Below are 144179 nucleotides of genomic sequence, written 5' to 3' on the forward strand. Positions count from 1 at the left end.
CAACTATGCATTGATTATGTCCATCCTTACCACTCCATCTCCTCCTCTCTGGCCCTGACATGATGCTACTTTAGTAGATATCTTTTGATACAAAGAGTAGGCTTGCCTGGGCTCCCCCAGTCCCTTGGGCTTGTCCACCCCATGCGTTTCTTCTGCACTCTTGCCTCTTCTAATCCTTTCCTCCTCCCCTATCTTTGGTTACTTCTTTCATTCCATTTTACTTAATTCTTCCCTCTTTCTTTTTTCTTGTTCTTTATTTTGAAGATTATGGTTATACTATTGTTCCTGTTGCATTCCCAGCTACTCTGCCTAGAATTGTTTATGCTATCAATGCCTCCATCAACCATCTGTGTGCTCCGATTATCTCTTCCCATATCAGTCGAGAGTCAAGCTTTAAAAGATGCAAATTCTACCTTAGGTCATCCCAGCAATAATCGCACCTGAGCATTTACACAGGAACAAGCATCGCACAGTGAATGGAGGCAGGGATTGTTCCAGCCAGTCTGTCTCCATTCACAATAAACAGGCAGTTATTTTATAAGTGAACTGCCTGTTTACACGAGCCGATTCGGCATTCAGTTTTCTGCATGCAGAAACTGAACAACGAACGAGAAGCAAACAAATTTTCCTTGGTAGCTCAGTTGGGGCATGCATTTATACTGAACGATTTAGTGGTCCATATAAAAGAGCCCTTAAGGGGCTTTTGCTTGTTTATTCCTTGTTTTGTTCAGTTATTCCATTGTGCAGTATGTGCCTTTTATATTTTTGACGCTGAGACATTATGTTGGAATTTCTTTTTTGAAAATTAATAAAACTTTAAATATAAATCTAAAGGGTCAAAACAAATATTTCCAATAGTGCTGAATAGAGATGAGCGAGTGTATTCGCTAAGGCAAACTACTCGAGCGAGTAGTGCCTTATGCGAGTACCTGCCCGCTCGTCTCAAAAGATTCGGGTGCCGGCGGGGGGCGGGGAAGAGCGGGGAGGAACGAGGGGGTGAGATCTCTCTCACTCTCCCCCCACCCCCCACCCCGCAACTCACCGCTCTCCCCCGCCGGCACCAGAATCTTTTGAGACAAGCGGGCAGGTACTCGCATAAGGCACTACTCGCTCGAGTAGTTTGCCTTAGCGAGTACGCTCGCTCATCACTAGTCCTGAACTCTCCTGAAGGCTTTCTTACTAAAAGTGAAGTGAAGGTAAAGCCCTAATCCTATCTCTTTGACTGTAAAAATACCAGGATAGCTCCCTCCCCACTGTTAGTTCCACTTTCTCAGCTAGCCCTGCCTCAGCCTATACACCCATGTCACTTTTTGGAGGGATGACAGCCCTGCTGATGGTTGCGGTCCTTGCACAATGTCTCCATATGCTAAAGGAGCATAGTGCATGCATACAGCAAACTACCCCCTCAATCCACACTGCCATCTACTGTCCGGGTAGAATTCCTCCATATGGTTTAGCACAATGTACACAATACATTTTTGCTGGGAGCTGAATGATTGGATACTGCTGTGTCTCCTGGCTCCATGGCACTCCCTTGTAGCTGGGTGCTGCACAGAGAATCATACTAGATTCTGAATGTCTGAGTTAAATAATTTATTAGATAGAGCTTATTCAGGTGAGCAGGCCGTCCTCCTTCTCCGTCTTCCCTAGGTCCCATTCTGTGAGCAGTTCTGAAGAGACCTCTGTGTACAGCAAGTCCCAATCCCAGCGCAAATCATCCTGCAGAGGAGAACCAGGTTACCCCACTGTGCTTATCAGCCACCATATCCCCCTCCCAGGACACTCACCTCTCGCACATCTCCCTCTGGAGACAGGACTTTGGTTAGAAGCTTCAGGTCAATGTCTCCATCCTAGGAAAGCATCAAAACTACAGCTATTATTCAGGTAATCACGCACCAGTACTGAAAAACACAACTGCCTCCATTCTGTGAACTTCAAAAGTGCCCATCAAGGGGTAGCGAAACTTCCTGTCTCAAAGGCCCCTCCCCTCATCAAAACACTGCAGAATTCAGCACCGCTGTGGAGGGGGGATTACTACTTGTGCAGCCGTGACTGGCATTATTTATAATAAGTGATGTCAAGGAGCCGGCATGAGGTGTTATAACAGGTCTCACCAGGGTCTGGAAGGCGGCGTGTCTCATGAGGTCATTATCCAGGTCTCTGTATGTCATTACTCGGTTCACCTGGACACTGCAAAGCAAAATAGATGCATGTGTGTTCACAGTCACCGTGGGAGATAGAGTAGTGTGTATAGTTATAGCTACTTACCTTGGAGGTGATGCTACCTGCAGCACCAAATCCTCCTCTTGAACGTCTTCCAGATCTGGGATCACAGGTATATCTGAAAACAAGGCACAAATGCATGAGACAGGATCCACTTTCTGCAGCTACCTGACTACCAGTGCATCACAGAAGGGGAAATCCAGAATTAAAAACAATCACAGAAAACGGCCGTTACTTACTGAGTGAGGAGTGCATATAGATGCATCCTCCTCTCACCATGCAGGTAGCTGACTACCAAACGGAGGAGCCAATAACACCTGTGAGGGCACCGATGAGACACCCACTCACACTGCCTCCTGATAATGAGGGGGGTGGATGCTTGGTGTGCACTCCCACACATAGTGGATACAGGGTGCCAGACCATTCTGATATATGTAGTTCACCATGCAGACCAGCAACCTATTAATGACGCCATGATAATTCGGCGGGTTGCCCTGCATATCCATCAGTGAACCACATTGGTACTGCCACCCTGGGCTCCCCCTGGAGTCTTAATGCCACACTGCATGTGAATGATAGATAATAAATGCAAGGCATTGGTTGGATGTTGGCCAAGATACATGAGCCCACTAACCACTTCACGGTTCCTTGCGTTGTAGTGGGTCCCTACACTAATATAAATGCATCACAGAAGGGGGAAAAAAATTAAAAACAATCACAGAAAATAGTCGTTACTTACTGACTGAGGAGTGCATATAGATGCATCCTCCTCTCACCATGCAGGTAGCTGACTACCAAATGGCGGAGCCAATAACACCTGTGAGGGCACCGATGAGACACCCACTCACACTGCCTCCTGATAATGAGGGGGGTGGGATTGGTAGTCAGCTACCTGCATGGTGAGAGGAGGATGCATCTATATGCACTCCTCAGTAAGTAAGTAACGGCCATTTTCTGTGATTGTTTTTAATACCTGACTACCGGGAGGCATTCCCCAATAAGTCACACTGCAGAGTATGCAGGGGTGCTTCCCTACTCCCAGCCCTGCGCTACGCATCTTCACTATTCCTTTACCCACCATTCTCTGACACCCACCACACTATGCCTGCACCCACAGTGCTCTCACACCCACCACAATATTCCTATACCCACCATGCTCTCTCTGACACCCACCACGCTATTCCTATACCCACCATACCATTCCTGTACCCACCGTGCTCTCTCTAACATACACCACGCTATTTCTATACTTACCATGCTTTCTGTCTGATACCCACCACACTATTCCTGCACCCACCGTGCTCCCTCTGACAAACACCAGGCTATTTCTATACCCACCATGCTCTCTCTGACACTCACCACATTATTCTTGTACCCACCGTGCTCTCCCTTGACACCCACCATGCTATTCCTGCACCTAACATGATCTCTCTTACACCCACCACGCTATTCCTGCACACACCGTGCTCTTTCTGACACCCAACACACTATTCCTGCACCTAACATGATCTCTCTGACAACCACCGCACTTTTCCTGCACCCGCCATGCTATTTCTATACTCACCATGCTCTCTCTGACACCCACCACGCTATTCCTGCACCCACCGTGGTCTCTCTGACACACACTACACTATTCCTGTACCCACCGTGCTCTCTCTTACACCCACCACGCTATTCCTGCATATACCGTGCTCTTTCTGACACCTATTACACTATTCCTGTACCTACCGTGCTCTCTCTGACACCCACCACACTATTCCTATATCCACCATGCTCTCTGACACCCACCACACTATTCCTGTACCTACCGTGCTCTCTCTTGACACTCACCACGCTATTCCTGCACCTACCATGCTCCCTCGACACCCACCGCACTATTCCTGCACCCGCCATGCTATTTCTATACTCACCGTGCTCTCTCTGATACCCACTGCACTATTCCTGCACCCGCCATGCTATTTCTACATCTACCATGCTCTCTCTAACACCCACCACACTATTCCTGTACCCACCGTGCTCTCTCTAACACACACCACGCTATTTCTATACCTACCATGCTCTCTGTCTGATACCCACCACGCTATTCCTGCACCTACCATGCTCCCTCTGACACCCACCGCACTATTCCTGCACCCGCCATGCTATTTCTATACCCACCGTGCTCTCTCTGATACCCACTGCACTATTCCTGCACCCGCCATGCTATTTCTATATCTACCATGCTCTCTCTGACACCCACCACGCTATTCCTCTACTCACTGTGCTCTCTCTTACACCCACCACGCTATTCCTGCACCCATTGTGCTCTTTTTGACACCCACCACACTATTCCTGTACCCACCATTCTCTCTCTTACACCCACCACGCTATTCCTATACCCACCATGCTCTCTCTGACACCCACCACGCTATTCCTATACCCGCCATGCTCTCTCTGACACCAACCACGCTATTCCTGAACCCACTCACCTTCACCTTCGTTAGAATCACCTAGACTCTGTTGCCTTAGGCGGGTGCTGCAGATACAGAAACAACATACAAATCACATTCTAAGACATGTTTGTTTTAGAAAATACACATTACTTTAGAGATGTATGTGTAAATATATATGTACTGCATGGGCCATGGAAAAGTAGCCTGGCCTCTTACAAAAGCTGTCTAAGAGTGCATGCACATGTCGATGTTTTGCTGCAGATTTCAGTGATACCACCTTTTCAATTGAATTCAAACTGAAGGGGTGAAATCTGTGACAAAACCTGCAGCAAATAAGCAACATGTGAACGCAGCCTAAAAGAAAATCTTTGTTGCCCATAGCAACCAGTCATAGTGCAGCTTTCAGTTCTTATACTGGGAAATTGAAAGCTGCGCTGTGATTGGTTGCTATGAGCAACAAATATTTTCTTTTAAACAGCTTTCATAAGAGTGTGGTCTGGATTACTTTTCCGTGGCCCACTCACACACTCATGGGGAAGACATACATCACTGCATACGATATGTAAGGTTACGTGTTGCTGCAGATGATATATACTCACTCCTCAACATCTTCAATGCCACGCTTCCCCAATCTGCAGAATAAAAAGACAAACGCGATGATCAAACCTGTAACACGTGTGTAATATGACAATAGACACTGCACACCGGGCTCCGATTAATGTTATATATAGCAACACAGGACCAGCATGTACAGCCGACCCTGGACTACAACCAGCTACTCACTTGGATGTTCCAGACGACTCATCAGCCCATCCTCCCTGTCGCAGGGGCTTCGGGGGACCCTCAAACAGGAGAATGGAAATTGTGAGAAGCAAAAAGGAATGGAGCATTATGGGAAATGTGATATGACAAATAAGCCACAACCTACAGGACGTGACTGTTTCTGAAACCCCCCAATATTATCAATGGATGATTCTCCGTGCAAAAATGCATTGAAAGTGTGAATAGACCTCCACACAAATCCCCCCCTCCACAGAATGGTCAGCGTGGGAGGTTGGCCATCAGTACCAAGCACCGTGCCACCCCCTCATATAATACTGCCCACAAAGCTTCTCTTTTATATTCTCTACATTATGTGACTATCCAATAAACCAGATCATCCAAAATTCTGGATGTTCTGGATTTCATATATTTTCAGTATTCCTCTGGAACACACAGGAGCTCCCCTCTTTCCTCACTTCTCTGGATGACGTGTCATGAGGAACTTCACTCTCCTCCTGCTGGATGTCCTGGGCTTGCCGGGCACGACGCCCCATCTTTATTTCCTGGGGACAGAGAGGTCAGAGGTGACATAATGGCAATTAGTGAAGCGCGGTGAGAGTTTGTGAGTAATGTGCCGACGGCAGTTAGTGGGGGGCTGCGGTGTGATGAAGGTACTTAGTGGGGAGCAGTGAGGTGCTGGAGTGTGACAATAAAAGCAGGTGGGCAACACTCCATAAACTAGAGCTCAACTTTGAAAATGCAATTGGCAGCATCAGAAAAGACAAGAGAATAAAGACAGGGACATCCGATAATATGATGAATCCACACCAAAAAAGTTAAAGTAATTTAAATATTATCCACTGGTACTCATAAGAAAAGGCCAAGGGGGTGCAGACATTCCCTTAGGCTATATTCATAAAGTCTGTTTCTGCTGCAGATTTTTCACAGCAGCAAATTTGCATCAAGAAAAACTGTATCAAATGGTACAGATTTTGCTGCGGAGTTTGTTACGAATTTACTGCACATTTCACCCTTGCAGAACGTGAACTCAGCAGCAAAAAAATGACAAGCTGCGTGTTTAAAATCCGTAGTGAATGTCAGCTCCGTGCAGCATTTATCCGCATGACATGGATGATATCCTTTAAATCTCATCCACATGGTTTATACTGTAAGGCCTCATGTCCACGGGGAAAATCTGGCCCGCCGCGGATTCTTCATGTAGAATCCCGTAGCGGGTCCCTCCTGCCCAGCGGACATGAGGCCTAAAATCAGAATAAACTCAGCTGCTCCGGATGATGCGGATCTTCCTTCCTTCGCGGCCGTATCTTCTTTCTTCGGCCCGGCGAATGTGCGCGCATGCGCCCGGCACATTCGCCGAGCCGAAGAAAGACGATCCGGCCGCGAAGGAAGGTAGATCCGCATCGTCTGGATCAGGTGAGTTTATTCTGATTTTAGGTCTCCTGTGGATCCGGACGGCTTCCAGAGGCTTCAATAGAAGCCTGCGGGAGATTCGCACGAAAATGGAGCATGTCCATTTTTTTCCCCCGCACGCGGATTCGCGCCTGGCGGGAAAAATGACATCCGCAGGTATTTAACTACCTGCGGGTGTCCAATGCATTCCTATAGGGTGCGGATCCGCGTGCGGGAAAAACGCTGCAGATTTAAAATAAACATTTCTTTGTGGACATGAGGCCTAAATGCTGCAGATTTTCTGTGCGGGAAATCCACATTTATGGCCTGTGTGAGTAAATCCCAAGAGTAAAGAGGCATAAGACAAATAGTCAGTGACATACCAGTATTATGTCAGGAGGGGAATAGGGGGAGTGAGGCCTATGCATATTGTCAGACTGTGGATTCCTCAGGGGAACAGTACATCCACAAAAATGTATGTCAACAGGAATGACAGGCACTTGTCTCCTTAAAGGGAACCCGTCATGACCCCACAACACCATAAACGAAGTTATGGTGCTGTTAAGGAATGTGACAGGAAGCTGGGTGATGCATTTGTAATACTCACCGCCTTCAGCGGTGTCCTCCTCTGAAGTTCCGGTGGTGCAAACAAATTGTTTTTTAATGCAACAAAAGTTTGTTTTTTTTTTAATGTCCCATAAGGGAACTTGAACATGTGATCTTTTGATCGCTTAGATATTACACTGCACTACTTCTGTAGTGCAGTATATTATGTGCAGCTGTCATTTTTTCAATGATCGGCATATCAGATCGTATCTTTGGCAGGAAATAATAGGACATCATACATGGCAGACCCAGAAGCCATTATTTGGCCTCCGCTTGCCATGACACCCTGAGATTGCTGATAGGTGTCATTGCAAGTGGCCCGATGGAGTAAGGGAGGGGGATCCAATTCATATATATGTCGCAGCAAGCATCTAAGGGGTTAAAGCAACTGGAGACCAACTAGTGGTCTCTAATAGTTACCCAATGCCCAGACTGTTCTCAGGTGCTGGGACAGCAGAATGCACAGAGCTGCTAACTTCTTCTGCAGTGCTACTGTAAAAATGCAGCGTGTCAAAAAGACTACCCCGAACCACCGGTTGTACGGCAGTCATTAAGAGGTTAACGTTTTTTGGGCACATTTACAAATTACTATGCGTAAATACAGACTTATTACATTCATTACATATACATTTATTTATATTTTTTTTAAACACCAAAATTTAATTGAAAACTTTTTGTATTTTTACAAAGAAAGCACGCATGTACAACATAGGCATATACCAAAGAGTTGCAAAAGAGTATATCAGATAATGTCTAACCCGACACACATATCTGGTGGGAAGCAGAGAAGAAGCATGACTCTCTTGGGCTTCAGTAACAAAGTCAATGAAACGCACGACCCGTAATAAAGCCAACATGGTCAGAGTGGATTAGACTAGGAAGTGAGGGGGGAAAATATGGAGGCTAATACAAAGGCAAAGAATTTTGGGCCCGTATTAAGCGTAAAATGGGTTGAAAATTATGGGGGCCATATGCAGATTTGCCTAATTTGGGGAGGGTAATTACTAGAGCTTTAGGGAAGAACAAGCCCTTTGCTGTTGCATTACATTACATATACCGTAGTAGCTAGATAAAGATAAAGTCGGTAATTAATCATATTTTCTGCAGCATCTGTTATATAACTCATCAGGTCTGGAAGTCTTATTGGGTTTCAGGGTTCCGACTGTATCCAGGGTCTCTAGAGATATGAAAGGTAGTGAAAGACTTTCAACTTGATGCACAGTTTGGCAAGAAAGGGAGATTTTCATCATCATCATCGAGTTTTCTTGCCCTAAGGCTGAATTCCGCGGCCCATTCCATTTAAAAAACAAAGTCAAAATCCGAGGCTTTCTGGCATCACGTTTGTCACGGATTGGCATGCACAATTTGCCCTGTCAATGGGCAAAATCCTTGTGTGGAATTATGATTCGAAAACAAAAAAAAAAGTGAAATGTCACTTTTTTCTAGTTTCCAACGTTGTTTCCATATTCCAATTCCACACACAAGTTTTGCCCATTGATAGAGCAAATTATCTGTCAGGTCGAGCCACAAACTGCAGCAGAAAGCCGTGGATTTTGATGTGGTTCTTTGAAGTGGAATTTGTCTCTTAAAATTCCGGGTGTGGGGGGGACGGGACGTGAGAGGTTGGGGTGTCACGGCTGTTAGTGAGGAGATGTGATCACACTTAACGGGGCAGTAGGGGGTGGTGGTAGGTAAGTGAGCTGCTCACCTCTCTGGATGATGTGCCTCGGGGAATGTCACTCTCCTGCTGGATGTCCTGGGCAGCTCGGGCACGACGCCCCATCTTTATTCCCTGCGGACAGAAGTTCATAAGTAACTTAATGGCAGTTAGTGGGTGGGGGGGCAGTTAGGGGTGGGGTGTGAGATCCCAACTATATATAGTAAGGGGCAGTGTGAGGTGTGATGAGGTGACACCAGTTAGTGAAGGCAGTGAGGGTCGGGGTGTGATGAGGTTACAGCAGTTATGGTGCTTTTAGATTGAATGATTATCATTCAAAAAATCATTCAAACAAGCGAAAGTGAACGTTAATCGTTCAGTCCAATGATCAAACGATCATCGTTCGCTTTTCGCTCATCATTCATTATATGTGGGCATACAAATCATTGTTGGCTCGTTCACTGTCCTTCGGTTTAAACAGCAATCGTTCAGTTGTTCTCATTCATTTATACAGCGAATGTGAACTACAGAACGAATCTGAACGATGGCTGTGATTGGTTCATCAAGCCCTGCATCTTTTCGCTGAGCAACAGTGTTCGAGAACCAATCAGAGTCAGCGCTTCCTGAAGGCAGGATTTATGAACCCACCTAAGCAGGAAGTGGCGGATAAAGACTAGAAACAAGTGCGGCGCAGCTTCGGGAGGAGAAATGTGGCAGAGCGGACAGCACCTGTTGGGTAATGTATTCCTTTTTTTATTTTTAAATGCAGCTAGGGCTTATTTTCAGAACAGGGCTTATATTTCAACAAGACAATAAAGTTTTACTACTTGTTGAAAAAAAAAAAGTTATAAAATTTCAGAACACCCCCCCCCCCCATCCTTTTACCATATTCACAATAAAAGAATCTAAATAATAAAACAAATACATATTTGGTATCGCTGCATCCGTGAAAGTCCGATCTATCAAAGTAACGCATTAGTTACGTCATCAGAAAAAAACAAAATCAAGTATGCCAGAGATGCGCTTTTTCGGTCACCCTGTCACTAAGAACAAAAGGTCGTATGAGTTCAAAAATGGTACCAACGCAAATAACAGGTTGTCCAGCGGAAAAATGAGCCCTCTGACAACTGTGTTGCCGGAAAAATAAAAGTTATTGCGCGCAGAAGATGACCGCCGAAAATAATGAAACAAAAAAATGACTTTGAAAAATAAAATACAAGTAGTACAGCAAAGAAAAAAAAATTATATTGCTATCGTAGTAATCATACCGACCCATAGAATAATGTTATCGTGTCATTTTTGTTGCAGTCTGTGCGCCGTAGAAACAAGACGCACTGAAAGATGGCGGAAGTTTATTTATTTTTTTCATTTTATTCCACTTTTTAAAAAGGTTTTTCAGTACATAATATGGTACATTAACCCCTTACCCCCTTTAGTGGCCTGCCCGGAAAATCTCCAGGGTTGGTGCACTGACCATGCAGTTAAACTCCCGAAGATTTCCGTTGACAGCTCTAGTGCTGAAACATGCAGAGCGCTGAGCTGTCATCTGAAATCTTCCGGGGTTTTTACTTGCATTGTTGACTCATTTAAAAAAAACCTGCCTTGTGAGGCATGACATGGTAATAATAAACTTGCCACTGAAGGGGTTAATGAGGCAGCCCCCTTTTTTTTGTATTTTCATTTTTTCCTTTCCCCTTTTAAAAAAATGTAACTCCCTTATTTATCCATCGACGTTGCTGTATGAGGGCTTGTTTTTTGCGGGACGAGTTGTGTTTTTCAATGGTGCTATTTAATGTACCATATAAGGCTCTCATTCCACGAACGTGATTTCGCCGGCAGTAAATCGCCAGCGAATCACGCCGTCTGAAGCTTTTCATCGCGTTGCTATAGAAAGCGCCGGCTCCGTGTCCACGAGCAGAGAATCATTGCGATTCTGCGCTCGCGGACGGTAATTTGCAGTATGCTGTGAACTGACGCGATTCTCTGCGGTCAGCCTATCTGTCAGATGGATCTCCGCCGGTAAGCCTGTCTGCCGGCTCCCAGGCGGCGGAAATCAGCAACGCCCGTGGACAGGGGGCCTAATATACTGAAAAACTTTAAAAAAATCTTAGTGGAGTAAAATAATAATAAAAAAAAGACATTCCACCATCTTTTAGCCCGTCTTGTTTCTACGGCGCACAAACTGCAACAGAAATGACATGATAACTGTATTCTATGGGTCAGTACGATTACTATGATACCAAGCCTATAGAGGTTTTTTTTGCTGTACTACTTGTATTTTTTTCAGACATTTAATTTTTTTAAATTATTTCCATCTTTTGCGCACAATAACTTTTTTATTTTTCAGTCTACGTAGTTATGCGAGGGCTCATTTTTTGCGGGATGTCCTGTAGTTTACATTGGTACCATTTTAGAATACATATGACTGTTTGATTGCTCTTTATTGCATTTCTGTGAAACAGGGCGACTGAAAAAGTGCATTTTTAGCGTTATTTTTTTTTTTCGGACGACATTTACCGTGCGGGGTAAATAGTGCGTTACTTTGATAGATTGGACTTTTGCAGATGCAGCGATACCAAATATGTATTTGTTTTATGATTTCGTTTTTTTCTATTATAGATATGGCAAAGGGGGGGGGGGGGGGATTTAAACTTTTAATACTATTTTTTTTTCCAATTAGTAAAACTTTATTGATCTTATTTTTACTTTCATTTTTAGTCCCCTGAGGGGACCACAACTAGCGATGGTTTGATTGCTCCATTACATCATACTGCAATCTGACGGGCAGTCTATCAAGTCACCCCATGGTATACTGTATATATAGCCTGTTTATTCCACTGTATACATTATACCCTATTAATTTGACTGTAAACAGTATATATATCCTGTTCATTTTACCGTAAACACTATATACCCTATTCATTCCACTGTAAACAGTATACATATCCTGCTCATTCCACTGTATACAATATATATACCCTATTCATTTCACTGTATACATTATATATACCCTATCTATTCCACTGTAAACAGTATATATAGGATGTTCATTCCACTGTATACACTATATCCTATTCATTTCACTGTATATGGTATATATACCCTATGTATTCCACTGTATACAGTATGTATATCCTGCTCATTCCACGTCTATTAAGCACAAAAACATTATTAGACTTCTGCCTGTCTGGCTATGTATTCATTCCACTATAAACTACACATTTATCCTGTTCCTTCTACGTCTGTCTTGTACAGGAACATTTTTATATCTTTCGTTATATTTTCACTAATTGGTAATATTGTTTATTCTTTGGTATGTCCTGGGTGTGATATGGTGGATAGCAGTCTGGGGGGCAGTTAGAGACTGGAGTGTCACGTGGTGATAGCAGTCAGGGGGCAGTTAGAGACTGGAGTGTCACGTGGTGATAGCAGTCAGGGGGGCAGTTAGAAGTTGGGGTGTAGTGAGGTGATGGCAGGTAGTGGATGGTTGGGCTGCCTGTGATGTGGCGTTAGTTAGTGGGAGCAATTAGGGCTTGGGATATGATGGGGTCACGACAGTGAGTGCGTCATCGGGCTGTTACCGTAGATCTCCGGGTCTCCCCCATCTCCAGCACATCCTCCATCTCCTCGGCGGTAAACAAAGTTTATTCGTAACCATAACAACTGCCGGATTACAGCGCAGCAGCTCACATCCACTTCCGGTTGCTCTAGGAGTTAGCGGGGCGGGAGCGCCCTCTAGTGTGCATCTCTTAAAATATCTTCGGTTTGTGCCTCTAGTGGACATTGGCTGTACCTGCAGCGCCGAGTATCCGGAGGGAGTCACGTGAGGGGTGTGTTGTCTCCTTCAGGATTGGACTTGGGTTCTTGCGCCCCCTATTTGACAGTTATTGGCTTCAAGCGAACGTATAATAACTATCAATTAGGAGCAGTTTGGCTTATATAAAGCCGCGATACAGTCATTAGGCAATAATGCCTGGCACATGGACAGCGCACAAAAATCATATTCTTCAAGCCCGCCTGGCATGCTTTTTTATAACTGGCTTAATCAGAGGAATATGGCTTATGTTTGGTAATATAAGGGCACAAAGCCTGTATTTTTCATATTGTACATGTAGGTGTATTGTACAAGTAGCGAATAAAAGTTGTTTTAGTATGAGTTGGGGCTCATGTCTACGGGTGTTTTTTCACCGCGTATGCATGGCTGTGTGATACACGGTAAATGGACCTACGTTGATCTATGCACGTGTGTGTAGACACTGCGTGTTGATGCGTATGAGAAATAGATCGCAGCATGCTCTATTCTCCACGCAGCGAGCCCTATACATTTGTATAGGCTGCCTATGCAACGCTGTCCATATGCAATACATTGTGTATGGGTGGTGTTTTCAAATGCAACCCCACTATAAAACGGCAGGGAATTAAAAAGTTTTGTTATACTCAGACAACCCCTTTAGGATCAGCAGGCATTTCATTGGAAATAATTGTCTCTTTAGCCTTGAGTTCCTTAAGGAATTCATTGTAAATATAGCCCCATCTATACAGAACTAATTAATCCCCTTGTAATTGGGCATGTAACTGAGCCGGGGTGCCTGAGGATCCTCTGTTCACCTGGGAAGGGACACGGTAAGGGGTCATACAGACACATGACTCCTTCTGGAGCCGTTCTATAAATCTTGTGGTTGCTATGGGAGCCCGCACATAGTTACCGGAGGGCTGCCCATCAGAATAATCACACAGACGTTGGTGTATACTATAAGGATATACTATCAATCTTGAACTGCTGTGACCAAAACACATCACAAGCACCATACCACTGCAGGCCTGCTTGGCATTTATTGCGGGCCACAGGGAAAGAGAGGTGCAGCAGCCAGCAGGCATGTGGTGGCACTGGGCAGTCCTAGTAGTTGGACATTGGTAGCACACCCTAGAACTGAAACATGGCATGCAGAGTGGATATTCAATGATGGCGCCCAGCATGACGGTCCTCATCCAATTAAAGTTGTCTGCTGAGTGTGCATGTGATCTGATCTGGGGGTAAAGCTGCTGACACATATACTCCTAGTGGCGGCAGCTGATCTTCCCTGAAAACAAAAAAAAATGGGGATCGGTGAAATTCAGCAGCCCAGTCTTTCTGCCGAGATCTGCTGTTGGGAAAAGTTGGAAATCCTCCATATAAATTGGATGGTCAGTCAGCCCTTCCGAAACTGGGTTTGGCTGACTTTACAGGGAACCTGTCACCTCGGACAGCACCATAAACTAAGTTCTGGTGCTGTTCGGGGAGCTGAGGGATGTTTTATACTCACCCGCTCCCCTGTTCCTGTGCTGTCCACCAGTTACGTCCACACGTTGTCTGAAACTCTGACTCTTTTTATACTGCTGTGCACGCACTCTTCCATATACATCTACCTAGTTTATGGTGCTGTTCAGATATGACAGTTCTCTTTAGTTTAATGCATATGGCCAGCTGTAGAATCACCAGGAACTGCTATGCCCCCATTGCTAATATAACTTCATGCGATCTCGTCAGAACAGGACTACATAGACTCACATCTATTCAGCCACAGGAGCATTAGTGGTGTCAGGTGCCGATATGGGGTAGTTGGAGCTCTATGCATGCAGGATGCTGATATGGGGGCAAAGTCAGGGCTCTGGATGCTGAAATGGCAGTGAAGACAGGGATTCACTAGGGGTGGTGATGTGATGGCAAGAACTGTCTCAACGTAAAGCATAAATGGATGCAAAACCTCTTAATGCCAAGGACAGGTGATTCCAGGATCAGATGTGATTCAAGCCTGTTCTTGTTTCGTAAACCATGAGTGTAATGTGCCCACAATGTGCCAGCTGTCTACTGTTAGGAGATAGGGGGAATAATGTAATAATTCTCTTACTCTATAATTGCTCTGAAGCCACTTGTAGCAGCAGGGTCAAATATCTGCTGGATGCAGGTTGGCATTTACTTGCTCACCAAAAGATTTAATTTAGGCCATCGGCACATAGCTGTATGCAACTTGCACCCAACGAATGTGGGTGCAACTCACACCAGACAGCACACAGACACCCATCCATGTGCTGTTGGATCTACATGGACACTGCACATTGCATGCATGTCCTATTCTTCATGAAAAAGGAACAGAATAGGACATGCTATGTCCATGTGAAAAATTGTGCATGTGAATAGCTTCAAAGCCTATGATAGGACCGGTGCTATCTGTGCAATACAGGGGCAGCGCCGTGCCTGATTATATGTTGTATTGGAATTCGTTGAAGGATTTTGGTTCAAATTTTAAAGGCTAAATTCCATGAAAAAGTAAAATATGTGAACATAACCTTAGGATACTTTTATGCGGGTCAACTATCAGCCCCCAAAAATTGCTCAAACAAGAGATTTTTACTGAGAGTCGTCCCTTGTAAGAGCAGGACCTGACAGGGTTCTGAATGAAAAATCACTCATTAATCGTTAGTCGCTTGTTTCAGCTCACTAAAGTGAAGCGACTAGTCAGCGACTTTTCACTCAGTGTACACAGTCGCTCATCTTTGAACAACTGCCTGTTCACTGTGAATGGAGGAGGGTGGCTGTAAGAGATCTCTGGCTTGCTCCGTCTTAGGTAACTGAAAAACTATTGCTCTTGTGTGAAAGCACAGAAGCGATAATCATAGAGACAGTTGTTGCGAGCTTAAAGGGGTTGTGCCACAATCACAAGTTATCCCTATCCACAGGATAGTTTGCAGATCAGTGGGGATCTCACTGATGAGACCCCCAACAATCTTAAGAGCGGAGATCCCGTGTCCCTCTCTTCCCGGCAGTGAGGAGGAGATTAAAAGGAGCAACGGTCGGGCAAGGACATTGCCACTCTCATTCATTTTCAACGGGACTGCAGCGATAGCCGAGCGGCAAGCGCTCGGGTATTCTTATCAGCCCCATTGAAATAAATGGAGCGCCAACTGCGCATGCTTGGCCAGCACTCCATTTAATATGATTTCACTGCGAGTGAGAGCAGCAACCCCGCAGTGACAAGACAGGGGAACACAGGACTCCTGCTCTCAGAAAGGGCGGGGTCTCAGCAGTGAGGCTATCACTAATCAACAATCTTTTATCCTGTACATAGGGGATGATTTATAATTTTGGTACAACCCCTTTAAGTGCCTGTCAATTATCCCATGAAAAAGTAACCTTAAGGCCGCCTGCAGACGAGCGCAAATTCCGCTGCGGGATTTCCGCTGCTGAAAGCCTGCATAGGATTGCGTTAACAAACGCAATCCTATGCAGACGGACGCGGTTTGGCCGCGCAAAATCTCGAGCGGCAAACAAACCGCGGCTTGTTCTATTTCTTTGTGGGGCTCGCAGAGCCCCGCACAGAAACATCACTCACCCGCTGCCGACTCCGGTCTGCGCATGCGCCGGCTGCCCGGCAAGCCGGCACATCAAACAGCCGAAGCTGCAGGCGCGGGTGAGTACGCGCTGGTCCCTGCAGGCGCTTGGGCCGGGTCCCGCGGCGAGAATCCTCGCCGCCGGATCCGACCCGCCCGTCTGCAGGTGGCCTAAAGCTTGTATTATACTCCAGAGGTGCAGTCATAATTTTGCTGGTTGTTATTGAAAACAGTCAGCAAGCTTGTGGGCAGTGTTCTCCACCCTTAACAAGTTAACTGAGCTCCTGGTTAGTTGTTCCCATGACTGTGCAATGTACAGATGATGCCTTCCCAATGTATGCTGGTGCTCCTCCGGAACACAAGTGGCAGTACAAGCTCTATTCTAGTGGGATCAGTAATCAGATGCAGATAGGGCCTCCCATATGTTATAGATGTACGATACCTCCCCCAAAGTGCAGAAATGACACCACATAAGTTTATGTTCATTTTGTTCTTTTCTGTAAACAAAAATATAAAAATAAAACTCTGTAAACAGGGAGGTGGGGTCTAAGAAGCAGATGTCAAGTTAGTCGGACCACCCTCCTCTTCTGCATATTGCTGGCCACCCTGGGAGGAGGGACTGGTGGTTTGGACCTTGCAAACACTATCTGGGTTCCATCAGGGAGTCCTGTGGGAATGATGTTGGTAACCGAGGGCCGCCCAATATGGAGGAGTGTTGCATCTGGGTCACTGCTGAGCAGAGCTTTGGAGTTCTTCTGTCCATCTGACGCCAGCACTCTACAGGAAACACAGTAATTTGTCACATGCATGTCAGTGTCCCCATCCATCCCAGCACAAGACATGTGTTATACGTACCGGACTGTGCGGGATGTAGACCAGTTCCTGGCTCCAGCCAACTGGGTAGTGGTGGGATAAGCTGGCTGGAGAACCGCATGCTGGACATCTGTAAGCTGAGAAGATGAACAAATCACAGGCAGCATATATACTGGTTCAGGAAGGCACAATGAATGGCGTTGGATCCGTGGCCTCATCTAAACTCTACACTTAATGCAGATAATTAACTTACCTTGTTTGGGTTCTGCTCTAATGAGATTGAGGAGGCGCTGCTGGTAGAGGGTGGCACTGCGCCGTCACTGCTGTTCTCCAGCTCACTGCATAAAACAATGGGGGAGATTATGAAATAAACTGTGACAGAAAAGTGGACAACATGGTGTGTGCTAAGTTCATGAAATTTTAACACTTTTTACACTGACCTAAAGCGTGTCTGGACAAGGCCTCCTTCACACGGGCGACACAGCATCCCCGCGAGAATATCTCAGCGATATCACAGCGGTGGTCCATGCGATATCACTGTGGTTTCTCACAGTAATATCCCGATTTTGTCACTCGACTTTGTAGCATCAGATGCGAGGATTTTCAGAGAGTGGGCGGGAGGTAGGGCTTGAAATATAAGCCCTAGCTACAGGGGGAAAAAAGTATACATCCCCTTAGAAGCGCTGTCCAGGGTTCCGCCGCAGCTTCTTCTCGGGCCCCGGCACTCTTCTTCTTCATCTCTTTTGGCCAAGAATTTAAAAATCCCTGCCTCCTGAAAGCATTGGCTGTGAATGGCTGAAGCTTAGCCAAACAGCGCTAGCCCTCAATGAATGGCTGTGATTGTTTCATCGAGCGCTGGCTGTGATTGGCTAAGCGTCAATCCCCGGCCAGAAGAGATGAAGAGAAACAGTGCCAGGGACCGAGGAGAAGATGCGGCCAGGCTAATAGCGCTTCTAAGGTGATGTATACTGTTTGTTTATTTCCTCTGCAGTTAGGGCTTAGGTTATGGCTTTGACAGTAGTATTTCCTACTGTCAAAGTTGCATCGCACCGCATGAAAATCGCATTTTCGTGCGATGCAATGTAACAGGGAGAATGGCTCCATAGGGAAACATGGGCAACAAAACCTCATGAGTCGTGGGCATATCGCCGGACCCGAGAGGTTTTTGTTTCGGGATGTCACATACTACAAAACATCGCAGGTGTGAATTAACCCATAGGAAAGCATGGGCTTCACATACATGCGATTTAAAGCATTGTCGCAACGCAACAAAATTGTGTGAAGAAGGCCTACAGGAGAGTGGCTGAGAAGATTTCTCATAGACACAAACCATTTTTTTGGTATACACTTATGTGATATCAGCAAAGGTAAAAAAAAGTTTAGTACTGTGCTAGCCAGTTGCACAAAATGTGATTGTTCTCAGTAAGAGAAGCAAAGTAATCTTGTATATATGATACCTTTTAATGGCTAACAAAAGACATGATGTTATAGAGAGGTTTTCAACCTACTCAGGGTTCTTCCGAAGCTTGAGCAAGGACCCTGAGTAGGTTGGAAAGCTTGCTATAACATCACGACTTTTTGTTAGCCATCATAAGGTATCAGATCTACATGATTACTCTTACTAAGAAGAGTCACATTTTTGCTTAAGCGATTTTTATTGACGCATTTTAGTTTTTACTAAACCGAAGATAAACATTTTCAAGCATCATGATTAAAAATATCAATCTTTAAACAAACCACTATTACAACTGAACACAATCAGGTAATTAAGTAATGACCGTGATAAATTCCTGATTATGCTAATAACCCACAGTGAATATCTCTGTCTATCAAATAAACCAAAGGTTGCACTTATCTGAGCCCTATTTCTGAGCTTTCCTGATAATAATAACTTTTAGCACGGCTACCATAATTAAATTAGTCTTAGGGAAAGAAAGGAAGAAAGAAAAAAAAAGGGGGGGGGGTGAGGGACCCTAATCCACAGACCATACATACATCAGTAGGAGGGAAAGAATACATAGTTCAAGGATATATAGAAGACAAAATGTGTGCTTAACCCCATGAAGAGTTGTTATTTCTCTATTGACCTATCGAAAGAAAAAATAATCCTACACTGCAGTCTGTGGATTTCCAATCAATTTTTCACATTCCGGAGATTTCTAGAAGTGCATCCAAGGACTCTGAATGCCTATAAACTTCTCCTGGCTATCCCTCTCCTCCGCCATCAACTCATAAACTCGTTAACCTGCTGTATCCACTCCACTGTTGTCAGGATGTCTTCCAATATCTAGGTATAGCTGAGTGTGCGGCTGTGGAAAAGAAACGTAGCAGGTCTTTTTTGACAGAAGACACTGAACCAGGTAACATATACAGGAGCACCATTGTTAGGAGGGAGTAATTAAACTTTTTATAATTTCCTAGTAAGTGGAGTACACCATACTCCAAAAGAGCACAATGCTAGAACAATTTCCCCAAATATGCAGCATGGTTCCTATTTCTCTACCACATCTCCAGCAATCTGGAGAGATTGCAGGGAAAATGCGATGCAACATAGCTGGGCATCTATACCATCTTGCTATTATTTTATAATTCCTTTCTTGTGCTCTACAGGCCATGGAAAGCCTGTGGGCCAGTAAGAAGCCCCCCCCCCCCCCCCCCACTACCCGGGTTTGATTTAACATCTTTAGTCATGTTCCCATTTCTTCAAATAGGTGGGGTCCCAATCAAGGGTATTCCCTATAAATTCTTTGTACATTTTTGACAGGCATCTAGGTGGGGGCGAACCCTTAGTAAATAGTGTTTCGAATGGAGTAAGCGGAGTCTTGAAATTTGTGTAATTGGATTTCACGATATGCACTAAATGCATGTACGAGAACCATGATAGCGATTTTTCAGGTTGTGCCGCCCCCAGTCCCTCATATGATGGGACCCCATTATCTCAGAAAATCTGGTACACTCTAATGTCATCTGTTTTTGACCAACCCAGGAAGCTGGAAGCCTCCATAGCTGGAGGAAAATCTGGGTTACAGAATAAAAAAACTAATTAGGGAGAGCGCCATAGCCATGGAAAGGGATAGCAGAAACTGTCAATAATTTTACTTACCGGGTGACAGGCGGAGCACCAAAAGCTTTTTGTGTCCCGCCTGCACCTGGAATCCAAGTTCGCCTTTCAGGGATTTCTTTTAATGGAGGGCTTTCCGTATTATCCAGAAAAACATATAATATGTGCATCTAATATTACTCTTCCATGTTTTCCTGGAGAGCAGCAGCACAAAAAGCACCCCAAAGTTCTTGCGAACAAATGGGGAAAATAGAATAAAAGCAATAAGAAAAAATCTTTTTTACAGCTGCGCTTCTATACCGACCCTTGGAGGTAGATAGGGAATAAGCTACTAAAAACTTCAGTTCATAGTAAGCTAAATTTTATTCCCCAAAAAAAGACAAATACATCCAGATAAATACAATAAGCAATGCGTTTCTGCGTCAACTGACGCCTTTATCAAGCTTGATAAAGGCGTCAGTTGACGCAGAAACGGGTTGCTTATTGTATTTATCTGGATGTATTTGTCTTTTTTTGGGGAATAAAATTTAGCTTACTATGAACTGAAGTTTTTAGTAGCTTATTCCCTATCTACCTCCAAGGGTCGGTATAGAAGCACAGCTGTAAAAAAGATTTTTTCTTATTGGGGTTACAGAATAAGGGAGTCAAAGGTCCCCTCGCACAGCCTGGACAGCCCGTATCTTATGATCAATTTATCCTATACTTTCAGAAAATCTTCCGCAAAAGGCAAACGCTCTAAAGTGTTAGGTCTTAATGTCTGTGCTAACCATTGCAAGCCCCCCACTTTTGTTTCCAACAAATTTTCCTCTAGACTTATCCATTGTTTGGAATACCTGTGAAAATGCCAGTCAAACAAGTGCGTTATTACTGAGGCCGAATGATAAATCCTAAGGTCTGGTAGACCCGCTCCTCCACCTCCCATCCCTTAGATCTCATAAGCGTTCTAAAACCTATCCTACTACGGTTCCCTCCCCATACAAAGAAAGTAAATGCTGTTTGCAGTTGCTTAAAGAAACCCTCCGGAGGGACAATGGGGAGCATCTGAAAAAGATACAGAAAGCGAGGGACAACATCCATTTTAAGAACATTAATACGGCCAAACCACAACAAGAATTTTTTATCATAATTGTTTAAATCCTTAATAGTACGTTCTAGTAGTGGAAGGTAATTTAGAGAATACATTATTGATAAATCTCCAAGTATATGCGTGCCCAGATACTTAATGCTAGAGTTCTTCCATTTAAATGGGAAACACTGTGATAAACTAGCGACTTCTGCAAGTGGTATAGATACATTCAGTGCCTCCAATTTTGACATATTAACTTTAAAGTTACTCAATTGACCAAACCTGCCAATCTCCTCGGAAATCGCAGGGAGGGAAATACGCGGTTGTGTAATATACAATAACATATCATCCGCATACAAAGACATTTTGTACTCTCTGGGCCCTATTGAGAGACTATGTACACTGGGGTTCCATCTGACAGCCACAGCAAGATGCTCCAGCACCAGGGAAAAACATTGGAGACAGCGGGCAACCCTGTCTAGTTCCGAAGAACAGTCATTTTGTCATAACCAGCCTAGAACACAATTCTGCCATATGCTGCAATTTGCAACCTTTCTGCTGACTTCTAATTTTAAGAGTTCTACTACATTATTGATCAATCTTCCTCTAGCTTTTGCAAGGGAGGGGGACCCAGGGACCCACTGTATATGAGGGGGAGAGCTCTATGTACATAAGGGGCCCTGGCATCTATAGAATATATGTGTGGTATGCCTACTGACCTGGGTTTTTTGCCGGTGTGAATGGCTCTCGTCAGGCGGAGTCCCACTCTGGAGAGAGCGCTGCTGCTGCTGATGTTCATGCGTGACAACTAAGAGATACAGCTGATCATTAAATTATTGAATTACCACCCCGTGGAAAATAATCACTGCATGCAAATACCCTGAGAAATGTCCGCCAGGCGTGGCTGTAATATGAGGTGTCTTCTCTGAAAGCACATCAAGCCTAGTCTGATGCATGCACCGTATTCTCTAGTTTTGGTGACTGTACGGCAAGATTCACAATTAAGATTTCTGGGCTCTAATATGCTATCCGTGTCGGAGCCCTCGCCCCTTACATTCTAAAATGAGCAAGTTAAAATCTTGATGCGTTACATACATTCTAGGCATGGAAAGCATTAAAGTTGGAGAGTTCAGCAACTTGACATCATGAGCAAAAAACACCAACTGCTTTGATTAAATATCTGTTCATATATTCCACCTTTCATGTAGAGCACATGCTGTTACTATTAGAGATGAGCGAGCATACTCGCTAAGGGCAATTGCGTAGCGAGTACCTGCCTGCTCGAGACAAAAGGTTTGGGTGCCGGCGGTGGGCAGAAAGCTGCAGGGGAGAGCGGGGAGATCTCCCTCTCTTTCCCCCCCTCCCTCCTGCTGACAGACGCTACTCACCGCTCCCCAGCGCCGGCACCCGAACCTTTTGTCTCGAGCGGGCAGGTACTCGCTAAGGGCAATGCTCGCTTGAGCACTTGCCCTTAGTGAGTATGCTCGCTCATCACTAGTTACTATGTTATTGGCTGCATCGGGCTTAGGAAAAGATCATCTCTCATCGATGCACTAGTGATATAAGTTTATGGAGTTTTCTGCCTTAGTGTACGATGAGTCTCCTCTCTATATGCACAGCGGGGGTCAGCACTGCCTCATGGTTAGTCTACTGCTGTAGATGGACATACCTGCTGTGTCAACTGCTTAAGGTGGCTGGAGCTTTGGCGGCTTGCTTGTCTCTCTGCCAGTCGCTGTAATGATGCTGTAACTACCCCCACATGGTAAGGGTCTTCCAACTCTTTCACTCCCTCTGCAGAGCGACATCGAGTTCTCAGGACATTTGGCTGGGCACTAGCTGAATCCAAGGATATAAAATGACAGAAATAAGCAGGGAAACAAAAGCGTGGGCATGTAGAGTAAACATGAGGGTGAACTAGAGGCTAGTACCTGCACGCGTGGAGCCCACACGGCTCAGCCTCTGACTGTAGATGTGAGCGGCACTTTGGAAAGAGGAGAATGATCCAATGGTGCAGGATCGTGACCGTGTCCCGCATGAGGCAGACTGTGCCAATGGATTAGGAAGGAGCAGGAAGCTTGCAGCTGACTGAGGACGTAAACTGTGATTGGACGACATGACACCATGTGTTGCACCAGTCTCTGATAAAGCACCGAGCATGGAATGAGTTGAGTTGGAGGAGACTGAAGATGGTGGCAGGTCTGTAGACAGGAAAAAACAAACAATCAGAACGAAGAGAAGGCAAGGGTGGACAGACAGACCGAAGGCCCTGAAATGACTTACCCGCCTGCTGAGCACAGGGTCCTGGGGCCTGAGAGCCTCTCTGCAGATCTAGAAAGGACCATATAATGAGATGTTACCACTGTGACATGAGCAGCTGCAGATCACACATCATGCCTCACTCACCTGCCTGTACATCTCTAGGATCTGTACATCATGCCTCACTCTCCTGCCTGTCTACTTCTAGGGTCTTCCCATCATGCCTCACTCACCTGCCTGTACATCTCCAGGGTCATCACATCATGGCTCACTCACCTGCCTGTCTACCTCTAGGGTCTGCTCATCATGCATCACTCACCTTCCTGTACATCATGACTCACTCACCTGCCGGTCTACCTCTAGGGTGTTCCCATCATGCATCACTCACCTTCCTGTACATCATGGCTCACTCACCTACCCGTCTACCTCCAGGGTCCACACATCACGGATCACTCACCTGCCTGTCTACTTCAGGGTCCACACGTCACGGATCACTCACCTGACTGTCTACTTCTAGGGTCTTCCCATTATGCATCACTCACCTTCCTGTACATCTCCAGGGTCTGTACATCATGGCTCACTCACCTGCCTGTCTACCTCCAAGGTCTTCACATCATGGCTCACTCACCTGCCTGTCTACTTCCAGGGTCGGCACCACGTGAGCTTCCCAAGAAAATGCTGGCAGATTTGTTCTTGTGGGTGTAAAAGGTCAGAACCTCCTCCAGCTGCCACTCACTACAACACAGATATGAGGGGGCTCAGAGTTCTGCTGACAGGTGAGAAAGCAGGCTGTGTCTTGGAAGCAGACACTTGTTCTTACCTGGCCTCTGCTAGAAACCCATGAAAATCCAGCGGATTCACCCCAGACTCCTCACCACTCAGTTGTTCGGTCTCCTGTAAAAACATTTGTACTTCTCAAAATCAGAAAAAAGCGCTTTGGCCGAATCCAGACAGCTGTCCTCCTCAGAGACGTAGAACAAATGATGGAAGTGAAGACATGGAAACATAAAATGTGATAGGGGAGACATGGAGAACAAGTATATTGTAAAAAAGGAGGATGTGGGGGACATATATAACATAGTTGGGGGAGGGGATAGAGAGGACATATACGTACAACATTATAGAGGGGGATGTGGAGCAAATACAATTGCAAAAAAAGGTAAGTGAATCCCTTTGGAATTACTTGGATATCTGCTTTAATTACTAATAAAATATTGTTTGTTATCTACGGCTGTTATTACATGAAGCGTCTTTCCACTGCAAAACTGTATAGGGAGAGAGCCATCATTCTGGATGACGCAGGTGGGGAGCGGCCAGCCTGGCTCGCACCTCTGACTCAGAGTTCCATTCTAAAGTAAACTTCAAATCCTGTAATTCTGAAATGCCAAGTGGGCAATGGGCATACTTGTCCCGGGTTCATACTGTCTGCGGTTTCGGACAGCATAAAATAGTAACAGAGCGGTTCCCTTTAAATTCACTTACTGTTGATTTTCCAACCACATCTGCTGGAAGTTTGTTCCAAGCATCTACTGAAAAAAATATTGTATTTTCTGACATTGCTCCCCCAACTAATTTCAGATTGTGACACCTTGTTCTTGTGTCTAATTCTCTATTAAAAACACTTACCTCCTGAACCTTATTTAAGCATTTAATGCAGTATATATAGGATTTAGTTACATCCTAGAAAAAGATACATTTCTCTCCAGATCCTCTACTCCCCTCTTGAATATTATGGATGCATTCACAGGAGAAGATTTGGTTGTGCTAAAAAATGTACCAAAAATTGCATCGGAAAAATATGCTTGTTTTTGCACGTTTTTACCATAAAAGTAGCAAAACCACACATTTTTTCCAATGCAGTTTTGGTATGGTTTTTACAGCAACCAAACCTACCCAGTGTGAATACACTCTAATAAATTGTCTTCTCATATTATGATATGTTGTTTTGGCAGAAATCAATCCTGACTATAGATGAGCGAGTATACTCGCTAAAGGCAATTGCTCGAGCGAGCATTGCCTTTAGCGAGTATCTCCCCCGCTCGAGACGGAAGGTTCGGGTGCCGGCAGGGGGCACGGAGCTGTGGGGGAGAGCAGGGCGGAACGGAGGGGAGATCTCTCTCTCCCTCTCCCCCCCCCCCCTGCTCCCTCCTGCTGACAGCCGCTACTCACCGCTCCCCCGCGCCGGCACCCGAACCTGCAGTCTCAAGCGGGGGAGATACTCGCTAAAGGCAATGCTCGCTCAAGCAATTGCCTTTAGCAAGTATACTCGCTCATCTCTAATCCTGACTGGTCATGATGTATCAGAGTTTCTATAACTTTAGATAATCTAGCAAACATTTTCACCCCATTTCTAATTTCTGTAATCCTAGTTTGTTTTTTCTGACACGAATATACCTGAAAAAAATTGTTTTCCCCGGCTTAATAAATTTGGCCATTTATTCCTCTTTTTATGTTTTAGTGGTATTAATAATGTTCTGCCTCCTTCTGTCTAATTTTATATGGCCTTCACAGAACTGATTCTAAAATATAACTTTTAATATATAGGTTAAGAAGTAGAGGCCAAAGGACTGACAAACATTCAAAAACATATGTAGTGTGAGCAGTGGATGCCTCCAGTCTACCACTAAGGCTGGAGGTTATGCTGCCTGACTATTTTATTATTTTGGTATATGGTGTTATTGTCACACCTTTAGGGATCTATATATTTATATAGCACTATCTGATATACCCGGCTTCGCCCGAGTTAATTTGGTACTGGTGTTTATCTGGTGTTCACACGGAAAATCTTATGAAGTCGTGGTTACTTTAGAAATATGTGCACCATTTTGCATGTTTTTTTGGTTACCCAGGAAACACCACGGGAGGTAACCATGCGACGTTTCCTTCATATAAAATGACATCAGGAAGTGAGAGAATTAGATTACATACGTAAAATTTGGACGCTAATTCTTTTGCGCTTAGAATTAAATAATCGAGTTGGGACCATTAACTTTTCCTATTTATGACATAATCAATGCTCGTGCCAAATTTCATGTTTCTACGATATTGGGAAGTTGGAGAACTTTTGGCGAGTCAGTCAGTCAGTCAGTCAGTCAGTGAGTCAGTCAGTGAGTCAGTCAGTCACTCAGTCAGTGAGTCAGCGAGGGCTTTCGTCTTTATATATATATAGATTCTACTTTCTCTAGTTAAGCGCAGGCAGGTGATTTAGCAGTAAGGCTACTGATTTAGAACTATAGAACTGTTTATGTCACTGGAACCCATATTTTCTCCATCTTAGGCTTCTTTTCCACAAGCGTATATCAGCCGGCCGTTTTCACGGCCGGTCGATATACGCTGTGATCTGATGCATTGGATTCCAATGCATCAGATCACATGGCCGTATTCCTGAGACGTAAAAGCGCCCGGCCGGGCCAATATAGTGCCTGACATTTTTACGTCAGGTCCAAAAGATAGACCTGGAACTATCTTTTGGGCCGAGATACGTAGGCAGCTGCATTGGCTCCTATGTGAGTGTGGCTGCTAAACACCCTCCCTCTGCTATTCTCCACACTCGCTCTTTGCAATGGGAGGGGGCGGGATGGGGCAGAGCTAAGTGCTGCCTCGTCCCGCCTCCTCCCATTGCTGGCTGTGGATAAGGGGCAGGACGGGGGTGGATCTAGGCTCCACCTCCTCCCCGCAGCAAACAATGGGAGGAGGTGGGATGGGGCGTCACTTAGCTCCGCTCCCGCCCCACCTCTCCCATTGCAAAGAGCGAGTGGAAAGGAGAGTAGAGGTGAGGTGAGGTGAGGTGAGGTGAGCCTGGGGGGGGGGGGGACTGGAAAGGGGCGAAAGCATTGTGAGCTTGGCGTATATGTGCCTGGTGCATGCCGTGTGAACGGGCACACAAACATTAGATTTGTGTGCCCGTTCACTAGCTTCTACGCCCCAGATGGTAGCGTATATTGGCCAGCCGTGAAAACGCCGGCCTATATACGCTTGTGGGAAAGAAGCCTTAACTTCGTACACCCAATGCCCAATTGGTAATACTAAATGTAGACAGTTATCTCCTCTGGTTGATGACCTAACAAACTGATTTAGGATATGTTCAGAAGAAGCGAAAATCCACAGCATTTTAAAGTGTCGGCAGTGTGGATGAGATTTTAAGAAATTTCATCCGCACACCGAGGAAAAATCCACCTAGTAAACTGACCTGCGGTGCGGATTTGAAGTCTGCAGCATGTCAATTCATGCTGCAGACTTTCAGCACAGATTTCACCTCCTCAAAGGAAAAGTGAAATCTGGGTTAATCTGCAGCTGCATGTTACATGTGAATTGTCTTGATGATTTTGGTGCAGATCTGCATCAAAAATGTGATTTGTGGACATTGCCTAATAGATTCAGCTTTAAATGCCTCTGTCAAACCCAGATACACCAGGGATACTCCAACCAACATCAGGTGTGTTGAATTCTTCCATTATTACAATATCTCCTGTTTTAGCCATTTGAGTAATTTCATCAAACAAGTTATCAGTTTGTGCCAGAGACCTATATATCATACCAGTGTGCCCTCTAGTTTGTATGCAAACCCAGAGAGTTCCTGGCTCTTCATGGGTCTTTTTAATTACTGTTAATTTCAGACTATAAATGTCTATTCCATCTCCACTACTTTCTGCTCTGTCTTTTCTGTACAGAAAATATTGATGAACTGTAACACAGCAGAGAGAAAGTATCTAAAATTCCTCCTTAAAGTTGCATAAATCTTATTTGCAGCTACAGGAAATACGTGATTGCTGCTAAAAGGGGGTCTATAGGATATTAAATTCAAGGGTTCACTTACTTTTCTCTCTACATTGTGGATGTTCACTAAATGTGCTCAATAAAAGAAACAAGTGGTAGAACTGTGTTGCATTTGTCTAGAATTGTGACTTAGATAACAATCAGAAAACATGTTATTAGTAATCCATGCTGAAACACACGCAATTCCAAAGGGTTCACTTACTTTTTCTTACAACTGCATATAATGTTACAGAGAGGGCGTAACCCCTGCAGAGGTATTTAGGTACCATGTAATTGGTGTTACGGATGTAGGGAATGACTGAGTACAGGCATACTGAAACATCCCTCACCTGGTCATACAGTTTGATGAAGTCTCCCAGTTGTTTGGCTAGAAGCACACGTTTCTCCAGGAAGGGCACACATGGACCTGGCAGGTTCAAGCTCACCGATTGCTGTAAATTAGCGGCAGCTTTCTGCAGGAACCTCACCACCAACTCCTGAGAGGCACAATCAGATCTTGTTATATAATAATACGGACAATGATACAGGCACTAGAGTGATATAACTGCCCTCAATATAGAAGGATACAGGCACAAGAGTGAACTAAGCACCACTGTTATATAATGATACAGGCAGTAAAATGATATAACCTCATTATATAATGATACAGGCAGTAGAATGATATAACCTCATTATATAATGATACAGGCAGTAGAATGATATAACCTCGTTATATAATAATCCCTGGAGTGATATTGGCTCCTCACCATCTGCTCTTTGTCTTTCGATGATATTCTTTCTGAGTCTTGTTCATGCTCTAGACGCTTTTGCACCCGCTGTAAATAACCAGAGAAAGCCAAACGAGCCTGGACCTTACTGAGGACATAAAAACAACCAAATCTATGGCAGATACTGGCCACACCGTGGACATCCCCGCACACACATCCTGAAGTCACATACCTCAGGTTTGCACCCTTCTGTAAGAGCTGCATAATGCTAACACGAGGAACTGGTGCTGGAGGGGTCTGTGAATCCACTTGGGGGCTGTTCTGGTTCTGCACTTCTTCCTGTTCCTCATCTTCAATGTGATCTTCTTCTTCTTCCTCCTGTACATCGCTGTTAGCCGGATGGCGCAAGGCTACCATATAACACAAGATTTTACTACAGAATGTTTATACTGGCTATTCACTAATCTTAGGTGAAGTAGGAGGCGCATACACTGCCATTCACTGGTGGAGTGGGAAGAACATATGCTGCCATTTACTGGTGGAGAGGGAGGAGCATACACTCCCATTCACTGGTGGAGAGGGAAGAGCATACACTGCCATTCACTGGTGGAGTGGGAAGAACATATGCTGCCATTCACTGGTGGAGTGGGAGGAACATATGCTGCCATTCACTGGTGGAGTGGGAGGAACATATGCTACCATTCACTGGTGGAGTTTAAGAACATATGCTGCCATTTACTGGTGGAGAGGGAGGAGCATACACTTCCATTCACTGGTGGAGAGGGAGGAGCATACACTGCCATTCACTGGTAAAGTGGAAGGAGCATACACTGCCACTCACTGGTGTAGTGGGAGGGGCATACACTGCCATTTACAAGTTGAAGGATTATGCACTGCAATTAACTGTTGGACTTGAAGAAGCATGCATTGCTAATCAGGGGTGAGATGGGAGAAGCATGCACTCCCATACACTGGTGGAGTTGGAGAAGCATGGCTTGCCAATCATAAGTGAGGTGGCAGGGTATGCAGTACCTGGCTGCAGCTTTCCTCCATAAGAATCAATATGTCATAGTGCTAGAGCTCCACACAGGCTTCGTCAGAGTACCAGCTAATTCATATAGCAGCATACAGCCTCAAAGCAGATCTCTTACCCGTTCTCTGTGCCAGCCCATGCCTCCTGGCTCTGCGCAGCTGTAATGGCACTAGTTTACGTTCATACAAAACTGCATGTAGCAATGGTTGAGGGTCATTTGTAACGGATCTGTGGAAGATGAGAGGATAATAACTCCACATACCGCATCAGCAACACAGACAATAAACCAGGAGCTTGAACCTACCTGTTTGTGAATAGGTGAGTCGCCAGCATGTAATTCAGAGATGTCTTATGTTCCAGGAAGGAGCTGCATGAATATCACAGGGAATCAGGTCAGAAGGCAGAAGAATGACAAATTTGCTCTAAGGTATAGAGGACTCACCTGTACAGCATCCACGTATCTTGTCTGGGGAAAATGCGGACAAAACCACCGCGTCTCACTTCCTCATCCTGCAGCCTACGTAAGATCTTTACCTGGAAATATGAACAGCGAGAAAGGGGAGTGTTAGAAAGGATAGTGAGTGCAAGGCGCAGGGCAGATTGGGTGTTTGGGGGCATTTGAGGGGTAGATGGGTCTTTGGCTGCATATTATGGAGGGGCGTTATTCAGCTGGTTCTCCGCAAACAGTTGTTACAATAACAGCCGGCACACAAAGCCAGGGATAGCTGGGATTGGCAATGGGCATCTTCATTTGATTTATTCAAAAATATATATATATTAAGATAGAGAACATTTTTCTAATTGGTTTTCATTAAAAAATGTTCAACCATTTTCTTGCTGTGCTTACAGTATGTTCAAACATACTGTAAGCTGGAGGATGGTGGGGCAGGAGGAGATGTGAAACTACTAGTTTCTTGTAGGGTGGGGTGTTGATGATAACACTTCATGTTACAGCAATGGAAGGAGGAGATGAATGATTATTGCTGACAGTGCAATGTCTCAATCATACAGTATAGAGAGCAGTGCAGATAGACAGAAGTTCTCCACACTGTGAATCTATGTATACTATATGATCGAGACACTGCACTCGTCAGCCTTTGCTATTGGGACTTTTACTATTGATGATCTATCCTCATTGTTGATCGGCGGGAATATGCCATTTGGGATCCCAGCTGATCAAATGATTCCCATGAAGAAGATAGTGCAGCAGGCTGGTTCGGCACTATAGACATAACTCACTTTAAATCCAATGGAAGCTGTGCCTGCAGTATCAAACTGGGCCGTTGCAATAGGGACAGTGCTATCTGCTTTCAATGCTGTCCACACTGACAGTGGGTAAGGGGATCAGCGGGGATCCCAAACGGCAGATCCCACGATCAATAATTGATGACCTATACTGAGGATAGGTCATCAATAGTAAGAGTTCTGGAGAACCCATTTAAATACTCATAGGACACAGTATGGCTTCCTAATTATTCAAGTGGCACAGTGTGGATTGTCACTGTTGATTCTTGCACATACTGCATCTGATCAGTCCTGTAGCCACTGTTTGTGAATAAGCAATTCCCAGCATTTATTTCTTCAGGTCGTGCCAGGAGGTGTAGTATCACAAGGTACAAATCTCTGTAGCAGGGACTAACTTTAATTTCAATTCATCTTTTTATTGATCTTAGTTTTGGTGCTTTATTTATGTTATGAGTAGAGATGAGCGAGTATACTCGCTATAGGCAATTGCTCGAACTAGCATTGCCTTTATCGAGTACCTGCCCGCTCGAGACTGAAGGTTCGGGTGCCGGCGCGGGGGAGCGGTGAGTAGCGGCAGTCAGCTGGAGGGATTGGGGGGGAGACAGGGAGAGAGAGATCTCCCCTCCGTTCCGCCCCGCTCTCCCCCGCAGCTCCCTGCCCGCCGCCGGCACCCGAACCTTCAGTCTCGAGCGGGCAGGTACTCGCTAAAGGCAATGCTAGTTCGAGCAATTGCCTTTAGCGAGTATACTCGCTCATCTCTAGTTATGAGGTTTGTTTTGTTGCTGCATTTATGTTATTAGGTTGGTTCTGGTGCACTATTTATTTTATGAGCTTGGTTCTGTTGCTGTATTTATGCTGTTTAATGCACTTCCTTCTAGTTTTGAAAGAGTTGTCCATTATTGAAAATATGTTTATATAGCCAGATATTCCAGGACTAATGTTGGAATAGCGCCATCTGCTGTTTCGATTATGTATCCACCTCAGTAAATGCTCCAGGGTGGTCTCACATGCTCACTCTTGTGATCACTATTCTAATATTAGTCCTGGAATATCTCAGGATATGAACATTTTTTATGAGTATAAATGCAAAAAAGGGTTAGAATCATGGGCTGGATTTAAATATAAAGAATAATCTTTGTGGAACAATCCTTAATTAAATTATTACAATAATATGGAGTATAATAATTGTTTTTATTTGATATTAGTTTAGAGATAATTTCTTGCAGCACGCTATGCCGTTAACTCTTCGTGTGCATATTTTAGTCAGTCAAGTAGGGGATCTGTTGTTAAAAATCTGAATCCCACCCCTGGTCAGTGCTGGGATTGTACAATGCGAAAGAAGTAAAAAAGACTGCAGTATAAAGGAGCACTGAAGATTATTACTGTGGAAGACTGGCATATACGAAGGTTGATAGGTGCACGGATTTGGCATTAACTAAAATGACCCCCAACTGGTTTCTAAATAATGGCCGTATAGAATATACTGGATGTTGCAGACAGACACAGAACAGACCTCCTCTGTGGACAGCCCTAGGACACTGGTTCGTCCATTCTTCTCTCTGCTTCCAAGGTGCAGCCTTGTGTCAATGTCACTGGCAGAAAGGGGGCGCTGCTGAGGAGACAAAGAGAACTGATCACTTACAGTATGTGTCTTCTATGAGAAAAGGTAGCAATTAATTTTAAGCACAGCGTGTGCTGACCTGCGGCCTGGGGACCCGTTTCTCACGTCCCTGCCTCTGTTGAGGATCCTGACACTCCACACCTACAGAGACAGTAGAGATGTCCCATCAGTTACAGCATTGTCTCCCACTGATGTCTGCAAATGCATCATCCATACTCACCAATCAATGTCAGCATGTCAGAGATCATACTAGCCTTCACCTTCATATCCAGAGGGGCGTCACTACCAGCAGAATTGGATGCATTAGTGATAGGAATGACAGATATGGATTGTTGGGTGGGACTAAGGGGAAGTTTAAGGAGATGTTCTTACCAGGCCAGAGATGGAGATAGATTGACTTCTAGGAGCCAAGGTCTGAGATTCCCATCGAACAGCACATCAAACCCATAGAGCTCTACAGGCCACGAAAAAGGGGTTACTGCATCACAACCACCAGAGTGTACTATTCCCATCTCCTACTAATAGGGACTCACCAAAGCAGTTTCCTTTGTGGGTCTGGAAGGACTTGCAGGCTGTGGCTATTGGAAGTTCCCCTGAGATGACTGTCTTAATGATAAGATCCTCCACCTGAGACATGAGGGCTGCAAAGAATAAGACCAATACAGCCAATCAGAGCAGCAGAGGGGTATTAACATTACATGGGGGTAGAGAGAAGGAGAGAGAAGACAAGTGAAAGAACGGGTGAGAAAAAGCAAATAAGAAATACATATAATGCGAAACAGAGAAAGAGTGACAGAGAAAAAGTGTGAGAGACTGCTATACAGAAGCAAAACAAATAGATAGTTGTCACTGAGACAGAGGGAGGGGAAAAAAAGACAAGGAGGAGTCCTGAGAGAAAGAGGGAGGAGCAGCATAGCTAGACGAGTCACAGAGAGAGAGGGAGGAGCAAGAGAGTCAGGGAGGAGTCACACTCGAAGAGTAAGGGGCAAAATAGAAAGGAAGAAATCATAAAGGTCATTAAGAAGTAGAAGCAAGTGACAGAGGAGTCATCAATGGTCACCTGAATGACATACAGACCCATCATAATGGCATCTTAGGTGCAGGGTGAAAATATGGAAGGTAGCGGGTATAAAAAAAAAAGCTTTCTTTCTTACCAGCTGTGTCCTTCCCTTCCTGCTTCAAATATCTCAGCATGGCACTCATACTCCATTTATTCCCATAATCCTCCACTTCAGGGTCATCACAACTAAAGGAAGACAAATGTGAATGAATAATCGGACCAATTTATGGGGTACAATCCGCGACCACATACAGCGCCTCGTACCTCACATAGTCTGTGCTCCTCTTATTCACACTGTAATTTGTCAAATGCATGAACTGGTTCTTTATATTCTTGATAGCCCGATCATATCGCACAGTAGCAAACCTTCAACAGTGCAGAGAAAAAGAGAGCTTGACAAAGTGTGAGAACCAGAGGATTCCACTTGGTGGGGCAAGAACCAGAGACCATCATGGTATGGGGAGAAGAACCAGATGTCGGCACAGCTTGATATCTTAACTAGGCGACTTACCTAGTGAGACCCTCTTCATACAGATATATGACCAGCGGATCATAGGAGGTGATTAGCACATACAGCCGAACATCAAACTTGAACCCTATAAGTAAATATGGGTTACCTGCATGGTGATCCCTCATTTACCTTCCCCTACTGCTCAGCAGTTAGCAAGAGCTGCTCTGGAATGCCCTAATATTTTCTGTAATGAAGATTCATAAGTCGAGGCAGAAAATCCTCCACCTCCAAATCCCAACATGACCAAGATCAGATACTCACCATCTATCAGCAGTGGGTTACTGACGTAGCGAGACACTAGGAGATTCTCCTCCACATTGATCTGAGATGGCTGCAATAGAGAAGAGAGACCACTGACAAACCAAAAGAATGGAGAAAGTAGAGTGACAGACTGGCCGAGAGACAGCGACTACATACAGAGTTAACTAAATAAACACCACGTCCGCGTGACGACGCCACAGGCTTCACAATCCAGGGGCCACGATCCTTTGAAAAGGCATCTATGGAACAACACAATGTATAATCAGAAACATTACTCTTGGATATTTTGTGGTTCTGGAGAGAAGTCACATGGTAGCTTTATGAATAATGGTGAAGGCTGTAGAGGGGGCTTCAGGTCACTCCTTTCCCACCGGGCACTTACTGCAGAACTCCTGGTACTCTCCTGGCAACAAGTAGGTCTGCGGAAGTAAGTTGAAGTTGCGCATTCCATGTGTTTGCTGCATCCGCTGCATATTTTTGTAGAGTCGATCTTTGCGGGTCAGTTCATAAGACCTGTGGCAGAAACTCACAGTGAATAATGCAGAGCCCTTGTAGACTCTGGTCAACACATGTGAGGAACAAGACCAGGAACTGACCACCATTGAGCAGGACCCTGTGTCAGAGCTATACGCTCCAATCAGAAACTGCAGACACATCACCAAATGATAACTAGAATAGTGATGCATTAACTACCTGACATGGCCCAAGGCTACCGTTTTACCAGAAAAGGATAGGAGGATGAGCTGGGCACAGGAATGGACAGGAAGCAGAAGAAATGCAGGACAGACCCCTTTCTCCTGCAGCCAGGACTTCAGAAAATGGGGTTGTTCTACATCACACTATGCCTGTCAGGACAGTGTCCGGGATATGGGGGTCCCTGAGATATCCCGCAACCCCTGTCCCTGCCTACTTGCCCCCCTGGGCTAACCCCCAGGGCGACAACTGGGCGACGGTCCCTACCCTCACTAGGGAAGCGGGACACGGGAGACAAACAGACACTGAGACAAGCAACGGTAGAATGGTCAGACAATCCGGGTAGGCAACAAGAGGGTACGCAGTACGGAGGGGTCAGGCAAAAACGTAGTCAAGTCCAAAAGCAGGTGTCAGAAAAGCCGAGGTCACAAGAGCAGTCAGGATAAACGCGGGTGCAGCTGGAGAACCAAACTAACACTGGCGAGGCCTGAGAGGAAAACACACCTATTTAAATGCTGTCAGCGCTCCCGCCCCAGAAGCTGATTGGGGCGGGGAGCCTGACAGCAGCAGGGCTAATCAGGGCGGTGCTGGGGACACGCCCCCAGTCTAGCTGCACAGACAGTTACTAGGGAAGCCAGCCTGGTAGTCAGGACACTAGAAGCACCAGCTGCCTCCCTAGCAACCCGGCGGCGACCAGTCTTACAGCGGCCCGGGGAGATCACAAGAACCGGGGTACCTCTGCGCCGCGCACCTGCACCCCGGGTGGCCGGACCGGTGGTGCGGGCACGGCGGCCCCGAGAGTTGCCGGTTCTGACAGTACCCCCCCTTCTACGGGGGTACACCGGACCCCCATGGCCAGGTGCGGGCTTAAGCGGGAAAGCCCTGTGGAATGCCTGGACTAGGCGTGGCGCATGAACGTCCCTGGCAGGGACCCACGTCCTATCCTCAGGGCCAAATCCTCTCCAGTGGACCAGGTACTGCAGCCCACCTCTAACCCGTCGGGCATCCACAAGCCTTTCTACTTCATACTCCAGTTCCCCCTGTACCAGAGAGGGAGGAGGCGGGTTCTGGGTGGGGAGAACTGGAGTCACATACTTCTTAAGCAAGTTCTTGTGAAAAACCTTGTGGACCTTCCAGGGGTCAGGAAGTGCCAACTTATATGACACCGGGTTGATAACCTGAGAAACCGTAAATGGGCCAATGAACCGAGGAGCAAGTTTCAGGGAGGGAACCTTAAGTCTCAGATTCTTAGATGATAATAAAACCTGCTCCCCGACCACAAAAGGTGCAGAGATAGTACGTCTTTTATTTGCGTATTTACGCAGTTTCTCTTGGGAACCCTGAAGGTTCTTACGAACCTGGGCCCAAACTGTGCACAGTTCTTCGGCGGATATGTCGGCGGCCGGATTGTTCGAGACCAAAGGAGTAGAAAGCGAGAACCGGGGATGGAACCCATAGTTACAAAAAAAAAGGTGACAGTTGGGTCGACGAGTTACCATGGTTGTTAATAGCAAATTCGGCGAGAGGTAAGTAGTTGGCCCACTGATGCTGGTTATCAGAGACAAACAGTCGCAGATACTGGATAAGTTCTTGGTTCATCCGTTCCGTTTGTCCGTTACTCTCGGGATGGAAAGCGGAGGAAAAGGACAAATTAACGTTTAGATTTTTACAGAAGGCTCGCCAGAAGCGAGCGACGAACTGAACCCCTCTATCAGACACAATATCCTCGGGGATCCCATGTAACCGAACAATCTCCTTGATGAACATCTCAGACAAAAGTTTGGCGTTAGGCAACTTGCCAAGTGGAACAAAATGAGACATTTTGGAGAAACGGTCAACTATTACCCAAATGACCGTATTCCCCAGCGAGGATGGCAGATCAGTAATAAAATCCATGGACAACTGGGACCATGGCCTGGACGGAATGGGCAAGGGCAGAAGAGGCCCCTCAGGACGTCTCCTGAGGTTCTTCCCCCTTGCGCAAACCGGGCACGCGGACACAAATACCCGTACATCCTTGGCCATGTGCGGCCACCAATAGAGTCTGGCCGCTAACTCCAGAGTACCCCTGATACCGGGGTGTCCAGCTAGGACTGAAGCATGTGTCTCCTCTAACACTTTCAATCTCAGTGACAACGGGACAAATAATTTGCCTTCCGGAAGGGCTTCAGGAGCAGATTGTTGAGCGGCGTGAATGAGAGGTGAAAGGTCGGAGGAGACAGCAGCGAGGACCACCCCAGGGGAGAGAATGCTCTCAGGCTCCGGCTCGGAAGGTTCCGGAGAACCAAAACTCCTAGACAGGGCATCAGCCTTGACATTCTTAGAACCGGGTCTATAGGTAACAACAAAATTGAACCGAGAGAAAAACAAGGCCCAGCGGGCTTGCCGAGCATTTAACCTCTTAGCGGAATCTAGATAAGTGAGGTTTTTATGGTCAGTGAGTACCGTAATCTGGTGATGGGCTCCTTCCAAAAAATGCCTCCACTCTTCAAAAGCCCACTTAATCGCCAGCAATTCCCGGTTGCCTATATCATAGTTCCGTTCGGTGGACGAAAACTTCCTAGAAAAATAGGCACACGGTCTAAGGTTGGTGAGAGTGGAGGGACCTTGGGACAGTACCGCTCCCACACCAAACTCAGAGGCATCTACCTCCACCACAAAAGGACTGGACAGATCCGGTTGTACTAGGACAGGTGCAGACGAGAACGCCGCCTTTAGGGTATTGAAGGCCCTCAGAGCCTCAGAAGACCAGGTCCTCACATCTGCCCCCTTTCTGGTGAGGTCCGTTAGAGGTTTAGCCACCACGGAGAAGTCTTTAATGAATTTGCGATAGTAGTTGGCGAAGCCGAGGAAGCGTTGAAGGGCTTTCAACGACCCTGGCTGGGCCCACTCCGTGATGGCCTTCACCTTTTCAGGATCCATCTGGAAGTCGCATGGCGTGATGATATACCCCAAAAATGATATCTTTTGTACCCCGAAAACACATTTCTCGAGTTTAGCAAACAGCTTGTTATGTCTGAGTCGAGCTAGCACAGTCTGAACGTGAGTATGGTGACTCGGCAAGTCGGAGGAAAAAAATCAAAATGTCGTCTAGATATACAACCACGAACACCCCCATGATATCCTGAAACACTGAGTTCATGTACCCCTGAAAAATGGCGGGGGCGTTACACAATCCAAAAGGCATAACTAGGTATTCAAAATGCCCGAGGGGCGTATTGAAGGCGGTTTTCCACTCATCCCCCTCCCGAATGCGGATGAGGTTGTATGCTCCCCTGAGATCAAGTTTGGAAAACCATCGGGCACCAGCGACCTGGTTGAGGAGGTCAGGAATGAGTGGAAGAGCATACTGGTTTCGGACTGTGATTTTATTTAGCTCTCTATAGTCAATACAGGGCCGGAGACCCCCATCCTTCTTCTCAACGAAGAAAAACCCGGCACCCACCGGGGATTCTGAGGGCCGGATGTGCCCCTTGGCCAGGCTGTCCTGGATGTAGTCCCTCATGGATTCTCTCTCTGGAACCGTAACGTTATAAATGCGGCCCTTAGGAAGTTTGGCCCCAGGAATCAAGTCTATTTTACAGTCCCATTCCCTATGAGGGGGCAGAGCTTCAGATAATTGTTTGGAGAACACGTCAGAAAACTCGGAGAGGTATTCTGGTAGGGGGCTCCCCTCGCAGGTGGAGATTCCCACCTTCACCGCACAAAGGTGGTTGGCACAGCGGGGACCCCACTTTACCAGTTCCAACGTGTCCCAATTTACTACCGGGTTGTGCTCCCGGAGCCAGGGGAGGCCTAGGACGACGTCCACAGACAAATCTCTCATCACTAGAAAGGTGCAGGTTTCCACGTGTAAGGCTCCTATAGTAAACCTTACTTCAGGGGTCACCAGATTAACCACCCCTGCTTGCAAAGGAGTGGAGTCCACTCCTGAAACCAGAATCGGAGTTTCTAAACGTAACAAAACCCCGGACAGTTGAGCAACGAAATTAAAGTTAACGAAATTAGCCGCAGCCCCCGAATCAACAAAGGCTTGCCCAGTACGGTGGAAAGCATGAAATTCTAGGGTGCAAGGCACTAACATTTTGGACAACACAGGGAGTACCTTGGCTCCTAGACAGTCCCCCCGACAACTGCCTAGGAGCGGGAGTTCTTCCTGCCGTGGCTTCTTAGCGCAGGTAGCAATGCGGTGACCCGGCTCCCCACAGTAGAAGCAGAGGTTCTTCTTCAGGCGGTGTTCCCGTCGTTGCTCGGGGTTCACGGCTCCCAGCTCCATGGCCTCGGTGGTGGGAGGGTAAAAGGTCGGGTCAGTCGAAGAAGTAGACGTGGGGAGTGGGGTGGTCCGAGCGGCGTGTCTGGCCCTCAAACGTCGGTCGGCTCGAATAGCCAGCGACATGGCTTGCTCCAGGGTTTTAGGCTCTGGGTGGGCCACAAGTAGGTCCTTGAGACCCTCAGACAGACCGGTCAAAAATAAGTCTTTTAGGGCGGCATCGTTCCACCGGGATTCCGTACAATGTTGACGGAATTGGGAACAGTAGTCCTCCGCCATCTTACAACCCTGGCGCAGGGCCAGAAGTTTGGAGACTGCGTAGCCCGCCCGGTCGGGTTCGTCATAAATTTGACCCAGGGCGGAAAAAAAGGCGTCAAGGGATAGTCGGGCTGGAGAGCCAGCTGGTAGCGAGAAAGCCCAATTTTGGGGCTCTCCCCTCAGGCGGGTAATTACGATTCCCACTTTCTGGTATTCAGTACCAGAGGAGTGGGGGCGGAGATCAAAGTAGAGCTTGCAGCTCTCTCTAAATGCAAAAAACTGATCTCTCTCTCCGGAGAAGCAATCCGGAAGCGTGGCTCGAGGTTCTGACATCGTTCCTGGAGCGGACGAGGGCTGCATGGGACCTGCAGCTGCCACTTGTTCCCGTGGCTGCAAGCGGGCTGTTAGGTCCTGGGCAAGGGTCGTAAGGACCTGGACCTGGTTCGCTACAGCCGCCACGGCCTCCATCGAGGGGCTCAAAGTTGCCGGGCGGATGCAAGGGTCTGACCTTAGTTCGGCCAGTGTTACTGTCAGGACAGTGTCCGGGATATGGGGGTCCCTGAGATATCCCGCAACCCCTGTCCCTGCCTACTTGCCCCCCTGGGCTAACCCCCAGGGCGACAACTGGGCGACGGTCCCTACCCTCACTAGGGAAGCGGGACACGGGAGACAAACAGACACTGAGACAAGCAACGGTAGAATGGTCAGACAATCCGGGTAGGCAACAAGAGGGTACGCAGTACGGAGGGGTCAGGCAAAAACGTAGTCAAGTCCAAAAGCAGGTGTCAGAAAAGCCGAGGTCACAAGAGCAGTCAGGATAAACGCGGGTGCAGCTGGAGAACCAAACTAACACTGGCGAGGCCTGAGAGGAAAACACACCTATTTAAATGCTGTCAGCGCTCCCGCCCCAGAAGCTGATTGGGGCGGGGAGCCTGACAGCAGCAGGGCTAATCAGGGCGGTGCTGGGGACACGCCCCCAGTCTAGCTGCACAGACAGTTACTAGGGAAGCCAGCCTGGTAGTCAGGACACTAGAAGCACCAGCTGCCTCCCTAGCAACCCGGCGGCGACCAGTCTTACAGCGGCCCGGGGAGATCACAAGAACCGGGGTACCTCTGCGCCGCGCACCTGCACCCCGGGTGGCCGGACCGGTGGTGCGGGCACGGCGGCCCCGAGAGTTGCCGGTTCTGACAATGCCCTCTAACAGTAACATAGCAAGTAAGGCCGAAAAAAGACATATGTCCATCCAGTTCAGCCTATTACCCCCCCCCCCCTCCCCCCACAATCATTTGTACCTTGGAAAATGGTTGACCTTCTGGAAGCTGGCCAGGCTGCGCATAAGGTGAGGCTTTATGTGAGATCCTGTCCACATCAGGTTGAAATCATTGCTGTTGGCACTGACCTGGAGAGAGCAGAATGATGTTAGCAGTGTACAGGGTGGATGCTTCACATAATGTGCTCAGTAGGATGCTGCCACTCACCTCCTGGAAGCCGTGTGCCGAGAGGATGCTGCGTACCAGGCGGCTGTCCGTGCGCACCATCTTGTAAGCCAGATGGTGGTGGTCTGCGGAGAGAAAGGCAAGGACATGGGGAGATGGTCACAGGCAGCCAACCACCCGAGACCACAGAACAGCGACAGATACAGGGGTGCCGTCCTACTTACCACCCACCGCACGCAGCGACGGTTCCTTAGATAGAACAGATTCTGCATGAAACACCAGTACAGGGACTCTCCGCGGGCCCCCAGTCCATGTGATACACGAATATTCCCTGCAGAGGAAATTGTAAACAATACTCAGTGACTTCCATATCCAGCCCTCCTGCATACATCCAGTACAGGCCCTAGGGCCCCTCTACATACACATCCACTACAGGCCCTGGGACACCTCTACATACACATACACTACACGCCCTAGGGCCACTCTACATACACATCCACTACACACCCTGGGGCCCCTGTTCATACACATCTAGTACAGGCCCTGAGGCCCCTCTACATACACATCTAGTACAGGCCATGGGGCCCCTCTACATACACATCTAGTACAGGCCCTGGGGCCACTCTACATACACATCCAGTACAGGCCCTGAGGCCCCCTACATGCACATCCCTCTATATTTAAAACTCCTGGATTAAATATTACTTTGATGAAATAAGCGTTTATAGTATATATATGGCCCGAACTAAGAAAATAAGTATTTTTTCAAACATTAAAGGGGTTTTCCAGGCAAAATACTATTGATGATTTATCCTCATAATAGGTCATCAATAGCTGAATAGCCGGGGTTGAATAACTCGGGATTCTGGCCAATCAGCTCGGGCATCCACTGTTAGCACGGCTACACACAGCAGTCAGAGTGGAAGCTACTGCTCCAACGCTGTTGTAGTGGCTGATGCTTGTAACTGCAGCTGCAGCCCCCATTGTACACAAACACAGATATTCAGTTGTGTGGTGTTCAGCTTTAACTCCCTGGGAGTTTACCGGCCTTACATGCTGCAGGCAGTGATTGGCTTGTGTGCCATCCATGTGCAGTTCCTGTAGCATGTGGCAACTGAGAAGTAACTTCTAAACAATAATGTTTTATCCATTTATGTTTTAAGCCTATTATTATATCTTTGTATTGGAAATGTAACAAATGTGGTGACTGATATTATGCTTGAGTGTTCATTACAAACTTAATTATAGTACACTTGAGAAGGGCGCCTCGGAGCGCTGAAACGCGTTATACGTACTGCACTTTATTGTGTGAAGATTAAAGCCTTATTCCTAGAGAGACACCTATCCGGAACTGTCGGGTATTTCTTTCACATTCGGGCTATTGAGTCTTAAAGAGGGTTTTTTTTCCAATAAGATTAACCCCTTCCTCTTGATACAAGACTTTTCAATATTCCTTACAAATTCCCATGAGCACAGAGAGTATTTTTGTTTATTGCTGACATATATTCTTTCACCCATTCTCTTCCTTGGTGTGGGTTATCTTCTGCTGCTCTCCGTGACTACGGATGTCCTATTGAACATAGGGATCTACATTCTAAAGCTTGCCAGGACCCCAGGCGCTAGCAGGTTGGTCCTTCATTGGGAGCCTTCCAGCTTGCGCCATTTTTGTTCTTTATCCACACTTCACTGCCATCCTGAAGGCGCTGTCCTATCCATATTCAAACGTAATTATCGGTCAGATACATAGCCCATACACATTGAAAGCTTGTGGCAACTCTGCCAACTGTCTACACCACTAATCTCTCGCGCACAGTGTACGGTTTTCCAAACATAGCATATTTTTTATGTTCTAAGGGTACGTTCACACCTGCATTAGGCCTTTTAGTCACAATTGCATTTCTCTGTTCCGTTTTTGAAGCAGAAAAAGGTAATTCAACATTTCCTGGTTTTTCCCATTTCCCAACAAATAGTGCTGCAGACTGTGAATGGAGCGGCACAACGCATGCATAGCCAGCACTCCATTCGTAGTGATGTCACTCTGGTTGCAACAGCAATGCAAAAGTGACAAGAAGTGGGGCGAAAGGCACCCCTGTTCTCGGGATTGGTGAGGGTCCCATCGGTCAGACCACCACTGATTTATCAGTTTTCACCCAACTAGTGGATGGTTGAAAATTTGAGAAAAGTCTCCTTACTGTTATACACCTTTAATGGATCTGGCTATATATCCCCATATGTATATGTGCTGCTGCAGAACGCCCAGGAAAGACTATTTATTACGCTATTCTTCTAGTCCAAACAGCAGCACATAACTTCCCTCCTAATAAAGTGTTCTTCTACATCTCATTGTAGTCTCTAAAACTACATAAGGGGAAGGAGCTAAAGTACTTTTTATAGGGTTTGTTCAAAATTTGAATTAAGTCTTTGTGTCACCTGTCCAAAGTACATGGTAAATATCCCCCATATGTATATGTGCGGCTGTTTGGACTACAGGAAAGAAGAACAGCATAAGAAATTCATTCTACTTTATTATATGCTGCATACCATTAAGGGGGTTGTACCCTCACAGCGAGTGCAGTGAAGAGAATGGGGGAACAGGACCGCCACTAATCAGCAAGTTACCCTCTATCCTGTGGATATGAGATAACTTGTGAATCTAATAAAACTGCTTTAGGCCTCCTGTCCATGGTTAATATTCCATTGCGTTATCCGCTGCAATATACCGCACGTGGGTAATGCAATGAACACTTTCCATAGGATGACTATGGCAAGTGCAGCCGATGTACACGAGCGGAAAATCACTGCGATTTTCCACTCGTGTATAAAAATTGCGGCATGCTGCGATTTTCCGTGATGAACCTATAGGTTCATCATGGAAAATGACAGTGACTTTAGCATTCTCCCGTGGCGGAAATCCGCTGCGGGAAAACGCTACGCCCGTGGACAGCCAGCCGTAAGGTTGCCAGTATGGTTCATGTCATATTATTGGTAGCCAAATGGGGCATGGTGACTAATTGGCTTTGGCCTGAAGTTCCATCGGTGCAAGAGGTGACCATATAAAGTTAGGTATTTTCTAGAGATAGACAAACTTGAAGCAGAGACATATAAAGAAACACACGCTGCTACATTGTTCCCAAATGTGGAGAATACTAAGGCTGTGTTCACACCGGGCGGAATTGCCGCGTTTTGCTGTTGCAGATCCACAGGACAGACAAACTGCTGCGTTTGCAGTGCAAGCCAAAGTCAACGTGTTTTGGCAAAAAAACTGTTCTCACAGTGTGGAACTCTGTTGTTGTATTGCGCTTTTTTAAAGACGCAGCATGTCAATTCTTCGGACGTTTCCGTGGCAGTTTTTTGTCCATAGGCCTCAATGCAACTAGCAAAAACCACGTCTGAAAAGGCTGGAAATACTGTAAAAGCGCTGTGGATTTCATAACCTGCGGAAATTACATGCAGAAAACCGCATATAATACGCAACAATACACGCGCTAACAAACTAGCGGCCCTGCCACATACACGGAAATTCCGCAGCAATTCTGCCCCGTGTGAACCCAGCCTTGTAGAGGAGTTGCTGTCCGAACAAATAACGACCTTATGAGCTCTTTTCAATATACTGCCTGGTATTTATCTGCAGAGAAAGCAGGTTCTATGGGGGGATTAAAGAGCTGACTGATACATAACGGATTATTCTAAAACCGTAAGCAAGTTGTATATCAGCTGTCCATCAGAGGGTGGGGGGATTAACATGTTTGACGTGGTTGTTTATACGTTCAAAATGTATGATTTATAACTGTATGGGGTCTTAGAGGAGGGATATATAATGCTGGAATCTTAGTTGAGATCCAAATAAGTGCTTAAAGAAAGTCTGTCAGCTTGAACATTTTGTCTAAACTGCAGGCAGCATGCTATAGAGCAGGAGGAGCCGAGCAGATTGTTATATAGGCTCATCCTGAGCTGAACAGTCCAATGGGCGGAGCTATCAGTGATTGACAGCTATCTGTGCATGATTGTACATACAGAGGAGGCAACCAATCACTGATAGCTCCGCCCACTGGACTGTTCAGCTCAGGATGAGCAGAGATATAAATGAATAAAGCACAAGTTATACTGAATGTTTCCCCATAAACTATATACAATCTGCTCGGCTCCTCCTGCTCTGTAGCATGCTGCCTGCAGTTTAGGCAGTGCTCCACCTGACAGCCCCCATAGATGCCCCCGCACACCCCCTTCCTAGATCACTCTGCACATTCTTTGTTTATCTGGATGTTTTATTATTGAAAATGCTAAAAACAAACAAACCCTTGGAGAGTAACGGGGCAGCCGGCTGTAGTAATCCTCTCCTGCTCCGTGTGACGTCCCGGGGGCTCGGGCAGGATCTACTGTCACGACACATAGCAGAGCCAGGGGCACTGTCACACACTCACCCGCTGTCGTCATACTCCTCTTCAGCCGGGCACATCGGATCACTGGGCGCTCGCGTTACCCTAATGGGCATCTCTAGCAGGCAGATTTCTTCGCTTCTCTGGTAACCACAACAACCACTACGTCACTACCGTCAGCTCAGTCCCTCCAGAGGCATAGTAACTTTTTCCACACCACTTCTGCCCTTTTCAGCAATTCCTGCAACCTGATTGGTTGTTTAGTGAATCAGTCAACCCAAATAACCAATCAGGTTGCGGAATTGTGCCAACACAAACAACCAATCAGGTGACTGGAAATGCTGAATAGGGCAAAAGTGGGGTGGAAAAAGTTAATACGCGTCCCAGAGCTTCCCAGTGCCACCTCCAACATGGCGCGACTGGGTGTGGGCGGGGCCAACTCGTATTCAGCTGCTATGATTGGGTGGAGCTGGTAATTCCTCCCTGGCAAATCAGTGTAGGAAGCTGCAACACGCGAGGAGGAGGAGTTGTGGCTATAAGGTGAGAGATGGGGAATAGTATTGATGTGCAGGTAGCGGGAGGGCGGACGGGATTGGAGGGGCTTTATATACTGATGTATGAGTGGGGGTGCATGTATATTGTGCATTGGTATATGATGGGGGGAAGGTGTACCTTATATACTGGTATATGAGGGAGAATGGGATATATATATATATTGGTATATGAGGGAGAGGGGTGCATATTATATACTGGTATATGAGGGAGAATGGGATATATATATTATATATTGGTATATGAGGGAGAGGGGGTGTATATTATATACTGGTATCTGAGGGAGAATGGGATATATTATATACTGGTATATGAGGGAGAATGGGATATATATTATATACTGGTATATGAGGGAGAGGGGGTGTATATATTATATACTGGTATATGAGGGAGAATGGGATATATATTATATACTGGTATATGAGGGAAAGGGGGTGTATATTATATACTGGTATATGAGGGAGAATGGGATATATATTATATATTGGTATATGAGGGAGAGGGGGTGTATATTATATACTAGTACATGATGGAGAATGGTATATATTATATACTGGTAGATGAAGAGGAGGGGGTGTACATTATTTACTAGTACATGACGGAGAGGGATATATATTATATACAGGTATATGAGGGAATGGGGGTGTACATTATATACTGGTATATGATGGAGTGGTGGTGTATATTATATACTGGTACATGATGTATAGGGGGGTGTAAATTATACTGGTATATGAGGGAGCTGGGGTGTATATTATACTGGTGTATGAAGAAGAATGGAATGTACACTTATATAGTTTTATATGAGGGAGAGGATGTGTACATTATATACAGGTATATAAGGGAGAGGGGGTTGTAAATTATTCTGGTATATGAGGGAGAAGGGGTGCATATTAATAATGGTATGTAGACAGTCAAACTACTAACGACGACCCTTTTTGTCCGTGCGTGCATGAGTGAGTGGGTTTGTAAGTGACTTATATGCTCTGCCCCTAATAACATGATGGTGATGTCATCAAATGTCCTTCATCCCCAGTGAGGGAGTCACATGATCCGCCCCTGATCACATGACGGCGACATCATCACAGGTCCTGTACACACATGGCTGCTGTCTAGCTAGGTGTTTGTTAGTATTCCAATAATAACTAAGGCCGCAGGGGGTGCATATATCTATATTACACTCAAGTTCGGCACTATGGAGCAATTCCAGCAACCTCATTGGTTCTGATTTACAATTCCAGTCCAGCAATCTAATTGGTTGTTTGGCTTGTGTGATTCAACCTTTTTGGTTGTTTGAGTTCCCTGATTCAACCTGATTGGTTGTTAGTTCCGAACTTTAGTGTAATATAGATATATGCGCAGGGGGTTTGTAGTCCGCCTGTAATATGCACAAGGATGCAGGACATTTGATGACATCATCGTCATGTGATATAGAGCGGAGCACATAACTTCCTCATTGGTGATGAAGGACCTTTGATGACGTCACTGTCATGTGGTCAGGGGTGGAGTATGTAAGTCATTTATTTGGGATAAGCGTTACCATCATGTGATCAGGGGCGGAGCATGACGGTGACGTCCTCACAGGTCCTTCATCTCCAGTGCTGTGCTGCCTCTGATCCCTGTTGTATGGAATAAACAATGTATGTAGCAGTGCTGTGTGTGTGATGTGTAAGTAGCACAGCTGTGTGATGCATTGCGCCACCAGAAACACTGGTACTATAATTTCCTAATAATTACTAGTCAAACTACTAACGACCCCTTATCCGTCCGTGAGTTACATACTCCCTCCCGATCACATGTTGTTGTCATCAAAGATCCTTCATCCCGCGTGAGTTACATGATCCGCCCCTGATCACATGACAGTGACATCATCAAAGGTCCTGTAAGCACATGGCTGCTGTCCGTTTGTATTCTATAGCAACTGAGGGGATGGCATACTAGCGAACACCTACAGCACCCGTTTGCTTACGGGACCTGTCATGATGTCATCATCATGTGATCAGTCATCTATGTGGAAGAAGTCTGGGGTCACATGATCAGGGGGTGATCAGTGTGTGCAGGACTCTGCTGTTCTGCTTTTCATCCCTGTTGTATGAAGAATGTATGTAGCAGTGCTGTGTGTGACATGCATGTAGCAGAGCTGTGTGTGTGGTGCATTGTGCCACCAGAAACACTGGTACTATATAATTTCTTAATAATTACTAGTAAAAGTACTAATGACCACTTGTCAGTGAGTGACTGAGTTACATGCTCCGCCCCGATCACATGGCAGTGATGTATTCACAGGTCCTTCAATATTTTGACCAACTCCAACCATCATCACAGGTCCTTCAGTGATGATATCATTCACCATATTATATTATGTGACGCATTGCGCAACCGGAAGCACTAGTACTATAAATAATACTAATAACTAGTCAAAATACTAACGACCACCTGTCTGTAAGTGAGTAACTGTGTGATTACGTCATGTGATCAGTCACCGGGGTTTTTAGCTCCGCCCCTGATTACATGACGGTGATATCATCATAGGTCCTTTATTCCTGTGCAGATTACGGCCGGACTACATCCCCCACAAACCCCTGCAGCCTCAGTTGCTATGGATACAGCGGTACTCAGTCTAGTAGTTTGTAGCTGGTTGTGAGACAGCTGGACACCTGTGTGGAGACTCCAATAAATGACACCTTACAAATGTCCACATACATAGCTGGAGGTGCATATTGACCAACATTGAAGCATAGTCCTTCACCGCTATCTTCACATCTCCTGAACATGATATCATGTCATCTCAAGTGCTAATGCCGCCAACACCAGTCCAGCCTTCATCTAACCGTTGTCCAGTGTTGGAACAAACTGTCGCTGTCGTGCAACATGTCACCACAAAGGGTTCATCACCGCCGTGAAGCTAATGCATCTGACATGACACAGTGACAAGCCACGATGTCACCTCAGCCTCCAGCTGAAGTTTGTACATCTTGGACGGAAATAGTTTGACCAACTCCAATCCCTTTCACTATATTATATTAGTAAGTGGCACATTGCGCCACCATTAACAGTGGTGCTAGTTTTGATAAATAAGGCCCACTGTTTCTATGCTACTTCCCATTAGGATGTGTTCACACATGGTGGATTTTAAAGTGGATCCACTGCAGACCTTCCCCCTTCAAGTGATGGTGGGTAATCTATGGATCAGAAGCGATATCCACATAGAATCCAGTACGTGTGAACACACCCTAAGAGTAGATATGTCATCTAACCCCGGAGCCCCACTTGACTGCTGTGAAGAATAGAGAGTTTGTAGATGTATAAGGTCAGTATGGGGCAGCGGATTAAAGACTACTCCATATTGATGCTATACGTTACTTGTTTTATACAATAAGTAATTTTCTTGTATCACATTCCCTTTTAGGATAGCAACCTAACCGGGGGAGGAAGATCCGAAAACAGTTGGTTCCGGGTAAAACAGTGAGTTCACATATCTGTATGGGAAGGTGTGTAGGTGTGTGGGGGGGTAACATGCTGGCATACGAAGGAAGGGGTCTTGCTGTGGTGAGGTCCTGAGCTCTGGTCTCCACTTCTTCCTCCAGGAGTCTTCGTTCTCCCCCTCTTATTCGTGTGCCGCACAGTTGTGTCTGGGATGAGCCGCTTTCTTGCCGTGTTGCGAAGCTGGCTGATGATGGTGGCTATTATTGCAGCTGGGAACACGCTGCAGAGCTTCAGGGACCACAGTTTCCTCAGTGATAAGCTGTATACAGGAAAGCCCAACCAAGGTAAGTGCGAGCCCTCCTTCCTGCTCCACAAGCTCTGATACATTTATTGTACAGTGCTGTGCAAAAGTTTTAGGCGGGTGTAAAAAAAAAATGACACGTAGTAAGAATGGTTTTAAAAATAGAAGTGTTAAAAGTTCTATAAAAGTAAAAACAAGTGCTCCATCTGTAGGGTGTTATTACTTATCTAAGCCCAACATAGGGATCTAACCGGATGTGGGCGTACAGGTGGTACAACACACTGATAAGCGTGACAGCTGCTGCTTCCTTTGTCAAAATGGGAAGTATCTCCTTCATAATCAAGCGCTGCAGAATAAGTTGGTGATATGCAATATTATTCATAGACATACGAGGGGGGGGGGCAGGGCGCGCTGAAACGGGGCGGGCAGATGGATCCCAAGGGAAGCAGGTTAATTTCAAAAGATTTTGAGAAAGGCAACGTGTTTCGGCATCAAAACAATACCAGTGTCTGGCCACATGTTCAAACAGATAAGCAGTAGTCAGATGGATTTCAAATTGGCGCTAAAATTGTGAGCGGCGTGTGACCTCACTAGCCATGCCTACTCGCATACCAATTTATGAATGAAAGGAGTATGCATGTGACGTCATTCGCTCCGCCGACACGCATCTCAGTTTAGGAATGAAATGAGTATGCTTAAGGATAACAGATGGCAGAGTAATTAAATAAAAAGCAAATTAAATTAGAGTAATGAGGCAGACTATGCTGCTATGAATTCATCAGCACCCGCATTCACCTTCAGTTGTATTTACTACATATATTTCCCCTAGGCCTCTTTCACACAAGCGTTTGTGTTTTTACTGCCGCCTGTTCGCGCCATAAAATCGCATTAATAAAGAATAGATGCAATCGAGTCCCAAGCTTAATTAGCGTTTTCTTATCCATTCACACGTGCACATCGCAGGAAAAATACAAATTCCTTCGGTCGGTAGAAATCCTCAAATGACTTCTAATAGCTTAAATAGCGGCAGCGTCGGACGCAGGTAAACTCTCCCCCCCTCCCTTTTTTCCAGCTCCCATAGGAGTCTATAGGAGTTTCCAGCGTTTTTCAGCAAAAGATAGATCGAGACCTAACTTTTCATGCATTGTGAATAATCGGCACAATTTTTTTTTTACACAACTGAAAACTGCTCATGTGAATGAAAGCATTGGGATCCAATGGTTCACATGGTCGCGATTTTTGACTAATGTATTTACGCTTGTGTAAATAAGGCTTTAATCAAATGAATAGAGAAGTAGAAATATTCTATATTTAGGCTGCATTCAGACGAACGTATATCGGCTCGGTTTTCACGCCGAGCCGATATACGTTGTCCTCGTGTGCAGGGGGGGGGGGGGGGAGGATGGAAGAGCCAGGAGCAGGAACTGAGCTCCCGCCCCCTCTCTGCCTCTCTACACTATTTGCAATGGGGAGAGGCGGAACGGGGGCGGGGCTAATTCTCGGAACTTAGCCCCACCCCGCCCTGCCTCTCCTCCTTGCAAATAGTGTTGAGGGGTGTTGAGGGGTGGAGAGGAGGCAGAGAGGGGGCGGGAGCTCAGTTCCTGCTCCTGGCTCTTCCACCCTCCCCCCCCCTCCCTGCAGATGAGGACGACGTACATCGGCTCGGCGTGAAAACCAAGCCGATATACGTTCGTGGGAATGCAGCCTCATGTAGCAGAAATCAGATGAATTGATTAGTTTCAAGTTCGTTAGTTGGAGGATGGTGAACTAATTAAAACAGCATAGAAAATAGAAGATAAATAGTGATCGATTATTAGGTGTTCTACCAAGCTGATCATTACTTGCTTTATGGGTTTAAATAATTACGTACCGTAAAGCAAATGAAATATTCAATTATTAGATACATGCATTCTAAAAATAAGGAGTTCAATAAGTAGAAGCGTTATTATTATTATTAAGTCTACACACCCCTGTTGAAATGCTAGGTTTTTGTCATGTTAAAAAATCCAACAAAGATGAATAATTTCAGATTTATTCACACCTTCAATGGGACCCATTATCTGTAAAATTCAAATGAAGAACAACTGACGGTGGACACTATTGTTGATGAATTTATAACAACATAGTCTGCTTCATTGTTCTACAACCCCTATTCCAAAAGAGTTGGGACGCTGTATAAGGGCTCTTACCGACTGGGGATAGATTTTCTAGCGATGCAAGAGTGAGTGAAAATGCATGACTATGAAACCATTGAAGATGTCTTCACTCAAGTCTATTTGCGATACAAAAAAGCTGCAATATCGCCTACTATTTTCAATGTGACCGGGACCCCATTGAAATCAATGGCAGAAGATCGTGCAACAGCCTTGGAATCCCCCATAGTGAGGAGAGAGAGGGGGTGGAGCTACAGGGGATCTCTTACATATCTCCCCACATTTGGAGAGATAGGGGGCGCACCTAAAGGTCTTTCCCAGGGTTTCCCCGAGGGGGGGCTAGAGGGATTCTTATAGTGTTTCCCACTAGCCTTGCCCCCTTTCTTGGCCAAAGATTGAATCACTATGAGAATCCCTCTAGCCCTGTCCTCACTCTTGGGGAAACCCTTTGAAAGCCCTTTAGCCACACCCCTCTATTTTAAAATATGGGGAGATATGTAAGAGATCCCTGTTGCTCCGCCCCCCTCTCTCCTTTCTATGGGGGATTCCTAGGCTGCTTTGCAATTTTTTTAAATTTTTTTTTTTTATTTCTGTATTTTTTTTTCCTATTGATTTCAATGGGGTCGACGCTGCTGCCGCCGGCCCCATTGGAAACAGTGGACCATATCGCAGATTTTTCTTATTGCTGCGAGGCTTGAGTGAACACATCGCAAATGAGAATGAAACCATTTAAAATCATTGGTTTCAAAATCATGTATTTTCACTCACTCTCACACCGCAGGAAATTTATAATTTATCGCTAGACCCCTAAAATGTAAATAAATGTAAAAAAGATGTAGGGACAGGGATAACCAAAGGCTGGAAAAGTAAGTGGTATTAATGAAAAACAGCTAAAGGGTCAATTTTCTACTAAGTTCAGAGGTTCACCGATCTGTGAGAAACAGGGTCTAAAAATTGTGGAACAATTTCAGAAAAATGTTCTTCAATTTAAGGGCTTATTTAGACGACCGTATATCAGCTCGGTTTTCACGCCGAGCCGATATACGGTGTCCTTGTCTGCAGGATGGGGGGGAGGATGGAAGAGCCAGGAGCAGGAACTGAGATCCCGCCCCTTCCCACTATTTGCAATGGGAGGGGTGGGACGGGGTGGAGCTAAGCACCGGTACTTAGGTCCACCCCCGTCTCGCCCCCTCCTATTGCAAATAGTGGAGAGGGGCAAAGTGGGGGCGGGAGCTCAGTTCCTGCTCCTGGCTCTTCCATCCTCCCCCCCTGCAGACAAGGACACCGTATATCGGCTCGACGTGAAAACAGAGCCGATATACGGTCGTCTAAATAAGCCCTAAAATTGTGAATATCGTACTTTGAATCTATTTTACTGTAGATGGTGGGATATTCAGAGAAATTCATCTGCACAAGTGAGAAGCCCGACGGTCAATATTGGATACTCAAGATCTATGGGCCTTCTGGCATCACTGAATTAGAAACAGGCATGATTCTGTACTACAAACCCCTACATGGGCTCAGGAATACCTCCAGAAATAACTGTCTGTTAACCAGCGTTCGCTGCGCAAACCACAAATGCAAGTTAAAGCTCTATGCAAATAAAGAAGCCATTTATCAATACAAACCAGAAACGCCAACGTCTTCTCGGGGCCAAAGCTAATTTAAAATTAACCACCTGCAGTCCAGACCTTTCATCAATAGAAAACATGGGGTGCATTATTAAACGTAAAATCTGGCAATGATGACCCAGGACTGCTGAGCAGCTAGAATCCTACATCAGACAAGAATGAGACAACATTCGCCTCTCAAAACTCCAGCAACTGGTCTCCTCACTTCCCAGAGAGGGGGTGCTGCCCAACTCTTTTTTGAGTTATGTTGCTGTCATCAATTTCTAAATCATTGCATTCTTTTCCCCCTCTTAACCTTTACATTGTACACGGCGTCTCAACATTTTTGGAATTGGGGCTGTAATTTAATGCAGTTTAATTACTCCGTAATCTATCTTTTCCTTACGCATACTCATTTCATTCATAAACTGGCACACGAGCAGACAGGGAGAATTATGACACATGCATACTCCTTTCATTCATAAACTGCTTTGTGAGTAAGCAGTGCTATTGACGTCAAACGCCTCTTGTAATCTTACACCAATTTCAAATCCATATAACTACTGCTCATTAAGTTGCCAGACGAAGGCATCATTACAATACCGAAACGTGTTGCCCTTCCCAGTAAAGTCTTTTGAAATGAGCCTGCTTGCCGGACTCCGCTCTTCACTTTCTTCTGAATAGTTTATTTCTGTCAATTAACAAAATGCAAAGTGAATGAAGAGAAGAGAAATGTATTCAAATCACTATTCGCCCTGACCACCCTTTGTCTTCAGAAACAGCATCAATCCTTCTAGGTACATTTGCACACAATTTTTGAAGGGGCGTTGTTTCAAACACCTTGGAGAACTAACCTCAGGTCTTCTATAGATATAGACTTGCTCAAATACTTATCTCTTCATGTAATCCCAGATGGACTCATTGATGTTAACACATGCTTCAGCACTCAAGCACTTAAATGGAACTTGTTAACGGATTCTGCCCTACTAAACTAACTTCAGCACTCAATGAACCAATCACAGCCATTTAATGCGACGTCTGTGATTGGTTCATTGGGCGCTGTAGTGATTAGCTGAGCAGTGGCGCTCGAGAACCAATCAGAGCCAGCACTTCCTGGAGGCAGGATTTTTGAACCCCCTGACCAGGAAACGCTGGCTGAAGACTACAAAAAAGTGCCACGGAACTGCTGGAGAAGAAGTACAGCAGAGCAGAGAGAGCGCCTGTTAGGTTATGTTTTGTTTTTTTAATGCCCCTAGGGCTCATTTTAAGGACAAACAGTAGGACTTCCTATTGTAAAAGTTGCATTGCACCACACTCAAACTGCGATTTCATGTGATGCAACACAAAGGAATGATCCATAGGGAAACATGGGCTGCAAAACATCGCAAATCGCGGCTGTATAGAGGATGCTGTGATATATATATATATATTGTTTTGCTCTCGCAATAGTAGCAGCCTACAAAACATCGCTAATGTAAAGGAACCCATTGGAAAACATGGGCTTCACATACATGCGATTTTTAGCACTGTTGCTTCGCGAGAAAATCGCGCAAATTTTGTTCCCCGTATGAAAGCAGCCTAAATGTTGTAGAGTTTCCTCACAAAATTCACAGCATTTATACCGGCAGCGAAATAGCAGAATTTTATACTGTTAAAAAACACCCGTACACCTTTATACTGCAGTTATTTAGGGGTCTTATTCTGCATCTTTTCACAGTGCAGCGTCACTAGTCTGGCACAGGTATCCCATGGCAGGGAAAATCGGTGCTTGGCTGTCGGAAGCTTTTATTAAACATTTCAGGTTTTTTTGTTTTTTTAAATCTGACTACAGGACTTCACCCTGCAATTGTTTGTATAGTATATTGCAATACTTCTGTAATGCTGTAGACTATACAGTCACATTGACAGTTAACGCTAGTAGCCCCTGCCAGAGAGAAGGTCTAATAAGCTCATGTAAATGGAAGACCTGGAGGCCTCTGGTTGCCAAAGCAAATACTGACACCCTGGGGGGCTAACGGAGCCCCCTCCCTGTCATTTGCTTAGATATGGAAGTCAATCTTCATGGCGGCACCTACCTTAAACTGCTGGGATCGGAGGATTTGTGGCCGGATCTCGGCAATGTATATTAGCTGGGCTCCTACTGCTGATGTCCTGAGAAATCTCATGACTTATATAGGTAATAGAGCGGGAATTAAACTCCAATCATAACAGATATATACGTCATATAGCGGGAAAGAGTTAGCGTCAACCAGAGCTGTATAAATGAGGAATAAGGCCCAATGTCTGAGAGGAGCAGAATGGGATTTTATTTGATGGGAGTTGTACATATACATTAAAAATAAAGATGAGAGCTAAATTTCCTTTTGTGTAGTTGAGGCCCACAGTGGGGGCGAGAGATTGGTGACATGCGGCGCGGCTTGGGTCATTTCATTGTGTAACCTCTTTACCCTCCTTTCCCAGTGAACGGTCTGCAGGCTCGGACCTTTGGGATCTGGACCCTGCTGTCTTCTGTTATCCGCTGCTCCTGCGCCATAGATATTCAGAATAAAACGTAAGTGTTTAGCAATAACGGTCAAGTGCTTCCGTCCGCCAATGATGTCGTCACTGTTGCAGCTTTTCCCCGCAGGCTCTATCACATTACTCTCTGGACGTTTATCATGGCGCTGTTGCACTTCCTGTCTGAAGTCTGGGTTTACCACACTGCACAAATGACGATCGGAATTTTGGCACCATTGCTGGTCGCAAGTGAGTAAAACTTTGCAATCATGGCACATGTTCATTATTATCAGAAAGAAGAACAGGATGTCAGAATACTATAACTATAAGTTTATTTAGGCTGCAAGTACATCAAGTGACAGTTTGGCTCCAACCACAAAGCTTTCTCAAGCCTTGAGCTGAAATATCACTGGCTGTATTTCCAGCCTAAATAAACTTATGGTTATGTTGTTCTGACATCCACTTCTTCTCTTTTCTTATCCATGTGATTTTAGATGGATGGGAGCTAATCAATAGCAGACAAAGGAGAAATAACACACAGGCCTGTCCCCTACCAGCACCAATGTAGAGATCATAAAGCTGTCACATTTCTTACTAGTGGACTGATTAAGTATTTATTTCTCTGCTCATCTTGTCTGGTATTCTTTTAAGTACAGATTAGTCTCTGATTTCTGTGCCTTTTTGTATGTGCATTTGTATTTATGTATGTCCCATCCAAATCAGTTTCATTATGCCTGAGGAGCCGAAAGCTTCCTGTACCATCATGTATTTTTGTTAGCCATTAAACGGTATCATATCTACAGGATTACTTGTTTTTTCTTACTGAGAACAATCACATTTTGCTCTACTGGCTAACACGATACAAAAACTTTTTTTCCGTTTTACCTATATGGTATATCAGTCTACAGAACCTATCAGTCCACATTTTCTGTAACTGAGCCTCTAAATTGTGCAAACTCGTAGGCTGTCACAGTTGGCGTCCCAGCCGGTCTCATATACTTTCCATTGGCGATAAATCCAGCAACTGGGCAGGCCATGGAAGTGTGGTAATGTTGTGGAGGCATTCCTGTGACCCCCTGGCTGTGTGCAGCCGAGCATTATCCTGCTGCCTCTTGGAAGCCACATGTGGCTGTAGGATGTCCTGAACATATTGCTGAGCTGTCATTGTCCCTCGCACCACTACTAGGGGTTACTGACTGTCTGGTGGGCTATCACCCCCCGACAGTCTTGTCAGAACGGCCCAGTTGGCAATTCGACCATCTGTTAACTGAGTAAAATCTCTTGCACCATGGAGGACATGGCTAGTTGTCAACAAGCTCTACACAAGTGGAAAAAGAGGTCACTACATACAAGGAGCCTCAGAGAGCCTTTTTATAGGCCAATAGTGTTCATTTAGTCATGCCACAGCTCTAATCATTTGTACATTTGCCTGAGATGTAGTTACATGCAGAGTTGTGCAGCATAACTGCTCATAGGTGCTTGATTATATATATATATATATATATATATATATATTTATTTTTTACAAGAAGTGTAATATAAGCAGGATTTCGTCCCACGCACCCTCTGTGCATCTCTAATGCCTGTGAAGAAGGGCATTAGTGGGTGCTTGCAGTGCTGTCTGTGAGAACTGGATGCAGAACTGACGATATTTGAAACCGGCACCTCACTTGTGCTGCATTAGAAGTAAATGGATAAGAAAGGAGGGAGAGGGGAGGTTAATACAGGGACACAATAGGGTGGAGTATATAGAGTCATATGAGCTTTATATGCCTCTATTACTAGCATGGTGGGCCAATAGCATGCCAACATCAGTAGGGAGAGGAGGTAGGGGCTTGTGGCTGACGTTTCATGAAGCTTTTGCCTCGCCTGAAATCTGCTTCTAAAGTGATAGTTATCAGGACTCAGGTTGGGCACAAGGCCCTGTGAAGAACAATAGATTCTTGTAAGGAGATACATAGTTTGTGGTCTGACTTTAGCTCCACTTCATATAGCCAGTCCTGAAAGATTTATCATCTGGAAGTAGTTGGACGTTCCCTGAGAAATGGGTGCCTTACACTGCTTGTAGAGAGGGGGCTGCACAGGAGGGACTAAGAGAAGAAATAGCTATAAGGACAAGTGAAAGAATGCATAAATGGCAGAGGTATAGGGGATGCAGTTGCACCCGGGCCTATAAGGCCTCTCTTCTCCATCGAAGGAGCCCAAAACTATGAATAAACTATTGCAGTTGGGGGCCCTGCTACACATTTTGCCTGGGGCCCAGACAGCTTCAAGTTATGCCTCTGAATTAGATGGCATTATATTGAAGCTGTCAGAGAAACTCCCAGTGCCCTATCAGGCAGCTGTAGATGTGGAGCAGCTGGGAATGTGGGGTGTAGCCTAAAAACTTTGGGTCTCTTCCTCCTCTAGCATTTCTGCTGCAGGCATGGAAAGGAAGGTGAAAAGAGGACTTTGTGCTCTCATAACATATTGGAAACTGCATTGACAACTATTTACCCAAAGACTAGTCAGAATGCCCATATTGACCCCTCTCCGCCTCCAAAAGCTCCTACAGTGGGCATATGACCATCCAAACTGAACTATAGAACAGTGAAAGGAGTAGGCATGGTACCATCTGCTTAAACGTTTTGGGTTTTTTTGCCTTCTCTGGATTAAGAAAGAAGGGAGGGGATGGAAAACAGGCTGAACATTTGCCAATTTCTCAGACCAGTATACTATGTTAACATTACTGCAGACCAAGTACACCCTGTCATGACAGTAGTATTTTCGAATGACAGTGGTACACTGCAAAAAAAAAAAAAAAAAAAAAAAAGGTTCAGGAATATTTTGAGGGACATGATAAAGAATTTAAGGTGTTGATTTGGCCTCCAAATTAATCTGATTAAGCAGCTGTGGGCTATCCTGGGAAAACAAGCCTGATCTCTGAAGGCTAACCCACACAACTGAGGGCTCTTGCCCACAGCCGATAGTTTGTGTTATTCGCGGCGATAATCCGGCCACGTTACTATGGAAAGCACAACTCCGACGTCCAGGAGCGAAGAATCATAGCAATTTTCCGCTCGTGGGATTTAAATTGCAGCATGTTACGATTCTCTTCGGTGAGCCCATCTGTCAGGCTCAGCGCGGAGACCTGACAGCTCTCCCCCGCAGCAGAATATCACTAACGATATTCCATCACGGCCATGGACAGGGGGCCTTACTGTACTTAAAGGACCTGTCAAGGTATAAAGTTGGCACGGCTGGCTGCGTGGCTCTCAATGCGGGAGATTAATTTAAAAAAAGTTATGATTGTTTGCGCAAATACACAGTTGCACATTTTATTTTTTCACAACAGAAACTGGCATAAGACTTTATAAACTTTCAAGACTTGCCCCCGTGTGTCAGAGCTATGTCCCAGCGTGAACTCCAGACTGTACATGAATCCAACTTCTGCAGGCGAGGTGCTGAGCACTGACTAGCTTTCACAACATTTCTCATGGTGGTCTCTTTTGTCCACAGGTTTCTCCATCCTTGGCATGCTCATTGGCTACCAGTATCTGGAGGTACAGCCTGAACCCCCAACGTCCAGCACCAAGAAGAGGAATTGATAGAAGTTAACACCCCCAGCCGAAGGACTGTGAATTATCACCTATAACATAAGTGACCAGAGGGGGCAGAATCCCTGCAAAAACATTCCTGCACCACATCTTTTCCATAACTTTATTTTAAATAAAGGGAACCATTTCCTGTGACTTGTGGTCCGTGATTGTTCGGCCGGCTGCTCTTTGGTTGAGCTGATTCTTCTCCTAGGCTCAGATGTCCTAGGACCGGAGCAGAGCTGGAACCTCATGCGAGTCAGCGTTACATTGTACAGGCCCCTGTGCCAACAAAAAACACAGCCATCAAGATGGTTAGCAGTGACCAGGTCCAGTCTTCTTCCCACACCACAAAGCTGCTGTCAGTAAAGCAAGATGGACTGTTCTATGGCGGGAGTGTGGTTAGTTATGATTGCTGCAGTACTCCTCAGTGATCTGTAGGAAGCTGGAAGTCCCAGAGCAGATACAGGCAGCAGCCCAAACACACTAGGGATACTGCAGGTCTGCCATGTTCCAAGCACTAACACCATAAAGCAATGGCCCCGAGTGCAAAGCAAGGTACTTACCTATGGGCGCTGGGCCACAGAACCGTACTGGACATCAACATTATGGCATGGCACCAGTGGCTGCAACAACATTGGCTGTCACCAGAGAGCGCTCTACTCCTTCCAACAATGGGTACATATATTGGCCTCTTATGAGGATTATTAAAAATTCAAGGAAAGAATGCATTGCAGCATTTTGGGTAATGGAGCAGCTTGCGTCTGATTAATCACATTAATGCCTCATTCAGATAAAGGTTTATCAGTATTTGTAAGCAAAAACTAGGAGTGGATTTAACATGCAGAAGAGGTACAAGTCTCTCCATTATACCTTTTCTCTCTGTAGGTTCAATTCCTGGTTTGGGCTCACAAATACTGATCAGAATACTGGCATGTGAACGAGACCTAACACTGAGCCACGTGACCTCTACAAGTTTCGGCTCCTTTGTAATCTAGCGCTGATGAGACATTGGACCGTATTATCTTATCTCTACAGAACAGACCTCCAACTCAGATGTACCTGTGGCAGATAATTACCTCAACAGTGAGGTATTACATCAACACCATGCCAGCTGGTATTCCTGTGCTTCTATCAACAACTTTGCAACACTCCTCCCAGTTATTGATGAGTTACAGTGCGGTTTTGATACACTTGGGTTATGTTGTTGTAATAATAATAATAATATAAATGTGTTTCTTAAATCAGCCTATGCAAACATATATAGATTCATATATCCACCTTCATAGAAAATAGCTAGCAGTGAAATGGTTAACTGGTGCAATACTGTACACTGTGTGTTGCATTTTTGTGCTGGTATGTGTAACACTCCTACACACAGTTCCCAGGACTTGGCACTATCTACAGATGTGTTTCTTATAAGAAAGATCTGCGATGCCCCCCGCTCATAAGAAGGGGGGGGGGGGGTTTGCTCCTCATCTCCTCCCTTGGATGTAGATTGGAATATTAATAAAGTCTATGCTACTTTGGTATATAGGAATTGCATGTTCACATAGCAACATACACCTGGGGCGTAAACATATGTTAATCATTAGTGTCATTACATACTAGGCCAATCATGAGTTGTTATGATGTTGGGAGGGTATGCATGTAATTGGTGCATCATTCAGTATAACTGTATTGTACTTCCTGTCAATAAAGCAGAAGGGTATGGGGGCTGACGGAGAGTATCTGTGAGTTCAAATATATTCATGCATGAAGCTTCTCATTATAACCAGTCTAGAGCAAACCAGTAAAAATCTTCTGGAATATGCTTTATTCCCATAACAGTTAATATTTAAATAGAACCTGGCCTTTGCCCACTGAGGCCCAGGCATCATCATGTTAGGACTGGTGGGATAGTGTAAGCCGGAATTCGAAGTACTTACAATGTGCGCCATCTCCTGATTTGCCCTCTGCCTGCGCAGGTCTGACTTGATGAAGGCTGTGAAGAGAAATCAGAGGTGAAGGACATGTATAATAAAGTCCAGGCCAGCCCTAAGAGGCTCCTGTCAATACTGGCGGATGCTGCATGTTTCCAAAGTCTTATAAGGGCTCCTGCACACTTGCGTTTTTTTTCACGCTTTATAGCTTACCTTTTTTTTTCACGCGATATCACTGCTTTTTTTTTCATGCAACTGTCAATGGGACTTCTAATGCTAAAAACGCACCAACTTGCAAAGCGTTTTTAACATTAAAAAGACCCATTGACAATAGTGTGGAAAAAAAAAAAGCAGCAAAATCGCGTGAAAAAGAGGCAGCTATAACGCATGAAAAAAAGCCGCAAGTGTGCAGGAACCCTAAAGATTGCTGGAGCCACCCTAGGAACAGTCCACACATTTCATCAGTAGTGTAATAATTGACCATAGAACACTACCATATACATATAAGTGTTAAAGGGGTATTCCCATCTTATAAGGTCATCGCACACTGCTAAACTTACCAGAACAGGATGATCATAAAGAGATTGGGGTGCAGGGAAATCCTGTGGAGCAGCAGGACTCTACCAGTGCTCCTGATCGGCAGGGGTCTACCATATGTACTGTTTATACAGTACTTCACTAATCAGCCAACAGCTATTCCTTCAGACTTCCCCCTACACATGCATGCTCAGCCTTCTATTCAATAGGGAAAGGGCAAAAAGCTCATCCCCCTACAGAACACTATCAGTGCATCAGTATTCTAGGAAATCCCCTTTGAAGTGGCTGTCCAGTCTATAGGTGCTGCTCACTTATACTGACTGACCACTTGATTAGAGACACCGATCTAATAGTGCGTTTGCCATTCTTTAGCCTTCATCAACCCATTGTGGCATAGATTCCAATAGGTATTGAAATCGTTCTGCGGGGATATTGGCCCAGACTGACGAAAGAGCTTCTTGTAGTTATGATATTACTTGGAGGTGCTGACAAGATGAGTTAAAGGGGTTGTCCCGAGGCAGCAAGTGGGTCTATACACTTCTGTATGGCCATAATAATGCACTTTGTAATATACATTGTGCATTAATTATGAGCCATACAGAAGTTATAAAAAGTTTTTTACTTACCTGCTCCGTTGCTGGCGTCCTCGTCTCCATGGTGCCGACTAATTTTTGGCCTCCGATGGCCAAATTAGCCGCGCTTGCGCAGTCCGGGTCTTCAGCAGTCTTCTATGGAGCCGCTCGTGCCAGAGAGCGGCTCCGTGTAGCTCCGCCCCGTCACGTGCCGATTCCAGCCAATCAGGAGGCTGGAATCGGCAGTGGACCGCACAGAAGAGCTGCGGTCCACGAAGACAGAGGATCCCGGCGGCCATCTTCAGCGGTAAGTATTGAAGTCACCGGAGCGCGGGGATTAAGGTAAGCGCTCCGGTAAGCTTCCTTTACTTCCCTGCATCGGGGTTGTCTCGCGCCGAACGGGGGGGGGGGGTTTGAAAAAAAAAAAAACCCGTTTCGGCGCGGGACATCTCCTTTAATCAATTTATACTGCTTGCACCAAATTTTGATACTCCCATCACCATGGGGGAAACAGAAATCTGGATTCATCTAACCAGGCAATGTTTCTCCGCTGCTCATGGATCCAATTTTAGCACTATTTTGTCCACCGGAGTCTTTCCTTTCTGCCTCTTAGACAGCAATGGTGCTCAAACTGGTCGTCTGATGTTTTAGTCCATTTGTACTAAGGAATGCCAAGTTGTGCATTCTCACACGTTGGTTGGAGCACCAGCATTGAATTCAAGTGCAGTTTACTTGACTGCACAGCCAGTTCATCAGGATGATTCTTGACATCCTCCTCTGACCCCTATCATTGACTAGCTGTTTACATCCACAGGATCCCATTTTGCTGGATGTTTTTCCTCATCACCAATCACAAGCACTGCTGCACAAGAAAACCCCACAAAGTTGAGAGATTTTGAAATACTGCCCCTAGCAAGTCTAGCACTGATGACCAGTCACGCAAATCACTGAATTTCCCCATTTTTATGTGAATTCAAACAAACTCATCCATGAAAAAAAAAACCTTCCTCAATTTTATGTTCCCCTCTGGGGTTAAGTTCCTCATTTCCATACAGAGAAACCATAATTGTGTAAAGGCAGATGTCTCTAATAAAGTGGACATTCCATTTACCTCCATGGTGGCAGCTTTTTATTTCAGCTCCATTAGGGCAAAGCTCTGATCTGTGACAGCTAAGCTACAGCTTCACCTCCCGCTTCTACATTGGTTCAAGCTGTTGGTTTCTCCCTTCTCTGATTGGCTGAGGTGTATAAACTAAGGAAATCCTAAAATTACAAACTGTGCCCACTGATTGACAGCCCTCTCTCCATGCACAGTAATAGGGAGATAGCTGTCAATCAGTGGTGGCATGGATGGGATTAGCCTACAGCTCATGAATATCAAGGACTATTTCCTGTAGTCTTCTGTGTGCGCTGCTGTTGATAAAATGGAAGTTTCTGATATACGACTTCACAGATACATAAAACAATCATATTGCTGTAATCAGCAAGCTTGTCACTATGTTATGCGCTCTCAGGGAAGACAATATAAAAAGTGGCAACACATTCCCTTTAAATGTTCAGTGATAATCTTATCAGAGTCATGAGGAGCATCATGACTCCTTATGGAAAACACCTAGAAGGTGAGTGAGGAGACTTATAAGGCCATGCATGCTCCTCTGGGAAATATGCCAATAAGAAAGATGGAACAATACCTCTGCAGCGCCACCTATTGGATGGCAGCATTCCTGCAAACAATGTCCGACCCTTTATTGAGGTCTTTAGAACAATGATTGGCAACTGAAAACCAAGCCAGAATCCATACAGATGCCGTTTCAGGACATGGGGTGTGGGGGGAGCCATCAGTGTGCAGTAGGATTCTGGCTTGGCTAGTGAGAGGCCTAGGACGTGGGTCAGAAGGGGTATCATCACTCCTTAAGGAGAGCACCTAGAAGATCACATAAATGCGACAGACAAGTGTGCCTAGAGAGTGGTTTTAACCCCCTTTCCGATCAACCAGGGTTGTTCATCATATACAGGAACATACCAGTGATGATAGCGCCAATCGCCAGGAAGCAACACAGGAAAATGTTGCTATACTTCACCTCAAACTTCTCCAAAATCTCGCCCTGAGCAGAGGTAAAGATGAGTCCAAACACCTGAGGAAATAGAACAGACATTACTTCTGTCCCACACACAGTCTTAAATCTGTAACATGGGACCCCAGAGGCTGATGTATGCTGCAGGATAGGAGGTGGGACTTCCAGCCAACTATCACAGTAGCTCCTGGATCACAGTGCATGTAATTAGCTTGTTATGACATAGATCAACAGTAATACACAGGTCACGGTGTCCTTTGACCGTATGTTGTCACACAGTGAGTGATTGCACCCTCACACTAATTACCTGTAATCATTATAAATGACAAGCAGTGAGCAACGTGTCCCTGAAGGAGTTGGCAGTGACCAAAACACAAGGACTGTCTCATGATGGAAACATTGTACTGTACTTTCTAGAGATCTGCAGAACAATGTCTCCTCCACCTCCTGACAGACACAGTGATATATTAGCAGATTATTGCATCAACGAAGCCTCTAGAGATCTGTAGAACCTAGATCTGTCAGGAGATTGGGGCAACAGAGCAATTATTCCACACAAGAAATAGCCATGATATGGCAAACAAAGGAGTATAGGTTAGTGACCTAACCTTGACAAGGGTGGCAGTACACAACGAGAGGGGCTGCAGCGCTCCAGGAGATTCCATCGGAGAAAGAAAAAAAAATACTGCGCATGCGCGCGGCATGCCTGCAAGCATCCGCAGTACAGAAGAAGGAAGATCCGGAGGTAGATGCAGATGACCCGCACAGGGAAAGGAAAAAAAAAAAAAAGGGTCCTCAGCCGCAGGCAGAGTCAGGTCCCACAGCAGGCTCCTGCGGGCGAAATCTGATCCACCTGTGGACATAATGCCTTATTCACCCACTTGGGGGGGGGGGGGGGGGGGAGCACATTATAGGGCTGAATCATCCCTGTGACATGAGTGAATAAACCACTCTTTTCATTGGAATCTTCTGGAGCTGTGACCTCTTCATCTGACTTGACAGATACATAGCGATCTCTTTTCTACAGATTGTTCGGTCCTATCTACCTCCTGACAGATACATGGTGAAATATTTAGATTACTACACATCAGCGATCTCTCTAGTGATCTGCAGACCATTGCCCTGTTCCCTAACAGATGTGTGGCGGATTATTGCACTTCTCTAGAACGCCGATTGGCAGGGTGGAGCTCGACTCTGAACTTTATACAGTGCGCTAATCTGAGCTACAGAGAACCTCATTGTTGGCCGAACTCTGGGGAATGTTAAATATGTCTAATCTTTAACACTTTATCTGCCAAAAATCCACCAACGTCCATCTCCTCCAGTTCCGCTTGCACCGTTATTATGAAGGATAGAATATACTCTAAAGGCTTAGGCCTTGTTCACAAGGACGCTGTCCTGTCAGATCCATGTCCACGGCGGAATTCATCCGTGTGAGCGAGGTCTTACAGTCTCTAAATATTTCAGGATCAGAGATTTTTTTTTCTCTTTTCAGTTTTTTCATCCCAGCTTTCTAAGAGCCATAACTTTTTCATTTTTCCATCGACAGATTTAGGATCGCTTTTTTTGTTGGCACCATTTAGCTTACCATATAATATACTGAAAAACTTCTACAAATTTTTAAGTGGTGTGAAATCGGAAAAAAAAAATGCAATTGCACCCTATTTTGGGGGAGTTTAGTTCTTGCAGCGTTCACGGTGCGGTAAAAATGCTACATGAACTTTATAATGTGTGTCAATAGTGTTACGGTAAAAAGGTATGCAATATTTTCACGTTTACCCACTTTCTAAAAGTGAAAAGAACTATTTTAATCAAAATTGCTTTCTGTCAGTATATTCTGAAACCTAGAAAAAAAAAAAAAAAAAAAAAAAAGAAAAGGAATTTTGGCATTCAGTGCTTTTTTTTTTTTTTTTTTTTAAACCCCTTTTCACCATACGGGATAAACTTTGTGATAATTTAATAGTTCAGAGTTTTGCAAGTCTGAACCTTGCGCTCTGAGTGGGGGATGCAGAAGACAAGTGGGGCTGCTTGCCTTCTGCATCCAGCTGTTCTCTGACAGCTTATCTGACTGAAATGACTGGGTGTTGAATACATTGACAGCTAAATGATGAGACAATACTGCAGAGTCCACACCATACATACAAATCTGCAACAATACCCAACATGACTATGTGATAGTCAATATATTGTATGGCCCCAACCAACACACTGCATGATCCCCACCCCTATGCATATAACACCAGACTATGTATGACCACGACCTAATCAACAGACTGTATAACTCAGCCCCTAACGCCAGGCGCACACGGGTGGACCGGATTCCGCATGTTGGAGGCTGCCACAGATTCTGGCTGTGAGCCCGGCTGGCGACCCTGCGTACCTGAATAATCTGTATTGTAGATGACCACAGTGGCTCGCCGTTGGTAATGCGCAGTCCATTTTTTGGTTTGCATTTCCTGTGGTGTCGTTAAGCCCATACGCAATAATATATAACCATGCACAAGTGACATTATAACCCTCACAATACAGTACACAACTACAACATAATGCAGCAGTTCCTCATACCTGAGCAGACACATTTAGGAGTCCGGATGATGTTCCTTCCGATTCTGGATGTGTTAATTCTGCAGCAAACTCAAAGCCCAGAGGAAGATACCCGGTCATAAAGAACCTGGGGGGATGGGACACAAAGTCATCTCTGAACTCCTTGACACCCCAACATAAATCAAGCATTTATAAACCGAGCTTGGTTCTGCTATTGCATTAATCTACAGAGTTTAGCTATAATCCTGTATTTACTAAACTTGTTTTTTATATCATATTTTCACATTCTGTGCTTCGTTCTGGTACCATATTTACTAAAAACTTAGCTGTACTATATTCAGTGCCAATTTTTACAAAGCTTGGTTCTATTACTGTATTTACTGTGCTTAGTTCTGGTACAGCATTTTTAACCAAGCTTATTTTTAATACTGTATCCATTGACTGTGCTTGGTTCTGGCACCACAGAGTTTAGTTCTGGTACTGACTTAAGCAAGTCTCACATCACCAGATTTGAATTGCAGATTTCGCGAGCGTATAATCTGCGGTAACGAGCGGTTCAACCAAATGCATTGAATTACGCAGTTTGGATCACATTAGCGCGTCAGAATTGCGTAATCTGAGAGCGAAAAAAAAAACGTGACAAGTTCTATATTTTACTGTACATATCCGCAACATAGAACCCATTGTTCTATATGGTTTCGGATATATTCGCAGCCCATATGCAATTATATTGCGTATGGGCAGTGGGTATCCGAGTCTTTGCTAACCCATAGCGTGTAAAATATAAACAAAAGAAAAAAGGGAGTACTGTGCATGACTGCCTACGTGAGTAACGCGCAGTAACATTTCACGATCGTACGCAGAGTCACAGCCAGACTCACAGCCGGAATCTGCTGTGGAAGGCCCGTGGCAGATTCCACATACGGCTGTGTGAGCCAGGCCTACTTCCTTTATTATAGAATGATAAAAGCAGAGCAAAACATATGGCTTTGAAGCCGTAGAGCGATTACTACAGTCGAAGGCCCTTTTATACGGGACGAGTGTTGGGCAAACGATGCCCGACACTCGTTGCCGTGTATACTCACTCCCGTGCTGTGATACAGGAGCGAATATCGCTGGATCGATCACAGCGCGGCCAGCAGGGAGGCAGGGCGGTTTTGAACGACCAGAATCAAAACCGTCCCGTGTAAAAGGGCCTTAAGACCATAACCTAATTTACAAACAAGGCAACCCAAACAATAAATAACCCCCTATTTGTAGGCAGATGGTAATTGCTTTTATTACTCAGGGTACTGAGAAGTATGGTTGCCACACTTGTAATTACAAAGTCACTTGTCATATATGAATGTGGTCACACAGTGTGAAATGAGTGTTCCATTATAAACCTGACAGTGCATTGATAATTCACTGTGATATAGGAGATAGGAACAGAAGGTGTTCCTAGAAATACCCAGCTTATCCAGAAACAGTTAGGTCTTCTCTAGGGGTGTCAAATTGGGTCATTATCAAATCTGTTGTAACAGTAGACCCCAGCACCCACTTGAAGGGTCTTTGTAGTGCAGCGTCTACATTAGACTAGGGTCAGTATCTATGTAATGTGTCACTATGGACTATTAGTACAATGTGAGGTTGGTGCTCAAATCCGCATTTACATTTAGGCTTATGTTCATACTTTTGACAAGTGATGTGTCCCTGTAAGTTATTAATTTGCATACGATTCATACTCACCCCAGACTCCCTGCTGTAATGAAGACAAGCCAGAGGTAACCGAGATCCAAAGTGAACGTGAACACCAGCATTCCAACCATCGAGAAGATGTATACACCCAGGGTGGTTTGTCTGAGGGAGTGATTCCAAGAGATAAGAGACTGAAACCTCACCGACTAGCCCCGCTCTCACTCCCCCATCTTCACTCTCCTGCTTACACTCACTACAAGCCTTTAAAAAACAACTCAACCCCCATCATGCCCTCCTCACACTCAGCCTTATACCGTCTCCTCACATTCAACTCCCTTACATTAAAATGCTGGGGTCTACTCATGCTCACCCCCAATCTCCACCCTCTCCCTCACTCCTTGCCTTCTGACACAACCTCAGCCCTTCCCACACTCAGCCTAAAGGTCCATTTACACACAACGATTATCGCTCAAAATTCATTCACACAAGCGAAAGTGAGCAATAATTGTTCAGTGTGAAGAGAGAAAAAATTAAATAACTGGCTCACTGGTCATTCATAGTTGTTTACACTGACTTTTCAGTCAGCTTAAAAACCACGTTGGCACTCGCTAAATCGTCGCCCTGTTTAAAAGCACTGAGCGAGAAGCGGACGAGAAGCCAGTGAGCCGCCAGCAGAACTTTCAGTTTGAATGCTCTGCACAAGCGCCAACGACCTCAGAGATGACGTCAGCACTTGTCCAGTTGTCCAAACGACCGTCGGCCCATGTAAAAGGGCCTTCAGCCTTCTCCTTGCCCAATCTTACATTTAGCTTCAGCCCCCCCTCCTCACACTCAGCCCTTGCCCATCGATAGACACTCATCCCCTATCTCAGACATAGCTTCCTCCTATCTCCTGACGATCAGTCCCTGCCATTTTTAACTCCCTCTCCGAGCAGCTCCTCACACTCAACTTCGGCCACTAAGCAATTTTCCTCTTATTCTTCCTTTCCTCCTCTCCGCAGCCTCAGTCAATCACACGCACTCACCCACACCATCTCCCAACCTTACATTTAGCCTCTGCTCCCCTCCTCACACTCTGCCGTCTCTTTAGGCATACATCTTCCTGCTCCACTCACACAGCTTTTTGTCACAGTCAGCCTCTCACACATTGTTTCTACGGCGCACAAACTGCAACAACGACATAACTTTATTCTAAGGGCGAGTACGATTACTACTACATCAAACTTATACAGTTTTTTTGCTGTACTTTTATTATTTTTTTTAAGATATGTAACTTTAAAATTATTTTCTGCCGCCATCTTCTGAGCGCAATAACTTTTATTTATCCATCAACATAGTTGTACAAGGGCTTATTTTTTGCGGGACGTCTTGTAGTTTACACTGGTCCCATATTGGGATACATACGGCTTTTTGATCACTTTTTATAGCATTTAGTCTTGGAGCCAGGGTGACCAAAAGAAGTGCATTTCTGGAATTCTTTATTTTTTGACGACATTCATTGTGCAGGGTTAATAATGCGTTACTTTGATAGATTGGACTTTTATGGACGCAGCGATATTAAATATCATTGTTTGTTTTGTTATATTATTTAGATACTTCTATTATAAATGTGGAAAGAGGAAAGGGGGGGTAAAATTACAATTTTCTTTTATAAATAAAAAGTAAAAAAGCTTTATTGATCTTATTTTCTCTGGGGACTAAGAAAAAAAAGTAAAAACAACAACTTGCGATGCTTTGATCACTCCTGCAGTATGATGTAATGTCATACTGTGATCAGGCAGGCAGTCTATCAAGCCACCCTATAGCTTGATAGGCATTCTACCAAGGCAGCTCTTTCAGATGGAAGCCCGGCTGCCGTGACACCCACACGGCTCCCTGTGATCTCATCGCAGGGAAGAGGGGGGCCGTACGAGAGCCCCAAACATCATTCGGGAGATTTAAATGCTGCTGTCAGAATTCACAGTGGCATTTAAAGGGTTAACAGCTCCGGTGGCTCATCAGAGCTGTTGCCGCCGGGTGTCAGCTGTAAGAAACAGCTGGCACCCACGTTGTATGGAGGGAGATGGCCGCACAATCTCCCTTTATACATACCCCGACACTACAAATGTACGTCCTTTAATTTTCTTTTTAGTTTAGATAGGAAATTTGAACTTTGAACAGTCTGGTGTACTGCAATACATCATAATTTTAACTTAAGCCTATTGAGTTGGAATTAGTAGACTAGGAGCCTGCACTAGGCCCCAAGCCGTCATGGCAACACTCAGTACCTGTGATCGCATCAAGAAGGGGGACCCATTCTCTGTCTACTGGTATAGACGCCACAGTCAGAATTTACCACAGCATCCAAGGGGTTAAATGGCCACAATTAGTGGTAACTAGAGATGATCGAGTATACTCGCTAAAGGCAATTGCTCGAGCGAGCATTGCCTTTAGCGAGTACCTGCCCGCTCGAGACTGAAGGTTCGGGTGCCGGCGCGGGGGAGCGGTGAGTAGTGGCTGTCAGCAGGAGGGGGGGGGGGGGGGGGGGGGGAGAGGAAAGGGAGAGATCTCCCCTCCGTTCCTCCCCTCTCTCCCGCAGCTCCCTGCCCGCCGCCGGGTCTCAAGCGGGCAGGTACTCGCTAAAGGCAATGCTCGCTCGAGCAATTGCCTTTAGCGAATATACTCGCTCATCTCTAGTGCTAACTCCAGTTGTGACTGTTGTCGGAGAGTATCAATTGTTTAACGCAGCTGTCATCTCTTGGGCATTGGCAGGCTCAGTTCCTAGTCCTGCTCCATAACCCCCTGGCAGCAGAGGGCATACACGTTCATCCTCTTGTGCAGAAGGGTTAATAAAGAACAATTGTTTCAGCTGCTTGATGACATACCATATCATCATCTGTAATGAGGTTGGCAGTGTTTACTGGCCAATAGTCAGACAAACGATCTTTTCTGAAAGAACTTTCCCAGCAGGTTTGTTCATCCTTTGCCTGGTGTCAATGAACAAGTATGGCTAGTTTGAACAACTATAAGGGTAAGTTCACACAACAGTCTGTCATAGTTAAACTCATTGTTTATACTGCATAAATGATGAGCGATGAGTTTAACTATGACAGCGCAGTGCAAGTAGCAGCCATTCAGTATTGAACAGCCACTATGTTAACTGAATGGAGAATGGGGGGTGGGGGAGTGAAAACTGAAATCTGCTCCTGCTTCCCCACTGTCAGCCAGCGATACAAGCTCCCGTGCAGGAGCAAGGGAGCGTGTATGTGCGGGGACAAGTGTTAGGCATCGTTTGCCCAACACTCGTCCCGTTTAAATGGGGCTCAAGACGATTGTTCAACCATGAATCTAATGTGTGCAGCCTCCTTTGGCTTCAGCTCTTCTCCTCACATTCCCCTACCATCCTCACACTCACTTGTAGGTCTTTGTCTTGTCCAACCAGAAGCCAGTGATTAGTGCTCCGCACATTCCTGCCACGGTGATCGTCAGACCAATGCGTCCGGCGTTCACCTCTTCTCCCTGTTTAGGAAAGCAGATGGTGAGAGGAGGTGGTTGCAATGACTGAAAGCACTTGCTAGGACTTCTACTTACTGGGTAGTGCGTTGTCACCATGCGGTTCAGTAGGGTGGACAGAGAGTAGAAGACTCCGGTGTTCAGTCCTGAAATCATAGGGGACGCAGCTTACTGAAATAATGGGGTCCGATAAACCTAAACCCACCTAGGGGCTCACCCAGGGACTCACCATATGACACAACCAGAAGGATGAAGTTTCGGTTCTTCAGTAGCCGCAGGATGGAGAGTTTGTAGGAATACTGATCACCAGAAGAGTGCTGTGCAGCCTGAGCCAACGTGGGGGGCAGTGGGGGAGCATTCTGAAATACTGAACACAACAGTCATAGAAGTGAGAGGCCAACAAGAACTACAAGCCCTGCCAAACATTACAGGTAGTCCCCACCATTCCTCTACTGTCCTTACACATACACAGCTCTGCACTACACCTCCATCCTGTCCTTTAAAGCGCCACTATTTCTTAAGATTTGGATGATGCGCACCAAAAATGACCAAGACGAAGAGAAGACTTGCCACTGCTGCCGTCCCGTAGAACATGATGCTGATGTGATAGGACAGCTGATCCTTATCTTCTATGTTGGGAACAAGGACAGGGGGTAAAAGGAACCCCACTGCCACCCCAAGCTGCAAAAGAGAGGAAACAGAAGAGTGGTTATCTCTGCCCTTTAGAGAATAGATACAGGCAAATTGTTAGATGCAAATAAGGGAAGAGACGTAGGTGGGTGAGCAGGAACAGGGAACCAGTATAATGCTCAACACGCTGCTCTGTTCAGGATGGTTCAGAGGAGGGGGTGTAGTAAATGGAAATTAGCGTTCCCACAGCGTTTTTCACTAAGCAGCGTGATTCTGTCCTGGAAGGGGGGGGGGGGGGGGTTTGTTCTGCTTTAGTTGCCAAAAACAGCATCATGACAGAACCCCCAAATAGAAACATTCACTGTCACTAGTCAAACTGCTTTCACTTTGGTGTCCCTTTGACAAGGGTTCCGTTTTATATGAAGTATAGAATAGTCTATATATAAGAAACTAACAGACGCCTTATCAAACGGACAGTGAATGGTTCTGTTCGCGGTTCAGCCACAACTCTGTTTTCGGCACCCGTTACGGAACCTCCAGACAGAATTCCATTGTGTAATGAAAAACCTTGTGGGAACACTGCCTAAGAGGACAGCACCCCAGAAAGTAGTCAGGACTAAAGGCCGGAGATGGTGATGTTGAAGTGAAGCCGGAGATAGTCATTCGTATTTTCCAACATGAGCTGGAAAAGACAAAACCGGAGAATGGAGACATCTGCTGAAGATATAGAGGAGAGGCGGAAGAGACTCCGCAATGCACCCCCAAGAGGAGCTCATAAAAACCATACTGAAGGAGTGGACCAAGTCATACCAGTCAGCCAAGGAGGGAATCAGCCATAATGGACTTCACAACCGTCCTTAGCTTCCTAGTAGATGACCGCAGCTACAAGGAGACCATCACTGGCACAGGGGGCAGGACATTACATCGCAGGTAGAAAATGACGCAGTGACAGTTGGATATAGCAGTGGCTTTGGTTCTCACACTCATTACTACAAACCGGCAGCCCCTTAGAGGACAGGTGAGGTAGGACAACTTCCCCCACCATGGACCGTATCGGCCAACGCACTTACCTGATTGCCAAACACGCCAACAGAGCAGGCGGTGGAGACTTCATTGGAGCTGAACCACACGGACGCAATGCGTGATGGCATTCCCAGGATGAAGACTTGCGCCGTTGCACATATCAACTGTCCGAATAGCGTTACCCCAAATAGGTCAGTTCGTGCGCTACCTGTCTTTATCCAGGCCCCCAGGCAGTTAAGTCCTGAGCCAATGAGCGCAATGAGTCGCAGGCCACGAGTGTCCAGCAGCCAGGCCACGGGGAATATAAGCGGTATGTACACCAGCATGTAGGACATGGAGAGCCAGTCAATGGCGATGTGGTCGACGTTATAGTAGTACATGAAGATGTTGCTGATGATCCCATACTGCAGCCACTGGAAGGCGTTACACAGCGAGTACGAGCTGAAGAGGAGCACCATGAACCAGCGCCGGGTGTACAGCTTGGTCACCTGACCCTCCGCTGACCGCACACTGTCCCCATTGGTGACCCAGTCACCAGCAGTGCCCTTCTCTACGCCATCGTTTGTCGGGTGCAGCAGATCGTCCCCTGCGATGCCTTCTTTCACCATTCTTGCATTACTTATGACCTCCAAGCCATCACCAGGTCACTGGACACAAGAGCTGACCTTCTGCTTAGTGACTACAACACAAGTCTCCTGCCGTCTCAGACAGTCTCCAGCATTACTATATGCCTCTCTTCCTCTATAGGGCAGTCTCCTCCTCCGCCTCTGTGACAGTCTCTTTCTACCTTAGTTCCTCTCTGTGGTGAGGGTCGGTCACATGCTGCTACTGCTGCTGTCAGCCTCTACAACTATAGGAGTCAGCAGAGTCTACTACCTCGTCCCCTGGCCCTCCTCTCTGGTATGTCTGGGCAACTAAAACTTCTGAGGTCCCGGCTCCTCTGGCCCCGCCCCTTGCTCTCATTGGCCCGCCATTACTAGAGAATTTAAATCTAACCCCCATGTAACACGTGGCGGCCGCGACCGTCACCACAGCGATAACTGCAACTACTTGTAGACGTGCTGGAGGCACCACGTGACCGGCCCCGCCGCTCCTGTAGTGCGCACGAGAGTTAAAAGGGGGAAATGGATCTATTCCTAACGCCACTCTTAACCCTTTCCTGCTGCTGTCCTTTGTGGTTTTTCATAACTTATTAAAAAAATTTTACTAACTAAATAAAGTTGTAATTTCCGGTGGTACCCTTTAATGTACCAGGTATTTGGAAAACTTTTAAAAATTTGGAACAGAATGGAAAAAACATGCTATTCTGCTATTTTTGGGAGGCGCTGTGTGTTCAAACTGCTGTGAACGTAACCTGTGGGTCAGTTCCATTAGGGCGATGCAAAATTTCTATAGTTCTATTGTACTACTTAAAAAATAAAATACCATTTTTTAAAATTGCTTTCCATTGCCATCTTTTGACACCGGTAACTTTCTATTTTTCCATTGACGCAGCTGTGTGTGGGCTTGTGCTTCGCGAGGAGACATATGACGTTCTCATTTCTTTTTATTTCATTTTTTTCTTAAAGACAGGGTGAATAAAAAGCACACAATTTTGGCATTGCATTTTTTTTCTGCCAGCATTGATTGATAATGTAATGTTTTAGTAAATTGGACTTTTACGGACACAGCAATACCAATTTTTTACATTTTTATTTTTTATTTTTTTGATGCGACAACTTAGAAAAAGAGTTGCTTTAAACATAAAATTTTTTGTAATAATTACAAATGTGGTATTTTAGTAACTTACGTTTTTTGGGACCTGAGCTTGCAATCATTTGATTGCTTATATAGTATACTGCAATTACTATAGTACTGCACTATACTGTATTTTAACAGGCGTTCTATTCAGAGATCCCACAGGCATGTCTTACTAAGCAAATAATCATGGTAGTCCCAGGGACCCTGCTATGACACCTGAATGGCACCCCACAATATAATTGCGGGGGGCCAATTGGGACATTTGAATTCCAATCCGGACATTTAAAGGTCATTGTTGCCGTCATGTTGTATTGCAGCTGTTGCAGGCAGGTGTCATACACTTTAGGAAGGTGCTAAAGGGGTTGTCCAAATTGTACTATCTCAGTACAACCCCTTCCCCACTGAGTAATATAACGAATTATTATATACTCACCTCTCCCGGCTCCCGCTGTGTCTCCATGTTGGTGCTCCATCCCAGCTCCAGTCTTTTTTTTTACAGCTGTAGCCCCGCCCAGTTTATGGGATGTCACAGGGGCAGCAGCCAATGACAGAGCTCAACTACGCCAGCTACTTTCTCGCGTAGATTTCCAGTATAAATTACACCAGTTTCTGATGTAAATGATACGTTTGACGACAAGGCACACCCCTTTTTGGAAAGTGGCATGAGCTGGCATACCTGTGAAAAAGACGCAAAATTTTTGTGCAAGTTGGGCTTTCACAGAATTTTGCGTCTCTTCCGCCAGAATCTAACATGAAATGATTCAAACATTCACTCCTATGTATTAAGGTTTGTATGCCAGATTTCAGCCATGTAATAGTCTTGAAGTATGACCCAAATATTGCCATTTCAGGTTGGCCTCCGAAACGTCTCTAAAAGGGAGCGGGGCCTCACAGGCCCATCAGACCTATTATAATTTACACCAGCAAGTGGCATACGTTATGGCTAACTCCTATGCCAGATCGGAGCCGGCATAGGTTTCATTTCAGCGCACACAGGTGCTGCCATGTGCGACAAATATATTGAGGCCTCTTGTGCCTCTATGTAAATTTGTGGCATTTAACAAACACAAAATTTATTTAGATCGCCATATAAAATGCTAATGCTGAAAGTTTAAATATATACGCCCCCAGTGTAGACAGCTGCAGGGTCAGAGCCGACATCACCCAGCATGCTCTTCTTTACAACAAACACTGCACAGTCATCTGATTTAAGGGCCTTTTACATGGAACAATTATAGTTCAAAAAAGCAAGCAAAAATTACCGATAATCATTCAGTGTAAACGCAGCGAAGGCTAAATCATTTGCTTTTTATTCATCGCTAGAGATGAGCGAGCATACTCGCTAAGGCAAGCTACTCGAGCGAGTAGTGCCTTATGCGAGTACCTGCCCGCTTGTCTCTAAAGATTCGGGTGCCGGCGGGGGAGAGCAGGGAGAAACGGAGGGGAGATCTCTCTCACTCTCTCCCCCCGCTCCCCTCTTCTCACTCCCGCAACTCACCGCTCTCCCCCGCCGGCACCCGAATCTTTAGAGACGAGCGGGCAGGTACTCACATAAGGCACTACTCGCTCATCTCTATTCATCGTTCATTTTCCAGCCAAAAAAATCATCGTTGGCTTGTTGACTAATCGCTAGGTTTAAATAGCGATCATTCAGTCATTCTCATTCACTAATACGGACAATGAAAGTGAATGGCTGAACAAGCTCTCGTTCGAACGAGCCAATGATATATCTGCCTGTATAAACAGGCTGCCCGAACAAACGAGCGATCTCTGACATCGTTCCCTTGTTCAAACGATAAATCATTTCTTATAAACGGACCCTTGGGGCTCTTTCACATGAGCGTAGACGATTTTCGGTTGGCTGTGTGACGGCAACAACGTGACCAAAAATCGCACGAACGAGAGGCAGCCGTGACCAAGTCACGGCTGCATTTCCCGTTTGTGCGCCCGTTCAGATGGCCCGGGTCCGGCGAGTATACGCCAAGCCCTGGATACCCTCGGGTGATGGAAGACAGTTTAGCTCTGCTAAACTGCCTCCTCCTTTCTGCCCCTTTCAGCAAAGGGAAGGGGCGGGACAGGTTGAAAGCTAGTATGCTAAGCTCCCACCCCTTTTCGGCTGCCAGCAATGGGAAAAGGCAGGAGCTTAGCAACTAACTCCCACCTCCTCCCATTGCAAACTGCCGGCAAGGGGCAGAAAGGAAGAGGAGGGAGCGGAGTTAGAGTTTGTCAGACACGATGCTAAACTCCCTCCCACCTCCCTTCTCCGGCAGCTCCCATAAGAGTCTATGGGAGCGGCCATCATATTCTGGCTGAAAGATTGTTCCTGAACTATCTTTTCTGTCCGGCGTAAAAACGCCCGACCGGAATGTGCACCTTATGCTCTATCTTTGCTGGTCATTTTTACGCCGCGGTAATATGCCCATCTGAATTGATGCATTGTAAAAAATGCATCAGAAGGGCAGCGTATATTGGCCTGTGGTGAAAGCGTGGCCGATATTCGCTTCTGTGAAAGAGCCCTTAGAAAGTCTAAGTACCATTTTACAGTCGTCAAATTTTTGGGCCAATGTAACAAGGGCCAATCAACACACACTGATTTAATTTAAATGAGAATCTGCTTTTGGGAACAATCTGTAGTGACACCCTTTGTTCCTATAAGCTGGCAGTACACTTATCCCTGTCCACAGCCGATCAGTGAGCATTTAATTCTTGCTGAAAATCAACGATCAGCTGACAAACGAGCATTCACTAATTCATTAGCTGATTGATGGCTTTTTTACACAAGCACATTGGCAGAGGAACGTTAATTGGGCTGTATAAAAGGACCTTTAAGGCCACTCTCACACATGGACGCAGCAAAGCACCGCAATTTCATTTGTGGCGCTTTGCCCTGATTTTACTTTTGTTTCTGCACCCCATCAAGCAGACAGCGCTCAAAATTCGTGGCACTGGAGAGCGCCGCCCAGTGCTGCGTTCTAACGCATGTCTGCGAGGCCCTATTGAAATCAATGGGAGCGTTATACTGCAATTACCACAACGTTCAAACCGCCACAATTAAAAGCGTCTATGTGAGAGCAGCCTCACAGATATGCATTCAATCATGGCGCTGGACGGCACTATTTTTCAGCGTTTAGCGCAGCTCATCACTCATCACAATGATGTGCTGCGCTAAAACACGCTGTCGGACGAAAACTAAAGTAACTTTACCGCATCCATGTGTGAGAGTGGCCGAAGTGTCCCCTGTGTTATAAGAGTTAAGTACAGGATAAGTAATAGATGAGCAGCTCCATGGAGTTATTATTCTGCTGCAATAACATTGTAAGGCGCGGTTGTTTCATAGTGGGTGGTCTCTTGTTAATTATTTGCGGAGGCCCAGTTCTCATGGTCAGCAAAGGGAACATCAAGGTTCCATATAAATTGGGGCCTTGCCCTCATTGGGTGGGATAGTACTGTGAAACGCTGAGGAAGCTTGCTGTGAGAGTCCAGAGAGGGTTGTAGAATGGTGTAAGGGGGCCGGGCTTCAGGCGCCAATCCTGATACCCTTACGGGAATTGCTGCAGTGGAGTCCAGGGTCCGGAGTGCAACAGGAGTGGAGAGTATTTACCTACAGTACATACCTGTGAAGCAATCGTCATGAAAAGCCTTGTTTTCACATTCCGTTCCTACAGAGTGATCTCAAAACATCAAGTGGAAAAAAGGAGCAACTTTGGAATAGGTCTTGAGTCAAATTCTCCTAGTGGTTTGTGTATAGAGTATCTCCTGTGTACACCAGTGCCTTTCCAGTAAAATTCACTTTCATCAACCATTTGCATTTTTTAGGGGAAAAAGAATGGGTGGGGGAGTAGCATATGAATGCAGGGTCAGACCACACAGGTTTGGTTGGAGTGTAATAAGTGTGCAACCACGGTTTATGCTCACATTTATTATATGCTTAGATTTTTATGCACTGGAGCAATAAAAAATGTAATTCACTAAGTCTAACTTCACACTGGCGGGCGTGATATGGGGCCCCACCATGTGAATTCCCAAAACAGCCTCGCATCACTTTAGGGATGTAGTGACCCTTCACCACGGCTGTTAGCTGCGGCAGAGGATTGCGCAGTGTCTCCCATTGTTTTCAATGGGAGATCTCACATGGTGCGCACCTAGCACGTGGCGTGATGCTGCCGCCGGCTCCATTGAGAACAATGAGCGGTCTGATGCGAGAGAACACAGAAATAGAACATGCCACAGTTTGATTCCCGTGGTGTGATGTGGGAACAAATCGCTCATGTGTTTGACTTACAGATGGAAGGGCCTGGAAAAATGGGTGAAAAAACGGCTTTTTTTCCAAAGCTATTTTTTATGTTATATAGTTTGATTACCATGTCATAGATATATTATTTATCATTGGAAAAGAACACATTCTACACACCTTTCTTTTTCAATTTTTTCTGAAAAAAAAAAGGCTTTTTCCCAATTTTTCCAGTCCTTCCCATCTCTAGTATGACTCCATTCAAAACAATGGGGTTCATATTTGTGCGAGATTTGTGCATCTCGCAAAAGCACAAATCTCACACGATTTTCTCACATGTGTGAAGCCAAACAAGCAAACTGTGACATTGTGTTCTTGGGCGAACGATTTCTTGCTCTGTCTAAAAGCACCCGTAGATAGGCGCCAGAGCACTGTGATGGGAGTTCAGTCCTGGTACAGCAGCAGTCACTTTGGGGCACAAACTGCACACCTTCTTCAAGCATACACGGCTTTTCAGTTCCCGTTTGGCTTTTTTTGCAGTACAATTTACACCCAGTAGGGGGTGCAAAGTCCTGCATATTATATATAGAGCACTTTTTTATTTATATACAGGAGAACGTGAGATTTCATACATAAAAGGTGCAACAGCACACTGACAGTACTAAGAAATATGGCAATATTGAATGTATTAATTGCAGTACTGGTATGTTTACTATGCATCTGAGGGCAGGCTCACATGAGCGTAATTTCTCAGCATATTATGTGGTGAATGGAGTCAATGAAAGTACATTGATTTTCATCGACCCACTCACACTAGCATTTTTATTCTGTATAATATGCACGTAAAAAAGAACGCATGTTCTATTTTACTGCGTATTATGCGCCATAGAGCCCCATTGTTCTCTATGGGCATCTAATAAACACTGTACTTATGCAATCTGACTTTCTTCGCTTTGGGTCTATGTCTTCAAAATGAACTCCGGGCAGGTAGAATCAAACCATTCTAAAATTATAATTACGATTAGTCTTGGACAAATGGGAAGGAGTGCACGTCTAAATGGAGGCAGCCACATCATCAAATGCACAATGCAAAAAAACCCACAGGGCCAGGCTCACATAAGCATATCTTGCAGCGTGCAGGCTGTGAGGTATAAACACACGGCACACAGTCAGTACGCAATACTGACTGGCCGCTTATTGCCATGTATGGTTACGTAACACGTGCCAAAATAGGACATGCTACAATTTTTCTTGTGCGGATTTTGCGCAGGTCGTGTGAGCCTATGGCAAATTGGTACAAAGTATACTGCATGCAAGACCCACACACAGAATACGTTGCACTGACTCGCTCATGTGAACCAGGCCTTAGATGCTCATTGCTCTGGGGATGCTGCAAAACATTTACAAAACGTACAACAGAAATATGAAAACATTGAATATATGTATTTTGAATTGCATTGCTGCTACATTTAATATGCATTAATTTAAAGGGGTGTTTCCATCCATGCCCAACATGTGGAGTTACGGAAACAGTGTAGTTCTCTGTACTGCACTGTTTGCGTAACTCCCATTCACTTTTCTATGAGAGTTATAGAAACAGTAGAGCAAAGTCCACTCGCCAATTTCCATAATCCTGACCACGTCACACAGTCAGGTTGGGGACATTATAGGCCAAAACTAGAGATAGTTGTGGGTCCCTGTAGTGAATTCACATCTATCTGACTTTTTGGCATATCCTGCAGATGTGCTATAAAAGTCTGAGATGGGAATAGCCATTTAAAGTTCAATTATATATGCACAGTAAATAGAGCAATAATGCAATTAAAAATTCATATATGCAGTGTTTTCTGATTTACTTTGGAGCTAGCAGTCTGTTTGCTTTTGTAGTACAGCCACAGTAACATTTATTTCACTTTGTTCAGGATGTAGAGATGTAGTCAAGTTTAACCTGACTGTGATAATTTTCTGTAAGGCCCCCTGCAGACGGCTGGGTCGGATCCCGCTGCGAGAATTCTCGCAGCGGGATCCGACCTGCGCCCCTGCAGTGACCAGTGCGGCTCACCTTCTTCCGCGTCTTCTCCTCTCTGTGATGTGTCAGCTGCCGCCCAGCCGGCGCATGTGCAAAGCGGAGCTGGCGCGTGAAGAGTAACATTTCTGTGCGGGCCTCTGCGAGACCTGCACAGAAATAGAACATGCCGCGGTTTGTTTTCCACGTGTGTTTTAACGCGGACAAATCGCGGCCGTCTGCATATGATTGCGTTTTGCAATGCAATCCTATTCAGGCGGGCACGGACAGAAATTCTGCGGGAAATCCCACCACGGAATTTCCGCCCGTGTGCAGGGAGCCTAACACATTATTATAAGCTATTGAAATGTTATTTATATTTTAACAAGACCCATTCTCAAACTGTGGAAAAAGGTGAACTGCGCCACAGTTTATCTGCATGCATTAGGTCAAGTTAAATTTGGTTGCATCCGTGTTGTCTAAACTTGTTTGTATGTTTTATACTTTTTAACATGAGATTCCAATTGTGTACTGAATCGACCTCAGACACGAGCAGGGGCATAATGATTGTGGTTGTAAACCAGTCCACAGGGAAAGGAAGGCCGCCCAGATGAAAACCAAGGGAGTGCAGACAGCCATCTGCTCCCTGCCTCTGTACTTCTATATTGCCGAGACTCAGCAACTGTCAAACGTCCTGCCGGCTCATGCGGTGCAATGACATTACTACATTGCACCGTCTACAGGCAGAGGATGAGCACCTAATGATCGCTGTAGCTACAAGTGTTATGTGAGTTTTTGGTTTTATTTTAATTGGCACAGTGGTGGCACTCTTGATGCATGGAGGCACTATTACTTTATGAAGGGACCAAGAGGGCATTATTGCAGTCTGGGCACTATGAATGAATTGCTTGTGTAGAGGTCTGCATGTGTGTTATATATCCTACTGGGACCCATGCCATCTAAGCAACAAGCTGGGGGTCCCATTTTTGAAGTTTGCCCTGAAGCCCATTTGACTCTAGTCACACACCTGGACACCAAATTGTACCCAACATCACCTCCCAATAATACACAATCACACAACTGCCGTATATTTTAGCTCAGTAGCACTTTTTTTTTTCATTTTACTTTGCTTGATACCAAGTAGGAAGAGGAACAGAACATAAGACAAAACTCATACACACTATTTGCTCCAACTGGGTGGATTCAATAGAAATCAAAATGCCCATAAAAACCCCAGGAAGTCCCAGTCACATTGAACATGGATGTACTCAGTCCAAGAACTGACACTCTGTGTAATTAGAACGTGTAGAAACTGGGGACACATGTGCTGAACAAGTTCTTTATGTCCCAGTTCATATGCAGATCACTTGTGTCAGTGCTGGCAGCGGGGGGAGGCTGGAAACGATGCAGATTTCTGGGGACACACAGACTGGTGACTGCTCAGGACACACGTCAGATACTTCAGCTCGTCACGCAGACAGCGAATTTCCCTGCGCAGTGCTGCGTTCAGTCGCTCCAGGTTCTCACTCTCCTAAAGGGGGAAATAGAACCAGGTTTTCAGCCACAGGAACCAATACTGCAATAAGAGGCATCCACCAAAATACTTCTATTCCTCCATCCATACAGCAAGTGTCACCATGCTCCACCCCTGCCAATCTGGCATCCATCAACCTGTTTATCCCTCAAATGCTGTCCAGGACCCTTGCCTCTCAACACTACTGTGCCTCGTGCTCTGACTACATGTATGTCAGCCCTCGTCACCATCTCCCTGAATCAAAAACCACAATGGTGGTGGACACTTCCTGCTTCAATTATAGGTAAAGGCTCCTTTAAGACGAGCGGCACAGATGACAATTTGCACTTACCACATGTAACGTGTCTGCCTTCTGTGTCTGCCGCTGGCGACTCTTTTGTGCTGCGATGCGATTCTTTTCCCTTCTCTGAACTTTCTTCATATCATCAGAGGAGTCCTGCCAAGATATGACATCACGTGACATGGGAGCGCTTACATCATACAAACCAGAGTGACATCAGAGGCCATGAGGTCTGTACCGGTTTGCTGCTGGAGGGGGAGCTGATATAGCCGGGGTCATTGCTGTCAGAGTCTGGTCGCATGTCCCGCTGCCCTGGCTGCCCGTTTATTCTGTCGCGCTGTCAGCTATGCAATTTCTCTCAAGTCTCCTCCCTGCTGCTGTCACCTTACTCTTGTGGTTTTGGTATCTGCAGACCTGAACTGCAAATGAGATGAAGGAAACATTTCTGAAAGGTCAAATGACAGAAAATATAGAGGGCAAAAATCACCCAGGAAAACCCCAAAGCCTGAGCGTAAAAAAGGGGAGGGAGACGAGCATCAGGGCAGGAAGTGAGAGGAAGCAGCGTGACTTCCACCCTGCTAAAATCAACTTCTTACCATGTACAGCCAAGAGCACACGGAAAATACAGAGCGAGACGTGTACAGAAACCAATAACATGGGAAATATAGACGAAAAACGTGTACAAAGGCGGACTACACAGGAGGTACAGAACAAAACGTACAGAGACAGGCTGCGAGGGAAATACAGAGCAAGATGCATACAGAAAGACTACACGGGAGTGTGATGGCACAAGATATCCCACAATAAGGGCGTATTCACAAGGGCAATTTTCATGTGCTAGTACCGTCCCATTGCGATATGGATGGAACTTACACGTTAAAAGGACCCATTATTTACCAGTTCAGCTTTCTATGTATATTTTCTTATTTTTCTGCTGCCTTGATGTTAGCAATGCATTTACATGTGGGTATGTGTCCTAAACCAGTCATTCTGCCAGTACTGTACTGGACGGGACGTCTTCTCCCACACATGCATAGCAAAGCTCTGCTCCAATAGATTGCAAAGCAGTATCTGAGTGCCCGCCCCTCTGTTGCATGTAGTAACTAGCAGTGTCCCCATGTCCCTGTTACTAGAGAGACCAAATGTATTTTCCTCCTATATTCATTTCCAGTTAGATCAACTTAGTAGTGTTTGGAGGAGTGGGAAGCTTTTTCCCCACAATTAAAGGGATTGTCCAAGTTAAACAAAATCCCTGTCAATTAGTCCCTCATGCATTAAAATAACAAATCAGCAGTTATTTACCTCTCCTGTAATGTAAACCTGCTGTAGCAGCCAAAGACAGCGCTCAGCCATGATCCTTGAGCTCTGCCATTGGCTGCTGTGGACGGCCTCAGCCTGTGAAGTGATGTCACAGGGAGGCCGGAGCTGGCGGTGGAGGAATCACATGCCATAGAATTTCAACCATAACGGCACACTGGAACCACCCTGGATGAAACTGTAGGTTTATGGTAAGTACAAGATTGTAATACCGTCTCGTACTTACCATAAACCTCCAGTTTCATCGAAGGGTAATACCGTCTCTTTACAGAAGTCCAAAATAATTTGATGAAAATAAGCTGCAAATATCTGTAAAATGTACTTGCATATTTTCAGAATTACCCAGTTTATAAAATCTGATGGTTATAACGCAGAGCCTTTCCAGATTATAAAAAATATCGATATACTGCAACCATATGACAATTTACCCATATTAGTGCTACAGTGTAGGATACTCTTCTCCCATCATCACAGGACAAAAAGAATTTTAAAGGCAATACATGTGCACAACAGAATATACCAAACAATCAAACTGCAGGTAGGTCTATCAACAAAACTGTGTATAAAATACTGTAGATAGAGCTGTGTGTAAAAAACTTTCCTCAATTATGGTACTCACGGAAAGCAAAGGACTCGCAGAATGTACTGCATGATCACCAGTCATTGCACTTACTTTCTTCCATAGGCTTTCAATATCTTCATGCATTGATAGAAGTGGGCAAAAAAAAAGCAAGAAGGGAAGTGGGACTCACCCCACATACACCCTGCAATGACCCTAACAACAAGGTAGTCACCCTGAAAAGAGCGTCCCTGCGGTCCTGAAAACTCTCCACTAATAAGATCCTACTTGAACCGTATAAAAAATATCTCCAAAACAGGAAACATGTAGTCCAACGCAACACATTTTGTGTTGCCCACTAGCCACGCCTCCATTAATAAGTGAAACCCATAGACCACTAAGATAATATACACACCTACCTAATAGCCATATTACATGAGTAACGTCGCCTCAATTAAACATGGATGCCCCCTTAGAACTACATCTTTAATCACAGAACAGCAGATGCACATAAATTCCCGGGAGATGCGCATTTATTACAGTTAGGTTAACTTCACGCGGGCAAGTGCAATATGGGGCTGTGAATCCCGCCCCCCTAAATCATGCTCCCCACCATGTGAAAACACAGGGATGGGAGGTGTTATCATGGCTAAACCGCCTTCATCACTTTGGGGATGCAGGGATCTTCCGGAGCGGCTGTCACAGTGGTGGCAGATCGCAGAGTTTCTCCCATTGCTTTCAATGGGGCTGGCGTTGAAAGCAATGGACACTGCGATGAGAGATCACACAGCAAGATAGAACATGCCACGATTTGTTTCCTGCATAGCATCGCAGAGCGGTGCCATGCAGGAAAACATTGCTCATGTGTATGACCCCATTCAAAAGAACGGGGTTCATATTTGTGCGTCTCAAAAGCATAAATCTCGCAGGATTTTTGCACCCGTGTGAAGGCAGCCTTAGTAAGATAGATAAAAATCAAATGATGCCAAATTCATACTATACAAAAAGGATTAACAATGTGTACACGTGTGTGCAAGACAATCAATGGAATATAAATGCTCAAAATATAATGTATGAGTACCAAAGAATCCATATGTAGCAATTGCACGGAATCATATAGACAGTATTTATATAATAGGGTGGACATAACCTCTGGGTAAGTGTAAAAAAGTCATTTTATTCATTCATAAATAATCAAGTGGACTGAGCCAGAAACGGGCAGATACAATAAACCAGAATCAACTGTCCTATTACGATCGATAATTGGGAGCAAGCCACACAAAAAGACTGGAACCATCATAAAATACAGAGAAAGACCAAGCTATCATATAAAACAAGTAAAAGAAGGTAGCACATTTAACACTTTCCAATCCACTGTCTGACGTCTTCCTACATTCTGATTGAAGCTTGTACGGCTCTGATGTCAGAAGACGCCTGACAAGGTATTCTTACCGTCTATTGCCAGCCACTCCGCTGTCAGAGCCTCCCTGGTGCACACACAATGGATTTAGCCAGCAGATGGCACCATTGTATAACAGCAAAAAAAGAAAGCCTTTTAGGAAACCCTGAATCCAAAATTGGATTGGAAAGGGTTAAGCCTGTCAGAGTATTTGACTTCATATGATGCGTCCATTCAGTCTCCCTCTGAAGAATCTTTTTGTCCCAATTAGCCTTTCTTGGGGATGTATAGCTTCGCTCAGCGGATCCAGAGGTAAGTATGGGGTCTTTGCGGGGGGGAGGGGGGGGGGGGGGTTGTCCAGGATTAGAAAAAGATAGCTGCTTTCTTCCAAGCACAGCGCCACCCTTGTCCATGGGTTGTGTCTGGTAGTGTAGCTCAGCTACAATTTACTTCAATGTAACTGAGCAGCAATACCACACACAACCCTATGGGCAGGGGTGGTGCTGTGTTTAGAAGAAAAAAGCCATGTTTTTCTATCCCTGGGCAAGCTTTTTAAAGGGATCGACCACTCTTGAATATAATTGTGGAACGATTAGCCCCCAAGCAGTCATTGCTGACTATGCCTAAAGGTTTCTACAGAATAAAATTTTAAAAACTTTTTTCCCCTTACACAAGACTTTAAAGGAGTGTTCCAAGTTATTTTATTTTAGTAAAAGTCTGTTTTGCATGCAAATCAGCATCTACTCAACTCTCCCGGCTACTGCTGTGCCCCACGCTGCTGGTCCGGATCTCCCCTCTGATGTCATGTTTACAGGCTTCCCTGCTGGCCAAGACAGGTCACTGCTGCAGCCAATCATTGGTCATTGCTGAGGCCAGTGATTGGCTGCAGCAGTCACATGTTCTAGTCAGCTGCAAGGAAGGACAGAGTGGTTGTGAAGAAATTTTAAGTCATGTAAAACCCATATTGTCTTGCTGGTATGTTGCTTGTATGTTAGAACTTTTATTATTTAATAAACTTGTCTTTTTTAAGGGTTGATTTTGCTGTTCTGCCAGCAGAAAACACCCCATTACAGTCCCCTGTACCTGAACATGGTATTAGTAGTAGCAATAAAGGGGAAAATATTGACATAAATAACATGGAGCTGGTCCATAATGAATTCACCAATTATCTCCAGGTAATAAGCCTCAACTTCATCAGCTCTAGCCATGTGGCATTTCTTAGATAACCTTAAAGAGGTTGTCCCGCGCCGAAACGTTTTTTTTTTTTTTTTTCAATAGCCCCCCCGTTCGGCGCGAGACAAACCCAATGCATGTGTTGAAAAAAAAAAACGGATAGTACTTACCCGAATCCCCGCGCTCCGGTGACTTCTTACTTACCTTGCGAAGATGGCCGCCGGGATCTTCACCCTCGGTGGACCGCAGGTCTTCTGTGCGGTCCATTGCCGATTCCAGCCTCCTGATTGGCTGGAATCGGCACACGTCACTGGGCGGAGCTACGAGGAGCAGCTCTCCAGCACGAGCAGCCCCATTCAACACGGAGAAGACCGGACTGCGCAAGCGTGTCTAATCGGGCGATTAGACGCTGAAAATTAGACGGCACCATGGAGACGAGGACGCTAGCAACGGAACAGGTAAGTGAATAACTTCTGTATGGCTCATAATTAATGCACAATGTACATTACAAAGTGCATTAATATGGCCCTACAGAAGTGTATACCCCCACTTTGTTTCGCGGGACAACCCCTTTAATTTGTCCAAATCTCCATTGTCCAAAGCAATAGTGTAAGGGCGCCCACCCACTGGCGTTTGCGATTTCCGTGCGTGAAAAACGCAGCGTTTTCGGCGCGTTTTTCGCTGCGTTTTCGCGGCTTTTTCGCGCCATTTCCATTGACATTCATGGGTGCATTAAGAGAAAAATAAGGACACATATGCAACTGACAGTTCCTATGTTAAAAATCGCAACGGCCCAAAAAAAAAAACGCCAGTGGACAGGAACACATGTTATCTCTATGCCTGTGCAGGAAAAACGCAAACGCAGGTAAAAAAAAACGCCAGTGGGTGGGCGCCCTTAGGCTGCCATTACACACAGCGTTTCTCTGCCTCACAGGCGAAGCTCTGACAACCACAATGTCTGCCTCTTACCGCAGTGAACGGTGCAACATGAAAGAAAGAGGTTACATGCAGTACACCGCACAATACCTTGGCCAACTTATTCACAGTTGGGGTATTCATAGCACAAGATCCTGGTTCTCCTGCTAGGACCCCTACACTTTGTATATATTCCAGCTGTGAGGATACCTGTTTAAAGAAGACATATGGATAGTTTTATGGAGATTTTAGCGGCCTGTGTGACCAAGATAAAGCCTCCCGACACAGTTACCCCAAAAAATCTCTGTACGAAATTCAAAAATACAGGAGGGGGAATATGTCCTAACAATAACAAGGTGGTTACGCTGCTTTCACAACCGAGATAGGGCTCAGTTCAGGGTTTCCATCAGAGGCACTTCCATTTTTTTTAAAAATCCCATTGAAATCATTTGGGGGAAAAAAGCAAAGAAAAAGAAAAAAAAAACACCTTTTTTAAATTTCTCTCAAAAACAGTAGAGGGACAGAAATCCGAAATTGAGCCCTAACACAGGAGTGAAAGCAGCCATGACTAGAATTTTTTTTTAAGCAGTGCAAAGTAACACATCGGACATTCCTACTAAAGTTCAAGCTCTTGTAAACAAGCTAGAACTTAAATTACCCTCATAGATCTGCACTCCTTCTATTGGTGACAAATTAGACTTATGGCACTCAAGGACCTATGCACCTCCCAGTCTTTACCACCTACCTGCGCTGGTGTTGCACTTTTCTTATGTTTAACAGCTTTCTACTTTTCCTACCTTGGGAGTAGTTTACATGGGGCTGACATTTCAAAGCCAAAACAGTCAAAATTGACACCATTGGTATGGCTTTTGTCTGGAATTCAGCTGCACAGCCACAGCGAATTTCAGCAGATACCTTGCTTACCTCTGGCCGTCAGCACACTCCTTCACCTGGTGGCCTCTAGTGAGTGCACCACCGCATCACTCCACTAGTGGCGCTGCACTCAGTACAGGTGGCCGGGTACCAGGAGAAAGTGTGCGCTGACAACCAAAGACTTAGGAGTTATATATTCTGAAATCAGCAGTGGGCACCAGTGGTGCGGATTGTGATTGTTTTGGATGTGGAAATGCTGCGGAATTTACAGCAAACTTTCACATTTCTGTCCTGGGCAAGCATACTATAAGAAAATCCCCTCATATTATTAGTCTCCAAGAGAAACATTTCAATTCCCATCATTGGGGCAAACACCCAACCCCAAGAATAAAGGCCCATTTACATGCAAAGTTGATCCACTGAAAATTCGTTCAAAAGATAGGGAGATTGACGTTTTAGCGATCTTTTTGCACAAGCTGCTAATGGGCACTAATGCCCATTAGCAGTTTATTACCTTCATTTGCATGCAAATGAGCCTCCAAGAGCTTTATGCAGAGAACAGCAGGTATTCTGTTCTCTGCATACAGCTCCTTAGTTCCGCCTCAGTGCTGCAAGCTGAATACAATGTAATCAGCACTCCCATGGAGAACATGTATGGTCCCTGCTATCAGCGCTCCAGTCAAACAATGGATTTTATGCTCACCTAAAAATCATCATTCGGACCAAAAAGTAAACAATTGTCACAGTTACATGCAACAATCATCGCTCAAAGACATCGTTTGAACGATAATCATTGCGCAGAAATGGGTCTTACGAGGCGCGAGTTATCTTTATTGATGCAGAAATGCCTCAGTTGTGGGTATGCGTGGGTGTGTGTTGGGGGGGGGGGCAACACCCAGTTGTCGGTTAATCTGGATGGCGAATATCTATTTGCCCATGTGGGGTCTCATAATCTTGGGAGTCTATATCCCACCCACTGTGTAATGGGCCAGTTTGTGTATAGCTTGTTAATCAGTAGACACACCTCTACGACACATAAATTTTGCTAGTTAACAGGCGTTTGAGAAAGGGCGCACTATTGGAATGCGGGAAGCTGTATGGTCGTATAGACAAATTGTCAGCTGTCTGGGCTATTCTGACCAGACTGTTAGGAATGAGGACACACACGGCAACAGGGCTCAAGATACCCTCAACAGATCACCAGTAGAGTCGATCATCTGATCGTCCGACAAGCATGAGCAGTTCCAACTGTTTCTTTGTTCGCCAACCAGAGGCAAGTGGCACCATCGTTACAGGCCCCTGTGTCTGGTGGAACCATTTCCGGGCGCTTGGATGAAGGACACTCGGTCTGACTGCACTCATTATGTGTACTGCATTTGACACCCACTTACGTCACCTCCATTTGCAATGGTGTTGTGAACGACGGGAGTGGAACCAGGTTGCCTTCAGTAACGTACCTAGGTTTAGTGTGGGCACGGACAGCCATGTTCATATCTGGAGATCTAGGGGTGAGCGCCTCAATCCTGCCCTTGCTGTGAAGCAGTACACTGCCTTTACTGCTGGTGTTATTGCCTGGGGGAGCCATCGCCTACAACAAATCCCCCCTAGCAGTGGTAAGAGGGACAATGACAGTTCAGCAATACGTCCAGGATATCCTGCAGCCACATGTGTTCCTCTCATGGCGGCTTCCAAGAGGCATTTTCCAGCAGGATAATGCTCGGCCGCACACAACCAAGATGTCACATGCCTCCACAACATTGCTACACTTCCATGGCTACCCAGTCGACAGATATTTTGCCAATAGAACATGTATGGGAGATTTAGGATGCCAACTTCAACAGCCTACGAGTTTGCATGATCTAGAAGCTCAGTTAGAGCAAGTGTGAACAAATACGCCACAGGATACCATACACAATCTTTATGCCTCCACGCCCACCTGTATCACATATTGCACCAATGCTAAAAAGTTAGCCCAGGAGGGTACCAGTTCAAATGTTCAGTAATGTATCCTTTTGCTCTGATATTGTAATCACCTACTTATATCAACATTACAATCACACAAAATTCATTCGATTCAGACAACTCCTAAGTGCTTGATTTTTTTTTTCTTTATAGTAAGGCCGCCTGCAGACAAGCGGGTTGGATCTGATGGCGGGACCCGACCCGAGCGCCTGCAGGGACCAGCGTGTACTCACCCGCGCCCGCAGCTCCGTCTCTTTCATGTGCCGGCACATGCGCAGACCGGAGCCAGGTGAGTGACGTTTCTGTGCGGGGCTCTGCGAGCCCTGCACAGAAATAGGTCATGCCGCGCGGCCAAACCGCGGCCGTCTGCATAGGTTTGCGTTTGTTAACGCAATCCTATGCAGGCTTCCAGTGGTGGAAATCCCACCGCGGAATTTCCGCCCATGTGCAGGGGGCCTATGTGTACATTGGGACCTCCAGAGTGTGACAGGCAGTCAGGCAAGGGGGAAAAAAAAGGCTTTAATTACAATTCTGTAAGAAAAGTCAAACAATTGAAATCCTCAACAACCACATAACCCTATATAGGTAAAAGAATGTCTTAGGATAGAACCCACAATCATAACCACAGAAGTGGGATAATATATAGCAACGAACATATAACTATACAAACGTTATACAGTTTGCCAATAAACACCCGTTTATGTACTCTGCCATTTTCCCTGTTTTTGTGGCTATACATTGTGAGTCTTTTACAGTGATCCATGCTGTATGAAGGGTGGTTTGATTTTTAGGGTTCCCTCTATGGTATTAGTGTTGTCATTGGATGTAATTTTCACAATATTTTTCCAATAATCCTTTGGTAATTAGACTGTACATTTTCTACATATGTATACATTCGTGTGCATTTTCTGCCCACACCTTTTTTCTGTGTTCATTTACTCTGTATGTAACCTTTAATGCACCTGTGATTCTGTTTTCACAGTGCCTGCCCTGTGGTTATAGGATAGAATTTCATTTGAGTGGACAAAAATGAGTTTAGCAGAAAAGAGAACAAGGACTTAGGGCTGCTTCACACTTGCAAGAAAAAAAACAAAACACACAGGTGCAAGAGTGAGTGAAAAAGCACAATTATGAAAGTGATTTTCAATAGTTTCGTTGCCATTTGAGAGGTTTTCCATCCTGCGATGTTGCTAGATTTGAAAAATCGTAGCATGTCCCATCTTTCTGCGCTTTGCAATTTTTTTTCCCCCCCACGTTTTCCTATGGAGCCTTCGATTTATTAGATCGCACGAACGTGTTTAACTCCTATTGTTTTTCACGCAAGGAAAAAAACAAAAAAACCCCCAGGCAGCAGCGATGCAGGATTCTCAGGAACAAGCATCACCGACGCTCAAAAATCACGTGAACAAAAATGTGATTTTGCCACGGCGATATTGTGATTGCTAGTGTGAAGGAGCCCTTAAAGAGGTGAGAGTACAGAGTGTTGAGGGCTGACACAAGCGCCTGACTAGCTTTGTTTTGGCCTTAGCCCCTGACACCAGAAGGCATCTGAGCAACAGGCCTGACAGAAGTCCCAAAGACAAATGCCTATAGAGACATATTCAGCCCGCTAAGTCATAAATGTACCTTTCATTGGGTCAGTGCACATCTACAATGCCCCCCATTCCTGGGAGTAACACACTCAAGGACCACACAGCACCTCCAAGTTACCAGAACAAAAATGGGACCAGACAAAAATTTCACCCACGTTTCTTTTTAATGTGAAAAATGTGTATCCAAAATGTACAGCAGGATATTCAGAGCATCGCACACCAGGGAACAGGGGCGAGAGTAATCTGCCCAGGGAGAGCCCCAGAGGATTCATACAGACCTAAGATGTTCACTAGAAACCCAGGAGCTGCTGTGGGGAAGCTGGAAAACAGTCCTACAATAAATTCCCAAAATATTGACACTGCTTGAATAGAGGACCCAGGGCAGCACCCCAAGCTGCTCACTCAATTAGCTTCTTTGCCTTGAAAAAGCGTCGAAGATAGAAAACTTGCCAGGTAGCCAGTCCCATCAGACAACACATGGAGAAGATGCTGAAGTAGAGCACACGGACATTGGTGGACTCTAAAAAGAGACAAACCCATCAGATATCGAATGGTGGGTACAGGGCAGGAAGGGGCAAAGTGGGAGGAGCATACTGCAGGGCGAGATCTCACCATTTGTGTCTCTCATTTCCTCTTCTCTCTTCTTCATGTAGGCGAAGTCATTGACTATGGACTCTGACAGGTCTTCCAGACGCCGCAACTCAACCTCCAGGGGTTTCAGCTTCTCCACCTTAGCAATCTAAAAGACAGGACACTAGAATGAATGCGATGGCCAAGAGCGCCTTCATCTTTAGTTATACATCGGCAGCATATTCTGCAGCACTTTACATGTAGGAGGGTACATGTACCATTAGGAAGCAGACATGGTAAAATAGTTAGCTCCTGAAACAAGAGACATGGGGGCCCTGCTCACTTTAGAGATAAAAGGTAAAGCATGCTCACTTTGTACGTCAGTCATGGACCCCACACAACACACGGAAGCATACATAAAGCTGTACAAGCCAGTAGCAGCATGCACACTTATGAATTGCATTGGGGCACAAGTGTTGAATGAAGGGATGTTGCTCCAAGGAATAAGTGTAGAAGGGATGGGGAAGATGAAAGGAAAGAAGTCGGATTAGGAAACTTAACAGGGGTAGTCCAGGGTTAGAAAAACATGGCTGCTTTCTTCCAAAGACAGCGCCACCCTTGTCCATAGGGTTGTGTGTGGTATTGCACCTGAGCTCTATTGAAGTGAACGGGAGTCAAGTTGCAACACCACACACAACCCTATGGACAAGGGTGGCGATGTGTTTGGAAGAAAGCAGCCATGTTTTTCTAACCCTGGACAACCCAATTAAGGGATCGACTGCTCCTGAATATAATCGTAGGATGATTAGCTTCCCAGCAGTTTTTCACAAACTGTTCTGTAGGAAAATGACATTGCAGAGTTGGATGAACAGAGCTTGTTTTATTTTAAACGGCTGTAGCTCCGGTTCTATCAGGGCTACCAACATGCCGAACAGGGGCTGTGTGGAGAGAAGACGACCCAAGACTGAACCCTGAAGAATCCCAAAGGCAAGGAGAAGTTCAGGCAACAATTTATACCCCTCTGACCATCCAGTGTAGAAAGAACAGAACACTCAAGCCCAATAGAATGGAACATACAGGATAGAAGTTGATGCTCTATAGTACAGTACAAAAACAGTACAAACACGGCCAAATGATCTAGTAGAAGAGAAGTGTCCTCACATTTAGCAATAAGCAAATTATTTGAGTTTAGGTGCATTTACACTGAATTGTACGACAGTTTGAGTGACAGTCTTGAGTTGATCATCTTTGCATAACTCTTAAGTAGCTAATTAGCTACTTAAGGGTTCAATGCAGGCAGAGTGGAACACCATTCATAACTGAGAACAAAGCAGCTGTATATGCAGACAGCTGCTTCGTTCTCAGAGTGTATAGCTGGTATCCTGCTGAGAAGTTCCAGCGGGATACCAGCTGAAAGAATGCTATCAGCACCGCCCGTTGAGGGAATCAGCATAAGGCGCTGATAACAGTCATTAGTGATTTCTAGCTTGCTAGAGATCAGCGATGAACAAATAGTGCACGAACAGTGCGGGATGGCAGCGCGTTTAGACAACAATTATCACTCAAAAGATGGCTTTTGAGCGATAATCGTTGTGTCTAAATGGTTTTTTTCTGTAAACTGTACAGTAGGAAAACAAGATTCAAAACAAGGCTACACTCACAAGAGCGTTGCGAGATTAGCGAATATGAACTCTTTTCTTTTGAAGGAAGCCATACACATGAGCAATGTTTTCCCTCACAATGCTGCATGTCCTATTTTTTCTGTTCCTCAGAAAGCATTGCCCATTGTTTTTAACCCATTGAGGACATTGCCTATTTTGGGCTTAAGGACGCAACGATTTTTGGCGGATTTTTATCCCTATTTTTCAAAAGCCATAACTTTATTTTTTCCCGTCGGCGCGGCCATATAAGGGCTCGTTTTTTGCGTGGCGAACTGTAGTTTTTATTGGTGCCATTTTGGGGTACATAGACTATATTGTAAAACTTTTATGATAGCAGGAAGAGAAAATACATCAATTTTGCCATAGATTTTTGCGGGGTTTTTTTACAGCATTAATGATACAACAATAAATGACAATACATTTTTTCTGTGGGTCGGTACGATTACAATGATACCAAAATTCTTATATTTTTTTAGGCTTTTCCACAATAAAAAAAAACTTTTTTTTGGTAATTATTTTCTAAATCACTGCAAAGTCCTATACCGTATATACCGGCGTATAAGACGACTTTTGAACCCCGAAAAATCTGCTCTGAAGTCGGGGGTCGTCTTATACGCCGGTAATACCAAAAAAAAAGTGTAAAAAAAAAAATCATTACTCACCTCCCCCGGCGTTCTGTCGCGCTCCGGCAGGATGTCGCTCGCTCCTCGTCCCCGGAGCAGCATTGCTTTCTGAATGCGGGGCTTGGAAGCCCCGCCTCCAGAAAGCTAATACACACGCCATTGAATTGATGTCATTGAATAGTGTGATTGGCTGAAGTCACGTGCGCCTTCAGCCAATCACAGCCATTCAATGCTGTCATTGAATGGCTGTAACTGGCTGACGGCGTGTGTATTAGCTTTCTGGAGGCGGGGATTCCAAGCCCCGCATTCAGAAAGCAATGCTGCGTCGTGGACAAGGAGCGAGCTACATCCTGCCGGAGCGCGACAGAACGCCGGGGGAGGTGAGTAATGATTTTTTTTTTTTTACACTATATTACCGGCGTATAAGGTGACAGTTGGGGGGTCGTCTTATACACCCCGTCGCCTTATACGCCGGTATATACGGTAACTTTTTTATATTTTCTATGGACGGAGCTCTGTGAGGGCGTATTTTTTGCGATACGAGCTGTAGTTTTTATTTGTACCATTTTGGGGTACATATGGGCTTTTTGTTCATTTTTTTGCGTATTTTGGGAGACAACATGAAAAAAAAAGCCTTTGCCTCAGTTTTTTGGGGGTTTTCTTTCGCGTTTTGCCATGCAGGATAAAGAGAGTGTTAAATCTATTGTACGCGTCGTTATGGATACGACGCTACTAAATATGTGGGATTTTAATTTTTTTAAATAAATCTTTATGCTAATATGGGGGGGGGGGGGGGGGAGCACAAAAAAAAAAGTGTTGATTTTTTTTTTTTTTTTTTTTTAAAACACCGTTTAGGTCCCTGCAGTGGACTTGTACAATCCCACCTATGATCGCAATGTTAAAGCATTGTAGGACTTCGGTCCTGCAATGCCTTATCGCTTGTTATAGCGATCATAGGCCATGGCAATGCAGGACACCTGTATCTGGCGTCCTATTGCCATAGTAACACGTCAGGTTCTCAGCGATTTTATCACGAGTGTCCGATGCTCCCTCTGTGAACCCTTTATATGCCGCGAACTACATAGATCGCGGCAGGGAAGGTGTTAACAGCAGGGTGGAGGGGGTACTGCTCGGATGCACTGATTTTTGACGGGCATGAAACAAGCGCCAGATAAGAATTTCAAAGAAGTGATGCAAGGAGTTTTTTTGCATGAAAACTAGAGATGAGCGAACACGTTCGGCCCCGCCCCTTTTTCGCCCGAACACCGAACTTTGCGAACACCTCGGTGTTCGGGCGAAAAAGTTCGGGGGCCGCCGTGGCAGCGCGGGGGGGTGCGGCGGGGAGTGGGGGGGAGAGGGAGAGAGAGAGGGCTCCCCCCTGTTCCCCGCTACTGCCGCCCGCGCCGCCGCGCATCTCCCCGCCCCCCGGCGGCACCCGGACACTTACGCGCGAACACTGCAGTGTTCGCTAAAGCCGGTGTCCGGGTGCGGATGTGTCCGTAACGGACACGTTCGCTCATCTCTAATGAAAACGCCTCACATCTGCGGGCAAAACACACGTTGACAAGTGCGATATTAGGCTGGGTTTCAAGAAAAGCGTTGACCACCATAGGTCAGACCAACTTATTGAAGCCACGTTTCTGTGAGAGCCAACAAGTGGAGCTTGAAAGGAATAAGTCACGACTTAAAGGAGATGTCCCGCGCCGAAACGGGTTTTTTTTTTTTTTAAACCCCCCCCCCGTTCGGCGCGAGACAACCCCGATGCAGGGGTTAAAAAAACCACCCGCACAGCGCTTACCTGAATCCCGGCGGTCCGGTGACTTCAATACTTACCGCTGAAGATGGCCGCCGGGATCCTCTATCTTCGTGGACCGCAGCTCTTCTGTGCGGTCCACTGCCGATTCCAGCCTCCTGATTGGCTGGAATCGGCACGTGACGGGGCGGAGCTACACGGAGCCCCATAGAGAACAGCAGAAGACCCGGACTGCGCAAGCGCGGCTAATTTGGCCATCGGAGGCCAAAAATTAGTCGGCACCATGGAGACCAGGACGCTAGCAACGGAGCAGGTAAGTAAAAAACTTTTTATAACTTCTGTATGGCTCATAATTAATGCACAATGTATATTACAAAGTGCATTATTATGGCCATACAGAAGTGTATAACCCCACTTGCTGCCTCGGGACATCTCCTTTAACCAAATTTGTACGTTTCATTCGGGGGCAGATGAAGTTAGCAGTAAAGAAGGTGGGCTAGGGCTTAGGAGAGATGTCCCCTGCGACACCATGCATGACCTTGTATGAGGCACAGGATATGAACTCACTTCTTCGTAGTTCTTGGCCTCCACGCCATGCTTCATGTTCAGAATGACCATTTGATCTGGAACTCGCCCAGCACCTGGAAGCAGAGAAACACTCATGAGTGGTCCCGATATCATCCCACAGCCACCGCTCACCTATCTACCCACCTGCAGGGTGTTTGCTTTCAAAGCAAACCTCAAACATGTCATACTCTTCTGTGGTGAAGGCGAACTTCCCTTTAGTGGCATCTTCCTTGGAGTAGAGAATGTGGTTGGAGGAGTCCGTGATCTACAAGCAAATGAGAGGACAATCCATCATTCATGACTGCACAGCACACAGGTTATTGTGTGACCCCGAGAGCCAGACCACTGGTCCTTAACATTGACAGTGTGCATCTCCAGTCCCTGCTTATGCCTGGAAGATAAGAATAGGACTACATGGCAACGGCAACTCACAACGTGACGCCATAGACCTGAATGTGAGAGTGAGGTAGCAGGGCTACACAGTGATCTTTGGTCGTGCAACTCAACATGTCCAAAAGTCACCGTGTGGCCCAAGCTGGGGGCTCATAAGGACAAGGATGCAGCTGATACAATTCTCACACAGCAGGAGGAAACCAAGGCCCCATCGAAACTGCACAGCAAGACCCCCACTAGGATACCTTCCTCTACATGACGCCCTGTAGTAGGCACCCCTAGTGTAGATGCTGGAGCAACAGCACACCACCATCTGAAGATATTCCCCCACCACCAGACAGTCTGGCAAGATCATACCGTCCCAGGTATATGGGGAATATATAGTTAGCAGTCATAGGCTCTCTTTTTATTGAGGACAGATTACATTTCTGTGTATATTGGTAATGCATAGTTGTCTTCTGATATGTTGGGTGTAATCTCTCACTATAACATACATCTCTTCTATACCACTGGGCGATTTATATTTCTATATCACATCAAGTAGGGATGAAATGAATCCTTTGGAACCACCTGGATATCTGCATCAATTATTATAAAAAGGTAATAATTTAGACAAGACAGTCTGAGCGAGTTATATGGTCCATGTTTAATTGAGCAAACAGCGCAGGGAGGTAAGCTGAACCTGTGTGCTAACTCTCTCATGCAGTCTGACATAAGCGTCAGGTTAGGCGAGGTTAGTAGGGAGCCAAGTCTGCTGCATATACAGCGGATGGCGGCTGTAAGATACAAAAATACAGCCGCCACCCAGCCACGTATCCGTGATAACTCAGAGTCCGGCCATTAACTGGTTAGATGCTGTGGGCCAACTAAAGATGGCATTTAAATAGCCAGACAGGGTGAGCGGGGTAGTGGGGGTTCCTTCGGTTTCTCGATGATCCCTCCCAGAAAAAGATTGCAGGATGCTGCTTGGTATTGCGGTATACTGTAAAAGCCCTAGAATAAAGCAGACATTTTATCTTAACCATGCCGCGAACATTGTATTAACAAAACCTCCCCAAAAATAGCACCTCCTTTTTTTGTTTTTTCTTCATTATATGGTGCTATTAAAATACAACGTACACCTCAAAAAAACACTGGCCCTATGGCTAACTTCAGACGGGCGAGCGCGATATGGGGCCGTGAATCCCACCCCCATATCGTGCTCGCCACTGTGAAATACTAATACAGGCTCGTCTCACTTCAGAGATCCTCCAGTGTGGCTGTCACAGGCGCAGCAGAGGGCTGCAGTGATCTTCCATTGCTTTCAGTAGGGCTGGCGCTGCTGCCGCCAGCCCCATTGAAGACAATGGGGCTGTGATGTGAGATCATGCAGCCAGATAGAACATGCTGCTCCAGTGTGTGACCCCATTCAAAAGAATAGAGCTCATAATTGTGCATCTCAAAACACACAAATCTTGTGCGATTTTATCGCCCATGTGAAGCCGGTTCAAGTAAGTCTCCCACAGCTTGTGGTGAAGCCACGGAAAAAGTGGCGGAGGCCGTGTGATGTGTGGGGTAATGCTCTGCTGGGGAACCTTGAGTGCCAGCATTTACAGAAGCGTTACTCTGACATGTACCACCTAGTGAAACATTGTTACAGACTGAGTACAGCCCTCCATGGCAATTGTACTTTATGTGGGTAATATGTGTCCAAGTAGCATCCATATGAATGCCAGGGCCCAAGGCTTCCCAGAGCGTGCCGCTGCTCCACTATCTTGTCTTCTAGTGCGTCCCGCTGTCATCTCTCCGCCACGCAACCAACAAATACGCACCCGGCTATCCACATAGTGAAGAAGAAGAAAGCGGGGTTTATCAGACTAGGCCACCTTCCATTGCTCGTTGCCCCAGTTCTGATGCTCATGTGCCCATTATAGGTACCTTCAAATGGTAAGAAGCCAGCATGGGCGCTCTGCCTGGCAAGAGTCTATCCAGCTGCCATGCTCTGCGTGTTCTGGCACTCTCGGTCGCAGCAAGTTACTCAACAGTTGGGACTCCAGCAGTTCTTTTGTGGGACCAGAGCAGATGGTCCAGCTTTCCCTCACCTTGGGCACCCATGACCTTGTTGCTGGTTCTCTGGACCACCTTGTGGTAGGTACTAGTCACTGCATACTGGGAACACCCCAGAAGAATGGCCATTTTGGAGCTGCTCTAACCCATTCATCACCGTCAGCCTGGACTTCACCTGCTGCCTAATATATCCCGCTCCTTCTCAGGTGCCCTCTACAGGCGCAGTCGCACCGTTTTTGGCGACTTTCTGAACCACAGAAAAAAAAAATTGCAGCCCGACAGGATAAATTGATAACCACTTGACCCATCAGTTGTTTAACCACTTCCTAACCGCATCACATAAATATACATCCAGTGGTCATGGAGGGTCTATGGAGGGGCTCACAAGCAGAGGTCGCTCTACCCCAACAGATAGCACCCAGATAGAGCACGCTGCCATTTGTTTGTGCCCGTATTTCTTGCGCAGTGTGCGAGAGGCACAGTTAAAGTCTATGATAGATGGGTACTGCGTGTTATGCGTGCAAAAAATGAGCATGTAATACGCAGTGAGCATACGCTCATGTGAAGCCTTAAAGGAGATGTCCCGCGCCGAAACGGGTTTTTTTTTTTTTAAACCCCCCCCCCCGTTCGGCGCGAGACAACCCCGATGCAGGGGTTAAAAAAACCACCCGCACAGCGCTTACCTGAATCCCGGCGGTCCGGCGTCTTCATACTTACCTGCTGAAGATGGCCGCCGGGATCCTCTATCTTCATGGACCGCAGGGCTTCTGTGCGGTCCATTGCCGATTCCAGCCTCCTGATTGGCTGGAATCGGCACGTGACGGGGCGGAGCTACACGGAGCTACACGGAGCCCCATAGAGAAGAGGAGAAGACCCGGACTGCGCAAGCGCGGCTAATTTGGCCAACGGAGGGCGAAAATTAGTCGGCACCATGGAGACGAGGACGCCAGCAACGGAGCAGGTAAGTATAAAACTTTTTATAACTTCTGTATGGCTCATAATTAATGCACAATGTACATTACAAAGTGCATTATTATGGCCATACAGAAGTGTATAGACCCACTTGCTGCCTCGGGACATCTCCTTTAAAGGGATTTTCCAGTATAATACTATTGATGACCTATTATCAGGATAGGTCATCAACAGTTGATTGGCTAGGGTTCACCACCCCAGACTCCGATCAGCTGAGCGGGCACATGCTGTCAGCGCCGCAACAACACAGAGGTCGGAGCAGAAAATACCAATATACACTAAATGGGGTACTGCTAGGGAAAGTGATATGGAAAAAGACCTGGGGGTATTAGTGGATTGTAGACTAAACTGGAGTAACCAATGCCAGTCAGCTGCTGCAAAAGCTAATAAAGTCTTGGGGTGCATTAAAAGAGGTATAGGGGCAACAGACGAGAACGTTATCCTCCCACTATATAAGACACTTGTCAGGCCCCACATGGAATACTGCGCACAGTTCTGGACACCGGTGCTCAGAAAAGATGTTACAGTACTGGAGGGGGTTCAAAGAAGGGCAACTAAACTAATACATCGGATGACGGGACTGGAATACCCAGAGAGGCTATCAAAATTGGGATTATATACCCTGGAAAAAAGATGGCTAAGGCCGCCTGCAGACGAGCGGGTCGTATCCGGCTGTGAGGATTCTCGGCGCGGGACCCGACCCAAGCACAGCGCGTACTCACCTGCGCCCGCGGCTCCGGCTGTTTGATGTGCCAGCTTGCTGGGCAGCCGGCGCATACGCAGACCGGAGCCGGCAGCCGGGCACTGACGAGCCCCACAGAGAAATAAAACATGCTGCGGTTTGTTTGCCATGCAAGATTTCACACGGACAAACCGCAGCCGTCTGCCTAGGATTGCATTTGCTAACGCAATTCTATGGCAGCTTCCAAGGGCGGAATTTCCGCCCGTCTGCAGGCGGCCTAAGAGGCGACCAAATAGCCATGTATAAGTACATGAGGGGACGATACAAGGATCTCTCCCAGGATCTGTTTATACCCAGGACTGCGACGGTAACAAGAGGGCATCCGCTACGTCTAGAGGATAGGTTTCATCACAAACACAGAAAAGGGTTCTTTACTGTAAGAGCAGTTAGACTGTGGAACTTTCTGCCTGAGGATGTGATGATGGCAAAATCCATAGAGGAGTTTAAAAGGGGACTTGATGTCTATCTGGAGAGGAAGGATATTACAGGATATAAATCTTAGGTTATTTGTTAATCCGGGTATACAGGCAGGTAGGAACTATTAGGGGTTGATCCAGGGAACAGTCTGATTGCCATTAGGGAGTCAGGAAGGAATTTTTTCCCCAAAAGGGCTAATTGGCTCCTGCTCTTGGGGGGGGGGGGGGGGGGGTGGTTGCCTTGCTCTGGATCAACAACATAGGAGGATAAAACAGGCAGAACTAGATGGACATTGTCTTCATTCGGCCTCACATATTATGTTACTATGTATGTAGAAGTCTCAGCGCCGGCCTCAGTGTAGTGGTCGGCGCCTGTAACTGCAGGCATGGCTCCCATTGAAATTAAAAGTTCACAGTGCAGTTAAAAAAGCATGTGATAAAGAATTTAAATTAAAAAAAAAAAAGCATGTGATGTTTATTCTGTGGGTCAGAACCCCAAATATCGCACTTACCCACAGAATAACGATCATATGCTTTTTAATTGCACCGGGCAAACTGGCGCTTTTTTATCATGTCAGATCCCTGTAGTTTCAGAAGTTTTCCAGTAGATCATATGATACGTAATACAACTCGTCTGACACCCAACAAGCCCTCGTGCGGCTCGGCTGTCGGGGGGACGGCTCTGTCTCCTGGAAGGCGGGGACAAAACCAGATAAGGGGGGGGGGGGTAAATGAAGCCTGCCTGGCCTTGAAGGGGTTAATGTCATGGTCGCCCCGTGTATACCTAGGGGGACGGGGTGCACTGCGCGATATCCCCGCTCCCTTACCTTCAGGCGGACCTGGCCCTGGCCGTGCGGCTCTGACACGTCGTACTCCCCGGTGACAAGTACATCTTTATGGATCTCCTCCCGCAAGCACTTGCGGCCGTTGGGCGGCAGCTGGAAGGAGATGGGCCTCACGGAGCCGCAGACAAACAGCAGCAGAGCCAGAGGAAGCAGCAGCCGAGGAGCCATGGAGGCACCAGAGAACAGGACACAAAGCGGCGGCGGTAGTCACACAGCACCGGCGGCCATCACAAGCTAGCTCACTTCCGGCCATAGCCGCTCTGATGTGGCCGCTGCTTACTGGCCGCTCCGAGTCACGTGACACCCTGGGCCGCCGCCATCTTTCTGAAGACCAAAGGGAGGGGAGGAAGCGGTCACCGCACAGTGGTCACTCAGTACAGGCACCACTGCGATATGTCCCTCGGAGCCACTGAGTGGTTTCTCCTCTTCCCCTGACACAAGAGTTGCTTTTGCTGCCATGAATATCCCAGTATAGTGCTGCGACTTCACAAACTACTGGCAGTGAATAATGTCACAGTGAGACCCACAAGTTGCCATCGAGGAAGTTTGAATTTCTTGTGGTCCTTGGGTTGCTGCAATTTACAATTCACAAGACCACATTAACTACCGTTAGTTTGCAATGTCACGGGGCTATAGCATGATCTGTATCCATGCAACGTGTGTGGCCCTGGGCAATGTTGTAGGAGCATTGCTTCTAGCGAAGAATACCGGCATAGTACTAAGCTGTGGTGCCCAGGGTTGCCAACCATCTAGAAAGTCTTGGAAAGTCTTTAAAAAGAGGGGAATTTTTCCAGTGTTCGTAAAAAAAATATTAGACGCGTCCCTGATTTTTTTGAGGCCGGTGGTACTTGAGTGGATTATAACTGTGGTAATCAGCATTTTACAGCCCACAGTAGATGCTGGTGATGAGTTCATATCCGTATCTGACCTGTAAATAAAGTGACCAGATTTTGATGATGTCGTCAGAAATGCACTTTTTTGGTGACCCTGTCTCCAGGAAAAAATTCAATAAAAAGCAATCAAAAAGTCATATATTTTCCAAAATGGTACTAACAGAAACTACAGGGCTTCCAGCAAAAAAATGAGCCCTTGCACAACTATGTCGAAAAATTTATTGATGATGGCGGCAGAAAATAATTTAAAAAAATTAAACGTCTTTGAAAAAAAAATAAAAGTAGTACAGCAAAAAAAACCTATATAAGTTTGGTATCGTAGTAATCGTACTGACCCATTGAATAAAGTTATCGTTTCATTTGTGTTGCAGTTTGTGCCAGTAGAAACAAGATGTACTAAAAGATGGCGGAATGTCATTTCTTTTTCTTTTTACTCTACTTAGAATTTTGTAAAAGTTTTTCAGTACATTATACGATACATTAAATAGCAACATTAAAAAATACAACTCGTCCAGCAAAAAAAACAAGCCTCATACAGCGACGTCGATGGATAAAGTAGTTATGATTTTTTTTTTTTTTTTTTAAAAGAGGGGATGAAAAAACGAAAATGGAAAAAAAATGGCCATGTTCTTAAGGGGTTAAAGGAGCACTAACGTTTCAGACAACCAATGCTCATCTACTTGCTTGTTGGTCTCATCAATTCTGTAATATACTTGCATTAAAAATGTTGTTGCTTTACCATTGTAAATCACGTTTGAAGTGGCTGCCACTAGGGGTCTCCCAGCTTGTCTGCAAAAAATACAAAGCTTCCATAGTTACAAGGACCAAGGGATATTTCCATAGAACAGAGAGTAGGGCTATAGTCACAGGCAGCTCCCATGCACTTTTAGGCTGCAGGCTGACAGATCTGCAGACACTGTGATAACAAGCTCCACAATGTCTGCTTCGCCTGCTGTTACTGCACATGGATGTCCACATCACACACATTATATTGGGTTAACTAACCATTTTGCTAGAATGTCTCTAAATGCCTGAATGTCCGGGGAAAGTAGAGGGGTGGGCATTCAGCCTCCCTGCTGATTGAACCAGAGATTTTGCAATGCAGCATAGGAAGTCAGGACAGTGAACTACTGGCAGAATGCTAGGTTTGTTACATGTTCTCTCCCTTAAAGTGGGGTTAAAACAGGATCCTCCAATCTAGGAAGGGCTGGCAGAAGACTGAAGACGAGTGCCAGAGCTGAAGAAGAGACCCGCTCCGAAGCTGACAGTACCTCTGAGTTGATGTATTTTTTTGTTTTTTTTTACTGCAGCTAGTTCTTATTTTCGGGGTAGGCTTTATATTTTAAGCCCCTCCTCTACCCCCAAAAATCCTTGCAGGTGGTGCTGTAAAGTTGCACAACTTTGTAGCACTCCGTGCGACCTAGTAGCAGCTAAAAATTGCGTTATCACTGCGAGAAAATGCAGCAATATCGCACGGACCACCGATGCGATATCACTGCGATTTTCTTGCATTGCTATCGTGTCGCCCAGGTGGAAGCGGCCTAAAGTGCATTGTGTATTTTATGTTCAGTCCTTGACTGGCTTATTTCAACATCCAATCATTATAGCCTCTCTCTTTCAACCTGGAGTCAATTTCTCCACATGCTTGTTTAACTGCTTCATAACCACCAATGGTAAATTTACTTAGTGCGGTTATGAAGGATATATGCAGCGGGCACAGGAGCGAAGTCCACTTCATACAGGGCAGCTATCAGTTCTTGACACTTGACAGCTGTCAGCAACTGCTGTGGGTTTTAACTAAGTAGATGCTGCTGTCAAAGTTCACCATGTGTCTAAACAGTTAACTTTTTTAAGATTACAGAAAGATCCCATGGCATTTAGATTAGTTAACCTGTGTTGGATCATCATTAATCCTATCAAGGACTATAGCTACCATTCCTTGGCCCATAATAGTTATAGTTGGGTAGTGTTTCTCAACTCCAGTCCTCAGGGCCCCCCAACAGGTCATGTTTTCAGGATTTCCTCAGTATTGCACAGGTGATGTAATTATTGTCGGTGCCTCAGACATTGCCACAGGTGTTCTTACTATGGGGTATCCTGAAAAGATGACCTGTTGGAGGTCCATGAGGGCTGGAGTTGAGAAACACTGGGCTAGACCACCTCCTCGGTGCTTTCCTTTTCACTCTTCTTTCCGATTTTCCTCCTCTTTGTTCCCCATTTATGTTTATGTTTGAAATATTTGTTTTAATATTATATGAAAGCTGTTCGCTTGTGTTCAATAATTGACTAGACATTGTTTTAACTGACAAACTTTATCGTATTTTGGTTTGCTGTAGTTTAAGGTTGCCTGTCCACGGCCGAGGCGGAATATTGCTAGCGATATTCCACCACGGGGGAGCAGGGGAGAGAACTGACAGGTCTCCGTGGTGAGCCTACCTACGGTATTAGATAGGTTTACCGCGGAATCGCAGCATGTCGCGATTTGAATCCCGCGAGCTGAGAATCGCTATAATTCTCCATTCGTGGACGTCAGGCTGCTCTTTCCATAGTAAGCCTATGGAAAGCGTTCACCGCATTACCCGTGGCCGAATTGACGCAATGACAACTCGCTCGTGAACAGGCAGCCTTAGTCTGTGCATAAGCTTTCAATAGAAGAAACTGAACCAGAAATAGCCTGGTGTTCTCATAACCAATGGTTGTAATAACCTGTGAATTCAAGCACTAAGCCTTCCATTCCAGCATCCAGTACCTGCACTAATGGAATATAATGGTGATGAAATGTGTCATTATGGACCTTCAGTAGTCCGTGAAATATGGGCATAATCTAGGAAGAGAATTGTGGCTTCCTTTGCTCTAAAGATCTCTAGTGACTAAGAGCACAAAGCAGACCCATAGGAAAACATGGTGCACACTCAAGCAGCAAAAAACTAGAAAAGACGTTACAATATTTAGGAAGTACAAAACATGTGAAAAAACAATAAAATCATTTTAAAGACAAAAAACTTCCTAAACCCCTTCAATAACTAGATTTCAGTAAGCAACAATACCCAAGGGAAATACCCTATATAGTTTTGCATTAATAAATTTACATAAGCAGGTCAGCAGCTCAAATCCCACAATATGAACTTAAAGGAGATGTCCCGAGGCAGCAAGTGGGTCTATACACTTCTGTATGGCCATAATAATGCACTTTGTAATGTACATTGTGCATTAATTATGAGCCATACAGAAGTTATAAAAAGTTTTATACTTACCTGCTCCGTTGCTGGCGTCCTCGTCTCCATGGTGCCGACTAATTTTCGCCCTCCGATGGCCAAATTAGCCGCGCTTGCGCAGTCCGGGTCTTCTCCTCTTCTCTATGGGGCTCCGTGTAGCTCCGTGTAGCTCCGCCCCGTCACGTGCCGATTCCAGCCAATCAGGAGGCTGGAATCGGCAATGGACCGCACAGAAGCCCTGCGGTCCATGAAGACAGAGGATCCCGGCGGCCATCTTCAGCAGGTGAGTATGAAGACGCCGGACCGCCGGGATTCAGGTAAGCGCTGTGCGGGTGGTTTTTTTAACCCCTGCATCGGGGTTGTCTCGCGCCGAACGGGGGGGGGGGTTTAAAAAAAAAAAAACCCGTTTCGGCGCGGGACATCTCCTTTAATGTAGCAATCCACCTACAAAGAAACAATGCTGAACGGTATAAAGGAAAGCAAGCATAGTGCCCCAAAACACCTATTTCTGGCCCATCCATAAATGTCGTACATGTCATGTATTTAATGTGGATGCACTGTGCAAAGTTTCTTGTCTGCTGTTATGTGTATTGCACAGCTGCAGAAAGTAAGAGGTTAATGTCTGAAAGTGGCTGGGATATGTCTAGAAAAGTATCAATATCTGTCATGATGCGTCCCTACGGGGAGGAGTCTGGTAGAACCACTGTGACAAGTGCCAACTCTACTCCGCCAGCTTCTCAGTGTGGGTCTCGTGTCTAGATGGCCGTTGGGACGTTGCAAGACCCTTTTCTTTTGGCATCACGAACAGGATCAATTCATTCCTCTGTGCCGCATCTGTCTGCCTGAGTTACCACAGAGGTACTCAAGAAAATTTTTCTGGCGATTCCAGAGCAAAAGAAAACCTCTGTGTCAAGTTTTCCCGCCATGTCTACAGTTTCACAAGAAGTTTCCTCTCCAGTGGCAGTTGCAAGCAAGTACCACGCCGAAAAAAGAGTGCTAATCTTGTTGGACCATGTGCAATTAGTGGACTTTGTTGCAGAGCCCCATGTGAGTCACAACATGTCAACCCAAAATGGCGCCCAGCTGCCCTGTCTTCCTTTTCGACTGGGTGGTCCCACCAAGACCTTGTCGCCAAAAAAGTTGCTATTTTGGCTATTTGTACGGTAGGGGGAGAACTACCCCTACTCAAGAAGTTTAGCGCTCATCTCAAGCCTGCCCCCAAGGGTTGGAATGAACTACAAAAGAGGAGCCTCTAAACCTCTCCCAGCAGAATGCCTTCAACCAGCCTTCAACATTCTGCCATAGAATTTTTTTTTACAGCGTTAATCATGCAGCATAAATTATACAGTACATTTTTTTTTGCGGGTTGGTATGGTTACAACGATACCAAAATTCTTATATTTTTTTAGGTTTTTCCACTTTTCTGCAATAAAAACCCTTTTTTGGAATTTTGTTTCTAAATCGCTGCATTCAAAGTCCTGTAACTTTTTTATTTTTCTATGTACGGAGCTTTATGAGGGCTTATTTTTTGCAAGACGAGCTGTAGTTTTTATTGGTGTTATTTTGGGGAATATACGGCTTTTTTGATTACTTTTATTGCATTTTTTGGGAGGCAAAATGCTAAAAATTAGGATTTTGCCTCTGTTTTTTTTACACTTTGTTGTGCAGAATAAAAAGCATATTTAAATTATTGTACACGTCGTTACAGACGCGTCGATACCAAATATGTGCCATTTTCATTTTTTTTACCTTTTTTATGCTAATTTGAGAAAAAGCATTAAAAAGGGGGTTTTTTACATTTTTTATTTTTTACACAATTTGTGTCCCTTTGGGGCACTTACAGTATAGCACTGATGATCGCTGTGATAAGGCATGGCAGGGCTACTTCGCTGCCATGCCTTTTCGCTTATACAGCGATCATAGGCTCTGGCAACACAGGACGCCGGTATCTGTCATCCTGTTGCCATACCAACAGGCCGGGCTCTCTGCGATTATATCGCGAGAGCCCTGCAACTTCACAGAGTGAGCGCGCTCTACATAGATCGCGGCAGGGAAGGGGTTAACAGCGGGGGGGGCACATATCCAATGCACCGACTGCTATGACTGACAGCCGGGTCCCGCTGCGGGATAGCGCGAGATCTGTCATGATCTCGCGCTATCCCTATGATGTAAGAGTACGTCATTTTGCGGGAAGTATCCAGCTCCCATGACGTACCCTTACATCATGGGGAGGGAAGGGGTTAAAGCCTGCTAGGCCCCGGTAGAACTCTACCATTGCCGTTCAGCCAGATGTCCTCATACCGGTGCCACGCCAGATTCTGGCACCACCAATCTTGTCCTACCAAGAGGGAGCACCAATCCTGTCCTAGATAATTATACACAGGGACAACAAGGTGGCATGTGTGACCATTTCCCCATGGTTGCGTCCCTTCATACTGGACTTTGAGGACCCTGGGATAGGAATCCTCTTCAGTAACAGAGCGCGACTGCACTTGTGGAGACAGTTGCGTCCGCTTCGTACGGAGCCGCCAAGTTGAAGAGCATGCGCATCTTTCCACGCCAGCACGGGTGCAGCTCAGACGTGTCCAGGACCCGGATAGTCTCTCCTCTGTCATGTCCCTTGGTGTCAGTTCCTGGAGCAGCCTTTCTACGCCCATGGGCTGGACCACTGATTCCGAAGTAGACGAAGAGATCCCTGTGTATAGCGTACAGCGAGTAAAGAACATTTGTAAGTTTTAACAAGAAGGACTCTTTCTTGTAAGAGACATTTGTTGTCCCCTGTTAAATCCCTTTATTTAAAAAAAGGACTGAAAAGTTAGTTAACTTTATTTCCCCTTTGCATAGTTAAATGCTGTGATTATTTCATATTGAAATAGTTTTGTTGTTATGCAACGTTTATTGTTTAAGTACTGTGTCGGAGGTAGACAAAGTATTCTTATTAGCTAAAAAATTAAATTTGTTCAGCTTTGATAAAATGTCCCTGATTGAATGAGACTGCATGAATGGTGAGCATGATTTTATGTGTATGACTGGAGGTTCTTTTGTTCTCCATGTCTAGTCTTTAGTGCTAGTGTCTGTCCACCATCCTAGTCTTTCTCAGTAGGCAGGGCTTCCTTTTTACCTTATCCCTTATTTAGTCATGGACGTGAGGTATTGACTTAAGCTACCACCCATCACGGAGTCTTGTCCTTTTTTCAGAGAAAGTGATAGTCATTCCACTTGTATCCTGTTTTTCCTACCAGTCCCCCTTATTTATTTTGAAGTTCTGCATCAGTATTATATCCTTTTTCATCAGAGGAAGTGATGTTCATTCCACTTGCCTCATATCTTTTGTCTTTGGGGAGAAGAATAATGTATGTGCCTCATAGCTATACTAGTGTATCCTGAATTCGGTTCACTCTAGTAGAATCTTCTCATGGTTAGGCCAAACCATGTTCATACACGCTGTCATGATAATGCTTTACTCAGAAAGTGACATTCATAAGGTAGTCTCAGAATACTTGAATAGGTTAGTGTTCTGTACAAATAACCGGAGGGTAAGAGTTGAATTTACAGCTTTCGCCTTGCACACTCCGTGACTGTGTAGTGTTCCTATAGGTGAATTGGAGTAGAACAATGGAGGCACCGTGTGTTAATAAAATTGTAGATCAATGTATCAGTTAACTGTTTTTGCTATTAGATTGTAGACTAGACAAATATAGTATGCTGCTAGTATAAGTAGTGAAAGGGTTAATTTAAACCACTTCTATGTACCAGAGAGTAGTACAAGATAAGACAGAAGATAAGATGGTCTCTTAGACCCCCTCCCTTGCATTCATTCTCAGTGAAATCATGGGATTTTATTGTATATTTTAGTTACGCCTTAAAAGATGTAACTTATGTTAAACATTTTACTTGTAGCCTATCATGTATTCTTATTATTCTTGGAGGTATATACTTTTCCTGTGATGTCATTTATGGTATATAAACCACATGCAACTTTGAATAAATTAGAACTCATTGGGAAACGCAACAGGCTGGTGTGATTTGTATTTCTTCTGAGGGCCCATACTTTCTACACGAGATCTGAAATGGTCTTCTTCTTGGTAAATACACAAATTCTCCTCACATCGGGGTTGGCTTATTTTAACCCCTTCCCGCTCCATAACGTATAGGTACGTCATGGAGCGGCGGGGTATGCATGAAGAGAGGTTGCGGGGCAACCACTCTTCATACAGTGCGGGTGTCAGCCGATCGCGGCTATTAACCATTTAAATGCCGCTGTCAGTTCTGGCAGCGGCATATAAATCCCCCGAACGATGTTCGGGGTACCGCACGCCCCCTCCCCGCAGTGAGATCGGGGGAACCGTGCAGGTGTCATGGCAGCCGGGGGCCTTCTGAAAGGCCACAGGGCTGCTTTAGGAGACTGCCTATCAAGCCATCCCCGTGGGGTGGCTTGATAGACTGCCTGGTAAATGGCAGTATGACGTAATGCTATAGCATTACGTCATACTGCAGGAGCGATCAAAGCATCGCTGGTTGTAGTTCCCCAGGGGGACTTTAAAGTAAAGTAAAAAAAAATTAAAAAAATCAATAAAGTTTTTTTAATTGTAAAAAAAAAAAGTTATAAAAGTTTAAATCACCCCCCTTTTGCCATATCTATTATTAAAAAATCTAAATCATAAAATAAAAATATGTATTTGGTATCGCCGTGTCCGTAAAAGTCCGATCTATCAAAGTAGTGCATTATTTTTTCAGCACGGTGAACGTCGTCCGAAAAAAAATGAACGCCAGAAATGCACTTTTTTAGTTACCCTGTCTCCCAGAAAAATGCTATAAAAAGCGATCAAAAAGTCGTATGTATTCCAAATTGGTACTATCAGAAACTACAGGACATCCTGCAAAAAATGAGCCCTTGCTCAACTACGTCGATGGAAAAATAAAAAAGTTATTGCGCACACAAAATGACCACAGAAAATAATTGAAAAAAATTAGGGCCTCATGTCCACGGGGATTTGTAATGCGGATGCAGTGCGGATGAGCTTAAAATTGTATTTTATTGCATGCGGGTGACATGTGGATGCGTTTTTTTTCACACGTGTATGTACGCGGATGCAATTTTTATGCTGGAGGTGTTTTGCCCATTTTACCTCACCTTTTAGTACTTTCTCCACCTCCCAGCCTTGAAATCCACAGCGGATCTCCCGCACCCATTTAATTCACATTTAATATCCGCAGCGGATCTCCCGCACTCATAGAGATCAATGGGGGCCATCCGGAGTGTGATCCGCACTTAAATGGAGCATGGCGCGTTTTTTTTCATGCTCCAGAAATTTTATATTCACTTTTAAATACCATCTGCGGGTATTTATCTACCCGCGGGTGGTCAATGCATTCCTATGGGGTGCGGATCCACGTGCGGGTAATCCGCAGCGGATTTTAATTCCTCTTTTCCCCGTGGACATGAGGCCTCCATGGAGAATCCGTAGCGGGTCCCTCCAGCCCCGCGGACATGAGGCATAAAAATAAGAATTAACTCACCTCTCGTCCACTCCGGATCTTCCCTTCGCCGCGGCTTCATCTTCTCTCTGTCGCGGCCGGATCTTTTTTCTTCGGCCCGGCGGATGCGCAAGGCACGTCGGTTGCGTGCCCCGCGCATGCGCCGGCCCGAAGAAAAAAAAAAAACGGCCGCGACGGAGAGAAGATGAAGGGAAGATCCGGAGCAGGTGAGTAAATTCCGATTTTGGTCTCCCGCGGATCCGGGCGGCTTCAATATGAGCCTGCGGGAGCCGTCCCCGCGTGAGACCCGCACGAAAATGGAGCATGGTCCAGATTTTTTCATGCTCCATTTTTAAAAAAAATCACTTTTATTGACCATCCGCGGGTATTTATCTACCAGCGGGTGGTCAATGCATCCCTATGTGATGCGGATCCGCGGGCAGGAGAAGAGTTAAAATCCGCTGCGGATTTTAATCCTTTTTTTGCCCGTGGACATGAGGCCTAAATGTCTTTTAAGAAAGAAAAAAAAAAAAAAAGTAGTACAGTAAAAAAAATCAAAACCTATACAACTTTGGTATCGTAGTAATCGTACCCACCTACGGCCTTTGTTGCCGTTTGTGCGCCGTAGAAACAAGACGCACTGAAAGATGGCGAAATGTCTTTTTTTTTTTTTTTCATTTTACTTCACTTAGAATTTTTTTAAAGTTTTTCAGTACATTATATGGTACTTTAAATAGCACCAATGAAAAATATAACTCGTCCCGCAAAAAACAAGCCCTCATACAGCGACGTCGATGGATAAATAAAGGAGTTACGATTTTTTTGAAGGGGGAAGGAAAAAAAGGAAACTGGAAAAAGGAAAAGGGGCTGCGTCATTAAGGGGTTAAGTAGGGGGCAACTGTAGTGGCCCGCAACACCTATTTCTGGCCCATCCATAAATGTCATACATGTCATGTCTTTAATGTGGATGCACTGTGCAAAGTGTCTTGTCTGCTGTTATGTGTATTGCACAGCTGCAGCATGTAAGAGATTAAAGGGGTTCTATCATTAAAAATAAAAATATATACTTACTAGGGATGAGCGAGTATACTCGCTAAAGCACTACTCGCTCGAGTAATGTGCCTTAGCCGAGTATCTCCCTGCTCGTCCCAAAAGATTCGGGGGCCGCCGCAGCTGACAGGTGAGTTGCGGCGGGTAGCAGGGGAGAGTGGGCGGGAGAGAGGCAGAGAGAGATCTCCCCTCCGTTCCTCCCTGTTCTCCCCCGCAGCTCCCCGCCCCGCGCCAGCCCCCGAATCTTTCGGGACGAGCGGGGAGATACTCGGCTAAGGCACATTACTCGAGCGAGTAGTGCCTTAGCGAGTATACTCGTTTATCCCTAATACTTACCTATTGCTCCCCAGGCAGCCTGCTAATCTCTCCTTCTCCTTCCAAATCTTCTCCTGAAACCTTATGTCACTTGGGTCACGTGACCTGCAGCTGCCCGATTTAACTGGATCCAGTGATGTACCGTACATTGCGCTACATTCTGCTTCCTGCAGGTCAAAGTACGCTACGTCAGCCCCTTTACCTTCTGTATCACCCCATTATCTGTAGTATGTAAGCTCGTTGGAGCAGGACCCTCACCCCTATTGTTTCCATCAACTGATTACTATGTAACCGTGGTTTTATAATTTTTGTACTTTTATCTTTCTGTATTCCCCGTCTATGTAAGCGCTGCGGAATATTTTACAAATAAAGATTATTATTGTCTATCTGTATCTATCTCCATCTATCTGCATCTATATATCTACATATATCTATTTGCATATATCTATGCGCCTGCATCTATCTACGTAAATCTATGCGCCTGCATCGATCTACGTAAATCTATGTGCCTGCATCTATCTATCTACTGTGGGAGAATTAGCTTACGTAGACCACGGGGTTGCAATGTGAGTGGCAGTCAGAGACCACAACAGCACCTAAAGCCCATACAGGCTTGGCCTGTGTTTATTAGAACACGTAAAAACAAAATCCTGCTTATCCAGCACTTTCTATACAGAGTCCATCCCTCACTATACGGACGGCTCACTGCAGCGGCACGAAAACCACAGGCTTGTACAAAAGTCCAGTTTGTCCCTTGGTCTGGGATAAGGCATCCCATGAGACCAGCAGCTTCCAGCATGCCAAGCTGCACCCGGCCTCCTCTCTGTCTGCACCTTGCAGACTTTTATGGGCTTGGTTAATTGCCCAGCCTCTACACCCGGGAAGCTAATCCCCCTAATAAGACCTGAAGTGGAGGTGAGTGGAATGGACAGCCCCACTATGAAGCCTGCCATCCATTCTAGAAAAACCAGGGCCAACACATTTTTACAAAAAGCATCTCCAGTAACTATATGCTGGAGATCCCATCATGTCCCTGGTTTTTCCAAGTGTCTCAGGCAATGAGACACGGACTCGCTTCATACCCACTGGACATAACATCTGAACCGGGGTGAAATATAGTGATCGTCCACAATTAATCCCTTCAGTGTCTCACACTATGTATATCTATTGGCGTATATTTATCTGCCTATATCTATCTAAACTATATATACTGAGTATATACATGCATATACATGTATCTATCTGTGTGTGTGTATATGGCGGTTTCAGGTGAATGTAATTTTCTTCCCTTGTGTCTATGATTGTCACGGCCGTATATTGGGACAAAACTAAGCCTCTTATTTCAATAGGATTGCTGTGGTTTAGTTTTCACTAGCAGTATTCTCTCCCGGTAATACTTGACCAAGAAAAGATAGGACCTGCCCTATCTTTCCCGCATGTAGTGAATACTATGTGCGGGAAAGAGCGGGCAGCCGCCGTATTCCCACATTTTGTTTTTGTTTTTTTTTCAAATGCCTTTGCTCTGTTGCAGAGTTTGAAGGCGACAAAAAACCTTACTCAGGCTTCAAAACCTTTCTCTATAGCACCGAGCGCAGTTTGTCCTACAGCTGTGTGTGTGTGTTTATGTATGTATATACATACATACATATATATATACATATACACATGCACATCACAATGCATTGTTCTCACTAAATGCACTGGGCTCGCAGATACACTTGCATATTTGCTATGCGCGATATTGGTCTGAGTTTATATAGTACTCACTTGTGTAAAATCCGCCAAAGAGAATGAATGTAACATCACCAAAGACATAAAGCTATACATTGCCCTCTATTGTCAGCATGCTATTATCCTGTTCCCCAAGTGTCAATGCATAATGCATCCCAAGTGACAGCGTGCCCTCCCGTATTACATCTTGTATCCAAGCTAGAGGCGGTACAACAGGGTCCCAGAACCTCCATGCCCGCCCATATCACATCTTGCATCCAAGTTAAAGGCAGTACAACAGGGTACTAGAGCCTCCATGCCCGCCTGTATCACATTTTGTATACAAGCTAGAGGTAGTACAACAGGGTACTAGAGTCTCCATGGACACCTGTATCATATCTTGTATCCAAGCTAGAGGCGGTACAACAGGGTACTAGAGCTTTCATGCCTGCCGGTATCACATCTTGCATCCAAGTTAGAGGTGGTACAACAGGGTACTAGATCCTCCATGTGTGCCTGTATCACATCTTGTATCCAAGCTAGAGGCAGCCCAACAGGGTACTAGAGCCTCCATGCCCACCTGTATCATATCTTGTATCCAAGCTAGAAGCGGTACAACAGGCTAATGTCTATTAGTAGCTTATCACCTTCATTTGCATGTAAATGAGCCTCCAGGACCTGTATGCAGAGAACCACAGGTCTGTTCTCTGCATTCAGCTTCTTTGTTCTGCCACGGGGTTTCTAAGCTGAATACAAGCATACAGCACCATGAACAGCAAACACAGCATGTGGTCTGTGTTATCTTCTCTCCATCTGAACAATGGATTTTATGCTTACCTAATGATAATCGTTCAGCCGAAGAGTGAAAGATGGGAGCATTTACACACAACGATTATCGCTCGAAAAATAGCTTTTGAGCAAATTTTGAGTGCTAATCGTTGTGTCTAAATTGGCCTTTAGCCAGTAGAGCAAAATGTGATTGTTCTCAGTAAGAGAAACCAAGTAATCTTGTAGATATGAGACCTTTTAATGGCTAACATGTATTTTTGTTAGTCATTAAAAGGTATCCTATCTACAAGATTACTTGGTTTCTCTTACTGAGAACAATAGAGACGTGTATGCAAGAGACATCCAACGGTATCACAACCATATCTACAATGATAACGACAATCCAACAAACTGTCGCCGCCCCATTGAAGACAATGGGTGATATTGCAAGAAGAAAGGACATGCTTCTATGTTCTCCCTGTATAGCATCACATGCGGTGCCATGCAGGAAAACAAAGCGGATGTGAATGAACCCATTCAAAATGCGTTTCATATTTGTGTGAGATTTGTGTGTCTTGCAAAATTCAGCTCTGCTTGCGGCCGGTGTCTGCGTGGAAATGTTTTAATCTGTATTGCGGATGCAGCGGACGGCTTGCCATCAGACATGCGCAGTACAGATTTTTTTCCCACATGGGTGCCTGCGAACTATCCGCAGTGTCAATTGCAGATAGGCCTTAGGTCAGACAGCGTCCATTGACTTAAATGTGCGAAGAAGCACTGGCGATATACATCCAGCAATAATCCACAATAGAACAGCTGGTTACAAAGCCACAAAATCCCAGTATAGTCATTCATTATTTTACACACACAGTCTCTCAGGGAGGGAGATAACAGCTGGGCATGCGCAGTCCACCCGAATCTGAGCTCTGAGACACACACACTCACTGACTGATACGCATGTCAGCTGGGCATGCGCAGTCCACCCGACTTTGCGCTGCGAGACACATACACACACCGACTAACACAGACACACACACGACAGCTGGGCATGCACAGTCCGCCCGACCCTCCGTTCTGAGACACACACACTCACTGACACACACACTGAATGACAGACAGACAGACACACGACAGCTAGGCATGCATAGTCTGCCCAACCCTGCGCTCTGACTGACACACACACACTCACTGACTGATATCCATGTCAGCTGGGCATGCGCAGTCCGCCCGACCCTCCGTTCTGAGACACACACACTCACTGACACACACACTGAATGACAGACAGACAGACACACACACGACAGCTAGGCATGCATAGTCTGCCCAACCCTGCGCTCTGACTGACACACACTCACTGACTTGCAGAAATGTATGCAATTCTTTTTATTTTCCCATAACAGAAAAAAAATGACAGTGACATTTTGACCTGTGGGTCTTAATCAAGCTCAACAAACAGTAGATAAGAGCAACAATCGGCCATGTTCGCAGCTTTCTCCCTGATAGGACAATGTTGAAGTTGAGCGTGATACCCTGTTTCTCTGAAAATAAGACATACCCGGAAAATAAGACATAGCATGATTTTCCAGAATTTTTGAGGATGCAAAATGATTTTTCAGGCTTTTTGAGGATGCTTGAAACATAAGCCCTACTCCAAAATTAAGCCCTGCTAACAGTTAATTTAAAAAGCCAATTTAAATAGTGTCCAGGCAGCTATACATGTAAAAAAGTTAAACCTTTTTGAACAAAAATTAATATAAGACACTGTCCTATTTTCGGGGAAACACGGTATATAGTAATGTGATTCCTTGTTAAAAGGGAACTGGAAATGGCTATTTATCAGTATTACATATGGTAGAACAATAGCCCGCCCATTGATATTTTCTCTACCAGCCGTGCGTGGAGGCAGTAGGGCTCCCTAGTATGGAGCCATAGAGCCACATATGCTGCCGTATAGGCTGGCAGCTGCTCTATATATGGAGACATTTTTCCCCTAGAAGCCAAGCTTCCTATTTGCACCCTCAGGTACTGGCCGAGGTCTATAGTAGTATCAGGTGCCACATTACTGGGACTACTTTCAGAGTAACGGCCTGGCGACCCCAAAGTGAAGCCCAGATACCAACTGGTAGGGTTAAAGGGTGAAGATCAGATTACCTCAGTGTGTGGCACAGCGGATCCACGTCCACTGATCCTGACAGCAATGTAGTATGCATAAGGCATACTATATAGCGAATAGGGCTGCGTTCTAAACTACTGCGCATGCTCAGCCACCAAAATAAATGAGGAGCAAACAATCCACATTTTCATGTGCACTATAGAAATAAAACCGTCTTTTAAATGACATAGCAAATATATGAAATTTTTAATTTTTCTATTTTTTGCATTAACTCCCGAAAAAAAACTGTGCAGTCAAAAACCTCATGACACCCCTGAATATATTAAGGGGTGTATTTTTTAAAATAGCATCATTTGTGTGGGTATCTATCACTCTGATACCTATGAGCCTTTGCAATCTTGGCTTGGTGTAGGAAAACAAAATGTTTCTCAAAATTGTAACAAGTATTTTTAAATTTGTACGTCTCCTAAATAGTTAAAGAAAACAAAAGTTTTTCAAATGTGCTTCTAGAATAAAGTAAAACAGTTAAAAATATATACCTCATCAAAAATTTGTAAAGTATGTTAGCACATATTTGACATTTTGCAGTTGAAAATGTGAAAAAAGTTCCCAATTTTGGCGCTTTCAAACCCATTAACGACCACCGATACGTCTTTCGACGGCCTGTGGTGTCAGGATATGCATGAACGGAGATCGTGTGTTGATCTCCCTCCATACATTGCAGTTGCAACAGCTCTGATATCTGGCAGCAACAGCTCAGTTAAGCCACACGGCTCATCTGAGCTCTAAACCCTTCAAATACCGCTGTCAACTTTGACAGCGACATTTAAATCCCCGATGAGATTGCAGGGAGCCGTGCAGGTGTCATGGCAGCCAGGGGCCATCTGCAAGGCCCCATGGCTGTCTTGGCAGTATGCCTAAGAAGTCATCCTCGTGGGGTGGCTTGATAGACTGCTTGCCTGATAGCAGTATGATGTAAAGCTATAGCATTACATCATGCTGCAGGAGCGATTAAAGCATCGCTATTTGTTGTAAGGGGACCAAAAAAAAAAAAGGAAAAATAAGAACAATAAAGTTTTACTAATTGTTGGGGGAAAAAAGTAGTATAAATAAAAAAAAAACTTTGTAGCCATATTTACAAGAAAAGAATCTAAAAATACCTATTTGGTATTTCTGTATCCTTAAAAGTTCGATCTATTAAAGTAACGCATTATTTACCCTGGAAGATGAATGTCGTCAGAAGAAAAAATAACACCTGGAAATGCACTTTTTTGGTCACCCTGTCTCCAAGAAAAAATACAATAAAAGGCAATCAAAAAGTCATATGTATTCTAAAATTGTATCAACTTAAACAACAGAACGTCCCGCAAAAAATGAGCCCTCGCACAATTATGTTGACGGAAAGATAAAAATCCTTTAAAATAATTTCAATAAATTTAAATATCTTTGAAAAAAAATACAAGTAGCACAGAAAAATAAAACTACATAAGTTTGGTATCGTAGTAATCGTACTGAACCACAGAATAAAGTTATCATATCATTTTTGTTGCAGTTTGTGCGCCATAGAAACGAGGTGCACCGAAAGATGGCGGAATTTCATGTTTTTTTTCATTTAGAAAAAATGAAATCTTTCACTTAGAATTTTAAAAACGTTTTTCAGTACGTTTTATGCTAAGTGAAATAGTACCATTAAGGTGCAAAGAGGCTTGGTCATTAAGTGGTTAATGCTGCTTTAATCTGGATACACAGAAAAACATTGGCAGTTATGATGACATCACAACTGGTTCAGAATGTCCACAGTTCTAAACCTCACCTATCTGGTGTCACTTCAGCTTCACGTCTCGAGGAGGACGGGTGCAGGTATGTAGCTCCTCAGTAGTGAGGCCTCGTTCACACATGGTGTAGCTGCAGGGGGTGGAGTTCAGATCTGCACTATTTACCCCACAATCTCAGCACAGATGTATGATGTCTTTCTTGCTGTGATTGTCAGGATGATTCTTTAAAAGGAAAGACATTACTAAAACATGTTTCCTGACCTAATTCCATGTAAATTGTGCAGATCTGGCGCCGTAGGCCTCATTTACCAAAAGCATCTAACAGAAGACTGTTGTGTTGTCCGTAGCAACCAATCACAGCGCAGCTCTCATTTCTTAAAGTGCTGTGGTACAATGAAAGCTGCACTCTGATTGGTTGGGACAGACAACAAGGACAGTTTTACTGTTAGATGTTTTTAATACATGAGGCGCTATTTATTTTATGCCTCCAAAAAGCACGAAATCTGCCATGTGTGACTCGGCCTCATAGGTGTGTACTACTGGGTTACAGAAGGCTGTAGATGGGCTGACAATGTCATGCTGGACTGGGAAAGGGCTGAGTGTGGCATTACACTAGACTATCGACTGATGGAGACATGTACGGTGGCACCTGACGTCCCCCAATGGCAGATGTTGATGTTTTTGGCATGTTGGTTTGTAGCATGTCTGATCCTCTGTTCCTGCAGGGGAGAAGTCGCTGTCAGTAGCTGTTTGGAAACCAATAGCCACTGAAAACGCATGCGCACTCATCCCAGTGTACATGTGAATGGGGAAGTTGGGAGATATTTATACCTTAAAGGGGTTGTCCACGGTTACAAAAACATGACTGTTTTCTTCCAAACACGGCGCCATTATTGTTTGTTGGTTGTGTCAGCTATTGCAGCGCATTATGACGCCGGCCTCCGGACTGGTAAAGCACGTTATGACGCCTTACTACGGACTGGCAGAGCGCGTTATGACGCTGGCCTGCGGACTGGCAGAGCGTGGTATGACGCCTTCCTATGGACTGGCAGAGCGCGGTATGACGACGGCCAGTGGACTGTGCTCTTCCTGACTTTGGACTGTTGACTGGATGACGGCAGCATTTACACTAGACCGTAAACTGAACTATCGCACCGTTACAGTAGACTGAGGGAGGTGTAGCGGGGGACGTGCGGTAACAGTTTACTGGAACGCTTACTTTTCTATTGTGTATTAGACTGTAAGCTCTTAGGAGCAGAGTGTCTATTGTATATTAGATTGTATGCTCTTCGGAACAGGTTATATATTTCTTCACATCATCAGCTCTCCTGAGCCTATAATTCCATCTATACAGCAATATGCAGCAGGACAGATTGGATCCAGGGTGATAGCCGATCGCCACATCTGGGGTCAGGAAGGAATTTTTTGCCCCCCTGAGGTAGAACTCTCCGGGGAGTTTTTTTGCCTTCCTCTGGATCTTTGGGTCTGGCGGCTCTCATCTCAGGACATCAGTGGACTGGTCAGAAAGACCGCAGCAAGTTCTGTGGTCTCCACCGGACCGACCTGAGGGTCACTATGATCATTGCAGAATTTATTAAAGGGCCGGTAATATTTCATTACAATGTTGCTTATTGCTATTCTAATAAATAAAGTATTCTATAATCTACATGCTGGTGTTTGTCTTTTGTCTGGATTTCTCCATGATGAGAGCGATCGCTGCCACCCGATATTTCAGTAGTATAAAGTGTATCATCACCCAAAGACACGGTGGCAGCTGCTGCAGGGCAGGGAATATAGGGGGCTCCATATAGAGCATAGAATATGTATCTTTACCTATAGTGAAGTCGTAACGTCATCCCCTGTCTCCTCTTACATCCCAAGTGTTATAGGGGTTCAGTCTCTGATGGGGGTACTAACACTGTGTCGTCATATCTACACAACTTGCTTTCTGAAAACGAATGAAGATTGCGACAAGAAGAACAACTGAGTACAGAAGACACGGGGGTCTCATATGAAATTTGGAACGCACTAAAGAGGTGTTGTTCACAGGATGCAACAAGAAGTCGCCGCGGCACAATAATAAACCTGGAAGGGAACGCCACTCAGCAATCACCAGTGTTAGCAAACAATGGCGCACATTTACTAAGACGGATATATCTAATGCCAATCTAAGTAAAGGGGATAGTTCGAGTGATTTGCATAAAGTTTTTAAAAATCTAATGCATTTGGTCGTCTGTTTCTGGTTTTTCGGAGGGTTACAGCCATAATTGATACTGTGCTGGCCATACGGATGGCTATAACTATACACAATTACAATGGGGTCCCAGCAGTCACATATGGGGCAGATGAGCTGCTCTCACTATGGTAGATATAAAACTACACAACACTGTTATCTCTGCTGCAATCTAACACCAGTGACGTCAGAGATTGGGCCGTATGCAAAAATACTGCCCCGCTATACAAACTAAGGCTGTATTCACACAGTTGTGTCTGTGTTGCAACCATAATATTCAGAACATTACATGTACTATTCTTGTCTTTGAAAATGGCCGACAATATGACATACAGCAATTTATTATATATATAAAACAGGGTACTAGAGCCTCCATGCCTACCGTATCACATCTTGTATCCAAGCTACAGGTGGTACAATAGGGTACTAGAGGCTCCATGCCTGCCTGTATCACATCCTGTATTCAAGCTAGCGGCAGCCCAGCAGGATACTAGAGCCTCCATGCCCCCTGTATCACATCTTGTATCAAAGCTAGAGGCGGTACAACAGGGTATTAGAGCCTCCATGCCCACCCGTATCACATCTTATATCCAAGCTAGAGGTGGTACAAAAAAGTACTAGAGCCTTCCTGCCTGCCTGTATCGCATCTTGTATCCAAGCTAGGGTCGGTACTACAGGGTAGGAAAGTCTCCATGCCCATCCATATCACATCTTGTATCCAAGCTAGAGGCGGTACAACAGGGTACTAGAGCCTCTATACCCATCCACATCACATCTTCTATCCAAGCTAGAGGCCATACAGCAGGGTACTAGAGCTTCCCTACAAGGAATCAGTTCTCCACAATGAATAATCCTTTTGCTCTGATATAAACATTACAATCACAGAGAACATTTCATCCGTATCTGACAACTTCTAGGGGACGGATTGGTTTACAACGAGCTGTCTCATTTTTTTTCTGAACTAAACCCTAATTTTGGGTATTTTAGTCCACCCAATCCATTTATCAATTTAGTTGCCCTTTGAACTCTCTCAAGCTGAGTCACAATCCACATCTCAGGTGCAGATTTTTTAATGAGGATCTGCAGCAGATTTTACCCCTTCAATTTAAGGATGACTTCAGGTTACAACAAATACGCTCGCCACTACAGAGTGTATTTACGTATGAACCTGTCAAAAGTCTTTTTCTTTTTTACATTCAAACTTTGCACTATTGCACATAAAGAAAAACATCAGAATGATAGATCCTGCCCTATTCCAGAACTTAGCCCTGCCCCCCCCTCTCCCATTGCAAATAGTGGCGAGGGGCGGGAGCTCAGTGCACTGCTCTCGGCTCTTCCAGCCTCCTCCCCTTGCAGAGAGGGACACCGTATATCGGCCGGGCGTGAAAACCTGGTAGATATACAGTCGTCTGAATAAGCCCTGAGTGAGTGGATTGCGAGTGCCAGGTTCAATGAAAATAGACTGACACCTACTATACAGTATGGCACCAATATGACTTTTTAATTACATACTTTGCCATTATAAGGCCGGCTTCACATGGGCATAAGCGCATTTCTGAGCACATTTGCGTAATGGGCATTGCGTTTTTGCGCCAGTCTGGGCGTGCTAAACTGTACTTTTTGTGTGTGCAAATTGTCTGCACAAAAAAAAAATGCAGCCACGCTCCCATTGATTACAATTGACAATTAGTTTAAATAGTTACATATATGCTATTCTGATGTTAAATCTAAATAAATCTGGTATCTTTATAATTCATATCAAAAACTGGATTTTATTTATTTATTTTTTTTAAACTCGTTTTATTGACAAGTTAACAACTAGTACAACACAACAACTGCAGTACATAGACTTTCATAAAGTTTAGGTTCAGGCATCTCTAAGTTATGCAGTATTAGTTACATACAGTACTCTCATCAGTGGAAAGGAGGGGAGGAGAGGAGTGGGGGAGTAAAGAGGTAGTGGGGAAGCGTCTTCTGGGAGATTTATAAGAGAGGGATAGAGGTGAGGTGGTTTGAGGAGCTGAATCCATATAGGGGGGTGATCAATTTGTATCTTCGAGCTAACGTTGCCGCCTTTGTAGTGCTGATATTGCTAGGGTAAGAGGTTGCTGAGGAAAAAGGGTCAGCGACGAGTCGCACCACTGGCCCCATACCTTTTGGAATTTGTCTTGGCATTTTCGCGCTTTGTATAGCAAGTTGTTGTACGGTATGGTTGCGTTGGTGATCTTTCTCCACAATGTCAGAGTTGGACCTCTCGGGTCCATCCAGCGTAATGCGATAACCTTTCTGGCAAGAAATAATACTTCCCGTAGGAAGATTGTATTATAGTGGTGCCAGTGTTCTGCGTCAAGGACGCCAAAGAGGCAGATTTCTGGGGTGATGGGAACCGGGACGTCCAGGATTGTGGATAATATGTTTATGACTTCGTTCCAGTATGACTGAATCTGTGGGCAGTCCCAAATCATGTGCCAAAAGTCCGCGTCTGTGCAATTACAGCGGGTACAGTGTGGCGTTGGGTATCTGCCCATCTTGTGCAGTCTCGCCAGGGTGAGGTAGCATTGGTGAACTATATAAAGTAGGGTCATTTTGTTGTTTGCTGAGGGGGAGACCAATAGAGGGGATTCTAGGACTTCTTGGAAGGTTTCTTCTGTCAGTGTTGGAATTAGGGACTTCCATTTTGAGAGGGCTGGAGGGACCTCCCGAGCGGCTTTTGAGGTTGTTAGATGGGAGTATAGTGTTGAAATGAGGCCTCTGGGGCCCTGTGATCTTAAAATGCCTAGTAACAGATAATGTGATATATTGCTGTTAGCCGGCGGGAATTGCGCCTGGAGTGCGTGTCGGATCTGCAGGAATTTATAGAAGTGGTTTCGGGGTATTTGAAATTGGTTTTGCTGTTGCTCGAAGGATAGGAAAGTGTATGAGTTATATAGGTCACCCAGGTTTATTATGCCATGCTGTTTCCAAGCTTCAAGATCGGGTAGCAGTGTTAGCTCCCGTAGCCCGGGGTTTTTCCACAGTGGCATATCCGCTGTTATGTCGACAAACCCATTCACTTCCCTAGCCAGGCGCCACACCTGTGCCACCAGTTTGTGGTTGGGTAGCATTCCTCCCGCCACTGTGGTGGGAAATTCTAGCACCGGCCAAAGGTTAGGTATGTTCAGGATTAAGGCTAGATGTGCTTGAGTTAGGTAGCAGGTTGTCTCCTAGCCAGGGTTTCAGATGCACCAGTTGACCCGCTAGGTAGTATATGAACAAGTCTGGGAGTGCCGCCCTGGCCTCATTCTTGGGTCTTTGTAGGGTGGATAGTTTGAGTTTTGGTCGGGAGCCTCCCCATATAAAGGTGGTCATAAGAGAATTCATGGTCCGGAAAAATTTCCTTGGGACAGGCACAGGGATGTATTGTAAAGTATAGAGGCACTTGGGCAGGACTATCATTTTGATTAAATTAATACGACCGGCCACCGACAGGGGGAGAGATCCCCAGGTCTTAAATTTGGATCTATAGACGTCAATTAAGGGAAGTACATTCAGATCAAGAGCCCGGTTTGTCATGTTGGTGACCTGGATGCCAAGGTATTTAAAATTGTTTGATATTTGTAGACCACAGAATGAATCTAGCAGTCGTAAAGGGCTTTGTGTGGAGACTGGCATTAGTGCAGATTTTGCCCAGTTTATATGTAGTCCTGAAAATGTCCCAAATTCGTTAATAATTTCCATAGCACGGGGCAGGGAGATCATTGGATCAGACATAAAGAGCATAAGATCATCTGCGTATAACGCCACACGATCCTACCTATCTCCTATCTCTATTCCACGAAATATCGGGCATGTCCGAAGTAAGATGGCCAGTGGTTCTACTGCCAGGGCAAAGAGGAGTGGGGATAGGGGGCATCCCTGTCTCGTGCCCCTGTACAGGGGGAAATACGGGGAGCAGGTGCCGTTTACTGATATTGCAGCCAAGGGTGTCTTGTAGATTAGCGTGATCCAGTGTATGAATTTTTCTCCGAACCCGAATCTCTTTAACACCTGGAGCAGAAAAGGCCATTCAATGGAATCGAAGGCTTTAGTGGCGTCCAAAGAGGCCAGGGCCCATTTATTCTCCCCTTCTGAACCTATCTGTGTTATAACCTGTACCCGTTGTAGGTTTTCTCGTGTAGATTTTCCCGGCATAAATCCGGTTTGATCCGGGTGGATAAGATTTAGGATAACGGTGTTGAGGCGTCTAACCAGCATTTTAGTGAGGAGTTTGTAATCTGAATTGAGGAGGGAAATGGGTCTATAGGAGCCGCAATCTAGTGCATCTTTTGCTGGCTTCAAGATAAGTACAATCGTGGCCTCATAGAAGGATGGAGGGAGTGAACCGTTAGCGTACGCCGCATTGTAGGTTGCTAATAATGTGGGTAATAGTGTTTCCTGGTATTTGGCGTATTTCTCTATTGGTAAACCGTCCGGGCCGGGAGCTTTGCCACTAGGTATCTCTTGAAGGGCTTCATAAAGTTCCATCATTGAGAATGGGGCGTCTATAAGGGCCTGTTGGTCTGGGGTGAGCGTCGGGAAGGCGAGATTTGAGAGGTAGTTTTTAAGTTCTTGTTGGGAGGCGCGGAATCCAGTAGTGTATAGCTCACTATAGAAGCGTTGAAAGCGCGCCCCTATAAGTTTCTTTTCATGAAGGATCTCTCCCGTTTCAGAGGCGATATAAGGTATCGATGGGGAGGATGAGTTTTGGTGTACCACGCCACCAGAGAACGGGAGACGACAGCACACGCCAAACCTCAATATAGAGAGGGAGGAAATAACCGGGCAAACAAAATGCGCGCTTCTTTGCCAGTCCTGGATCCACTTGAACCGGAAGGAGCAGAAATCAATATGATAGAAGAGAAGCAGCATCCACGGATCTTTATCTCAAAACTTTAATTATCCAGCATAAAACAACGTTTCAACCTTATAAAGGTCTTTGTCAAGTTTTGGTGTACCAAGTGCGCCAGTAGGCTACTGGATTGATTGCCAAGTTCGTAGTATCGTTGCTTTGTGAAGAAAGAGGCTCTACGGGCTTTCTCTTGTAGGTGTATTAGGTACTGTCTCCCCTGTCTCAACCATTGCTCTCTGCATTCCTCGGTTGGGTTCGCTACATACGCCGCCTCTAGGCGCACATACTGGGAAGCCATTTCTTGTTCTAGCCTGGAGGAGTCTCTTTTAATGTAAGATATGGAGGATTTTAGGGCGCCCCGTAGAAAGGCCTTTAGTGTTTCCCAGAGTGTCACTGGGTCGGCATCTGGCTGGTTGAGCTCTAGGAAGCTGGTCAGTTGGTCGTGAATCCTGTCGTTTGCGCCAAACAGGTTTAACCAAAGAGGATGTACGCGCCAGTTATGTCTGTGGGAGTGTGTGTCCGGAGTAGTAATTTCGATGCGCATGGGGGAGTGATCCGATATTCCTCTGGGCAAGTATTCGATTTGGGTTACTGCAGTGCATAATCTGGCGTTCCCGAGACAGTAATCTATTCTGGAGAGAGCGTTTCTGCCGGCAGAGTGGCATGAGTGTTCGCGAACTGTTGGTCGCCTAGCTCTCCAGACGTCCCTCCAGCCCACCTACTGCATAAATAAGGCTAAAGGTGAGGAGTTGCTCTGTGTTGGATGAATTTGTGGGGCATTGAATCTATCCATTTGGGCATCTAGTACCAGGTTTAAGTCACCAATGCATATTACCGAGGCGTTGGGGTATTGGGAAGCGAATTGGGCTGCCTGGTGGAGGATTGTGATATTGGCCGGCGGGGGAAGGTACACAGCTATGATTACATAGGGAAGGGATTCGATCCATGCCTGCATAAAAATAAACCTGCCCTCCGAGTCTCTAACTGTGCGTCCCGGTTCCCATCTTAGTCTTTTATGAATCAGGATTGAAACACCTCTAGCATATGATGAGTATGTGGAGTGCATGGACCACGGAATCCATGGTTTCTGTATCAGTCCTGTTTTCTCTGGGATCATGTGTGTCTCTTGGAGAGCTATTATGTGTGGATTATGGTTTCTAATGTATGCAAAGATCATAGATCTTTTCCTAGGGGTACCCATTCCTCGCACGTTCCAGGAGAGTATGTTAATGTTTGCCATGGACATAGATAGTTTTATATATATGGAGGGAGATGTCCCCTGTGGGGGAAAGCTGGGTTTGAGTGTAGCTCACTGTTGGGTTCTTACGTACTTCAAATAGATGCTGTAACCAAACAAAAGTATGCTATGTTGTCTATTAACATTGTACTGCATAAACTTGTTTTAACGATTGCTTCCAATATTTCACCAGTATGAGCTTGCTTAGGTAGAATAAACATTTTAACCATTATCAAACAATAAACATGCATATGGTGACGGGGAAGACTGTGCACCTAAAGTACGGTGTCAAATCTGGGCTTAGTCAAACAGATCAAATCTGTTTGAGCTCCGGGGGCCCCCATCATCACAGGTGTTTAACTTTTAACCGCCCAATGAGGGGCTCTCTTATACGGTAGGAACGGCAGTGGCTGACCATAATCGGTTCTGCCCATCTGCTGTCGCTGAACCCTTGGGGCAGACAGGGTAAATGAGAGATTTTAGTATATTGGGGGGCAGCATGGGGGAGGAGCGGGACGGGCACCAGGGAGAACAAGAGGGTACCAGGGAGGGGGAAGAGAAGACATGGCATATACTTGTTTAGATCTTATCAATTCTGATAGTAGCAAGTTAACCTCGCTCAATGTCCACGCCACCCCCAACCCCCTCCCCCCTACCCGAATGGATTTGTTAGCTTATCATTGGCGCCTGGGCGATCTCGGCATGCGATTAAGCCAGTCCTCAGCTTCTTCCGGAGTAGAGAAGAAGGTGGTTCGCTCGTTGTGTACTACCCGGAGCTGGGCTGGGTACATCATGGAATACGGTATGCAGGCCTCTCTCAGCCGGCGTTTGACAGCCACGAAGGATGCTCTGGTTTTCTGGAGGATGGCAGAGAAGTCTGGAAAAACAGAGATATTAGCATTCTGGTATTGAAGGGGTTGCGTGCGCCTAGCAGCCTGGAGGGCTATGTCTCTGTCCTTGCTGCTGAGGAGCCTGGCTAGCATCGGTCTCGGGGGTGCGCCTGGAGGTGGAGGGCGGCCCGGGACCCTGTGAGCACGTTCGACGGCAAAGGCTGCAGTAAACTTGGCTTCTGGCAAGAGCTCTTTCAGCCAGGATTCCATAAGTGAGCAAGGGTCTTCAGCGCGTTCCGGTAGGCCTAGGATTCGAAGGTTGTTTCTACGCAGCCTATTTTCCAGGTTGTCGGCGCGCTGGGCCCAGGCATTTGCGGCTTTATTGAGTTCAGTAAGTTTGTCAGGGATTGGAGCCACGGTGTCCTCGAGCTGGGATATTTGTGTCTCAGCCTCGCTTACTCTGCCTCTGAGGCTATGCATGTCTTGTTGTAGCAGTCCTACATCGATTTTGACTTCTTCGATTTTCCCAGTTAAGGATGAGGTGCTAGAGTGTATGGCCTCAAGAAGCTGTGCTGAGATTGTCTTAATGTTGGCTCTCTCTCAGTCTCAAGGGTAGGGCAGGGCCCATGGCGCCGGCATCTGCCGCTTAAGATCTATGGGTTTGAGGTGCGGTGCCGTTTGTTGGTTCTAGTATGAAGGCTTTAAGGCGCTCTGTTATTGGAGGGGGAGTGCTGCGACTCATCCTGGAGGACCTGCGGCCACCCCGCCTGCGGGAGGCGGGTGGCAGTGGTATGTTTGCGGTCTTTATATACTTTGGGATCTGTGGAGATTCCCCTCCAAGATGGTAGTTCAAGATGTTTAGATGAGTACCGTTTGGGTGAGAGAATTGAAAGAATTGTAGCAAGTTCTAGGTAGGATAGCGTGTCTGTCTGTTAACCAGGAACTTGGTCGGCAAGTAGTGTTCGTATGGGCCGCGGTCCGGGGAGATGTGGAGGGTCGCACCGAGGCGTGGGGGTTGAAAGTGCGAGCCGGTAAGCTGGCAGAGAAAGAGTTTAGCTGGCTCAGTGGTGGTGATGTCTTTTAGGGTGGAGGTGGGTAGCGGGTTTAATGACCGGCAGTCTGCGGTCGTGGCTCAATGCTGGCTCTGTTGTGTCGCTGGCCAGAGGTGGAGTAATCAGCTGAGGAGGTGTCCTTCAAGACTGTCGTCAGCGAGTGCGCATTCTGCGCAGAATGGCATCTTGGATGCGCTCCTGTGGTTGCCGCAGTTTGCAGTGTGGGAGCCACCTTAGGGGGTATATAGCCTGCAGATAATAGCTTGTGGTGATGTCTTGGCTTATGCCCTGCAGGGCTTTTGCTGCCCTTATTGTCTGTGGCTCAGTGGGGGGGATGGTGCAGTTGGTCTGCACTATGTGATTTTGAGCGTCCCAGGAGAGCAGTCTGTGACAGGGGTGGATATTCCTATCCTCTCCCAGGCACCCCGCCACCCCTCACTGGTGTGATGTAATATGCAGGCAGGGGTGTCGGGTCCGGTGGATAACGCCAGACAGCGGGGGTGAAGGTACCTGCCGGCGATCTCTCCGCTCCGCTCGTAGCACGGGAAGCCGCCCGGCAGTCGGATCTGTAAGGTCGCGGTCCCCTGGTGTAGTTGCTGGCTGGGATTCTCCCCTCCGTCGGCCGCTTGTTTCCACCGTACTAGGGCTTCTTGCTGCGCCGCCGGTCTTCTCTGGGCGGGAGGGTGTGATTTTCGCGCCGCTGCGCCTCGCCGGATGTTGCGGTCGGCGGTCTGTAGAGGAGCCGGGCCGAGGCTGGAATAGCTGGGGATTGCTGTCGGAGGTCCGTCGGAGTCTCGCCAACGCTTCCAGGGATAATCGCCTGTCTGTTGGTGAGTTGTGGAGTCCACTCGGGGGTTCAGGCGGTCAGGATTTCTGCAGGATGTTGGGGGTTCAATACGGAGCTCTGGTGTCTTGCTTCTTCACGGCATGGCTGGTGGACACGCCCCCCCTGGATTTTATTTTTAATTTGCACAAAGCTACAACATAGCAAAATGTTAAAAAGTGAAAGGGTTTGAAAACTTTACGGACCCACTGCGTGTTACATCACTTTTTGTTCAGTTTTTAATGCTCAAGTGTCATCTGAGTGCAAGCTCTTTTTTCGTGCACATAAGAAAAATAGAAGTTGACCCATTTGATGTACTTTAGAACTCACATTGAAGTCAATGGGTGGGTGAAATAAATAGGACACACTAGCATTCCATGCAAATACATTCTCTTTTTTTAACGCACACGTTGACTTGAATGGGCGTTTTTGGTCCACAAATTGCACAATAGGACATGCTGCAAGTTGTTTACACAGACCATGAAAAAAGGCTACAGATATGAATTTACACTTTCACTTCAATGGGTCCAAGTTTCAAACTCGGATGTTAAAATTGACTGTGTGAATAAAGGCCCATTTAGACGCAAAGATGATTGCTCAAAAATCGCTCAAACGACAGTTGACAATTTTGCATAAACTACTAAGCTACTCAGCTACTTATTAGCGTGCAAATGAAGCCATTCACTGAATGCAGATAACAGCTGGAGATCTGTTTTCAGCTCCATTGTTCTCCAGCGGGATAATTGCTGAAAGAATGCTATCAGCACTATCCGTGGAGAACTCAGCGTGCGGTCTGATAAGCAGGAAGGATGGTTTTCAAGCTGGCTTGAAGTCAGCAATGAAAGAATAGTGCCCGAAAAGTTCACAATCGGCGCGCGTCTAGATGCAAGGATTATCGCTCAAAAGATGGCTTTTGAGCGATAATCGTTATGTATAAATAGGCCTTAAACGGGTTTTTTTTTTTTTCAATAGCCCCCCCGTTCGGCGCGAGACAAACCCGATGCAGGGGTTAAAAAAGAAAACCGGATAGTGCTTACCTGAATCCCCGCGCTCCGGTGACTTCTTACTTACCTTGTGAAGATGGCCGCCGGGATCTTCACCCTCGGTGGACCGCAGGTCTTCTGTGCGGTCCATTGCCGATTCCAGCCTCCTGATTGGCTGGAATCGGCACGTGACGAGGCGGAGCTACGAGGAGCCGCTCTCCGGCACGAACGGTCCCATTCAGAAAAGAAGAAGACCGGACTGCGCAAGCGCGTCTAATCCGGCGATTAGACGCTGAAAATTAGACGGCACCATGGAGACGAGGATGTTAGCAACGGAACAGGTAAGTGAATAACCTCTGTATGGCTCATAATTAATGCACAATGTACATTACAAAGTGCATTAATATGGCCATACAGAAGTGTATAACCCCACTTTGTTTCGCGGGACAACCCCTTTAAGCCCTTACAGTGATCTCACACATATGTCTTTGTGGCAGCTTTTCATGTAGCTTTTTGAGTAAAAGCCAGAAGTGAATTCAAAAGAGAGGAAATATAAAGGAGTGACCTCTACTTCTCCTTCCTGCTGGATTCACTCTTGGCCTTAAAAAAAAAAAGAAAGAAACACAAAATTTGTTCCTAAGCAGGATAGAATTAGTAAATACGAGCAGTTTATCCGTACTTTGCAATATAAAGCAGATGATCTGGAAATTAGACTAAGGAGAAATAATTTGCAACTGGTGGGGATTCCAGAAAAGGTGGAAAGATTGTATCTGAGAGAATTTTTTGGAGAGAAGGCTGAGATCAACTATTGGGGTCTCACTATAAGGCCTCACGCAGACGGCCAGGCACTGCTAAAGAAACCAACTATACTGATGCTGCCAACTACTGACCTGTCTCCAACCTTCCCTTCATCTCAAAACTACTAGAACACCTAGTTTACTCTCACCTTATAAGCCATCTACCAGAAAACGCTCTTCTCGAGCCCCTACAGTCTGGCTTCCGCCCCAACACTCAACAGAAACCACCCTTACAAAGGTGTCAAATGACCTCCTGACAGCCAAATCGAGGGGTGACTGCTCTCTATTGATCCTCCTCGATCTCTCCGCAACATTTGACACTGTTGACCACAAACTCCTCCTCAGCATGCTTCGCTCCATTGGACTAAAGAACACTGCTCTCTCCTGGTTCTCCTCCTACCTATCTGATCGCTCATTCAGCGTCTCCTTTGCTGGCTCCCCCTCCCCTTCTCGTCCCCAAGGGCTCAGTCCTCGGCCCCCTTCTTTTCTCTATCTACACAGCCCCTATTGGAAAAACCATCAGGAGTTTTGGCCTCCAATACCACCACTACGCTGACGACACCCAGTTATACACCTCTTCCCATGACATCTTTGCACTTTTCCTCCAAAACATCACCAACTGTCTGTCCGCTGTCTCTAACACTATGTCCTGTCTCTACCTAAAACTGAACCTCTCAGAAACTGACCTACTGGTGTTTCCGTCCTCTGCTAAGTGAACTCATCCTGACATCTCCATCTCAGTGTGTGGCACCACCATAACTGCCTCGGGGTCATATTTGACTCTGATCTCTCCTTAACCCCCTACATCCATTTTCTTGCCCGAACATGTCAGCTGCAGCTCAAGAACATCCACTCATTGCCCTCATCCACTCTCGCCTCAATTATTGCACCTCGCTGCTGATCAGCCTCCCCTGCTCCAGACTCCACCCCATCCTGAATGCAGTAGCCAGGCTCATTTTCCTGTCCAGCTGCTATTCGGATGCCTCTGCCCTGTGCTAGTCACTGCACTGGCTGCCCGTTAAATACAGAATTCAATCTAAACTCACCACCTTCATCCACAAAGCTCTCCAAAGCACCGAGACGCCCTACATTGCCTCCGCCATCTCAATCCACCACCCAGCCCGGGCCCTATGCTCTGCTAACGAAATCAGACCAGAGCCAGGAGAGGTAAGTATAGGGTCTTTTAGTATTTTTGGCCATGGAAAGCAGAAATTAAAATAACATAAAAAGCCCTTAAACTGGGTTCACACGGTGCGGAATTGCTGTGGAATTTCCGTAGCATTTTTAAAACTGAAGCTAAACAACAAAGTGGATGAGTTTTACATAGCGGCTGCTCTATGAATGGAGACATTTTTCCCCTAGAACCCAAGCTTCCTATTTGCACCCTCAGGTACTGGCTGAGGTCTATAGTAGTGTCAGCTGCCTCATTACTGGGACTACTTTCAAAATAACAGCCTGGCAAATCCACAGTGAAGCCCAAATACCAACTTGCGGGGTTAAAGGGTGAAGACCAGAGTACCTCAGTGTGTGGCACAGCTTATCCACGTCCACTGATCCTGACTTCAATGTAGTATGCATAAGGCATACTATATAGCGAATAGGGCTGCGTTCTAAACTACTGCGCATGCTCAGCCACCAAAATAAACGAGAAGCAAACAATCTACTGTAGGCAAATAAAGGGTGAAGTTGTGGATGGAGTATATCTCCCTCCCAGGCTCTTAATCTGGACAGGGTGGAGATCCAGTCCACAACTTCACCCTGGTTCTCAGGAACCTCAGCTGCAGGCACTGAGGTTCCTGAGAACCCCCCCCCCCTCCCCCCCATCCCGCAGGAGTCAGTGTCTAGCAGCTTGGGGTGGGAATACCACTTACCTGGTGGACCTGAGCAGCCTGCATGGTGCATAAGTGCCTGAAAAATATATCACATGGACCTTTTATGTTGCTCTTCCGTATAAGTAGTTGGGAAAGAAAACTACCTGAGCACCCTGCGTGGCGCACCTTTTGTGGTATATGGACTGTTGTATTTCGTTTTGGCTTGGAGTGTGCTGCACAAAATAAAGCTTGAAGTGAGTTTCACCCACTACTTGGACTCCCGTGTGTCGCTGCCGCCCCTCCCCTGGAGAACAAACTATCACACCACATTTTCATGTGCACTATAGAAATAAAACTGTCTTTAAAATAACATATTAGCAAATATATGAAATTTTTTCTCCTCTAAATTGCATTAACTCCTGAAAAAAAACTATGTAGTAAAAAACCTCATGACAGCCCTGAATATATTAAGGGGTGTATTTTTTTAAAATGGGATCATTTGTGGAGGCATCTATCAATCTGACACTTATGAGCCTTTGCAATCTTGGCTTGCTGTAGGAAAACAAAATGTTCCTCAAAATTATTTTTAAAATTTTTAAGTATTTTTAAATTTGTATGTCTCCTAAATAGTTAAAGAAAACGAAAGTTTTTCAAATGTGCTTCCAGAATAAAGTAAAACAGTTGAAAATATATACCTCATCAAAAATTTGTAAAGTACGTTAGCACTAGAGATGAGCGAGCGTACTCGGAAATGCACTACTTGCTCGAGTAATTTGCTTTATCCGAGTATCGCTGTGCTCGTCCCTGAAGATTCGGGTGCCGGCACGGAGCGGGGAGCTGCAGGGGAGAGCGGGGAGGAACAGAGGGGAGATCTTTCTCTCCCTCTCTCTCCCGCCCGCTCTCCCCTGCTTCCCGCTGCGACTCACCTGTCAGCCGCAGCGGCACCCGAATCTTCAGGGACGAGCACAGCGATACTCGGATAAAGCTAATTACTCGAGCGAGTAGTGCTTTTCCGAGTACGCTCGCTCATCTCTAGTTAGCACATATTTGACATTTTGCAGTTGAAAATGTAAAAAAAGTTCCCAATTTTGGCGCTTTCAAACCCATTAACGACCACCGATACGTCTTTCGACAGCCTGTGGTGTCAGGATATGCATGAACGGAGACGTGTGGTGATCTCCCTCCATACATTGCAGTTGCAACAGCTCTGATACCTGACAGCAACAGCTCAGTTAAGCCACATGGCTCATCTGAGCTCTAAACACTTCAAATGCCGCTGTCAACTTTGACAGCGACATTTAAATCCCTGATGAGATTGGAGGGAGCCGTGCAGGTGTCATGGCAGCCAGGGGCCATCTGCAAGGCCCCATGGCTGTCTTTGCAGTATGCCTAAGAAGTCATCCTCGTGGGGTGGCTTGATAGACTGCCTGCCCGATAGCAGTATGATGTAAAGCTATAGCATTACATCATGCTGCAGGAGCGATTAAAGCATCGCTAGTTGTGGTAAGGGGACTAAAAAAAAAAGGGAAAATAAGAACAATAAAGTTTTACTAATTGTTGGGAGAAAAAAGTAGTATAAATAAAAAAAAAACCTTTTAAGCCATATTTACAAGAAAAGAATCTAAAAATACCTATTTGGTATCGCTGCATCCTTAAAAGTTCAATCTATTAAAGTAACGCATTATTTACCCTGGAAGATGAATGTCGTCAGAAGAAAAAATAACGCCTGGAAATGCGCTTTTTTGGTCACCCTGTCTCCAAGAAAAAATACAATAAAAGGCAATCAAAAAGTCATATGTATTCTAAAATAGTACCAACTTAAACAACAGAACGTCCTGCAAAAAATGAGCCCTCGCACAATTATGTTGACGGAAAGATGAAAATCCTATTGCGCGCAAAAAATTGCCGGAAGAAAATAATTTCAATAAATTAAATATCTTTGAAAAAAAATACAAGTAGCACAGAAAAATAAAACTACATAAATTTGGTATCGTAGTAATCGTACTGAACCACAGAATAAAGTTATCATATCATTTTTGTTGCAGTTTGTGCGCCATAGAAACGAGATGCACCGAAAGATGGCGGAATTTCATGTTTTTTTTCATTTAGAAAAAATGAAATCTTTCACTTAGAATTTTAAAAACGTTTTTCAGTACGTTTTATGCTAAGTGAAATAGTACCATTAAGGTGCAAACAGGCTTGGTCATTAAGTGGTTAATGCTGCTTTAATCTGGATACACAGAAAAACATCGGCAGTTATGATGACATCACAACTGGTTCAGAATGTCCACAGTTCTAAACCTCACCTATCTGGTGTCACTTCAGCTTCATGTCTCGAGGAGGACGGGTGCAGGTATGTAGCTCCTCAGTAGTGAGGCCTCGTTCACACATGGTGTAGCTGCAGGGGGTGGAGTTCAGATCTGCACTATTTACCCCACAATCTCAGCACAGATGTATGATGTCTTTCTTGCTGTGATTGTCAGGATGATTCTTTAAAAGGAAAGACATTACTAAAACATGTTTCCTGACCTGATTCCATGTAAATTGTGCAGATCTGGCGCCGTAGGCCTCATTTACGAAAAGCATCTAACAGAAGACTGTTGTGTTGCCCGTAGCAACCAATCACAGCGCAGCTCTCATTTCTTAAAGTGCTGTGACGCTGGCCTGCGGACTGGCAGAGCGTGCTATGACACCTTCCTATGGACTGGCAGAGCGCGGTATGACGACGGCCAGTGGACTGTGCTCTTCCTGACTTTGGACTGTTGACTGGATGACGGCAGTATTTACACTAGACCGTAAACTGAACTATCGCACCGTTACAGTAGACTGAGGGAGGTGTAGCGGGGGACATGCGGTAACAGTTTACTGGAACGCTTACTTTTCTATTGTGTATTAGACTGTAAGCTCTTAGGAGCAGAGTGTCTATTGTATATTAGATTGTATGCTCTTCGGAACAGGTTATATATTTCTTCACATCATCAGCTCTCCTGAGCCTATAATTCCATCTATACAGCAATATGCAGCAGGACAGATTGGATCCAGGGTGATAGCCGATCGCCACATCTGGGGTCAGGAAGGAATTTTTTGCCCCCCTGAGGTAGAACTCTCCGGGGAGTTTTTTTGCCTTCCTCTGGATCTTTGGGTCTGGCGGCTCTCATCTCAGGACATCAGTGGACTGGTCAGAAAGACCACAGCAAGTTCTGTGGTCTCCACCGGACCGACCTGAGGGTCACTATGATCATTGCAGAATTTATTAAAGGGCCGGTAATATTTCATTACAATGTTGCTTATTGCTATTCTAATAAATAAAGTATTCTATAATCTACATGCTGGTGTTTGTCTTTTGTCTGGATTTCTCCATGATGAGAGCGATCGCTGCCACCCGATATTTCAGTAGTATAAATTGTATCATCACCCAAAGACACGGTGGCAGCTGCTGCAGGGCAGGGAATATAGGGGGCTCCATATAGAGCATAGAATATGTATCTTTACCTATAGTGAAGTCGTACCGTCATCCCCTGTCTCCTCTTACATCCCAAGTGTTATAGGGGTTCAGTCTCTGATGGGGGTACTAACACTGTGTCCTCATATCTACACAACTTGCTTTCTGAAAACGAATGAAGATTGCGACAAGAAGAACAACTGAGTACAGAAGACACGGGGGTCTCATATGAAATTTGGAACACACTAAAGAGGTGTTGTTCACAGGATGCAACAAGAAGTCGCCGCGGCACAATAATAAACCTGGAAGGGAACGCCACTCAGCAATCACCAGTGTTAGCAAACAATGGCGCACATTTACTAAGACGGGTATATCTAATGCCAATCTAAGTAAAGGGGATAGTTCGAGTGATTTGCATAAAGTTTTTAAAAATCTAATGCAGTTGGTCGTCTGTTTCTGGTTTTTCGGAGGGTTACAGCCATAATTGATACTGTGCTGGCCATACGGATGGCTATAACTATACACAATTACAATGGGGTCCCAGCAGTCACATATGGGGCAGATGAGCTGCTCTCACTATGGTAGATATAAAACTACACAACACTGTTATCTCTGCTGCAATCTAACACCAGTGACGTCAGAGATTGGGCCGTATGCAAAAATACTGCCCCGCTATACAAACTAAGGCTGTATTCACACAGTTGTGTCTGTGTTGCAACCATAATATTCAGAACATTACATGCACTATTCTTGTCTTTGAAAATGGCCGACAATATGACATACAGCAATTTATTATATATATAAAACAGGGTACTAGAGCCTCCATGCCTACCGTATCACATCTTGTATCCAAGCTACAGGTGGTACAATAGGGTACTAGAGGCTCCATGCCTGCCTGTATCACATCCTGTATTCAAGCTAGCGGCAGCCCAGCAGGATACTAGAGCCTCCATGCCCCCTGTATCACATCTTGTATCCAAGCTAGGGGCGGTACAACAGGGTATTAGAGCCTCCATGCCCACCCGTATCACATCTTATATCCAAGCTAGAGGTGGTACAAAAAAGTACTAGAGCCTTCCTGCCTGCCTGTATCGCATCTTGTATCCAAGCTAGGGTCGGTACTACAGGGTAGGAAAGTCTCCATGCCCATCCATATCACATCTTGTATCCAAGCTAGAGGCAGTACAACAGGGTACTAGAGCCTCTATACCGTCTATACATCACATCTTCTATCCAAGCTAGAGGATGTACAACAAGGTACTAGAGCCTCCATACCCATCCACATCACATCTTGTATCCAAGCTAGAGGCCATACAGCAGGGTACTAGAGCTTCCCTACAAGGGCTCAGTTCTCCACAATGAATAATCCTTTTGCTCTGATATAAACATTACAATCACAGAGAACATTTTATCCGTATCTGACAACTTCTAGGGGACGGATTGGTTTACAATGAGCTGTCTCATTTTTTTTTCTGAAATAAACCCTAATTTTGGGTATTTTAGTCCACCCAATCCATTTATCAATTTAGTTGCCCTTTGAACTCTCTCAAGCTGAGTCACAATCCACATCTCAGGTGCAGATTTTTTAATGAGGATCTGCAGCAGATTTTACCCCTTCAATTTAATGATGACTTCAGGTTACAACAAATACGCTCGTCGCTACAGAGTGTATTTACGTATGAACCTGTCAAAAGTCTTTTTCTTTTTTACATTCAAACTTTGCACTATTGCACATAAAGAAAAACATCAGAATGATAGATCCTGCCCTATTCCAGAACTTAGCCCTGCCCCCCCTCTCCCATTGCAAATAGTGGCGAGGGGCGGGAGCTCAGTGCACTGCTCTCGGCTCTTCCAGCCTCCTCCCCTTGCAGAGAGGGACACCGTATATCGGCCGGGCGTGAAAACCTGGTAGATATACAGTCGTCTGAATAAGCCCTGAGTGAGTGGATTGCGAGTGCCAGGTTCAATGAAAATAGACTGACACCTACTATACAGTATGGCACCAATATGACGTTTTAATTACATACTTTGCCATTATAAGGTCGGCTTCACATGGGCATAAGCGCATTTCTGAGCACATTTGCGTAATGGGCATTGCGTTTTTGCGCCAGTCTGGGCGTGCTAAACTGTACTTTTTGTGTGTGCAAATTGTCTGCACAAAAGAAAAAATGCAGCCACGCTCCCATTGATTACAATTGACAATTAGTTTAAATAGCTACATATATGCTATTCTGATGTTAAATCTAAATAAATCTGGTATCTTTATAATTCATATCAAAAACTGGATTTTATTTATTTATTTTTTTTAAACTCGTTTTATTGACAAGTTAACAACTAGTACAACACAACAACTGCAGTACATAGACTTTCATAAAGTTTAGGTTCAGGCATCTCTAAGTTATGCAGTATTAGTTACATACAGTACTCTCATCAGTGGAAAGGAGGGGAGGAGAGGAGTGGGGGAGTAAAGAGGTAGTGGGGAAGCGTCTTCTGGGAGATTTATAAGAGAGGGATAGAGGTGAGGTGGTTTGAGGAGATGAATCCATATAGGGGGTGATCAATTTGTATCTTCGAGCTAACGTTGCCGCCTTTGTAGTGCTGATATTGCTAGGGTAAGAGGTTGCTTAGGAAAAAGGGTCAGCGACGAGTCGCACCACTGGCCCCATACCTTTTGGAATTTGTCTTGGCATTTTCGCGCTTTGTATACCAAGTTGTTGTACGGTATGGTTGCGTTGGTGATCTTTCTCCACAATGTCAGAGTTGGACCTCTCGGGTCCATCCAGCGTAACGCGATAACCTTTCTGGCAAGAAATAATACTTCCCGTAGGTAGATTCTATTATAGTGGTGCCAGTGTTCTGCGTCAAGGACGCCAAAGAGGCAGATTTCTGGGGTGATGGGAACCGGGACGTCCAGGATTGTGGATAATAAGTTTATGACTTCGTTCCAGTATGACTGAATCTGTGGGCAGTCCCAAATCATGTGCCCAAAGTCTGCGCATGTGCAATTACAGCGGGTACAGTGTGGCGTTGGGTATCTGCCCATCTTGTGCAGTCTCGCCAGGGTGAGGTAGCATTGGTGAACTATATAAAGTAGGGTCATTTTGTTGTTTGCTGAGGGGGAGACCAATAGAGGGGATTCTAGGACTTCTTGGAAGGTTTCTTCTGTCAGTGTTGGAATTAGGAACTTCCATTTTGAGAGGGCTGGAGGGACCTCCCGAGCGGCTTTTCAGGTTGTTAGATGGGAGTATAGTGTTGAAATGAGGCCTCTGGGGCCCTGTGATCTTAATATGCCTATTAACGGATAATGTGATATATTGCTGTTAGCCGGCAGGAATTGCGCCTGGAGTGCGTGTCGGATCTGCAGGAATTTATAGAAGTGGTTTCGGGGTATTTGAAATTGGTTTTGCAGTTGCTCGAAGGATAGGAAAGTGTATGAGTTATATAGGTCACCCAGGTTTATTATGCCATGCTGTTTCCAAGCTTCAAGATCGGGTAGCAGTGTTAGCTCCCGTAGCCCGGGGTTTTTCCACAGTGGCATATCCGCTGTTATGTCGACAAACCCATTCACTTCCCTAGCCAGGCGCCACACTTCTGCCGCCAGTTTGTGGATGGGTAGCATTCCTCCCGCCACTGTGGTGGGAAATTCTAGCACCGGCCAAAGGTTAGGTATGTTCAGGATTAAGGCTAGATGTGCTTGAGTTAGGTAGCAGGTTGTCTCCTAGCCAGGGTTTCAGATGCACCAGTTGACCCGCTAGGTAGTATAGGAACAAGTCTGGGAGTGCCGCCCTGGCCTCATTCTTGGGTCTTTGTAGGGTGGAAAGTTTGAGTTTTGGTCGGGAGCCTCCCCATATAAAGGTGGTCATAAGAGAATTCATGGTCCGGAAAAATTTCCTTGGGACAGGCACAGGGATGTGTTGTAAAGTATAGAGGCACTTGGGCAGGACTATCATTTTGATTAAATTAATACGACCGGCCACCGACAGGGGGAGAGATCCCCAGGTCTTAAATTTGGATCTATAGAGGTCAATTAAGGGAAGTACATTCAGATCAAGAGCCCGGTTTGTCGTGTTGGTGACCTGGATGCCAAGGTATTTAAAATTGTTTGATATTTGTAGACCACAGAATGAATCTA

General features: G+C 45.5%; 6 protein-coding genes across 8 annotated transcripts; 1 reads left to right on the plus strand and 5 right to left on the minus strand.

The window, feature by feature from the left end:
- Positions 1 to 1576: 1576 nt before the first annotated feature.
- On the minus strand, positions 1577 to 12804 carry IFT43 (intraflagellar transport 43). The gene is made up of 10 exons (XM_066605752.1): positions 12672 to 12804; positions 9142 to 9225; positions 5894 to 5980; positions 5439 to 5497; positions 5255 to 5287; positions 4692 to 4738; positions 2269 to 2341; positions 2115 to 2190; positions 1788 to 1850; positions 1577 to 1719 (listed from the first exon to the last, which is right to left on the minus strand). The coding sequence occupies exons 1-10, from the start codon at positions 12711 to 12713 to the stop codon at positions 1612 to 1614; spliced, it is 672 nt and encodes a 223-aa protein (XP_066461849.1). The 5' UTR covers positions 12714 to 12804; the 3' UTR covers positions 1577 to 1611.
- Positions 12805 to 16943: 4139 nt separating this feature from the next.
- On the minus strand, positions 16944 to 46057 carry TTLL5 (tubulin tyrosine ligase like 5). 2 transcript variants are annotated; one of them, XM_066607655.1, is made up of 30 exons: positions 45948 to 46057; positions 41751 to 41857; positions 41569 to 41651; positions 41383 to 41489; positions 35251 to 35381; positions 35025 to 35107; positions 34869 to 34938; positions 34608 to 34692; positions 34361 to 34462; positions 34191 to 34282; positions 33570 to 33677; positions 33409 to 33490; positions 33257 to 33318; positions 33116 to 33177; positions 32929 to 33024; positions 30613 to 30704; positions 30475 to 30537; positions 30289 to 30398; positions 29370 to 29547; positions 29177 to 29285; positions 28760 to 28906; positions 24475 to 24548; positions 24283 to 24389; positions 23679 to 23726; positions 23327 to 23596; positions 23068 to 23234; positions 22118 to 22206; positions 17525 to 17609; positions 17314 to 17408; positions 16944 to 17235 (listed from the first exon to the last, which is right to left on the minus strand). In XM_066607655.1, exons 1-30 carry the CDS (start codon positions 46016 to 46018, stop codon positions 17019 to 17021), a joined length of 3192 nt encoding a protein of 1063 aa, XP_066463752.1. In that variant the 5' UTR covers positions 46019 to 46057; the 3' UTR covers positions 16944 to 17018. The 2 variants fall into 2 exon arrangements, with proteins under 2 accessions (XP_066463752.1, XP_066463751.1); XM_066607654.1 differs by having other exon boundaries at positions 32929 to 33027.
- Positions 46058 to 46381: 324 nt separating this feature from the next.
- On the plus strand, positions 46382 to 61737 carry ERG28 (ergosterol biosynthesis 28 homolog). The gene is made up of 6 exons (XM_066607658.1): positions 46382 to 46442; positions 49864 to 49919; positions 50042 to 50224; positions 56405 to 56495; positions 56571 to 56689; positions 59939 to 61737. The coding sequence occupies exons 3-6, from the start codon at positions 50092 to 50094 to the stop codon at positions 60025 to 60027; spliced, it is 432 nt and encodes a 143-aa protein (XP_066463755.1). The 5' UTR covers positions 46382 to 46442; positions 49864 to 49919; positions 50042 to 50091; the 3' UTR covers positions 60028 to 61737.
- Positions 60126 to 75410, minus strand: FLVCR2 (FLVCR choline and putative heme transporter 2). Of its 2 annotated transcripts, XM_066607656.1 has the most exons (11): positions 74535 to 75410; positions 73374 to 73515; positions 73064 to 73201; positions 72913 to 72980; positions 72737 to 72840; positions 69394 to 69504; positions 67687 to 67792; positions 65070 to 65181; positions 61944 to 61999; positions 60582 to 60641; positions 60126 to 60297 (listed from the first exon to the last, which is right to left on the minus strand). In XM_066607656.1, the coding sequence occupies exons 1-10, from the start codon at positions 75093 to 75095 to the stop codon at positions 60582 to 60584; spliced, it is 1458 nt and encodes a 485-aa protein (XP_066463753.1). In that variant the 5' UTR covers positions 75096 to 75410; the 3' UTR covers positions 60126 to 60297. The 2 variants fall into 2 exon arrangements, with proteins under 2 accessions (XP_066463753.1, XP_066463754.1); XM_066607657.1 differs by lacking the exon at positions 60582 to 60641 and having other exon boundaries at positions 74535 to 75409.
- An 8139-nt stretch (positions 75411 to 83549) lies between these two features.
- Positions 83550 to 85788, minus strand: BATF (basic leucine zipper ATF-like transcription factor). Its single transcript, XM_066605754.1, has 3 exons — positions 84516 to 85788; positions 84329 to 84433; positions 83550 to 83994 (listed from the first exon to the last, which is right to left on the minus strand). The coding sequence occupies exons 1-3, from the start codon at positions 84576 to 84578 to the stop codon at positions 83836 to 83838; spliced, it is 327 nt and encodes a 108-aa protein (XP_066461851.1). The 5' UTR covers positions 84579 to 85788; the 3' UTR covers positions 83550 to 83835.
- Positions 85789 to 94212: 8424 nt separating this feature from the next.
- On the minus strand, positions 94213 to 104915 carry TMED10 (transmembrane p24 trafficking protein 10). The gene is made up of 5 exons (XM_066607660.1): positions 104638 to 104915; positions 99386 to 99506; positions 99242 to 99315; positions 94680 to 94806; positions 94213 to 94587 (listed from the first exon to the last, which is right to left on the minus strand). The coding sequence occupies exons 1-5, from the start codon at positions 104821 to 104823 to the stop codon at positions 94466 to 94468; spliced, it is 630 nt and encodes a 209-aa protein (XP_066463757.1). The 5' UTR covers positions 104824 to 104915; the 3' UTR covers positions 94213 to 94465.
- Between the last annotated feature and the right edge of the window lie 39264 nt (positions 104916 to 144179).

Source organism: Eleutherodactylus coqui, chromosome 6 (assembly GCF_035609145.1).
Source record: "Eleutherodactylus coqui strain aEleCoq1 chromosome 6, aEleCoq1.hap1, whole genome shotgun sequence".
NCBI classification, from domain to species: Eukaryota; Metazoa; Chordata; class Amphibia; order Anura; family Eleutherodactylidae; genus Eleutherodactylus; species Eleutherodactylus coqui.

Bases quoted from the DNA above. Each gene is read 5' to 3' on its own strand.
- IFT43 (XM_066605752.1), bottom strand. From the start codon at position 12,713: ATGGAGGATGTGCTGGAGATGGGGGAGACCCGGAGATCTACG. The intron at 9,226-12,671 runs GTAACAGCCCGA...TTCTGTCCGCAG, and splicing joins GGGAGACCCGGAGATCTACG to GGAATAAAGATGGGGCGTCG. The intron at 4,739-5,254 runs GTGAGTATATAT...CTGTATCTGCAG, and splicing joins GGCATTGAAGATGTTGAGGA to CACCCGCCTAAGGCAACAGA.
- TTLL5 (XM_066607654.1), bottom strand. From the start codon at position 46,018: ATGCCCATTAGGGTAACGCGAGCGCCCAGTGATCCGATGTGCCCGGCT. The intron at 41,490-41,568 runs GTGAGTGGCAGC...TGCTCTCTCCAG, and splicing joins CGGCACACGGCTTCCAGGAG to GTCAGTGCCAACAGCAATGA. The intron at 17,236-17,313 runs GTACGTATAACA...TGTTTCCTGTAG, and splicing joins TCTACATCCCGCACAGTCCG to AGTGCTGGCGTCAGATGGAC.
- ERG28 (XM_066607658.1), top strand. From the start codon at position 50,092: ATGAGCCGCTTTCTTGCCGTGTTGCGAAGCTGGCTGATGATGGTGGCT. The intron at 50,225-56,404 runs GTAAGTGCGAGC...CTCCTTTCCCAG, and splicing joins TACAGGAAAGCCCAACCAAG to TGAACGGTCTGCAGGCTCGG. The intron at 56,496-56,570 runs GTAAGTGTTTAG...TTTTCCCCGCAG, and splicing joins ATAGATATTCAGAATAAAAC to GCTCTATCACATTACTCTCT.
- FLVCR2 (XM_066607656.1), bottom strand. From the start codon at position 75,095: ATGGTGAAAGAAGGCATCGCAGGGGACGATCTGCTGCACCCGACAAAC. The intron at 72,981-73,063 runs GTGAGTCCCTGG...CTATGATTTCAG, and splicing joins CCTTCTGGTTGTGTCATATG to GACTGAACACCGGAGTCTTC. The intron at 62,000-65,069 runs GTATGTTCCTGT...TTCTCTTCACAG, and splicing joins GATTGGCGCTATCATCACTG to CCTTCATCAAGTCAGACCTG.
- BATF (XM_066605754.1), bottom strand. From the start codon at position 84,578: ATGCGACCAGACTCTGACAGCAATGACCCCGGCTATATCAGCTCCCCC. The intron at 84,434-84,515 runs GTACAGACCTCA...ATATCTTGGCAG, and splicing joins CCCCCTCCAGCAGCAAACCG to GACTCCTCTGATGATATGAA. The intron at 83,995-84,328 runs GTAAGTGCAAAT...TTCCCCCTTTAG, and splicing joins AGGCAGACACGTTACATGTG to GAGAGTGAGAACCTGGAGCG.
- TMED10 (XM_066607660.1), bottom strand. From the start codon at position 104,823: ATGGCTCCTCGGCTGCTGCTTCCTCTGGCTCTGCTGCTGTTTGTCTGC. The intron at 99,507-104,637 runs GTAAGGGAGCGG...ATTTGCTTGTAG, and splicing joins AGGGCCAGGTCCGCCTGAAG to ATCACGGACTCCTCCAACCA. The intron at 94,807-99,241 runs GTGAGTTCATAT...CCTGTCTTTTAG, and splicing joins AGGCCAAGAACTACGAAGAA to ATTGCTAAGGTGGAGAAGCT.